Raw genomic sequence first — 144,179 nt, forward strand, 5'->3', positions numbered from 1 at the left:
CTTCTTCCGGATCCCAATCACATTTGGCATGTTATATGATACTTACCATCTAAGTCCCATTTCCTCTTCTCGAGTACAACTTGACCTTTTTTGAGGACAAATACTACCAATTGTTTTTTCTTTATATCTGTCCCAACTGCAGGAATAGTGCTTGTCACATCACAGACATTCAGTAACTATTTCAAGACTGAACGAGTGAAGGCGTTAGTAAGTGGAAGTCAAATAGCATAGCATAACTTAAAGAACACTTTCTAGCTAGTCTAAGAGATATTACAAGGCAGTACGTGATTAATTGCTGAGTGAATCATATACCAGTAATTGCTATAGAAATCAGAGGAGGTGTCTTATACATCTCTGTCTATTCCCCAGAGCACCTCACGTGGTGACTCGCTCACGGTGGAAGTTCAGTAAATGCTCTGTGAATGAATAATCACTGCTTTTGAATCGAGCAATGATGGGCAATTGAAGAACAAGTGTTGTAAGTGCTGAATTAAGATGGATGAATAGTTTCTTGCTTAAACAGCCATCACCAGCCCCACATATTTGAGTCTGTAAGCTTTTGCTGTGTGTGGGGAGCACTGGATTGGTAATTGTTTGGGGATGGGGAGGACACAAGGAAAGGTATATTCATGTGGCGAGTGCTGACTTAAAACCAGGAAACATTACATATACAACAGAGAATGGCATAACAGTGTACAAAAAAAAAAAGAACTACACAAAATGTGACCAACTGTGCACATGTTCCACAGGCAAAGGAGTGATGGGCAAGGAGAGAAGAGGAAACCCTGTTTGAGTGGAGTATTTGGGAAAATATAATGGTGGGAAGAGCATGTAGGGCCATTAATTAAACAACTGTTTATTGAGCATCACTATGTGCCAGAACTTTGGTAGGCACTAGAAAATACATAAATGGCTTTAGGTGATAAAAGTTTGATAGCAGATATGGGGGAAAAGGAATAGATACGTAACTGATTAAAGGGAAAGGAGTGTGGCTTCAAAGATCCTTGGAATCTGATGACCTCAGGCTCAGAAGCAGAACTCGGGGAAAATCATCAGATTCAGGGCTGTACTGTCACACTGGGGAGTGGAAAATATTGACATATCTTATTTTCCCGGTTTCTTCATCTAGATGAATGACCTCATTCCCCTAATACCAATAAGAAGGAAGTGGGGCGGGAAATGCCATTGAATAGAACTCTCCTCCTCCAGCTGTATAGCCTCTCCGTATGGTGGTTCTAATAATATTCAATTGGTTATAGAGTCTATGGCCTGTAAATGATCCAGAAAAACTGCAATTTCAATCTTTTTTTAAAGATTTTTATTGATTTTTACAGAGAGAAGGGAGAGGGGAGGGAAAGAACCATTGATGCAAGAGTGACACATCCATTGGCTGCCTCCCACCAGGAATTGCGCCTACAACCAGGGCATGCTCCCCAACTGACTGGGAATCAAACCAGCAACCCCTGGGTGCCCAGGACAACGCCCAACCAACTGACTGAGCCACACCACCAGTCAGGGTCACAATTTCTATTCTTCATTCTCATTCTTAATAAACGATCACCCAAAATCTCGGTCTACAGATGACTACACGTCCTCTGATTTCCACCCTCAGCTACCTTTTCTTGGAAATTCCATTCCTTCTTTCTACTTTGTTTACCTTTCTAGTTATTCTGGGGTGAGCAGTCCTTCTATTGCTGTTACCACCTTTCACCTCTACCTTTTCTGTTCTAGCTGAAAATGTTCCAGGTACTAAAAAACTTTAACATTGGCCTGATTTCTTTTCTTTAGGGAGAAATCACTTAAAAACATTTGGTTTTTAGATTGAAGAGCAATTATGGCTGTTAATTTCTTTGTTCAGTTTCCATTTCACTGTTTCTCACACATTTAAAAAAAAAAACTGATCTGGTACAACAATGGTAGAGGGCAAGAAACAGCAGCTGCCACCTAATAAGACCCTTTGGCAATTAGGTGGTGACTCCAGTAAGGTGCCACCCTGCTTCTTCAGGATGAGGAATTCCCCCGCTCCTTGCCTTCAACGTGGACTAAGAGAGTTGAAAGGACCTGGAGTTATCACCCAAAACTCTTCATGGAGATGAAGCAGACCAGGGTAGTCAAGTTATGTGACCTCCAGGTTTCCTGACTTCCAAGCCAATGTTCTCTCTCTAGATCACGCTAACTCTACCTGCATGCATAGCTAGCTAACACAGGTATTTCATGGGTTAAATGGGCTTTGGCGGGCTAGCCTGGGAACCTACTGTTTATTACAGTTTCTGTGAGAAAACAAATTCTGAGTTGTGCCTGAGAATTCAGAACATATTTTCAACCTCCCACTCTTCTTTCCACCACCCTGGTGAACACATTAGTAATGTGTTCCTTCCTGGCCATTAGGAATGAAAGAGGAAGGCCATGTTGTCTTCTTAATAACACACTTGGAAATAAACATGACACAATTTATTGATAAAACTGAAGCAAATGTTTATACAGGCAGCTTCCTCAAATCTGAGGATTAATTGTTAGGATGAATCTTTTAGAGTTATCCAAATGAGCCACTTGTCTTTCTTGGAAATAAATCTGTTATTAATGCTTCCTCAGCCAACCAGCTGCAAAACCACACACTATTCTTTGAGAGAGGAGCACAGGAAACCAGCTTGGTTCCTGGGACCTGTGGGAGAGGAATCTGAAAATCCTGGCTATTGGGGTGATACAGGACAGACCAGGCCCTCTCCTTTTTAATAACAAAGCAAAATAAAGGTGTAGAGCGTTTAGATTGACTTGGAAAAATACTCCTTGAGGTCATTTGCATAGTATCACTTTGCCTAATTATGACAAAGCATTGGGGGATTACTCACATCATTAAATATGTCAAGTTAAATTATCTGATTGCAACAACCAACCTTCTGTTCAGAGTTTCTAAGACTTCGTACTTTGTTGCTTATATAGTTGGGTTATGTACTCTCAGGTTTTAATGTAAGATAAAGGAACAGTGCTCGCCTAGAAACTGGAGGACAATGTATCTTGTACAGTTAGAGACAAAGGCAATGGCAATGAATATGACTACTTACTTTACTTCCTATTGCACCAGCTTGTAAAATCTTGGGGAAGGATGGCAAAAGCAGAGCTGTCTTTAAAAGCATCATATAGGAAACTTTTCTAGAGTTTCTTTGGACACCTTGTTACACCCAGTTTGTGATCCTCATCATATTGAAACCCATGGTTTTGTTACATAAAGTATTCCTAAAAATGTGTGCAAAAGTTGGGTAGTGGAAGCTGAATAAATTTATGTTATAATGGGTGGTTCTTTATCTAGAAAAATGACATTTTTTTTTACCTCATTATCAGAGAAGTTTCTTTGATAATACACGTTACCAGTGTTTCATCCATTTTTTTTTTTCATTTTCTTCTTTTACTTTTACATGTGACCAATCACTTTGGATGGTCAATGAACATCTAGTGAGGGTTTAAGACTTGCCATTTTGGACTTGACACTCCTGAAACCCAGGTTTCTCAATAGCACTTTCAATTTTATGTTTTCCACTTATTTTCACATATGCAGTAAGATATTCCAGTATTGCATAAACAATGATGTGCATATAAAGATGCTGACACTATTGACTGGCAATAGGTTTCACCATGTTATTGATCTAAATGCTGAGAATGTGAAAAATATAAATCTGGCATCCAAAACAGGGATTAGAGGTATTGAATATTTTTAAAGCGTTGCTTTTATCAAAATCAAGTGTGACAGATACGGAGACTGTCTATAAATAACAACCATATGGACATGACAATGTCTTGTTCTCCTTTTATCTCACATGACCCTGTTTTTCCCAAACAAATAACAAGGAGAGTAAAGGGGATATTGAGGAGTAGCTACTATGTGCCAGACATAAGGTAGATTATTTGCATAAAAACACTCTCTCTCTTTTTCTTTTATCCTCATCCAAGGATATGGAGAGAGAGAAAGAGAGAGAGAGAGAGAGAGAGAGAGAGAGAGAGAGAGAGAGAGAGAGAGAGAGAGAGGAAAGAAACAGGAAGGAAGGAAGGAAGGAAGGAAGGAAGGAAGGAAGGAAGGAAGGAAGGGAGGGAGGGAGGGAGGGAGGGAGGGAGGGAGGGAGGGAGGGAGGGAGGGAGGAGGAAGAAGGAAGAAAAAAGAAAGAAAAGAAAAGAAAAGAAAAGAAAAGAAAAGAAAGGAAAAGAGAAACATTGATCTGTTGCCTCCCTTACATGCCCCAACCAGGGATCGAACCCACAACCTATGTATGTTCCCTGACCTAGAACTGAACCTTTTGGTATATCGAACAATTTCTCAACCGAGTCATCCAGCCAGGTGCACAAACACTCCCTTGATGGTCATGGCCAATAGTATATTTTATGTCAGAAAAAAAAAACAACAACAACCAAGATCTCAGAAGCTATTAATTTCAATAGTCCTTGTTCGCTGGACTGAGGAATGAGATAGGGAAAGAACCTTTAATTATTAAAAAAAGAACTCAATAAAACTGTACTAAATGATCTTTAATAGTGTGGCTTTTATACACCTGTGTGGGACAGAGAATAATTTCCTGGAAAACCACAAGATTTCTGACATTTTTTAAATAAATAGGCCCAATACTAATTTTATTGTATGTATAAATATCAAATGAAGAACCTGTGTTTTGAAGGGAGATTGATGTGGCAGGAACTAAAAATTAATGGCATACTTTAGGCTCTATATTCTCTGCACAAACAGATTTCCAAAGCCCAGTGGCAATAATAGGTGTATAAGAAAATAACTATTTGTACTTGAGGCTCTTCCTTCCCTTTCTACCCCTTAGCAGAGAACATGCCAAGGACCCTCTTCTCTCTTCATGGCCAGAACTAAGACCTACAAAGACGGCAGAGCAATAAATGGGGTTCCTGGCACCCCAAGCTTCTGGTTCCAACCACTAAGAGATGTTCCTTAGCAGCATCACTCTTTTGAAAGCACACTGAAGTATTAATGCCCACATTTTGGGGGGGAAATACATGCCTGGGAAATCATGGAAGAAACTTCCGGAGGACAAGAGTCAGTCACTGACTGAATGTCTACATCTGAGCACTGCCTGAGGGAGCGGGCTTGGCTATTTGGAGATGGAAAGTGTGGTCACCTGGAATTCGCAGGCCCAGACTCTGAACTGCCTCTTCCTCTAAACACCCGAAGACTCTCAGATCCAGGCATCTGGGGAACCTTGGATTTGACTTCTAGATCAGGAAAGCTGGGACTAATCCCCCTCTAAAGGCCTTTTCAGATTGTTGTCTGTGACCAGCCCTGGCGTTCACACACTCTCCTGCGTTTGACTGCAACACCAGCCTCCTGTTCACTGTTTCTCGGTCTTCATACTTTGTTATTGACATAGTTGGGTGTCTGCTCACAGGTTTTAATACGAGATGAAGGAACAGTGCTGGCCTGTTCAGCAGAAAAGTTGGAGAATTGTTTAAAAATCGGGATACATCTTCTTACTTGACTACTGTAAGTACTAAACCATAACCATGTGTAGAAATTAGTCTGAATTAGCAGGTAAGTAAGGCCTAATATAAATGCATTTCAGTAAAATCACGTGTAATGTACATTCCTAACCAATCTTTCAGGCTTCCAACACGTCAAATTAGAGGTAAGTATCCCAACTAAGTAAGTCTTCATCCTTTTGGCAAAGGAGGATATGGGTCAATATACTTGGCAATGGTGGTGAAAGCCCTCAGTTTTTCCCTCCACCGTGCCTCAATAGTATCTTCTTTAAGGAAAGCCCAAACCAGCAGGGCCGCAACAATATCAGTAATGAGAGCGGGTCTCAAGGTCAGCAGTCACGCCATGAAACGCCACATGAAGACATCATTATCGAAGGCCCGGAGTCGGCAGCTTTCAGGAGGTGGACTCAACGACCTCTGCGTGGAACAGGTGGAGGAGGCGGGAAGATCTCCCTGGCTGGAGGCCTGGAACGAAAGATAAAGCAAAAGCATGACCTTGCAGATCGTGATGTGAACAGGATTTCCTACGCCAAACACTGCAGGTGGGAAAGAATTGGTCTCCCCAGGTTGAAAATGTCCCGGGACTGTTTTAGTGATTGCCAGAGGGGAAGGGGGCTGGGGAGAGGAAGAAAAGGGAAAGAGGGCATAAATGGTGATGAAAGGAGACTTGACCTTGGGTGGTGAACACACTCGATACATTATACAGATGATGTATAATGTGCCCCAGAAACCTGTATAGTTTCATTGACCAGTGTCACCCCAATAAGTTCAATTTAAAGAAAAAAGAAAATGCACCATGATATTTCTTGGAATCAATCTTATAAGGTACTATGCTATGTGTATAATTATAGTAGGTATTTTTTTTTTATTTGAGATGGAAAAGTCTTTAACCTTTGTAATTACTGCATAATATTTTTTTTAAAAGAAAGATAAAGCAACTATTTAAAAATGAATTTGATTAAGTAGTTCTTATGTATCCATGATTTGCTGCAAATCTGGTCTGTTAAACAGAGGACATGTTCCTTAATTAGTGAAACCGGCCACACATAGGGACCTCCGAGTGACATGCATGCTAGCTGTGGCTCACCATCCTCACTGCACATTAGAATCACCAGTCAAGCTTTAAACAATACCAGTCCCCAGGCTCTATCCCAGACCCATACCATCATCATCTCTAGAGGACTGGGCTCAAGCATCAGAACATTTTAATAGTATCTCTACCCAACCAGTGGTATCAACCAAGCTTTTGTTTTCTGATGCTTTAACACCTGGGGCCTTGCTGATCTGGGCCTGAAGAGGCTGCCCCTCGGAGGGTAAACTAATTCCTAGAGATAGCAAACAATGTACCTGGCAGCACACCTTTCATATGCTCCCAGGAAGCACACTCAGAACTGGAGGGGAGACTGTCCACCTGCCCTAACCACCCAGGGCTAGGTGCCTGACACTAGAGGCAGCCCTGTTGCTCCAGGACTGCTGAAATTGCTCAGTCTAGTTCATTCTAAATCTGCTAACCACCTCACTGTTCCTTCCTGTGGAAACCACAGCAAAAGCTCTTCTCACCTCCCATTCTCCTGACTACCGTGTTTCCCCGAAAATAAGACCTATGGTACTTACAGGTTTCCTTCTGAGTAAAATATAAGGCATCCTCTAAAAATAAGGCCCCCCTAGGCTAAACATGAGAGATTTGGTCCACTGATTCTGAAAGAAATGGAGTCACAAGAAATTCACCAGGAAATTTAAGAATTGGATTGTTATGATGATCTTCCAGAAAATAATGACATCATTGTCATTGAATAAATGAGTAAATTCTTGATACTGTAGGATTCACAGTTTGTCTGGTTTGTGTTGACAACTACCATACTACTGTACCATATACAGGTAATAAATTTCCTTTATTTTCATTTAACAATAAATGTGTACTGTATTCTTCTTCATGGAAAAATAAGACACCCCCTGAAAATAAGACCTAGCGCATCTTTGGGAGCAAAAATTAATATAAGACACTGTCTTATTTTTGGGGGAAAAGGGTAAACCCAGTGCCTCCCACCTCCACCCCCTTGGGATCTGTGAGTATAGCAAACTGTCTTTTCAACAGCAGTCATCCCTGATCTGTTGACTTGCCATACCTGAATAATGACAAAACCTTTATTGTAAAACACCAGGAATTCAAATATGCAGCCAGGCAGCAGACACACTATAGCTGGAAGGACCCTTGAGAGAAGAAGTGAGAATTTCCGGTCTGCTTCTCACAACTCCTTCCTCATGGGATCACTAGGTGTGTTATCCAAACGCCACATTTGCTTTCCTAAAGCACCGCCCCCCTCCTCCCTGTTATTCTGGATGCTTTCTGAATAGTCCTAAATGACACTACAGATAGACTTGGGTAGGTCATTTTACAAACAGGGGCAACGATTGCAGGTGGCATTTCCACATGTGTGCTCTAGACCCAATATCAATTCTCTTGGAAGCAAGTCAGTAAGTCAAGAAAGAAAGCTTTGTCAGGCGCTGCTATTGAACTGTGCTACCCTAGAGTTGTGTACTTGAGGATTAAATGAATCAATGAGTAAATATTTACTAAATGTCTTTTGAAGGCACGTTTTGTATAGGTCAAGGAAATGGCAAGAATGGGAAAAGAAAGGCTCTCTCAGGAATGACAGAGAGAGGCAGAAGTAGGAAAAAATAACCACAGATATCCTCAGGAGGTCCCGCTGTGGCCCCTGGGAGTAGCTGGTTTTATATGGTTGTCTCTTTACCCAGAGAAAACAAATGGGCAGATCCCCTTCCATCTCCCCAGGCTACCCTATAAACTGTGGGCTTATAGGAGAAAGCCAGAGGACAGTCAGATGATACCACTTCTTCCTTCTTTCCTTCCTTCCTTCCTTCCTTCCTTCCTTCCTTCCTTCCTTCCTTCCTTCCTTTCTATAATAGATAAATATCTATTATTCATTTACTCTTGGATATGGGATGAAATAACAGCAAGTAAAATGGGCATAGATTCCATTCTCACAGTGCTGAGAATGTCATAGGTGAGAATGACAATAGGAAAGTCAGTATTCTACTGAGTGTGATGACCAGGGAAATCATATAGCAGAGACACTTATGCACATGTCTGAAGGACAAGGTCAAGTTCTCTGAACCTACCAAACACAGGTAATGACACCTCCATTGGAAAATTTTTAAATCAAAAACAGTTTCTATTCTCTCAAGGTTCACCATCGACTTGAGGAGACGGGTATGTAAACATGGGCCACCATGTGGAATGAAGTCTCATAGAGGTGTTTGGGAAATCGCAAGAAAGTTCACCCAAGAGCATCAGGGAAGGCTTCAGAGAGGAAGTACTTGGACTGAATCTTAAAACGTGTGTCAGAATTTTCTAAGCAGGAACTGAAGACAGCATTTCAGGGAAAAGGAGCAGATTGAACAAAGACATGGTACAAACTGGCACAGCTCCCTGGGAATTTTTAAGGGATGGGGCCTTGGTGAATACAGCAGGGAGGGTGGGACTTAAGGCTAGAGAGAGACTGGAGCTTGCTAACAAATACAGAATTAAATGTGAAAGCCTATATGACATCATCAGCTATTTCTGTTCTAGAAAGTGCACTCTGGTTGCAGTGTGGAGGAGGGACCAGCTGGAGGCAGAGGGGGTAACTACGGGCCTCTGTGGATGCACTTAGGTCCTGGCAGACGGAGAGGAGGGGTGCCTCTGAGAGCTGAAAGGGCAGCGGAACAGACAGGGCCTGGAGACACGCTGGATGTGGGAGCTGTGAGGGAGGCAGGAATGGTTAATCTAAGGGGAGGCACATGAATGTTAATTCATTCAGCCAAGTTCTCAAGTGACAGCCAGAGGAGACCTGTCTCCAGGTAGCATGCTACTAGAGCCATGCTCCTCGTCACCATACCATGCTGCCTCTCCTCTTGTCATTCCCGATTCCATCTTGCCTCCTGGTTCCCAAAAGGCACCGTCTCCACAATACGGCCAAGGGAATTAGTTAGTAGGGAGCTAAATGCTAACAAAATAAATACAAGTTAGTAAAAAAGTGGATGTGTGCCAATGTATTTCATTGATGAAATATTTCATTTGCTCTTAAAAGTGTGTGTGTGTCTGAATAAAGCATGGCCTAAATTAATGAAGCGTCCACACGGAAATAGGACAAAAGCAGGCAGTCATTCTTGGGTCATCTTAGATGTCCCAAGCTCCTCCACTCCCCTGGGATTTACCTTCCACCACGAAGAGCATCAGGGTTCCCTCCTGGGCCCTCTTTCTCCGATGCCCTACTCTGCAACCGGGATGGGTCAACAAACAAACCATCTCTAAATTCCATTCTGATGAGCCACTTAAATTAACAACTTAAACAAGATTCAGAAAGTGAGGGGAAAGCTTTCCTATCCGCTTGCATGTTACCTCTGTGAGGCAGCTCGGGGCGGCACCCTGGGGGGCCTGTCCAGGGGCAGGGCGGGTGCTCCGTCCACTTGTAGGGGGCCTGGACTCCGACTTCTGGTCACCTCAGGGACTTCGTTATCCTACAGCAAAAACAAAACAAAACAACAACAACAAAACAGAAGACTGATTGGTGAAAATTACATCATGCAACCAGCATGTGGTAAGTTCCCAGCATATTTTCAAGATCAGGGAAGGCAGACGGACATATACCACTATCCCCAAAGCCCTGATGCCTCCTCAGGCTTGGGCTGACGGTTATTCACAAACGTATCATCAACCCAGCAAAAGCAGGGCAGCTTCCCATTGACTCGTGGAGCCGCTCAGCAGACAATCAGGCCCATATGATCATTAATGGTCCTTGCTATTCCAACCACAGTCTCTGGGCCATCCAGGTCAGCATCACCTGGACGCTTGTGAGAAATGTCAGGATCTAAGGTTGCTCCTCGGACTTGCTCAATCAGAACTTGCATTTTAACTGGATCTTAGGCAACTCTTCTGCATATTAAAGTTTGAGAAGTACTGCTCTATATAAGCAGATAGAGCTGGAGAATTTTTATTTTTAAACAAAAGTCCCTTTGGGGGACAACAGAACCGTCACAGGGTAAAACACATAGCTGTGCACTGAAGGGATGGCCCCACTCCTAGGACCCTTTCTTGAGGAGTCTCCTGGGTGATCCTTTCCCATGTGACCACTACCACTTGTCCCAGCCCCTGGTCCCTGAGTCAGAACCATGAGCTACTCCCTGCTGGGAGGTCTTATGACCTCAAGGGACTATTTGTCACTCTAGCTGTGGAGGCAGAAAAGACCTGGGAGCTTTGAGAAAAGAGAGCAGATATCCACAGAGAAGTAGAGACGATAGAGCTTGTGGCCCTGAGAAATAGACCAGTGACATTGGCTCTAGCATCTCGCCACTTCTGATCTAGGCCCCAAACTGCAATCACTGTGCCTGATCCCTGGGAGACTCATCCAGCTCCTTCTCATAGATGCCCCTTTGGCTTAACCAGCCTGAGTGGATTTCTTCCCTCCCTCCCTCACTCCTTCTCTCCCTTCTTTCCTTTCCACCTTCTTTCCTCTTTTTATTGAGATGAAATTCTAAGCGTAAATGAAGCCATTATAAAGCCAGCAGCTCATAGTGACATTTAGTATATTATATTATTGTGCAACCACTAACTACCTCTATCTAGTCCCAAATCATTTTCATCACCCCTAAAGGAAACACTATGCCCTTTGAGCCAGTTCTGCTCATTTCTCCCTCCCCCCAGCTCCTGGCAACCACCAATTTGCATTCTGTCTCCATGGACCTACCCATTCAAGACAGTTCATAGAAATGGAATCCCACAATATGTGATCTCTGTGTCTGGCTTCTTTCACCTGGATTTCTATTTCTTGCAATGAAATGACCCCTAGGACTAGACAGATGGGGGTCTCGGCTCTCACTCACCTCATTGTCCCCCTCCATCCCGCTGCTCACACTGAGGAGGCTCCGAGTGCTGGATCGGTTACTCATGCTGCCTGAGGGTAAAAACAAAATCAGAAGGACCTTACATTCTCTCAGGCTGAAATACACAACTCTAGCACATATTTATTTTTACCGATAGCAACAATACATAAGCTGCGAATATACGGGTTTTCAAATGTTGCCATCTTAAACCATTTTACTAGAGGTCAGTTTTTCTTTCAGTATAAAACAAAATGGTTCACCTTTTTATTACATATTTTGCTTTACAACTACCATTTACAGAGGGCTTCTCATACATTATCTTACCTACTAATAGACAAACATGTAAATTGACTGTACCTCTGCTACACCACCAGCCAATCAGAAGTGATATACAAATTAACACAACAAAGATGGCAGTTGATTTGCATACACAGCCCCTGAGTGATGGGGGTAGGTGGGGCGTTCTGCTCCACCCCTGGTCTCTCAGGGCCTCTGGGTAACGTGGGAAGGCGGGGTTGGAGCAGAAAGAGGTGGCTCTAGGAGTGAAAAGAGGTGGCTCTGGGGTCTGAACGGAAAGGGGCTGGGCCAGAGTGGAAAGACCATTCTAGCACGAATCTTTGTGCATCGGGCTTCTAGTCCTATATAGTAAAAGGCTAATATGCAGATCAACTGAACTGCAGAACAACCAGTCACTATGATGCACACTGATCACCAGGGGGCAGACCCTCAACGCAGAAGCTGCCCCCTGGTTTTCAGTGCACTCCCACAGGGGGAGCGTCGCTTAGCCAGAAACTGGGCTCATGGCTGACGAGTGCAGGTACAGTGGTGGGAGCCTTTCCCACCTGTGCAGCAGCATTAAGGATGTCAGTTAGACATCCCCCAAAGGCCCCTGCACAGTGAGAGTCTCCCTTCCTCCCCCCAAACCCCCAGGCTGTGGGAACACCCAAGTGCACAAATTTCATGCACTAGGCCTCTAGCGTGCTATAAAAACATTACTTAACTCCTATGAAAATGCTATGTGGTACTAGTGCTCTGATTTGACAGGGAAGCAGAGATGCTCTATTTTTCACTTATTCGGGCTACTTCTGAAAGCTGCAAACAAGTTTTGTTGTTGAAGTTTTCTATTTAGAAATTATGTCAAACATGTGCATGTATCACAATTGTACAATCCAAGGGGAATGTGGGCAAGCAAGTCATCAGCCTGCAGAGGGTGAGGGCTTCAGCCTCCTTCACAAATGAATGTCCGTTACAAGCCCCTGTGTTTGGGGTGGTGTGTTACATAGCAATAGGTGACTGGAACTGTCTAACAGGGACTGGATGCAGTCTATAGCCCAGGGTAGGGTAAAATCCATCAGTGTCACTTACTAACATTTTCTAGCCAGATGAGCTAGCCATCCCTAGGCCATAAACCACTGCACAAGGTAAGAAGCACCGTTTATGTTTTCCATTCTGTTTCTATGAATATGGTAGCAACCATAGTTGGGTAAAAATTGCTGTTTAATATTTTAACCTTGCTGTTTTGGGTTCTGTACTCATTTAAAAATTATTTTGACTTTCTGAACTTATGTATGCTCTCTCAATACTCCATTGATGATGGTTTGAATATCCCATTGATTGTGATCTCACTGGTCACCGAAGCACATTCCTGGGACCCAAGACAGTTCCATTACCCTAAATTGCCTTAGTAGCTACTGACAGTGCATTCCCGTTGACTCAGTGATCCCAGAATCTGGACAGCACAATTATTCTAAATTGTCCAGGTGGTCAGTCCCAGATAATGTGTTTCTGTTGATTCAGTGATTCGTAGATCACTAAGTTGCTCAAATTCTGCTTCTGTAAAAATGCTTTTTCAAGAAACAGGTTCCTCATCCCAGACCCAAAGATGTAATCGATACTTTTGTGATATCCTGCCAATATAAGCCAGAAGTGGCGAGCTGTTCGGGGCTGTGAGATTTGGAGCTTTAGCCCCTTGTATGCCCCCAAACTTTAATAAATGACTCCATAATTCGACTTTTTTTGAGGTGTCTTTTGTAAGATGGGGGTTACACTACAACACCTAACCCCAAACTAACTCAGAGTAAGGCACATGCATAAAGCCTTTAAAATTAATCTGCACCCGAACCGAGGACTTTGCCTTTGTCTTGGTAAATTTCCCCTCCCTCTCCCCTACAATGGACTGCCCTCACCCTGAGAGGGTTTGTACCACTTCTGTCCTCCAGGAAATATCTGAGAGATGGGCCATGTGCCCTTGTTTCCTCCATCACCTGGGATTCCTGAAAAAAAAATCTCTCATTTCTGAACTTGTCAGAATTCTCTAAATTGCCTTAAGGGGATTTTAGATATGCATTATCACCCCCCATAATGTAAGGGGAAGTTCTCTCTGTCCAGTCTAGACTTCCCATGTGGTCATGTGGTCTACTTTGGGTCTGTTTTGACAGGTAATAGTGGCAGGAATGTTAACCTGAGAGGAGCTGGCTTCCACTTCCATTTTGCCACTCACTGGCTGTGTGACCTTGGGCAAAACTCTTTCCTTTTCTGGATCGCAAATACTCTATCTAAAAGTAAGGAGGGAAACTCGTTCAGAGGTTCTTGACCTAAAAGTGAGCAAAAGTGCGTGTCTGTGTGCGCCCTCGAGCGCATATACATTTTTCAGGAAGTGCATTGAGAGCAGGTATCAGATCCACCAAGGCGTTTGTGATGCAGAAAAGATCAAGAACCCTTGGGTTCAATGATCTTCCTGTGCCTGATGAAATAATCGCTGTTGCCATCATTCCCAACAGAAACTAAGGCACGGAGAAGTGAGGCAGCATGCCCCCATCATACCTCTGTTGCTTTACATTCTGTTCCAACATCCAATGCCAATGCCTGACATTTTAGGAGATGGGAGTCCTGAAATTCAGCTTAGCCCTGGCTCTTTCCTGGCATTCCTAGCTGTGCTGATAACACTAAAGGAAACTCCTCTACTCGGGTGGTGAAGTCGGCTAGCACCGCCCTGGATGTGGAAACAAAGTCCCCAGCTCCTGCCTGCACATGTCACCTATTGTCTGCTGCAATCAGGCACCGATTCAAGCCTTCCAGCCAAAAGGAAGACATCTCCTAATTAAATCCTCACCCATTTAGTTGGAATTCTCAAATTTGAGTCCATTGTTTTCTAATGGTTTTGACTTTGTGCCCTTTCCCTCTCCTTAACACGGTTAAGGACACAAAAAGAATAATGGTTAAAGTCTTGGCCCTGGACCAGCTTACCTGAGTTCAAATCCCAGCTCTACCACTTACCAGCTATGTAACGGAGAGCAAGGCAGTCATGATGATAATTAAATGAAAGAAGCTAGTGAAGAGACTTAGCATGTAGTAAATGCTCAACGTTAACTAGTATTATACTAGATTTTTCTATTTATAAAAGGACTAGGGTAGCCATTATCATGCAACCTGGCTCTAGGGAGTATTTGTGTAATGGATCTTTGGTCCCTGAAGAAAAGGTGAAACTCACAGGTTAAATGCCCCCATTTCTTACACCTCCCAAACCCAAAGCAGGCTCCTACTGAGATGTGCGGGGCTCATCACAGAGCTTGTGGCAGAGGCCAAAGGCGCCAGCCAGCTGGAGTCAGCTGTGAAAGCACCTTCTCCCCCTCCCCCTCCCCACCAGGCTCAGCCTGCTCACTCGCTGTGCTGGAGGTGCTATCTGTCTTCCAGTCTCCTCGTCTTAGCTCCGTCCTTGGGGGGAACACGCTTTTCCTGGGGCCACTCTCATAGACTCCAATCTCCACTTTGCCGGGCAGCAGCTGTGAGTGCCTAATTGGGACGGTGATCTCCAAGGCTGGAATGAGAGGAAAACAGGATAAGCTTCAAGCGCTAGACTGTCATTTACCAAACTGCTTGGCTGTTCCCTCTCCATCTGCCTCCCTCACCTGAACCTGGACGGTGTCTGGAGGAGAGCGAGCGGAGAGGAGAGAGAAAAGAGGAGAGGAAGAGGAGGGAGAACGGATGGGCTTCTGCCCAATTCATCACTGAAACTCCAACAGAATCCTGTGTGGCTATTGTTGGGGAGCAAAAGAGAGAGATGAGGGATGTGAGAAAGAGCAGGGAAGTGCTTCCTTCCCGGGTAGTGGAAAGAATATTTGATTAGGGAAAGGTTTGGGGCTCCGGCTATGGAACGGGAGTCATTCAGTTGACCTCTCTGAATTAGTTCCCTTTTTGAAGAGGGGGTGTGCACATCATTGGTTCTAATAATAGGTTATCCTGTGCATTAGGTAGAATTCTTTATCATTATTATTATTATTATTATTATTATTATTACTATTTTAACTTCAAAGAGGGAGAGAGAGGGAGAGAGAGAAACATCAATGATGAGAGAGAATCATTGATTTTCTGCTCCCCTCCTCCCCCCCTCCATTCCCCACACTGGGGATCTAGCCTGCATTCTGGATATGTGCCCCGATTAGGAACCAAACCATGACCTCCTGATTCATAGGTTGATGCCCAACAGCTGAGATGCCGGCCGGTCAATGTTAGGTAGAATTCTAAGAGCAGCCATCTTTTTAGCTCCTTGAAACCTCTCAGCATCATGAAATAAACACTACTGTCACCATTCCCAGCAGAAACTGAAGCACAGGCAAGTGAGGCAGCATGCTCCCAATACACAGCTGGTATTATAAGTGGGACTGCTGACCTGATCTTTTTATTGGCTTCGCCCTGCCTAGTGGTTGATCTTTATTTCTCCCTAGATTTCCACCCCTGGGTATATGCCCAGAAAACAATTCGTGCTGTCTGAGCAGAATAAAACACCTATAGGTGGCACACTAGCTTCCTCCTTAGGGAAGTGTAACCGCCAGGTGAGCTCCGCTAGCTGCATGAGCCAGGACCTCTGGGGAGAGGTGCAAGTTCCGGTGTACGTGGCACCTTATCTTCCAGGTACCACTTCCTCCTCCGCCCCACTCTTCTGTGGGATAGGCATAGCAGGAAGTTCATTCAGGGAGTCCAAGGGTAGAGGTGGCTCTGTTTGCCAAAGCCAGAAGTCTGCCAGTAAGCGCACATGGATAAGCTAGAGCAGCATGAAAGAGCTGGTGTGAAGACAGGATAGACCAAGTGGATGACAAACATTCTGCACCGAGAATATTGAAAAGGTGCATTGTTGGCCCTGGCTGGTAGCTCAGTTGCTTGGAGTGTCTTCCTGTACACCAAAAGGTTGCAGGCTCAGTTCCTGGTCAGGGCATATATCTAAGTTGCAGGTTCGATCCCCAGTGGGAGCAATTGATCAATGTTTCTATCTTTCTTTCTATCATCTATCTATCTATCTATCTATCTATCTATCTATCTATCTATCTCCCTTCCACACTTTCTAAAAATCAATAAAATCATATCCTCAGGTGAGGACTGAAAAAAAAGGTGCATTGTTAGGTTGTGAAGTCACAAGCTCTCCTCATTCTAGAGACTCTAGTTCCATGTGCCATGTCTGGTCTTAATATTAAACCCGCTTTCCAGGTCTCTGTGTAGCACACATCTTTTTCACCTCCTCGGCTCTCTTGGTTACATCTGAATGGTGGAAGCACCCACCCACACTTGGAACCACATGGGCAGAGACTAGCAGGGTGTACCCGCCTATGAGTGTGAGCCTATGGGTTTTTAAAGTCCAAATAACTGTCTCACTTTTTTGCCTCTCTCAGCTTTGACCTAGCATGTTTTGTTGTTATTGTTTATATTATTTTTTTTCTTGATCTCAGAGAAGAAGGGAAAGGGAAAGAATCATTGATCAGCTGCCTCTTGCACTCCCCCTATTGGATGGAGCCGGCAACCCGGGCATGTACCCCGACCAGGAATTGAACTGGACCTCCTGGTTCACAGGTGGACACTCAACCAATGAGCCACACTGGTTGGGCCCTGGCATGGTTTTTTTAAACAACAATCTTTTAAAGAGAGGCTCCTGTTTGCTTCACCCCCTTCAATGAAGCAATATTCCACTCTCAACCAATTCTAGGAGGAAGAAAAGTAGAATAGGTTGGGGGAGGGAGGAAGAAGGGAGCCAAACCTTAAAAAAAATCAAGTAGAGCCAGTCTAAATGTCTACAAAATCCTGACAGTCTTTGAACAAAGGAACAATGCCAGGAATGCTAGTTATCATTGCTAGATTGCCTAGGACTTTCCCCAAAGTGCGTTCACATGTGTTATTAAACCTCCCGTGAACGTCACCACTTCTCCAGTAAGGAAGTCAGTCAGGTGTGACCATGGGTGAGGACACTGAAGCACAAGGGGGGATCAAGGAATTGTCCTGGGTTATAAAATGCTCCAGTGACCACGTGGGGATCAGAACTCAGTCTCCTGGGACCCAGCCTGCGGCTCTTGGTCCTGCCCCGGACCGGCCACAGTCACACCCAGAACACAAATATTGATTGTCTTCTCTGTGGGGCCGGGTGTTCAACAAATCTGGAGCCACGCCAGCCCTCTTCTGCTCTCCTACACCATCAATGTAAGAGCAACATAGCTCCATATGGCTGAAGAAAGGCTGGCAAGTTATTTTGAACAAATTCTTACTTTTTAATTATTCATGCTGTGCCAACCCAAATTAAAGAAAAAGGATCATTGTTTTTATTTTCTAAGGCAAATGAAGTTTCTAAATGAAGAACTCCATTTGTCTTTGGTCTAAAGTGGGCTCCATTTCTGGAAAATGTCCTTTAATCAGAAATGCCGTCCGTCAACCCTCATTTTCCTATAGATCAATGTTATTCTGTGCCAATGGTTTTCAAATGGTTTTTCGGTTTTTGGAAAGCAGAATTCTGTCCTCTAGGGAAAATGGAAGCTCAGTGTAGAAAACACATTTCTTAAAGGAGCGGTGATGGTGGAAGCAGAGTATGTGGCCTCAAACTCTGTCCCAATCCTAATCTCCTCCCCCATCGCCCACTCCACCCCCAACCCCAATCTCCCATCCCCACAAGTGTGCACACAGTGTGAAAATCCCTAGAATAGGCAATTACCAGTTGGTATGTTACTAAATATATATGTAATTGAGTTTTATGGAGATAACTAATAGATCATATTTACTCAACCACAGATAATGCCTTCTCTTTGGCAGGTGCTCTGAAGCCTTTGGGCCACACCATCCAGTGCAGGGTCCGACTCCCACCTGCCAAGGCTTCCTCTGGTAGCCAGATTGCAGGGCCCTCATCCCCACCCCAGCAGGCCTCCACCAAAGACATGGGAGCCGGTGTCTGAATGCCCTGGCTCTCTTGCCCCTCGTGCATCGCCGAATTGCAGCTTTCTCGATGCTGTCTACATTCAAAAGCTTGAATGCTCCATTTAACCAAGGCTTCCATTGTGGAGTTCATGCATTCTAGTTTTAAAAAGGACCTCTGCCCTAGCCGGTTTGGCTCAGTGGATAGAGCGTCAGCCGTCGGACTGCAGGGTCCTGGGTTTGATTCCTGTCAAGGGCACACACCTCAGTTGCAGGCTTCATCCCAACCCTGGTTGGGGCATGTGCAGGAGGCAACCAATGGATTCGTCACATTGATGTTTCTCTCTCTCTCTCTCTCTCTCTCTCTCTCTTCCACTTTCTCTAAAAAAATCAATGGAAAAATAACCTTAGGTGAGGATTACCAAAAAAATAAAAAGAAAAAGCACCTCAGTCCCTTTACTACCCAGAACCCTCTGTCCAATCCAAGGATGACTAGCAGATCTTGAACCAGATTTTCTGCCTTTTCTCCTTTCTCCTTCTCTCACCAGCAGGACAGACACGTGTGGACTTAACTAGTGGCAGCATATTTTTAAAATCATCAGGATGACCTCTCTGACCTTCTACCATGGGTAAAACCTGTTTATACCCTTCTTCTCCCAAATATTAAAAATCATTCATACTCACTAGGCTGCTGATGGCAGCTGGAAAAGATTTATCTCTTTATGTAATGAGGCTCCATTCAAGATCTGGGAGCCCCTGGGAGCCTTTTTTTTTTTTTTTTTTTTTTTTTTTTTTTTTTTTTTTCCAGCTCCTCTTGGTGTAAGGCTGGCTAGAGCAAACCACAGAGAAACCACCTGCCACCGGTTCTCAGGGGGAATATGCAGTGTGAGCAAATGCCCGCTCCTTACAGGGTGTTGGTGCCACATGGAGGACGAGTCAAGGGGAAGGTAGGGGCCTGGTCCTCAGTGTGCACTGGGATTCACGGCCATGACACCCGGCAGGAGCCCTGCTCGGCGTGGGCCCTGGGCTTCTGACGCAGTGTGTGGTGTGGACACCAGTGACACAATTCCCTGCTTGAACTAAAACAGGTACCATGCAAGCGGGATTTTCTCCTTTCTCTGCACAAAACCCGTATCTTCCTGGATGCCCAGGGGAGAGTTGGTGCCTGGGGAGAAACCGCCCTCTTGGAGTGGGAGGGTAGAGGGAGGCAGAGCTCAAGCCATCCATTCATTCACTTGCTGACTGGCATGTCTTATGTCCCAGGTACTAGGCATAGAGAACTAACAAGGCGAAGCCATTGTCCAAAAGACATCACAGTCTGGCGGGGGACCCGGATATGTAAACAGGGTGACGGGTGCTGGGCAAGCAGCAAACTCCCTCACCCCCAGAGCCACATACCTGTCTGCTTTCCTGTTTTTTGCTTCTCTCTCTGTCTTCGGGTGATGCTATCTCTTAGCCGTTTAAGATTTTCCTGGGGAAAAATTAGTTTGTTTTTAAAGTATGCATCAGAGTTATAACCTCCAGGCATTAGAGTTTCTTTCTGACTTTATGCTATTTGTAAGATATATCGCATTGCAATAATATCTCCAACATGCAAATGAGGCTGAGTGCATTTGCAATCTTCCCCTAGAGAATTCTAAGTACACTTAGAAGCTGTTCCTGAAGAGAAGAGAGACACCTTGTCCACCATAAAGTGTCTCCCATCCTCCCCCTTCTCCCTCCCCCCGCCTCCCCGTTTCCCAGCTCCTTCCCAGCCTTATAGCCCACTACCATCTTCCTTGAATACCCCTTAGCCAACCCGATCTTCTACCTGCTCACAAACACTCCACGCACATCACATTCCTGCCTCAGAAATTGTGTTCTGATTCCCCTGACCTTGAAGGACATCGATTGCTTTCCATCATTCTGTTGCAGGCCTGGGTCAAGGCTCCCCTTCTCCCTAAAGCCTTCCTTACTCTGCTCTGGTCCTTTGTGACTGACTGCCCATGCCATCTGGCACTGGGCTATGCTGAGTGTGTGTGTGTGTGTGTGTGTGTGTGTGTGTGTGTGTGTGTGTGTGTGTTTCTTCAGAGACACTGTGAACTCTTAAAGAGTGAGATCAGATCCTGCATCTTTCTGTAATTCTGCAATCAGGTCTATTATAGTCATTCAATAAATGTTGAATGGACATGTGAAGGTGGAAATTTGTTGTTCCTTTAGTCAATAAACAACAGACACTGGAAGTGAAGAGTCTGCACATTCGAGGGAAAATGCCCCCCAGACTAACAACCGGACATGCAGAAGGTTCACATGGGAGAGGCCACACTGCAAGGTGGGTTGGGCTGTGACGGTGGCTGAGAGACTAAGCTTGGACCACAGAGCAGAAGGGAAGCGCTGGAAGTTGTGTGTGTGTGTGTGTGTGTGTGTGTGTGTGTGTGTGTGTTTTAACGTGGGCAGTTTTATATCTATGACTTTTTTATCGTATTTCTTGGGAGCTTTCCAAGTTCTCTTTGAGTTCTAAAGTGTGATAGTTCTGTAAGAGTCTTGCCACTAGAGTAGAAACAGAGACTCTGAAAAGAAAAGGCTGGAAAGCAACAGCAAAAGGCCCCAGGCGGAGGGAAGCCACAGCCGCAGATTTGGGGTTTACAGTTGAGTCTTTGTTCCTGATCTCTAGCCTGGCAACAACCAGAAAAGTCATCCAGCTCTCCGCCAGGGAGCCGTGGTGGTTACAGGTGACAGAGCCACACACGTACTGACTCACAACAACACTCAAACAGCCCCACATCAGGGGCTCAGTGGCAGACGCACAAAAGACAGCTGTGGGCCCAGCCCTCCACTCCTGTCTAGGAGACACAGACACGAAACCAGTTCCTTCCAGAGCCAGCTACCTGCTGGAAGCGAAAGGATTCTGACCGCTTCTTCTGGTTGAGCTGCCACTCTTTGAAGTGGAGCACAGCTTCGTCCACATTGACGATGCCCAGCTTCACCTGCTCCTGGAGGGTGATGAGCTGCCGCTGGCCTGGCGTCTTCATCCCAGCAAAAGGATCATAGATACTGGACGGGGGCCTGTCTCGCCACGGTCTGACGGGAGGAGGAGGCTCTGGAAAGGAAGGCAAAGCTCAGCTTGACAGCTCCCCCGCTGGGGCGTCAGGGATGAGTGGGTTAACAAGGCTGGCCCTGGGCTCAAGAGGACGCTTCTCAAAAGCACAATTGCATGTGAAACCAGGAAGGGGCACAGATGATGTGGAATCGGAGAGAAGGAAGCAGCGAATAACGTCGAAGCTTATCACACGGAAGTAGAAAAGACCACCATGTTTTAGGGAGGTCTGAAATCTGAATGATGAGTAAACGAAACTCCTCAAACCTGAATTACTGAGGGGCCTTTCTCTCAGCCCAGGCACCAGGGACATTCTGGGTGAATTCTTTGTCACTGGGAGATTGCAGGCTTCCCTTTTGTCTGCTGTTACAGACACTTTCTAGAGTGTTGCTATCCCTAGTGTGACAAATTTATACAATATTTGTGGGCACCCCAATCTCTTCTCCCTCTCCTTTCCCATCAGTATAGGATTCTCAGGCAGCTCCACCAGGTATCTCCTGGATCTCCCTATTTATCAACGCCAACTAAGGATTTGCAGTAACACCTGGAAATCACTGAAACATTAACACTTCTCCCCGCTGGAAGTTCAGGTCGGACAAAAGGTTGCTGAGGACAACGGGCTTACCTTTCCTGATGCTCTCTGAGGAAACATAGAAATTCCCAGGCCGCTCTTGACTTTTTTCTGCAAAAACTGTGAGATAAACAGTATTCTAGGTAAAAGCCAAATCCGATTTCTTTCTAAAGGGCTTTAAAATGTCTTATACATTTGCAAAAATTAGCAAGACCTTGTACAAAATTAATAATCATAAGGACCTCACTCCTTGGACCATGTATGGAGTTCTGTAAATCAACACTCTCAGAGGAGCAACTAATGAGCAGAAGTTGCAGGGATTCGGAGCTGAGGACAAACCAAGCAGACAAGGTCTCAAACCCAGAAGGACAAAGCCAGGCCATTACAGAGAAGGGCGATGGAAATGATGTGCACTGGGTCCCTGAATTCCCGAAGCTAGCTGTGGAACACCTTGACGCTTACAAATAAAAGGAAGTGCCACTTAACATGTCAACGAGTGGCATAAGACAGAACGCGGATCGGTGGGACAGAAGCAATGTGCAGAGCTCCAAAGGAATTTAGATGAATCACTCATGAGTGGCAGACCCATAGAGGCTAATAGGGAAAACTAAAGTGACCGATGTCCACAGTGGCCTGTGTGGTGGTTAAGACTCCCTGGGCTCTGCACCTGAATCCCTGGACTCAACTGCTGGCTTGCCCTTATGAGCCACATGATCTTAAGCTCTATCTCTCCTGGCCTCAGTTTTGCTGTCTGTAGAATGAGAATGACAATAGTATCTTCCTTGTTGGGTTGCTGTGGGGATTGCATGAGTTGATACATGGAAAGTACTTAGACAAATGCCTCGCACATGTGAGTTCTCAATTATAGCTTTGATTCTCATTATTCACATCTAAACCTTGAAATTGATGCCAATAGGACAGTAATACCTAGGTATGTTACTTAACAAAACTTACGTCACTATAGCACTTTAGAGTTTATAAAGTAGATTCTTGTCTTGTGGAAGGAAACTTGTGTATCTCTGTCTCCACACTGTGTATAAATGCTTTCAGGGATGCCAGAACTGAATCTGATCATTGCCCCTCGTCTAGTTCTGGAATCTGCCTCACGCTCTGACACTGTCCCTTGGGGCTGGTTGGAGACCCTCAGACCATCGAGTGATACTGATTCAGAAGCTAGAGGATCTAGGACCTTCCTGCTGAGAAGCTCTGCATACCCCCCAGCGCATCACTCCCCGCAACTTGCCTTTAGAAATGTACGGTTCATTGTCGGGCACCTGGTGAGCACCAGAAGCACTGGCCTCTGGCCTGGGCACTGGGACGGGGGGCCTGCTGGCCAGGTCCAGGGCAAAGGCCTCATCGTCTTCCACTGTGTGATAAACATCTTCTGGATCCTGATGGAACTGCTCCTTCTCCAGAGTGGCGATGCTCACATTATTGCCTAGAAACGGAGTTACAGGTGACTGGAAGCAGTGGTGGAGAACCAACTCCATGCAAAGCAACTGAGGAAACACTGATGTCACCTTCCTTGGCCCCCATCAACGCAGCAAAAGGAAGTGAGCTCTAGGCTCTTATCATCTTAATTTTACTGCCAAAACTCAGTTATTCTTCCCATTGGAACTAAGGAAAGGGGAGGATGGCCCTAAAGCCCAAGGACACTGGGAACCAACCCCTGGGTCTGGGCAGCATTGGGAGGGTGGCTCAGAGGCCTCCCCACCACCAGCTCCAGCACCCTCACCTTCAGCATCAAAATGACTGCAGCAAACCCCTCCCAAGGACTTCCTCTGTGCCCAGCACTGCTCCAAGTGTATTGCCCACATTATTTCCTTTGATTGTATTACAATGCTATGGAGGAACTGTAATCATAATTCTCATTTTGCAGATAAAGTACCTGGGGTCTTGGGGATGTAAATAACTTGCTCAGAGTCTCTTAGAGCCACATGGGGGCCCAGAAACACCGGTTCCAGAGCTTGTGCTCCTAACCAGCAAGCTCTACTGCCTCTCTTGCGACCTCTGCCTCCACTCTGCTCCCCAGTGACCAAAAGACTTAGGAACGAAGCTTGCCACCTGCCCTCTGTCCCTCAGATTTTCTCTGCCTCCTTTCTGGTAACAGGCTGAAATGCACTGTGCTCAGACCCAAACACAAGGTCCTCTTGTCCTCGGGAATCTCAGCCGACCCGTGTGCCAGCCACACCTCATACATGAGAGCTGTGTGACCTTGAACATGTTATGGAACATGTTCTCTGAGCCTGATTTCCCTCTGAGACCTACTCAGGGGAATACTGTGAGGACAACATGAGATAATAAAAGGGAAAGCACCCAGCTCAGTGTATACGCATAGTAGGGGCTTTCCTCTCCCTTCCTTATTCTCTTTAGCACCATTCAGCCAACAAATCTGTATTAAATGCCTGATTGAGATACAGGGATGAGTGAAGCTTGGGTCTCCTTCCTATGGAGATTTCTAATTTAGTATTTATTAAGGGTTTTTCATTGCATTTTCTGAGCAGTGGGGAGACTGCTCTTGATTTATCTACTAATACAACTTTTCTTTGCTCTTTACTGTCAAAACTATTTTTTTCCCATCCTATGTTCTTAGCACCCTGCCTTCTACATCTATCAATATTTGATCAATAGGCTCCATTATAAATTATAAATGATTGAACGGAGTTAAGGGATTACTCATATAACTTAACACCCACCTTTGACACCTTCAATAATGATAAGAAAAGAATACCAACAATAATACACCTTTATTACCTGATCTATTTCTGGCCCTGCTCTGAGGCTTAATGTAAAATAACTCATTTAATTCTCACAACATTCATCTGACTTCACGACTGGGGAAACGGAGACACAAAGGAGTTGAGTAACTTGCCCACATTTTCCCTGCAAACCGAGGAGGGATTGAGGCTGTGTTCTTAGCCATTCTGCAATTCAGCCTCCACTTAATAACAGGGTTGCATATTCCCCTATATTCTCCTTCATCAGAGAGGAAATAAGTCAAATCTTATTTTTCTTTGTGTCCCCCAGCCCAACATCCACAATAGTGATTTGCTCCTAGCAAGTTCTCAATCAATTTTGATTAAAGAGAAACATGTGCATTTAAAAAAAGGTCTTGCTGAAGGCAACTTGTGAATCCAGATGAACTGCTGCAGCGGTGGGAACTTCTGGCCTCCATGTGACAGGCTGATGGGAGAGCCAGCGGGGTAGAATGCCTTCAATCACCCATAAGCCATGTACATGGAAACCCATTTCTTGAGTGGAGCAACTTTCAGATGTAACCAGGCAATGTCTTCCATGTGTTTTTCTTTCTCTCTTTTGCTTCCCTGCTCATAGCTACAACTTACCCTCTAAAAACTTGCGGATTATAGAGTCCTTAGTGGCCCGGGAGAAACTTTCTCCAGCGATTGGGCTAGATGTACTGGCCTGAAGCATTTCCACATCTAGAAGGAAAAGGAGATTAAGAGGTAATAAGTTGTTCTTCCACATAAGCAAGGAGGTTTTTCAGATAAATATAGAAATTTTAACAAATCAAGAGATCTTGAACCAAGAGATTCAAGAATTCATTAATCTATTCATCTACTCACCTATCCGTCATACTTATCTATCCTCTAAAGGTCCAGTGCACAAATTCATGCATGGGTGGGATCCCTTGGCCTGGCCAGTGATTGGGACCAATCAGGGCCATCTTGCCCAGTCCCAATGGGGGGAGGAGGGGGAGGGGAACAGCTGACTGGGTAGAGACCACAGAAGGTTGCCGGTCAGGAAAGGACTGGAGGAGGGCTTCAGGGCATGTCCAACCCTCTCACCCAGTCCTGATCAGCCAGACCCCAGCAACAAGCTAACGTACCAGTCTGAGCGTCTGCCCCTGGTGGTCAGTGCACATTATAGCAATTGGTTAAGCAATTGAGTCTACCTATTGGTCAGCACTTAGAATATTACACTTTTATTATATGGGATTCATCCATCCATCCATCCATCCATCCAACTACTCCATAAGAACACAGAGTAAATGTGGAGTATAAAGAAGAGCAACATTCACAATCCTCAGGCCCTTTCTTGGATCACAGGGCTCAAAAGGTATGAATATAGTTTAAAGTTGAAGAGTATACAATCTGGTGAATTTGTATTCTTTGGAAATGTGATATAAGGAATTGCATAGAATTCCTCATACAAATTCACCAGGTTGTCTTTAACTGGTCCCCAAAGATCAAAGTAGTAAGGAAACAGTATATGTGTGTATAATAATGAAATTCAAACCATTTTTTTCTGAAAGTATACTATTCAACTTCAAACCACATATTTTGCTTAAGCAAGTAAGTCCTCAGTCAATGTGTAATATGACACAGTGAGTACAACCTCTTGATAATATCAAAGCTCTACTTTAAACACAGGCTGAACTTTTGCTCCAAAAACACATATTTCAGAGTCATAAAGTACTGTGCTGTTGGTTGCTTGAGTTTAAGTGGATTTACTGTGGTAATTGAATGGTTTTCACATTTTCGTCTCCATGGGTTTATGCTTAATCATTAAAGCCAAAGGTCAATGTGCTTCCTCCTTATAACGACCCAATTACATGAGTAACCTAAAAACCAAGTTCTTGTTTTGTTTTTGAGATGATATTATTATGATTTTGAGATGGTACTGTGCTGATAGAAGTGGCTCTAACACATACATTCTTTCCAATTGTTGCATAATGTTCCATCTATACTAATAAAAACCTTTGTGACAATAGGCCAGCAGGGGAGGGATGTTGGGGGCCATCAGGCTGGCAGGAAAGCAGTTAGGCATCAATCAGGCCAGCAGGGGAGTGGTTAGGGGGCGATCAGGTTTGTAGGCAGAAGTGGCTAGGGGCAATCAGGCAGGCAGGTTAGAAGCCAGCGGTCCCGGATTGTGAGGGGGATGTCCAACTGTCAAGGGGTCTCAGATTGGAAAGGGTGCAGGCCGGGCTGAGGGACATGCCCCCTCCATGCATGAATTTCATGCACCGGACCACTAGTTTTTAAATAAACCACAATTGATCTACGCTTTGTTGTTCACGATTCCATTTCATTTTTGCTGTTAAAAACAATGCCATGGTTACATATTTGAAAGAATATTTTTCAATGCAAAATGCCTTTTGAGTCCTGTGGTTCAGGGCATAAGGGTTGTGAATGAGACATGCTCTTTGGTATCCTGAAGACCTAGGTTCAAGCACTGGTTCTGACACTTGGCTCTGCATCCTTGGGCAAGTTACTTGCTATCGCTGAGCTTCTATGAAGTGAGGGATAAATAACAGTATCTATCTGTAAAATGGGAATAAATAACAGTATCCACCTCATAAGAAGACTGTACATGCCAATTAAGACAATGCTTATAAAATGCTTATCAACAGTGCCAGGCACTAGATATTAGCGGTAATCATTATCATTATATTGAGGCAGCCTAGATAGTGTATTGGTTTCTTGCTGTTGTAACAAACTGCCACAAGCTTAGTGGCGTAAAACAAGAACAAAACGTATTATCGTACAGTCCGGTAGTTCAGAAGTCTGAGATGGCTCTCCCTGGGATAATCTTAAGGTTTTGGCAGGACTACAGCCCTTTCCAGGAGCTGGAGGGGAGCATCTGTCTCCTTGACCTTTCCAGCTCCCAGAGGCTGCCTTCCTTCCTTGGCACCCGGCCCTCCTCCTCCAGCTTCACAGCCAGCAAGGTTGGGCAGAAAGCTCAGCTGAACCAAGTGGTGCCATCTCTGATTTCTTCTTCCGTTTTTAAGGACACGGTGATTACACTGGACCCACCCCGATAATCCAGTATATTCCCTTTATCTTAAGGCCAGCTGATAATTCTACCTGCAATTGTAATTCTTCTTTGCCATGTAACCAAGCATATTCACAGATTCAGGGACATTATTCTGCTTGCCACAGAGGGGACCAAATAATCAGTACCATCAGCCTGGGAGTAGGACACACTCAATTCAATCATGTCCACAGAGGACTCAGCAGTCCTGGCCTGATACAGGCAGGGTCTCTGTAGTGTCTCTGGATGTGCACTGCCTCCAAAGAAGCTACCAGAAATTGATCTTATGGCCATTTATATTTTAAATAAAATTGTTCTTTTTATTCTGAACTGAATATAAATATCTTTGAATTAGACCAGGAACAGCAAATACATATATTGGCCTCCATGTCCCTATCCTATACTTAAGGCAAACATTACCGATCCATCATAGCATTGTTCCTGGCCTCAGAATTCTTCTCAACACAGCTCCCCAGCCACTCAATACCAGCTAACTGACATTGGTACTTGAAATTATTTTTAAGGCACTATTTTCATGCCTATCTCAGGCAGTAAGTTCTAGTAGGAATAGAAACTACCCTTATAACAATAAAGAAAAGGAAAAGCACCTTGCTGAAGGAGTTCATGAGCAATAAGATTCTCTCAACCCAAGTGCACACACAACCCAAGCACGGGGTGAGCAACACGCGAGTGATTGAAACACAGAAAATTCTGGAGGTGCAGGGACACAGGACATTTTGTAAAGCAAAGCAGGACAATAAATCCCTGCATTCCTGGATGCCTGAGGCTTGTACTTCAGATTCCAAGTGCTTAACCTTCATCCCTCGCCAGTTAAAAATAAACCGAAATGTGCCCAAACCTGCTGGTCTAAGGAGAAAGGGTGAAGTTCTTTCATTTCAGCAGAGAGGAAACAAATAAAAACAAGGAGACTCCGGGGCCTCCGTCTCCTCCCGGGAGAGGCGGCTGCGGAGTTAGCCTGCACTTGACTGAGGGAGTCAATCAGAAGGAACCCTTTCCCGCGGAGAAAGAAGCATGAACAGATGAGAGAAAGCCTGGCAGGCACTTGCTTCGGGGACCAGCCCAGAGCAAGAATGCATTTGCAAAGAAGCCCATGTGATACTCCTCGTGGGACATACATCTAGATTACTTAGCTGCAGTAGAAACTCCATTCAGATTACGTGCTGTTCATTTAATAGCAAACCTAATCTGGGTACATAATACAGCGAAATGTCAGGTGCTGTGAGACCATTCTTCTGGAAAGGCTCTCAACCCCTGAAAGCAGGCCAACTGAACGTTTTCCAGTGTTTTTATGGCAGAAAAGGAGCCTCAGAGGCAGAAGCAGCGTGATCGTCCCTTTGGAGATAAGCTGAAGCCTGACTGGTTTCTAGGAGGAATGGATGCTTTGATCGACCACATCAACAAGAAAGTCCAACCTCCCCAGACCCCAATTTAGATGTATTGGGAAGAAGACAGAAGAGAGAGAGAGAGAGAGAGAGAGAGAGAGAGAGAGAGAGAGAGAGAGAGAGAGGGAGAGAGAGAGGAGGGGAGAGAGTTGCAGTAAGAGAAGAACAGAGGTAGAAAGGCAGACAGGTAGACACAAGGGCAGAGAAAGAGAGGAAGGCAGTCTGACATCAGAGCGGCTAAGGAATGGTTGGCCATGAAAAAGAAGGGGCTAAGAATGAAGGGGTTAGGAGAGGCAACCCAGTTAAATTCTGTGGATCCTGATGCAGATAAGGGCTTCCATGCAACACTCTGGCAAGCACAGACTCTGCCGTGCAGGAAGGAGCGCACAGTGGGGTGCAGTGAGCACCCTGACTTGCGAAGTCGCCCCACCATTCACCTTCACAGCTGCCCTCTCGGGGTACCGTATCCTTTTCCTTCGTGGCACTGTCACGGTTTGTAGTTACCTATTTCATGATGTGGTCCTTTCGTATAATGTGCAGCTCTCCTGCTGCCAGGGAAGCTCTGGGAGGCAGCAGCGTGAGGCGTGCGATAAACACAGCTGAATGCGTGGAGGTGTGAATGCACACACACTGACAAGGAGCACACAAATGGATGTGTGGAGGTGCCTGGGCTTTGTGAAGGAATCTGGGCATCTCCCACGCTGAGAAAAGAGAAGGGCAACTCAGGCAGCAGGAACAGCACAAGAGGATGCCCAGAGACATGAAGGACAAGCCCGTCTGGGGCGGCTGAGGAGTTAGCGCCACTCTGAGGTGTCCCACTCGCAGGAAAACCTAGCAGATGTCTCACTACCGCCTCTCAGGAAAGGGGAGTCTCTGCACTGGGATGCCAACAAACAGTTCCACCCCACAAAGTCTAGGACGGTGTCTTGTTTTCTGGTACTCTCCAAGTTACACAGTGGAGCACCTACAGTGTACGGCACCGTGGCTAATGCAGGCCTCCTAGCTGGGGGAGGAGCAGAGAACCAGCGAAGCATGTACAGAAGCACAGCGCACCGCAATCTGCATGCAGTGCCCGAGGATAGCTCGAGGGAGTGAGTTAAAATGATGGTGGTGAGGATATTATTGTAGTAACTTTATTTTTAAAAGAATCTTTTTATTGATTTCAGAGAAGAAGGAAGAGGGAGAGAGATAGAAACATCCATGATGAGAGAGAATCATGGATCGCCTGCCTCCTGCAAGTCCCCCACTGGGGATCAAGCCCTCAACCCGGCCAGGTGTCCTTGACCGGAATCAAACCTGGGACCTTTCAGTCTGCAGGCTGATGCTCTATCCACTGAGCCAAACCGGCTGGGGCTATCATATTAACTTTAAAACATTCAATCCAGTAGCTTTCACTGTGTGCCTCTGTCCCCAACACAATTCTCTGTACATCTGGAGTAGGGGTGTCGAACTCAATCAGAGAAGGGGCCAAAATCTAAAATCCAGCCTAAATCGCGGGCCGAATGGTTTACTGAACAGTCATAAACTGTCATTGTGATGGAAACGCAGCGGAGTGCAGTGATGACAGCGTGGTGCGGGCCACATTGCAAGGCCTGGCGGGACGGATTTGGCCCACGGGCCTTGTGTTTGACACATGTGATCTGGAGGATCAAAAAGCAACAGACATCGGAAGTGCTGAGCCTCCTTTTGCCCTGCTGGGTCAGCTTCAGCCTGGACAGGGCAGGAACAGGATGAGACCCTTGCTGGTAAGACCTCATGCCTTGCCCCCAGCCCCCTGCCCCTAAAGCATTTATTGGCTCCAGCAGCCAGAGTCTTCCCGAGATGGAAGGCAGGAGGATGGCAGAGCCTCCTGAGAGGTGAGACAGGGAAGGCGGCAGGTTCCACATCAATAATAACTATTTTGCTCACAGAGGCGCCTCCTTCAGCTGGGCTCAGACCTGCCCTGGCTGGGCGGCAAGGCCCTTCCCTGTGCCCTCAGCTCAGAGGGGACCTTGCTTGCAGAGCGGGCTGTAATCAGAGAGCTCGGGTAAAGAAAAACTGGAGATGATCGGTTACAAAGACGCCAGTTACCAAGGGGGTTGCTAAGGGCTCCGTCAGCTCTCTGCTGCACACAAACTTGAGCTGCAGAAGAGGGCGGAGGGAGCAGGGGTGCGAGAGAAAGGTTGGAGACAGGAGCCCCGTGAAGCAGAACAGCCTCTGGGATGGATTAGAGTGACTGCTGTGAGTTTAGTTTCTAGGAGGGAGAGGGTACACATTTCCCCTTTTGCCCCTTTCCCCCTTTGAAGAAAGACAAGCCTCTGAAATACTTAAGCAATGCTAAATCCACATGCATATCACCTTGGCAACAGTTGAACAAGGGCCTCCCAGGAATGGTTCCCGAAGCCCAGAGCCTCAGGGAACCTTTCCAAGCAAAGTGTATTACCTAAGCCGGAGGGCCGCCGGGACCACCGTCTCACTCTCTGAGGCAAGGCAAAGGCCAGGAGATAGCCAAAACACCCAAAGGGAGGCGTGTCTTCATTTTTATTTAGTGTTTGCATAAGCCTGACCTTAAAGAAGACATTCATTTCTTACATAGTAAGGCGAGGGTGTTGGTGGTTGAAATCTATGGAATCTTGAACAAAAAATTCTCAAGGGAGTTGGGAGCAAAGCTGAAGGTTTGATAACCTGGAAATGTAATTGCCACCTGGTGGCAGCATATCTAAACTAAAGATCCTGAATGTGAGGGTGTGTGTGTGTGTGTGTGTGTGTACTCAACTACGCAAATTCAGGGAGAAGGAAAGATTGGAGTAGAATAAAAAACAGAGTCAGAGCCCAACCTTGCTCCCCAGACCCCCTCTATTCAACATGGTGGGTTTCCCTGACAACCCTCCTACTCAGTGTGTGTTTTAGACTCCCTTTGGAGAAGAGGGCCTCATTCCTCTCCCTTTCCCAAAACTCAACTCAGAAGAGGCAGTTTTGTCCCAACACAGTTAAGTGACCTCCAAAGCAGAGGTAAGGAGCTGACCTAAAGCCTGCACTCCATGTTGGTCCTGAGAGCGAGTGAATGAATGAATGAATGAATGAACACTATCTTCCTACATATGTTCTTTGCAGTGATCATGCATGGTTTCTGGCTTCCCAAAGGGGCAACACTTGTTCTCCAGATGTTCTTTTGTGAAGGGGTCTCTGTCCCAGACTGGAAAGAGCAGTGTCTTGGTCCCCTTTGTCTTCCCAACACCAGGGGAAGCGAGTAGCTGAAACGCAGTAGATGCTCCAGAATGCTTACGGGCACATGGAGATGTATGGATGTGCGAGGGCAGGGGCACCAGAGGCTGCATGAGCCCATGTCTGAAACAGCAAGCAGGAAGTGAAATAAGCCAGTCAGAGAAGACTAGTATCACATGATCTCACTCACGTATGGAATCTAAGGAACAAAATAGATCCAGAGACATAGATTGTGGAATCTCAGAGGGAAAGTGAAGGGAGGGTGGATAGGGGGGAAGTGATCAACCAAAAACACTGTATGTATATATGCATAACCCATGGATACAGACAATAGTGCTGGTAAAGGCATGGGGCGGGGGACAGGAGGCAGGGATCAATGTGGGGAAAAGGGAGACATATGTAATACTTTCAACAACAAAGATTTTTTTATAAAGAAAAAAAAAAAAAAGGAAGAGCAAGCAGGGCTGCAGCCACTAAATGGTTTTCTAAATAAACCAGGACTAAATGTCATGGTGTTCTATGGAAATTTCTGGTGCAGAATGAAGAATATGGTCCTAGAGACAGCGAGACTTGGGTTCAAATCTGGACTCCAACAATTGTTAGACTTTGGGAAAGTTGTGGAACCTCTCTGTGCACCAGTTTCCTTGTTCATAAAATGCAGGTTAATAAACATATTCTTGTACAGTTGCTTTAAGGATTTGGTGAGATAGAGGATCTGGATGGTGGGGATGACACCCTCTCTCCTCACCTCCCTGCCCGGTCGCCGCTCTTTCAGAAAGAGTGCCCACATTCTTTCCAATCCTCCCAGTTAGGTGCTAAAGGGAGCTTCTACCATTCTTCTCTCCGCCCCCCCCCCCCCACTCCCTCCCAAAGGAGAAACCAATAGCTTTTCTCCTTGTTCTACTAAACTCCAATAGGGTCCCTCCATCGGGGTGACAACCCAAAACACTCTCATCGATTTTCCAAACGCCCTCCAGAGGGCAGTGCCGCTCCCCTTGAGAGCCACTGGTCTAAGTAACGTTGGTTCCAGTGCACACACCTGGGTTGAAGCAGGAGCACCTGCCGCCAGACCTACCTCCTGCAAGCACCTCACCACCACTGGACCACACCTTTCAGGTGCTGGGTTTGCAGGGTCAAGGGTGCTGCTAGTGTCAGGGCCTGCCTCTGGCCCCCTTGCACGCCCACTCCTCCTGTTGCCAGGCTTCCTTGTCTACCCATGGATGGGAAAACCAGGCCCACCTCCCTGGGGGCCAAGGGCCCTGCTGTCTTCTTCTCAGGCTTCAAGTTGGCAATGCTCAGTCTAGCCCATTCCAGAAAACCCTCCACCAATAAAGCTGATACATTGATGGATATTGTGCTTTATCTCTCTTAAATCTATTCTATGGCCAGACGGAAGAAGCGTTAAGTCTTAGGCAGTGTCTTGAGTACTTAGCCTTGGGTAGCAAAAGGTGGGGACATATTAAGAAGGCTCTGAGAGGACTGGCGGCAGGTGCTCCTGCTTCAACCCTGTTGTGTGCGCTGGAACCAACATGACTTAGACCAGTGGCTCTCAAGGGGCGCGGCACTGCCCTCTGGAGGGCGTTTGGAAAATCGATGAGAGTGTTTTGGGTTGTCACCCTGATGGAGGGACACTATTGGAGTTTAGCAGAACCAGGGGGAAAGCTACTGGACACCCATAATGTGTGGGACAGCCCTGCACGGGAAGTGTTTCATGTCCCTAATGGCTTTTAAATATCTCCCCAGACACGCAGATAGGCTAAAAATCTGCCTACAATACATATTTATACATATGCGTGTGTCTGTATATACCTGTGTTTATGTATGTGCGCATATATTTTTATTTAATATTAGAAGGCACAGGAAAAGTATGGACAAATATACCCACCAAACTATTACCAGTGCTATACTAGTTTGGTGGGTAGAGTTATATGGACTTTCAATAAGAACTCAGTTACATATTTCTATTTTGTTTCAAGTTTTTGTAAAGATGTATTACTTTTACAATGAAAAAAAAAAAAGCACCAATTAGTGAAACCAAAAATGGGCAAAATCTGTTAAGCAATTTACACACAAAAAAACATGTTCTGCCGAAACCAGTTTGGCTCAGTGGTAGAGCGTCCATCTGCGGACTGAAAGATCTCAGGTTTGATTCCGGTCAAGGGCATGTACATTGGTTGCGGGCACATCCCTGGTAGGAGGTGTGCAAGAGGCAGCTGGTCGATGTTTCTCTCTCATTGACATTTCTAGCTCTCTATCTCTCTCTCTTCCTCTTTGTAAAAAAAAATCAATAAAATATATATATTTTTAAAAAGCATGTTCTGGAGATATATTTTGAAAATTAAGTTTATTATATATCAATTCAATAAAATCAGGCTACCATGAAAAAAAAAGAAAACACTTATCATTTTCTGAGCCCTAAGAGCAAATTTCTTTGTATATAAATGCAACTTGTATTTTTTTTTTTTTTTGTATGGCTTTAGTATGCACTGAATTTTCACCATTTAGGAAAATTCACGTTCTGATGCCAACACTGTTGGCAGTATCTGAGTCCCCAATACAGTGGGTACATGTCTGTCAGCACATGAGGCCGGACACTGGCAGCGAGTCTGAGCACAGCCATCTGTATCCAACGATCCCATTATGTCCTCCTGTGCAGGCACGCCTGAGAATTTCCTCTCTCTCTTTTTTTTTTTTTTTTTATAGCAGTTCTATTTTATATTTATCATTCTCGTTCATATTTTACTTTGGGTGTATATTTGATTTCCAGGTTACATTATATGAAACTCACATCGGGGCAGTAAAGGGGGCATTGGTGGAAAGTTGTTTACTGTAAATAGGGCCTGCGGGGACTGACAGGGTTGGAAACTGCTAATTTAGCGTCTCGGATCATGAGACAAGGCCTTCCTCAGCTCTGACTGCCAGGACCTTGCTACAGCGTCCAGTCACGCAATGGCCACAGCGGAGGGCGTTTGCAGAAGGGTTCTGCTCGTCTCAACACATGGTGGCAGCTCTAACTTTGCATAAAACAGGATCCTCATCTCTCTGGGGTAAGGCGGCAGTCAGCAGGGACTTCCCCCATCCGCCAGAGTGAAGAAAGCCTTTGGTCAGCGGAAACATGGAAGCAGAACTGGGCGGTGCTACTCACAGAGGTCCTCGGTGGCGTCAGGGACGAGGGCCGCCATGGACTCGTACAGCTCCTCATCGCAGCCTGGGTTGAGGGAGCATTTCATGAGCAGGTCTGTGGACAGGTGGGCCATGGACTCGTACACGTCGTCAGCCTCCTCCCCTTGCATCAGTTCCTCTTTGATGTGACTCTTCAGCATGTCCACCGTTTCCTGAAAGAGAACAGGGGACCCACAGGCACACTGAGGCACCCCAAGAGGGCTTGTGGCTGGCAAAGGGAAGGCTCCCAGGGGCCAGGGCTTTGGCTCCCAGCACTAAGCACAGACTCACACATCCAGAAGATGTGTTCATGTCCAAAGACCGGATGATACAAACGTACAACCTTCTCATGAGCACCTATTATGGGCCAGGTCCGATGCTAGATATTTGACTAGACAATGTCATTCTTTCTACCACAGCCTGAGAGAGATGCAACATTCCTGAGTTCACAGATAAGAAAACTAAAGCTTATGCCTTTCCTTACATAAGTCCTGCAATCCTGGCTGCTGACCTTCCCACTACTCCCTAGTGGTTCTTCAGAAGAGAACAAATAGCCCTTACTGACTAGCCAAATGGAGATGCAACTGGGATAAATGGGCTGCATCTAGGTGTGCTTGCACTTCTGTGTAGCCAGAGTCCCTCAGGAACCTCATTCACTGGTCCCCGCTCCTGCTAGCAGACTGCTCCAGAGCCTTTCTCCAAAGTGCCTCCTCGGCTTTATACCCTGTGCCCAGGAGGAGAGATGGTCGGGCTGGCTGCCCTCTCCCACTTGGTCTCTAGGTGATTGTGAAGCCAGAGAGCTGGCTTCTCTGAAACCTCTGTACAACTTTTCGTGATAAGAAACTTCGGTGTTTCACAATCCTTATTTCAGCATCAACCCACAGAGATGCTCATTTTCATCATCGCTGCCCGAAAGAGCTAATCTGTTATCGACACTCCGTGTTGATTTCCTCATGAGACCCAAGGAGTGGACCAGCTGGCAGCTGAGAGTGTTGATTGGAGATTCAAGGTCTGGCATTTGGTTCCAATTTGATGAAAAGAGGAAATGGGACAGTTCTTAGAGGTCATAAACAACACGTAGGGACAACCTTTTGGTACAATGCTAAAGCTGCATTGGTGGAAGGGAGTCACAGCCAGAGAACAAGGGTGATATGAGAAATGGGAGCCAAACTAACTTCAGTGCAAGCTGGACATGCATCTCCCAACCTCCCTGTGACATACAGTAAGTAGGACAGCAAGCCCCGGCCTTGGCAGAAAACCAGGTTCAAATCCATCTCTACCCTTACTACCAGTATGTGACACAAGGCATAGTTACTCCATCTTTCTAAGCCCTTTTCTTGGTTGTTTGAGGGAGAGGACAATATTGTCAACTTCAAAGGATTGTGGTGAGAATTAAAAGAGATCATGCATTTGCCGATCAAGTAAATTCAATAGGTAGCAGTGATTGCTATGAACACAGTATTGTCCTTACTGAAAACTACTGGCACGGAAATGAAACACTGCATTTTATTCCTTTTTTTTTACTTCAAAGTAAAGCTGAGTAAACACTCCCAGGCTGTGAGCACCGTTAGCCTCATTTATGTCAATGATGCCCCGCACAGGCAATCAGGTTAGTCTATTCACTCCACATACTTAGTCACCCCAGACTTTGGGAAGACCAGCTTGCACTGATGTTAGTCTGGCTCACATTTCTCATATCACCTTTGTTCTCTGGCTGTAATTCCCTTCAACCAACGCATCTTTAGCATTGTACCAAAACGTTGCACATGGCCCCCTCTATGTGCCACAGCAAGTCATTGTCTTGCCGACTCTCAAATACAGAGCAGAGTTCAGTTTCTGGGTGGTGTTGGGCTCACTCCTATCTGGAGCTAGAGAGCAGGACAGAATTGTGTTTATTGTTCCTTTTGAGGCCACAACCCCATTCCAGAGGCCTAGATACTCCTACGTCCTGAAGATGGGGGGAAACAAAAAAAAAAAAAGGATTGAGTCAGGGGGAAGGGCAGCTGCCCATGAGTCAATGGGAGCAAGACTGGGTTATGGAATAAAGTCTGGCCACGGGTGAGATTACCCTAAAAAAGGACCAGAAGTCGTAATGAAGTAGGACCTGAGGGTCCAAAACCAGGTGAGCAGATAACCTGGGCGTATCCACTTTAAGACAGGCAGTCTCAGAAAGAGACGAACTGTCAGCTGAATGTGCGACTTCACGGTGGACTTCTGAAACCGCAGAGTTTTATAGTGTTTTCTGCTAAGAAAGGAACCCATCCTAACCCAGTTCACCTGAGCCTGATGGTGAGTGAGAAAGCTGGGAGCATCCCACCAAGGTGCCTAGAAGTGGGTGGGGAGGTGAATAGGGAAGAGGAACCAGCATCAAACCTTCAGTGGATTCATTCCACAAATGTCTCTTTAAATTCTTTAAAGATAGGCCTCAGTATTTTACCTATCTTGTCTCCTTTTATCCTCAAAATAACATACGGATAAAGCTATGATTATCTTCCTCTGCATACTAGGAGAGAGAAAGAGAGGAGAGAGAGAGAGAGAGAGAGAGAGAGAGAGAGAGAGAGAGAGAGAGAGAACACACACACGATTTTCCCAAATCATGTGGCTGACAAGTGTTAATATGGGAACTTGGACTCAGGTCCATGTGACTCCAGGGCTTTTTTTTTTTTTTTTTTTTTTTTTTTTTTTTTTTTTTTTTTTTAATTCTCATCCAAGGACATATTCATTGATTTATTTTTATTTTTTTTAGAGAACTGAGGAGAGAGTGAGAGAGAAACGTTGATGCAAGAGAGAAATATTGATCAGTTACTTCTGCATATGCCCCCACCGGGCCAGAGGTTGAACCTAAAACCTAGATATGTGCCCCAAGTGGGAATAGAACCCACAACTTCTCAGTTTACGGGATGACACTCCAACCCACCCAGCCACACCTGCCAGGGCTCCAGGGCTCATTTCTTAAGGCCACACATACAGGTGCCGCCAGAAGAGCCACAGGAGGACATGCTAGCGATGAAATATGACCATGTCTCTGCTGAAAAGGCAGCCCTACGACAACACAGTGCATTTCCAATCCTGGAGCCTCTCCCGCCCTGACCTTACCACATATTCATCGATGAACTGCCTCAGGTCCCTGAAGCCATGCTTCTCGGCAATGGTGTTGGGGTAGTGGCCGTGTTTGTTGGCCACACTGTATGCTTGTAGGGCTCCCGGGCATGTGAGCAACAAAGCAGTAAGGTTCTTTAGTCCGTACTTCGCAGCAAAATGCAGCAAGGTGGGCAGCTCTTCATCCCTCTGATCTGAAAAAATGCCAAGAAAACTTAATGGGCAGATAACATTGAAGGCAGAGGGCACCCTTGTTCTGGGATTCGAAGCTGGCATGCCTCAGGTGGCATCTAGCAGGCACTCAGTCGTTACTTCTTGGTTGATTGACTTAACATCTGACAACTTCTCTCAGGGCATCACTGAAGATTATGCCCTCAGGTGGCAGAAGAAATGATACTTTAATTAGCAAATTTAATAATATCCTACCTTCTTTCTCTAAAAGGATCAGAGGATCCTGAGAAATAATACTAATGCAAAAATGTGACTTTCTAAAGGCTTAAATAGCAGCCACAAAGTACAATGGGAACCATGTTTTGACCTCCTCTGCAAATTTCAGAGTACTTTAAAGCAATTGTTTTGTGCTCTTAAAAAGAAGAAGCAGCAGCAGCCTGGCCGGTATGGTTCAGTGGTTGAGTGGTCAACCTATGAACCAGGTGGTTGTGGTTTGATTCCCGGTCAGAGCACATGCCCAAGTTGCAGGCTCAATCCCTAGTAGGAGATGGGCAGGAGGCAGCTGATCAATGATTCTCTCTCATCACTGATGTCTCTGCCTCTCTCTCCCTCTCCTTTCCTCTCTGAACTATATATATTTAAAAGAAGTCCATCTTCATAGCTCTTATTCCCAATTTCATAAAGTATGTCAAGTAATCCTGAGTATGCTGCTTAGTCTTCCCCCTGGGCCTTAGTTTTGAACCAGAAAGTATTTCCAGACAATCTTAAAGGAACTGGAAAGATTAATAGGATACCCAACATGCTAGGAAAGCCCCCAGCATGCAGATGAAACCTACTGAAGGTTCCAGAAGTCTTCCTGGGAAAGCGCAACCTAAGCTGCTACGGGGAGACGAAGAGAATTTAGCCAGGCAAAAGGCAACCAAAAAGAACAGGAAGAACTGTATTCCTGAGTCCAGGTGGCGAGAGTCAGGGCAGCATTTTCATTAGGTGAAAGGAGTCCATGCCTTCTGTAGAGCAGAGCGCAGGAGCCAAGGGAGAGAGTAGAAGAGAGAAATGAGAGCTGAAATGCAGCAGGAGCCCTTGGGAAGAATTCTGCAAGCAAGCTAAGGAGCTTGGACTTGTGAACAAAGGGTAATTTTAGGAAGGGAGTGTGGTATTCAGATGTAGAATGTGGAAGAATCTCTGGCTAGCCAGTGTGGAGTGAATGCTCCTCCAAAGAAGGGCTGTAGAGCAGGAAGCTGTTAGATGTATGGGTGGACTCTGTGCTGACCCAGCAAACTGGAATCACCCCCGGGTGGCTTCTTGAGGTTTGACTGTTGGCTTACTTGTCATCATATCTTCTTCTTCCAGCTGGTTGATTCCAAAGAGGTGCAGTCCACTGGCAGGGATGTTGTTCTTCAGGGACTCCGTAAGCAGCTTATCGAGCGTCTCCGTGTTGTAGGGCACAATTTTGAAGGCCTGCATACAGAAGGGAAGACAGTCAGGTTTTACATCAAGCTATTCCCAACCAGCAGATTCAAGGCTGGTACACTACAAGCTGAAATGATATGTCCAGAAGATCCAGGTTTCCTTTCAGCATCTTTACCTGACACATGAATTCCACAGGATTTGCAGCGTTGGACAATAAATTCCCGATTTCTTCCATGTCAGTGTAATAGCTGATAATGGCTTCGCACACCACCAAGTCCCCGGAATATATCTTCAGAGACACATTCCCAGATGAAAGGGCTGAACAGAAAAAAAAGACGCTATAAAAGTGCCCAGGAAGGACAAGTGTCCAGGGAACAGTGTTTATGGATTCATCTTTTTGTAAAAAATATTTTTATATATATTTTATTAACTTTAAAATATATATATTTTATTGAATTTTTACAGAGAGGAAGAGAGAGGGATAGAGAGTTAGAAACATAGATGAGAGAGAATCATCAATCAGCTACCTCTTGCACACCCCCTACTGGGGATGTGCCCGAAACCAAGGCTCATGCCCTTGACCTGAATCGAACCTGGGACCTTTCACTCTGCAGGCCAACACTCTGTCCACTGAGCCAAACCCATTTCAGCTATGGATTCATCTTAATGGTGAAGAAATTAATTGGAGGCTGGAAGAAAGATCATGGAGGTGAGCTGGGGGTGGGGAAGTGAGGGAAAGGACAGAAGCAGAGTAGCACATGACAGGGCTCAGAGTCAGAGGAATTATTCTCATTGGGTCTGAAATTAAATTTTTGAATGATTTTCATGTTTGTTCAGTACTAGAGGTCCAGGGCTGCAATAAACAGGAAGAAGAGTTGAGTTTAAAGCAATTTGTATGAAGGCCAGTGGTTGCCAGAAGGTGGGAGGGATCCTGGTAGAAACTCCACACTGTGGCCACATCTGGCCAGTAGAACTGATTCACTGTGCTGCTGTCATTACTATGAGCTCTCCCAGCGTGCTCTCGTCTGCACCACAGGAAGGGGTTTTGAGGGGAAAAGAAAAAATTAAAAATACCCCAACCACAAAGATTCAAGTCATAAAAGAGGAAATGCGACAAGAAGAGAACATGGAAAAACATTCAACCTCACTAGTAATCAAAGAAATGCAAATTAAAACAATGGGCTACTTTAAAAAAACATATCAAATTAGCAAAAATATTTAATGAAAATGGTAATGGTATAGCAAAATAAACTTGACAGTAGCAATATTTCAGTAAGCATTATTTTCCAGGATCCTTAAAAATACCCATTATTTCAGAGATTCCATCTGGAGGAAATAATCCTAAATACAAAAGGAAAAAACAAAACAAAACAACAATACATCTGCTAGCTAAGGATGCTCAATATTTATCATAGTTTAAAACAATAAAAATACAACAAGAAATCAGAAATTGCATAAATATGCAACAATGAGGAAATGAAAAAATTAAAAGATAAGACTTATTTTCATCTGAGTATCATGCAGCTTTAAAAATTATGGTTAGCCTGGCTGGCGTGGCTCAGTGGTTGAGCATCAAACTATGAACCTGGAGGTCATGGTTCAATTCCTGGTCAGGGCACAGGCCAGAGTTGCAAGCTTGATCCCCACTGGGTGGCGTTCAGGAGGCAGCTGATCAATGATTCTCTCTTGTCATTGTTGTTTCTATCACTCTCTCCATCTCCCTTACTCTCTGAAATCAATAATAAAAATATATTTTTTAAAAAAAATATATGGTTATAAGATACAAGTCCAACACAAGGAACTGGCTTTATAACTTATGTGCATCTAAACAATGGCTTATCTTGCAACCAGTAAGCATCATATTATAGAAGAATATTTATTAATGTGGATAGTGAAAGTGGACTATGAGACAGTATGAAGCCATGTACATAGATGTGGAAAAATACAGAAACCAGTGATTTCCTTTGGGTGGGCATATGGGTAATTTTCTACATGCTTTCCTTTACGATTAATTTATTCTTCATGTTTTCTGTATTGAACACACATTACTTTTGTGAAGAAAATAAATGCATTATAAAATGGAAAGTTATGCCTTAGCTGGTGTTGTTCAGTGGACAGAGCATGGGCTTGCAGACTGAAGGGTCTCAGGTTTGATTCCAGTCAAGGGCACATGCCTGGTTGCCAGCTTGATTCCCAGTTGGGGGCATGCAGGAGGCAGCAGATCAATAATTCTCTCTCATCATTGATATTTCTAGCTCTCTCTCTCTCTCTCTCCCTCTCCATTCCTCTCTGAATTCAATAAAAATACAAAAAAAAAAGCAAATAAAAATGGAAAGTTACAAAGTCCATGTCATAGCATGGGGGAGGGGAGAGGGATGGAGAGAGAACAAGTATAAGATGACATTTTAAAAAACAAAACAGAATATCAGGTCATAGATACTACTGAAACAACTATGCTTTTAAAAATTGTGAAAAAGGCCGAAAGACTGAATGGTGATCTAATGACATTTTTCTAACTTCCAAAAAATTTAATATGTTAACTTTCTAATGATACAAATTTTAATATAGCCATTGTTCTCCCCATCGCACATAGATGTGTCTGTCCTTCCTTGTCCTTTAAGCAGAACATGACAACCAGATCCAAATCTCGACTGACACTTTGCTCAGCTGCTGAATAGAGACAGACAAGTAAAAAGAAAGCAGGAGGGGGCCTCTTCCCTGACATGCTGCCTACTCTCTGGAGGTACCGGGGGCGACTTACCGGGGGCCTTCACGGACACGGTATACTCATTCTCCAGCTTGCCCTCCACCCGGATGGAGGGAGCATCCTCTGGAGAAAATTCTGCTTCCGTCGTCACTCTCTCGTCCAGCTTACATCTCACAATGACGTAGACAGTGGTTTCTGCCTGAAACAGGACACCAGCCACTCATCAGCCCCTTTCCCTCCCGGGTCCCCTCCTAGGGTGCCCAGCCAGCGGCTCTCCCATGCCCTGAGCCCCAGCCTTCTCTAGAGAGGCTGTTCCAGAACAGGGTGGGTCTGCAGTCCACTGTTTGCTGCAGGTCCCAATGACACAAGTTCCAAAACCAAGAGTGAACATATATAAGCCTTTACAGCAGTTGGATGGAGCAATCCTTTGTAGAGTGAACCTAATAGAAATGATTTAAAAACCCGAGGCTTATATTTTATATGCATTATGATTTCATTTTTATAGTTTTCCTTTTGTATTGTGTTTGATAAAAGCATCGGTCCGTGGCAGAACTGGGAATTTAGAAACAAAATTTCATAAAGTTCTTCGCCACAGACAGCCAGGGAAGCACTGCTCTAGACAAGCCTTGCTACCCAAAGTGAGGTCCAGGGACCACAAGCAGCGGCTTCCCCGGGGAAGCTGGTTAGAAATGCAGATGTTCAGGCCCTCCCTGGACCCTCTGAGCCAGAGTCTGCATCTTACCAAGACCCCGGGGGACGCATGCACCTTACAGTGCGGGAGGCACCTGCCTAGAGAGGCTCTTTTGTTCTGCAACTGAATGCTGTTCATGGAAGGACAGAAATAACTTACTGGGGGGTTAATTTTCCAAAGGCACTGAGTAAATTGAATAGCTATTTTGCTTTGCTTTCAGATCTCTTTGCCAAGCCTGCCAAAGACAATTATCTTGTTTCACTGGGCTGGGGAATGGTCCTCCAAGACACTGAGCTGGTAAGAACAGCCCCTCCCCTCACCCTCACTCCACCCCCAAAAAATAAACGTGCAAAGGAGATATTACTGGCCAAAGCGAATCCCCAAATGTTTATCCTAAGATTCTGCTGTAAAGTCCTCACAGTCCCCTCATGACAAAGGCTGTGATTCCACCACAGATGAGGATGGGGCGTGGTCCTGGCTCCTGGGCACTGCTGAGGCTGAATGTGAATGAGCTGTGGTTAACCTGACTCCTGCTGCAGGCCCAGCCAGCCACTCCTCCCAGGGAGTGTGGGGAGCCAGACAGAATGGGTGTGTCTGTTCTATTGACAGTCAGGACCCAACCCCAGCCCAGCTGCCTCCGGACCCAGAGGTCCAGAGTAGGCAACGAGGAGCACGAATCCTGGGTTAGTGAGAGCCTAAGTTGGACAAGGAACAAATGCCTGGAGAATCGGGGAGGCATGGGAAGGGCATCGCTCTTTAGTTCCAAACCCGGCACTGACTCGCACCCACCAGCCTGGTCTCGGGATGATAGCAAGAAGGAAGGCGGAGAGAGCTGCGAGAAGCATGCTCCATTTCAATGGCTGCTTGGCCCTGCCTGTCATCTCAGGCCTGGTGTCACCAGATTCTGATTCCAAGAAAGCTGGAAACACAGATTTTTCACACCTAACTTTCAAAACACTCAGCAGTCCAAAACAACCATGTCTGGGTTCCATCCAGCCCAAGTAGCAGTTTGCAACCCTCATGTAGAGAAAGTCCTTGCCTTGTGACCTCTGGCAGCACAGAAAAGCACTCCCACGGCCAAAGACACTGGTACTGCCCATTGCCACAGCTGCCTGCCCTCGCCCCAAGGAGCTCTCAGTGGCAAACTCAGCAAAGGGCTTGTATGCACAGGGAAGCATGCTGCTGTTCTGAACTAATATGACACATTGTTCATCATGAGAAACTATCAATACTATAGTAGACTTCAAATAAAGTCACCTGTTGACTTATGCCCCACCACTGAAAATGATACATTAAGTTTGGGCATCAATCTGATCCCTTTAACAAGCAATATTTGCCTGCACATTTAAGCCATCAGGTTCCATGGCACTCACGTGGGCCATGCCAGTGGCCAGGAAGTGAAGAAGGCAGCTCTCAAAATGCCTCTCATTCCTTCCTCCCAGCACTACACTGGTGCGGCAGGAACAGAGCGGGGCCTCTAACTCCGCGGGTAGCACATGTGTCCTGTAATGCTTATGTCTGCTGGTCTCCCACCCGGTCCAAGTTTTGGATCCATGAACTAAAAGTCTTAAATTGATGGCACATACATTCCTGGACTTGTCTCTCTCTCGCTTCAAAGAGTGAGTTGTGCCCAAGGCCCAGGCACTGGGGTTCCCGGGACAGCTACTATACCAGGAACCCCGCAGGAAGGCTGGGATTAGGCTAAGGTGCAACAGGTGAACCCGATTCCCTTTACTCCAAAAAAAAAACCCCGAATCTATTGAAAAGCCTGAAAGCCCATGTTCTGACATCGATCCACCTGCCCCAGAAGCGCCTACCCCACAGCGGATGCGGTCTGGCTGCACCACCATCAGGTTCCCAGGTGACGTGTCCAGCGGCAGGCTCTGCTGCTTCGAGTAGGGCAGGGCCTTCTCGTCCTCCGTTTCGGTGTCGGTGACTGAGTCACAGCCAGAATCTACAGAACAGAGAACAATGCTGAATGGGATAGAAGGAAGGAGAACTGATGGGCATGTTCCACATCATGAAAGCCCCAAACATTACCAAAAGGGAAATGGGTTCTGAATGTTAAACAAATACAAGCTGAAAGGAGTGACTAGAGAAATCAGGAAAGAGAACCTAATTATGAGAAGTCAACCACCATGTAGGCCACAGGGTCGGGTGACAGCGAAGGGCTGAGGTGGAGGGGAAAGTCTGAGGCAGACTGCTGTCTGAGGCCGGCAAGTCCGGTCTTAACCAATAGGCTTCCAGAAGCGTCACCTTGGGACTTACTGCAGGGCTGCCTTTGGTGGTTGTGAGCAAAGGAGGTTCCTTCTTCTCAAGTTGGGTCAAGAATGGACTGTCCATGCTCAGCCAGCATGGCTCAGTGGTTGAGTGTCAACCTATGAACCAGGAGGTCATAATTCGATTCCTCAGGCTCGATCCTCATGACTAGCCAGTGGACCCTCTCCAGAGCCACAGCGAAAAGCAATCATTTTCAAAAATCTTAGATCAATGTAACCACATTTCAGATCAGTACTACAGCTAACACCTCTACTAGAGCATGCACTCATTCAGAGCAGGTGAACAGGGGTGTGCAGATGTGTACCGTGTTTCCCTGAAAATAAGACCTAGCGCATAGAAAGGTAATTCATCCCCTGAAAATAAGACCTAGCGCAACTTTGGGAGAAAAAATTAATATAAGAGACTGTCTTATTTTCAGGGAAACAGGGTAGGTAGGGCACACACAAGATGGTGTTGAGATGGTGTGAATGGAATCTGCCAGAACTCCAAGGCAGGGGCTGTAAGCCAGGGTCCATCCATTGATAGGATACTTGAGTGAAAGGTTTTGTGTGTGCATGTGTGTATGTTTGCCTATACTTTTCTGGAGACAGTTCCCAGATTTAATCAGATCCTCAAAGAGAGACACATGGTAAAGAATGGCTGAGAGGAGAGGGAAGGCTCACCATCCTTTTCTTGGGCTTGCTGTCTGCATTCCAAAACTACTTACAGAGCTAGCCAACTATGTGAGGCACTAAGAGGACATGTGGGTGAACCAGACATCTATCCTGCCTTCCTAGAGTCCACAATCTAAAAGGGTGGCTGGATGACAGGTCAGGGTTAGCTTGGCTAATCCCTACAGGATGGCCTCCCAAGGAAGGAGTCAGCTTCCTGCAGAGCTTGTGGTGATCCGTGCTGGTAGAAAGCAGAGGCGATTGTGGACATGTCCCCTCAGAAAGCTGTAACCACAGGCATGCACGCTAGACCCAATCCATGCCAACAGAGAGCTGTGCTCCCACGATCTTGAAGGCTGAGGTGGACGAGCAGAGCTAGGGATAAGGTCTGAGGCAAGGACCCACAAGACCTGCTCTGCCTGAAGGAGCAACTAGAGCCTGATGTCTGTGTTGACAGATGTCTACTCACTCCCCCAGAGTGTGATGGGCATTGAAACACACAATCCTACTTCTCCTCCCTCTCCATGTTTTCTCCCAAGATGCATTATTTCAGAAGGCCTGGCTGAGTAAGTCCAGATCGCTGATCTTATTTGTGCAACAGAAAACCAGGTAGAATATAGTGCTAAGAGTTGGGCCAAAGGACCCTGGGAGTTCCAAGGAGGATAATATTGCTTTTCACTAGGCATCAGTGCTATCATACTCCTACAACTCTCCTTTCCTTCCCATTCCTACTGACTCCCTTGCTCAGTGCTAATATCCCTCTGCAGTCATCTTCCACCTCCCTGCTCTCTGAGCCAAATGAACTGAAGGCCGCCATTCTCTTTGCTGGATCTGCCCTTTCCCACACCCTTCTCTCCTTATCAGCTGCTTTTAAAACATCTCGGGCCCATCCCCGTGGACAGAGCTGCACACGCCACCCCCGCAACTCCCATCGGCCATGGAGCCTATGAATGAGAGAGTCCAAAAGATCAGGGATAATGAATATTACTCTTCTTAATAATTACATGCTATCAAGCTTCAATTTTTATTATTAGATGACTGAACATCCCAATTTTTCATTTCTGAGGTTCTTCTTGGATGAGAAAATAACCCTACTGACTTAAAACATTCTATCAGTTACTTAAAACTGCAAAACACTGCCCAGAACTATTTATTAGTCCAGAATTGTTTAGATGCTCTCTTGCCAATTACCTGTTCTAATTTACTATACAGGCATAATCTTCTTGGGATAGACCAACTACAATATACCATTGCTTAAAAATACAAAAAACACAAAAACACACAAAACTCTTTATTTCTTCCAAATTGCTAACCCATTTGTCTAGCCAAAGAGTCAAAGTTCTGGTAATTATAGTTAACAAAAGAATAAAGAAAATATAAATAGGCCAAATGAGAAAAAGAAAATAGCAGATATGAAGAATTTTTAGAAACACATTGATGTGATAACTCTATACTAAGAATTTTGAAATTTTCAATAGAAAAATATAAATTGTCTCAAAATACATAGAAAACCTGACTAAATCAATAATTATGGCGGGGAAAAAGTCCTTGATTTTCAAATAAAGCCACACACTGCTTTTTCCATTGTTTTTTAAATTGTTGTTGCAATTATGTTCTCCTTTATAATATTTATTTTCCTGTGTAAGAAAATTATATATTTTTTATTTATTTATTTATTTTTTTTTACTAAAGTTTAAAAAAGCAACCAAGGGTAGTCTTATTATACATTAAAGTCATAAAAATTAAAAGAACTAATTAAATATAATAGTTAGCTCACAAGCCAAGTTTCATTCTCATGAAAACGTAACACATGATAAAGCATTAAAATATCAGTTTAGAATAAAGAAAATAGTTTGGTGAGAAAAATGGCTCAGCAGATGGTGCTAAAGAAATTCAGTTATTTGGGATGGGTGTGGAGGGGCAGAGGACTATTTAGAGTCTTCCTAATTCTCATAACTTCCAAGATTAAATTTAGATGAATTACAGATTGAAATAAAAATCAAATAAAACAAATTTTAAAACTTAAAATGATGAGATTATGTTTGAAAGCTTTATAACTGGTTTGGGGAAAGATCTGTTCATCTTAAACACATTAAGAAATACAATCCAAACAAGCAATAGAGTTGATGACATGAATTTAAAACTTCATTAAACAAAAATGTAAAAACATAAAAACTCAATCACCCTACATAATAAAAGTCTAATATGCAAATCAACTGAACGACAGAATGACTGGTCGCTATGATGCGCACTGACTGCCAGGGGGCAGACACTCAATGTAGGGGCTGCCCCCAGCCAAGGCAGGTGCCAGCAGAGGGAGGGGCATTGCCCCACCAGTTGCCCTGCAGAGGGAGGTGAGCAGAGGCAGCAGTGGGGGTGGAGCCAGCCAGTGAGCAGGTGGGGGGATGCCATCCCTCAATTGCCCAGCTGGTTACCTCCCACAGAGGGAGGTAACCAGTGACAGTGATGGGGGGCAGGGCAGGCCGGTTTAGGCAGGTGCCAGTGGGCCCCCCCAATCACCCTGCCAGTCACCCCACTGATCAACCCTGACTGCTGGCCAGGCTAAGGGAGCCCTACCCATGTTCGAATTTCATGCACCAGGCCTCTAGTAATGTTTATAAAAGCATTAGTCATAATAGCCAAAAGATGGGGAAACCAAGTGTCCATCAACTGATGAATTGTATTATTCAGACATAAAAAGGGATAAAATATCAATGCGTGCTACAATATAGATGAACATTGTAAACACTATGCTGAGTGAAATAAGCCAGCCACACACACAAAAAAAAAACCACACATATCATATGATTCTAATACATGATATGTCTAGAATAGCAAACCTATAGAGACAGAAAGTAGGTTAGTAGCTGCTGAGGACTGAAGAGCTTGGATTGGGTGGGGCGAGATCATGAAATGATAGCTAAAGGATATGGGGTTTCTTTCTGAGGTGATGAAAATATTCTAGAATTAGTTGCGGCAATAGTTGCACAAGCCTGTGACTATACAAAAAAAAAATATATATATATATATATATGTATGTATTGGCGGGAAGACATTAACCAAGAAAATATGCATATATGTATGACCTATGGAACAGAAAATAGTGCAGTGAAGGCCTGGGGGTTGTGGGAGTGAAGTCAATGGGGAAAAAGGGGAAACATCTGTAATATTTTCAGCAATAAATATACATCTTGAAAAATCACTGAATTCTACACTTTAAATGGGTAAGTTGTGTTATGTAAATTATGTCTCAATAGAACTGTTCCCAAAAAATCCCAGGGCAAATCACAAACTGGTTAATCTTTGAAATAATTATGCCAAGGAACTAATCTTCTTTATATATATTGTCATAGAAATCTTTTTTAAAAACACCCAAAGCCCAATAAATAGATAATTCACAAAGAAAGAAATACATCTTACCTCTCTCTCTCTCTCTCTCTCTCTCTCTCTCTCTCTCTCTCTCTCTCTCTCTCTCTCTCCACATGCACACACACACACACACACACACACACACACCCTATTCATTATCACTAATCATCATGGAGTTACAAATAAATAAAAACAACATATTGCTATTTTACCTTTTCAAATAAGGAAATGCCTGAAGATGAGGTAGGACAGATACTCTCATTTGATGATGACAAAAGCATAAACTGCTACGATCTTTCTGGAAAGCCATGTGTCCATATACCGAGAAAAAGAAAGTCTTTTAAATGTTCACACCTTTGGCCACATATTGTAATTCTACTTCTAAAAGTCTCTCTTGTGGAGGAAAATGAGTGTTCAAATGTAGAGAAAGATAAGGAGCCAAGACCTCTGCTAAACCATTCTTTCCATCAGTGAAAATCAGAAAATAACCTACTGATGAAAAGATCTTATTTTCCAAGACTTTTAGGTAAAGGTTTACCACATTACGTGAAGCAGAAAAGGCAGGATATAGAATCATACATCTGAGAGGGTTGGGTATTAATTATAGAAAGAAAATTTCATTTTAAAAGGTCAGAAGAAAATGTGTGGTTGGATTGTGCACGGTCCTTCCCTCCCTTCCTCTTTTCTTCCTTCCTTCCAACCTTCCATGTATTTTCATATTTTCTACGGTGAGAAAGAACCTTGGTAATGGAGCAGGGAAAGAACAGAAAGCATAAGAAGTTGAATATGTTTATACACATTAAATGGCATCATAATAATCTGTAAACAACTCAAGGTTCATAATTCTCCCCCTCCACAAAGGAGTCTATATATTATTTGTATCTAAAAACAACAACAACAGCAACTATGAATTTTAAATAAAATGAGTATATGTATGTACTTGGATTTATGGCCAGCTACATGAAGCAGCATATTATGTAAGAGGACTTGTGACAGACACCCTATTTAACAATAATGATAACAATAAAAGTTACTATTTACTGACTATTGTGATGACTCCTTAGTGGTCTTAATCCTCACAATGACCCTGTGAGGTAGAAACCACTCTCCCATTCCCATTTTATAGACGGGAACACTGTGCCTGAGGATTGAAGTGACCTGACTAAGCCACGCAGCCAACCAGCAAGCGGCAGAGCGGGCAGGTGACTGCACCGCCTCCGTGGTTGATGTGGTCCAGGGCAGGAAGCAGCGTCACTTACTATTCCTGGTCTGGGTTGTGACGGCAGCTCAGGAGACTGGGTGTGGGTTTCCACTCGCCAATGCCCGGTGGGGCCGCCTTAGTGAGGCACACTGTGGCGTGCCCCAAGGGCCAACAGGCACATTTCACCAATGGGGTTTGAGTCAAGAGGCACCAAAAGCCAACTGGCCCAGCTAGAGGCCTGTGTGCCCTAGGGGCCTCTGACCCAAGGCTGCATGCTCTTACTTTCCAATTGACTCTCAGACCACAGTGCCAGCATGCACTGCCTCTGTCCTGCATGCTGTCTGGCACACAGCTGGCACTGTGGTTTTTGGCAGCCTTTGGGAGGATAGCGTAAGGAGAACAAGAGAATGCATGTGCTGATTTTGGAGAAGTGTTTTCAGAGTACACAAGCTAACTTCTCTTCTAAGCTTTGGGAAAAGTATAAAAATTGTTTTTTAAAATGACCACGGTGGCTCTTTGTTGAGCATTTATAATATCCCATACAAAATCCTTAACATATATGATTCTATTTTATCACAACTAAAGAACTGGTCATTCTGCCCATTTTACAGATGAAGAATCTGCGGAACAGAAATTTAAGTCAGTTGTCCAAGTCATCCGGTATATGCTGTATGGAAATTTCACCCCCAAATCCGTGCTCTCACGCACTCTGACAGCATTTCCCACAGGGTGAGCCACACGCACAGCCTGGTGGTGCGGGACAGGATTCTAAAGTGTACAGCAGACATTCAGGGACACTGAGAAGGCAGTGTGAGAAGGTGGTCCCGTCTCACTATTTTAATCCCACTTATAGCAAGAAGAAAGGCTCCGTTGGGCAAGAGGGGCTTTTCATTCCTCTTTAACACGTATACCCTCTTTGCACCACAGACAGAACAGGCCAAAAAATTATCTAGTAGAATTGAATACATTACTTTTCACTGTTTCATTCTTATAGTTACCTTTTTATATCAATAGACTGGTTTTTCATTTATAGTGACAACGTTTCCTTTTAAAATAAACTGAAAAATAAAAAAATGTAAATAGTGCAATGGAAAAGTTCTAGAAATAGTGCTGATGGTTGTACAGCATTGTGAATGTAATTAATGCCACTGAGTTGTAGACTTGAAATTGGTTAAAATGACAAATATGTTATATATATTTTGCCACAATTTTAAAAAATTGATAATGTAATATTAGACCCCCTTCCCCCAAATTCATTTACTACTTTAAATGGGTGTATTGGCCCAGACATTGTGGCTCAGCGTCGATCCAGGAAGCAAGAAGTCACCAGATCAATTCCCTGTCAGGGCATATGCCCAGGTTGTGGGCTCAATCCCCAGTACAGGGCCTGCAGGAGGCAGCTGGGTGATGATGTTTCTCTCACATCAATGCTTCTATCCCTCTCCCTTCCTCTCTAAAAATCAACGAAAACATTTTTTAAAATAAATAAATAAATGGGTGAATTGCATGGCACATAAATATTTCCATAAAGCTGTTACAAATAAACTGAAAGCCATGTTGATGATTCTCAGATGACTGAAGTTTGAGAAAAGCTGAATTATACTATACTGGTCCATTTTGATAAGCAAAGTTTATTGGTGACTTTTAAAATAAGGTAAAGTGAAGGTGGAAAGAGGGGGAAGACAGGCTATAGCATAAACATGTTGATTTATTTTCTCTGAGTTTTGGATGCCAAGGAAAAAGAAAGTGAACAGAAAAGAAAATTAAGCAGATTACATTTCAACTGGGAATTAAGACTTTTTCATTAATCTAGCCAAAAATGGAATAAAACAGAAATGGTCATTGGGGCCAGACAAGGAAATGTGTGTCTCCGGGCTAACATTAAGTAGGAGATCACCAATTTATGTCCAGAATTTCTAGTGTGGCTGGTACAAGAGAAAGTGGAGAAAAATTAAGATTTCTTAGAAGAAGGCAGAAATGAATTGACAAGCAACCTAGGGAGTGGGATCCACAAATGAAAGGGGCCATGTTCCCTCTTCCTTTGCATCCCGGATCAGAGACCCAAATTTAACATTGCACAGACGGGGCAGGAATATAGAGAGCCTGAATTCTGAGAAATCTTTGAAAGCTGTTCCACTCAGAATAAAATTTCTAATCTGTTATAATTCTCATCCATCTAACTAAGCCACAAGGATGAGGTCATCAGACCCCTCTCTCAAAGCCCAACATAAAATGTGCTGAAACCCGAGCTTCCTCATCGCCTCGAGAGTGTCTACTGTACGTATGTGACACAGGCCCCTGGGAGACCCCAGGAGCGTGTTCTCCCTAGCCTGGGCCTCACGGAGCTTACAGCGAACTGGGAAGACGACGCTCCATGTACAGAAACTGAGAACTGTGTGATGCCCTCCCCGCAAGCACTAACCTGTGTGATGAAACCATAAATATCACTATTGATGAAATGAGTTATGTTTCTAAATGTTTAGAAAGCACCGGGATAGGAGTTTTGTGAAATTGAGAAAGACTTCCTGAAGGATAAAGAAGAGAAGTTAAGCTGAAACCCTTTTGGCTCAGTGGATAGAGCATTGGCCTGTAGACTGAAAGGTCCCAGGTTCGATTCCTTGGTTTCAGGCACATCCCCGGTGGGGGGTGTGCAGGAGGCAGCTGATCAATGTTTCTCTCTCATCAATGTTTCTAATTCTCTATCTCTCTTCTTCTCTGAAAATAATCAATGAATTTTTTTTTTTTTTTTTTTTTTTTTTTTTTTTTTAGAGAGAAGTTAACTTACTTCAATTAGGTCAAATAGTTTTTGGGTACTGAGGTTACCTTACTGTGAAAAAAGGTATATTTTCTATTTAAAATAATAAAACAACTCATAATTCACTTCTTTATTCCTTCAAAAAATATGTATTGCCTATCAATGAATAACAAATATTCAAAACCTTGCCCAGGCCTCTCCCCTAAGAAATGTTAGGATAAGAAAATTTCTGTCCTCAGTAATTTTGGGGCACCAAAGAAGAGAGAAATACATTATTCCCCACTTCCAGAAACAAATAAGAACAGGAATAACTTTAAAATAAAACATTATGAGATATAAGCAGGGAATTATAGAACGCAGTTTATGGCCACGAGAAAAAACAAAGAAGGAAGGACATCCCCAAAGAAGTGACAAGTAGAATCTTGAAAGGCACAGAGAATGCTGAAGTGGGGTCGGAAAGACTTTGCTCGCAGCAGTAAAGGTCTGATTAAGGACACAGAAGCATGAGAGCAAACGGTATTCCGGGGCTAAGGGAAGCAAAGCGGGGGCACCTTTTAGGTTGGGGTGAGAGATGAGAAAGGTAGGGGAGCCTCGGTGTCAGACAGGACCCCGAATACCATTCAAGAGTTGGACTGTATGTCAAAGGTCTGTCTGCAAAGAGTATTCATGAGAAATAGAAATTCTATAAAATATAGATCAATCTTGGCTAGATGGCTCAGTTGGTTAGACCACTATCCCATACTCCAAACGATTGCAGTTCAATTATAAGTCAGAGCACATATCTATTGTAGATTGTGGGTTTGGTTCCCGGTCAGGGCATGTATGAGAGGCAACCAATGCATATTTCTGTCTCATATTGATGTTACTCTCTCTCTCCCCCTTTCTTTTCCTCTAAAATCAATAAAAACATATCCTTGGATGAAGATTAAAAATATAGTTTAGCTCTGGCCAGTGTGGCTTAGGTGGTTCAGTGTCAATCAACCTACGCATTGAATGATTGATGGCTCGATCCCAAATCAGGGCACATACCCAGGTTTCAGGTTTGACCCCAGACAGGGGTATATGGGAGGCGACTGCTCAATGTTTCTCTCTCTCATTGATGTTTTTTCTCACTCTCTCCTTCTCCCTTCCTTTTTCTCTAAAATCAATAAAAACATATTTTTTAAAATAGATATAGAAAATGTAGGGTTTTTTTTTTTTTTTAAGAATTTTGAAGAATTTTATTTGCTTGTTTTTGCTATAATTCCACACACACAAACAGGATATATCAGCTCTTTTGTAAATCTGGGTCAGAATTGAGAAGGGGAGTGGCTGACCGTACATCACACTCCGAGCAAGCTGGTGGCTAACAAAGTGTTACCAAGCCAACATCTTGCTCTCTCCGCTTTCAGGAGCAAATAAGATGCTATAATTAACCTGATGTCTGAAAGTGTTCTACAAGCATGGTTCACAAAATGCTTAGAATAATGATTCTTAAGTATATCAAGCATTTCTCCTACTGTGCATCTTGTTTGCACCAGCTAGTAGCTAAGAAAATCAGTACCGTGGCTATTGTGTCCTTAGAAAGCATGAGGGAGACCTCAGCCTTGGCCTTGTCCCCAAATTCCAAATGAAGGAGCCAACTGAAGGAGGTTTTGCTCCACTGTCAAGGCATGTGGGACCGAGGGGGGAGGTGAGAGGCTGGCAATGGTGGGGCTCAGAACTTGAGTTTCAATATCCCCCTTCTCCCCCCAGCTTCCTGGCAAACATCAAAACTGCTTTTTCATTTTCATTTTAGTCATCACCCTGGGTCTTTCCTTGCCCTTGTTTACCCAGCTTGGTTAATGGGTATTGAATTTCCCGTCCAGCTAACCCCTTTCATTCAAAAAGGTTCCAACACAGTGACAAGTATGCCCAACCCACAAGTAACCAGCTTCCCCCAAAGGCACATACAGTTATCAATCAGAATAAAGTTGAAGGTCAGTAGAGTACCAGAGCCCTTCCCTCCACATTCTTACAGGCACCAAGGCCAGGGGACGGAGGTGACGATTATTTAGTGGCATTAGGGTGAGTTCATTAAAGTGACATGAGTAATTGTCCTTGTCACCTTCATCATCATCATCATCACCATCCTTTGCCAAAAAGGTAAGGCAAAGACCTGTAGAAACATATCAAATTCAGGCTTTAGATAATCTGGTGCCACCCTGTCTCCCTGGAAACAAGAAGAGAGGAATAGAAGGGAGAAAGAAGACTGAATCTACTCCTCCCACAAGGCCATGCTGACTTCCTTTCCCAACACAGGCTGGCTCACCTGTTGTATCCAACCTGCTTTGCCATCCAGATGTTCCGTGCCAGCTGCAGATTCCTGAGGTTGCCCAGCTGCACTACACATAGGCGGGTTTGCAGCCCCGGGGAGAGGGTTCTGGATCAGGAATCTTCCCCAGTCTTTTCCAGCTCATGTACACAAGGAGCTATTCTCCTTTTATTCACCAGGTAATCCCCATGATCGTCCCTCAAGACACTTAAAGTTCAGGATAAGGCAGGAAGGAGGAGAGCAGACCTCAGGCTTCTAAGACCTTCATCCAGCCCCCACCTAGTTGCTCTAAATGAACTAGTCAAAGTGTTAGTTTTGTTTTGTTGTAAAGCAAAGGATGACGGTTCTTCCTTCCCCTCCCCAACTCACCCACCCTGCTCTTCAGCTTGAATAAAAATAGCCCCACATTGAGACTGCCATGACAACCAACCTGTGTTGTCCACCAATGACAGAAATCTGTCTGCACACCCCCCAACCTCCCAGAGGGGGCTGGGGCCCTCTATCCCTCTCCCAGCTTCAATCTTCAGGAAATTTCCCTGATAACTAGATCCAATTTACTCCATTCTCATCCAAGAAGCCCAGGGTGACTGGGAGTTCTGGCACCACCCACGGTCTCAGAACTTTTTTTTTTTTTAATATATTTTATTGATTTTTGTACAGAGAGGAAGGGAGAGAGATAGAGAGTTAGAAACATCAATGAGAGAGTCATTGATCAGCTGCCTCTTGCACACCCCCTACTGGGGATATGCCCGCAACCAAGGTACATGCCCTTGACCGGAATCGAACCCGGGGCCCTTCAGTCCCCAAGCCACGCTCTATCCATTGAGCCAAACCGGTCCCGGCTCAGACCTTTTTTTAACTTGTTCTCATTTGCTCCTTTCACGGTCCCCAAGGACACGTGGCAGATGTGACTACCTCCATTTTTTCAGGAAAACTGGAGGGTCAGGATGGAAACTGATGAGTCCCACATTATTAGCTGCTGGTCTAATGATAGAACCACATTTAGAACTCAAGGTTCCTATCTTCTAACCAGTTCCCAGACTGAAGGAAAAGCTGATCTCAGGAAACATGACCCCTGTGGAGAAATAATTCTCCTGGGTGGGCAGCTTCCTCGCCACAGACGGAAGTTCCCGAAACCAATCTCTGGGATAAATCTGGGAGGGATTGCGGAAAACTCTGCTGCCTCGCCATGGGAAATGGGTTCCATGGACACCCGCCTCTTTCCTGGACCCAGCATCTCTGAGACTGCTCTAGCCAAGCACAGCTCCATTGGCTAAGCTGCCAAGGTCCTTAAGAAGCACTGTTCGTACCTGCATTCCGAAGGCCACCTCTGGGGAGGAAGTGCTCCACAAGGACTCCCAGGTCTGGGGGCCTGCAGGCCCCTGTTTCGTCGTTCAGGAAACCCCAGTGTTGCTAATAAAGCTGTAGATACCACAGCCCCGGCGAAGGCTTCCTCTTTCTTCATCTCTTTCCGACACTTATAAATGTGCTTCCTCTCTCTATGTAAATGTTGTTCAGAAGGCCTGGCCCCGGCTTGTGAAGAGGCCATTAATAACTGGTCTTTACACAGCCTCTCTTTGGTTTCCTGGTTCAAGGATCAATTCCAATCTACACAGACACTGACGCCCCGCTTTACTCGTGTCAGGACAGACAAATGGGATTCATTTGTGGAAGGCCACAAAAATGCGGTTCCTCTTCACTCAACCGGGAACTGTGAGGTCAAAGGCAACTCTTGATAATAGATGCGAGCTTAGGAAATGGTGAAGAAAATTCCCTTCCTTTGTCTCGCTACCACTCAAACCTTCAAGCTTCCAGGAAAGGCTGATAGGGTGCTTTCTTGCCCCCACTCTTGCTGACCCTTAGCACTCTAGCCAGTTGAGACGATGACATGGGATTGGTCAGTTTCACTTTCCATTTCCCGGAAGGGTAACTTTCTCTCACTCCTCACCCCAAAAGGAGTACTTGGCTTCACATTATGGTCAAGTTGGGGTGGGGACGTGATCCTTCTGGGTGACTGCTTAAAGAGATAGGAAACAGGAAGATGGTGCTCCAAATTGGACTTAAACAATTATGGGCCAAAAAGAAAACTCTTTAACCCTGGGCTGCTGATTGTCCCCAGGAATTAAAACCAGAGCTACTAAAGACAAGGTTCTAAAGGCTTAGTAGTTCCTAGCAACAGAAATGTAGCTCGTGAGGGGTTCTGGGGCTGCACACAAGTCCCAACTCTACCATTTACAGGACTAAATGGTAGAGCTGGGACTCTCTAAGGGTAATCAGGACTCTCCTAAGCTTCAGTTTTCTCTTCCTTAAAATGAGAATATTTATACCTGTTTGGCCTGCAATAATCTTGTTGGGAGTAAGTGACAAACACACAGAAGCCCTTTGAAAACTGAAAAGTGTTAGATAATGTTAAGAATTTGCTATTTTTGTTATTATTCATTTATCAAATGGAGAGTTCCTACGAAATGATGCTCCATGTAGAAAGGGACATAGTCCAGAGCTAGACAATCAAATGGGCCCAGGAAGTGAGTATCAGGCCGCCTAGGGGTGCTCCAGATAGCCAAAGAGACAGGAGACAGCTGAGATGCAGCTACCTCCACGTAGGAGCAGTGAGTCGTGATTCTCTACAACATAATTGGCATTCTGCCTCCACTGGATAAGCCAGCAAGATTGTTCTCACTGTGGCAGCCAATGAGGATTTTAAAGGGGAACCAAGCTGCTTTGGGCTCAGAGTTATTGCTGTGGTAGAAGCCTGCACTTCCCAGACACGATCACACTCCCTTAGAACAGGCAGCAGGGCAAGGAGCAGCGTGGCACAGCAGTAAGCTCAAGGGCTCTGCCTGTGTTCAGACCCCACACCTACCACTTTCTATCTGCCACCCACCAGTGCCTCAGTTTCTCCAGGTGCCAATGGAGATAATAATACCACCTACTCATACAAGAGTTGTAAGTATAGAATGAGTTGATTGTTATAAGACACTTAAAAGAGCACCAGGCAGAGAAGAAACTCAGAGTCATTAGCAATTACTGTTGTGTATCTGTTGACCAAATTGTTCTTCCACCAGACTGATTCCCCTTAGGGCAGAGCCCCTGACATTCATTTTTGGATCCCCAGAGCCTAAGACACAGTGAGAAGTCAATAAATGCTTCTTGCCTGAATAGATGGATCAATGGATGAGACGTGACCAACCACCTAAGTGACTAACAAGAAAGAAGGTACAACACAGGGAGGACCCCAGCAAGGCCTCACACCTTGTGGCTTTTAGTGTGGAATCTGGAGGGAGCAGGAAAGTAACTTCCCAATTCATGCTGGCAGGCTGAACTCAGCTGCCCTGAAAATTCCCCATGGTGCACTGTGTTAGTCCAGGCTTTCTGAGAAGCAAACAGTAAAATGGGATTAAAATGCAAAGATTTTATTAGGGAAAATGCCTGAGACAGAGAATGGGGTCCTAGACCACTGAGCTGTCTACGGAAAGTTCTGCAAATCTGTCAGGGATCCTCAAGCTGAAGCTGACCACTGGAGACCCGTGTCTTCCAGGAGCCGACCTGCTGTAGTGTCCCTGCTGAGCTCAGTTGTCGGATGGGAGCAGCCTGTGGAAAATGGGACCTTGGTCAAATGCTGTGATGGTTTCACATCACAGCCATGGGGCCCTTGGTCAATTCCAACCCAGCAGCGAGAGGTCTGCCAGGTGTATACAGGGTAGTCCTTCACAGCATGGAATTTGGGCCACAGACAATGTAGACTTGATCTCGGCTCTAACGAGCTGGTTACCTTAGGCAAGTTACTCAACCTCTCAAAGCATCGTTTTCCTTATTTGAGAAATGGAAATTATAATTCCAGCCTCTCAGAATTGTTGTCAAACACTCTAACCTATAGTAAGTGGTCCATAAAAGGCAGTCACCATATCCCTGACCATTATTATTATTATTATTATTATTATTATTATTATTATTATTATTAATGAAGGACTTCTATTAGCAATTAGGACATGAGAGCAGCCCCCACGGTTGCACCCAGGTGTTTTAGTTTTATGTCTACCCAGAGGACATGGAACATAAGCCTTGAACCATGGCTTGGCAGTATCACAATTCAAACAACCAAACCAGTTTGTCTACAAATTAAAGGTCACAGGGGCTTTCCTAGCTGGGCTGTTTCCTGGAGGGAGGGTCAAGGTGGGTTGCATTGTGTCAGAATCCATCTACAGCCACAACCCCCTCTCCTTTCTGCCACGAGCCGCTGTCTATCTGTCTGCAGGGCCCTCCGCTGTCTCACGGCACCTGTCTGCCCTCCAAGTAAAGCAGGGCCAGGCAACCCGCCCCCAAGAAGAGGGCCTTTGCTGGGCTCCTTGCTATGCCGCACACATTCTGAGCATCTGCTTTGGAATTCTGCTTGCTATAGTCTCTGTGACCTTAATATTTTGTAAGCCTTGGCCAACATTCTGGTATTGGCCATTGCCTGGCTACTGCTGGCTTCTGACCAGCATATCTGATTGGAGTCACAGGTAGGTCAGCTTCTTAGCCTGGTTATGACCCGAGGCCATGAAAGCTATCATTACCTCAGGTCAGCTGGCTCAGGCCTCTTCCAGCCTTGCAGTAACAACTAAGAACCTACAAGGAAAGGAAAGGAGCCCCCTGACAAAATGGAAACCATGCTCTTCCTCCATCACCTCAGAGGCCATTTCTTCAATCCCTCTCTTCCTAGAGTTTACACATTGGGATTTCAGCCCCCCGGGTGGGGGAGGAGGGGGGGGGTTGGTTTGGTTTTTATCTTTGAATAAATGACCTTCAGTTTTTCTAATCGAAAAGAGTAAAGTTTGAACTAAAAAGTATTGATCTTGTTTAATAATTAATGGCTTAAGAAAGCTGATCACGCTGTACTTCTAGAATAGTAGACTCCGTTTTAACAGGAACTTCACAGGGGAATTTTAAGTTTCTGTGTTGGCAAAGGAGTCCAACCCTGGAACTGCTTTGTTTTAGCCCGAGGCTGGGAAGCAGAAGGCAGAAAATACGGGAACTAGCTGAACCCTCCCAACAAGGCTGAACTGAGCCTTCCCATCTGAGGGACCAGAAAGTCACTCTCTGAAGTGGAACTGAAGCCACGAAACAGAAACAGGCCGGTCACTTACTCGTCAGCCTCCAACATGAACACTAAGCCTATCTCTGCACATGGCTTTCCCCCAGGGGTCCTCCCAACCAGAGCCAGAGAAGCACGGGGCCACCTGACACCAGGCACGCCCAGTGTCTGGAACAGAGAATTCCCATCACCAGAGACAAACCATGGTTGGGTCACCTTTAGCCCCATTTACACACAAAAGATATGGACAAGTCACCAGCCTCTTGACACCATCTTTGCCTCTTCTTTACATTAATCCCTCTCAGTAATTTTTTAAAAAAATTTTTATTGATTTTAGAGAGGAAGGAAGAAAGAGAGAGAGATTTAAAAACACCTACTTCTCACAATGGTGAGAATCATTGATCAGCTGCCTCTTGCACGCCTCCTACTGGGATCAAGCCCACAACCTGGGAATGTGCCCTTGACTGGAATCAAACCTGGGACTCTTTAGTCTGCAGGCCGAAACTCTATCCACTGAGCCAAACCAGCGAGGGTCCTCTCAGTAATTTTTTAAAAAAATTAATCAGCTCTGGCTGGTTTGGCTCAATGGATAGAGCATCGGCCTGTGCACCGAAGGGTCCCAGGTTTGATTCCCACCAAGGGCACATGCCTGCGTTGCAGACTCGATCCCCAGCAGGGGGTATGTATAATAGGAGGCAGCCAATCGATGATTCTCTCACAGCATCGATGTTTCTATCTCTCCCTCTCCCTTCCTCTCTAAAATCAATGAAATATATTTTAAAAATTAATCAGATGCTGTTTCCTTGCATATCCAAATTCTTAGGAAAATTATACTCTGAGGGAAAAGCTTACTAGGTTCTCATACTCCTTCCTATTTCTCAATGATCCATCAACTACTTAACCCCAGATGAGCCACTTGCCTGTTCTCAGTTGTTTCCTCTGTGTTTACAAATTGGACAATACAATTTGACTTTGGAGGCCATGCCCAGTCCTGCCCCTCTGTGCGTGACACCCCACTAAACACAAAGTGCAGTCCTTCGATCTTCTGCAAACATTTCTCCCCCACAAGCTTGCTTTGGTTAAGTACAGTATGAGACCCCAGCATGAGAGCACACTTTGTGGTTCAGAGTCCAGAGCATGAGCGCAAAATACCGTCTTCACTGTTATTTCATATTAATTACAGGAACCGCTAGAAATCTGATCAACATTGGGATCAGAATCAAGAAAAACCTATTCTAGTAATTCCCATCTTCCCACAGGGGAAGTGGGAATGTTGGTAAATGTCCTGCCAGACTAATGAATTAGAGTGGAGAAATTGTGTAGCTCTTAAATCTTAGTCAATATTCTGACATAACTTTGTATTTAAACCTTTTAAAACTATTGTGTTTATAATATGAGCCATGGAAGGGGACATTTGTCCAAAGGGCGCCTGAGTTCAGGCAGGTTGAAAACTGTTCCCCTGTCATCATCCTTGCAGCCTTTTGTCTATCTGTCTGCCACTCTTCTCAGCACCTGTGCCCCTCCCACTAATACCCACAATCCACAGGGCCCTGTTCACGGGCACTTTTCCTCTCTGGGATTTTGCAGTCTCTTTGTGTGTGGTGTTTTGCAAATCCAGCAGTCACAATATGGCTGATTTCCCCTTTGGTCAAGGTTCAGCAACCTTCCAAAGGTGGGCGTGCCAGACAGCCCCTGCAGGGGGAGAGGAGAGTGGCTCGCTGGTATGAAGTGGGCAGAGAGCACCTGGAAGGCCCTGCTGCACAGAAACCTCCCCCACCTCCACATTTTACTAATAAAAGCTTCAGTGGAGTTACTACGCAGGGGATAATGCAAATGCCCTGGGGAAAGATTCAGCTTCATGGTCACACCGTAGAAGGAATTATTTTTGAACTAGAGGCCTGGTGCTCAGATTTGTGCACCGGTGGGGTCCCTTGGCCTGGCCTTTGGGGATCGGGCTAAAACCAGCTCTTGACATCCCCTTAGGGGTCCCAGATTGTGAGAGAGCACAGGCCAGGCAGCGAGACTCCACCAGTGCACTATCGGCTGAGGAGGGACCTCGGGAGGGCTCCAAGATGTGTCCAGCCCATGTCACCCAGTCCTGATTGGCCGAACCCCAGAACCCCAGCAGCAAGCTAACTTATCCATTGGAGCATCTTTCCCCTGGTGGTCAGTGCCCATCATAGCGACTGTCAAACGGTCGAACACTTAGCATATTAGGCTTTTATTATATAGGGTATTAGATCACCGGGGCTTAAAGGATACTTAAGAATAAGAGCTAAATTCCACTCAATAAAGGATTTTTTTAAAATCATCATCAACTTCTACTTGAACCCTTATTGTAACAAAAGCTCCCTTCTTTAAAGGGTCTACTTCACTGATGGGCATTTGGAATTATCTGTGAAAGCTCATTTTTATGTTTGGCCAACCCTGTAGAATCTGTTAAAATTGTTCTCCTTCAGTAAAGAAAACCCCAACTTAAAATGCCTTCAACAAAAAGCACATTTATCTCTCAGTCCAGAAAGGACAGCAGTTGGGCAGATTTGGGGGTTAGCTAATATAAGGGCTCAATGACATCATCGAGGCCCCAGGTTGTTTCCACTTCTCTATTTACAGAAGTTTTCAACTGGTGTGCTGCAAGAATTTTTAAATATGCAATGTCTGACTATTTAGTCAGGGGCACTGAACTCTTTTCCCTTAAATTAGGGGTGTCGAACTCAATCAGAGAAGGGGCCAAAATCTAAAATCCAGCCTAAATCGCGGGCCGAATGGTTTTCTGAACAGTCATAAACTGTCATTGTGATGGAAACGCAGCGGAGTGCAGTGATGACAGCGCGGTGCGGGCCACATTGCAAGGCCTGGCGGGACGGATTTGGCCCGAGGGCCGTGTGTTTGACACATGTGCCTTAAATTGTCAAATAAAAAAATGACAGTAGCCAACACAACAATAGCTGTCTGGTGTGAATGCCCTGTCTTAAACCATAAATACCTAAGTCATATGTAAAAAGGTAGCAACCAGAATGAAACACCATACATTGTAGAATGCAGCAAAATTACAATATTCCAAGATTGGGGAGCTAAATTTTTATTAATGTAGCTTAATGTAGTCATAATTTTCAGTGGCAACATCATACTGTTGGTTCCTTATCCATCAAGTAGTCATCTATTACCTGCAGTTAATGCCACGGGGGATTTCTGCCATGCTGTGTTAGTTAAACTGCTTTTATGGACCTAGGAGCAGAACTTAGGATCATCCAAATGGAACTAGATCAAGATAATTCTGAATAATTCTTATAATAAGATCATTCTGATAATTCTGAATTCTGCCACTAAGGGTAATAACTACTAGCGACGTACAAATGTTATCCATCTATAAATCTGTATTAGTTTGCAAAGGCTGCCATAACAAAACAATACGGATGCAATGGCTTAAATGTAAGAAACTTATTTCATCATAGTGCCGGAGGCTAGAAGTCCAAGGTTAAGATGTTGGCAGGTTTGGTTTCTTCTGAGACCTCTTTCCTTGGCTTGTATATGGCTGGCTGCCTTCATGCTGTGTCTTCAAATGGTCTTTCCTCTGAGCACACACATCTAGGTCCTAATCTCTTCTTATAAGGGCATCAGTCATATTGAATTGAATTTACCCTAATGAGTTCACATTCGCCTTAGTAACCTCTTAAGAGACCTTACCTCCAAATGCAGTCATATTCTGAAGTACTGATGATTAGGATTTCAACATATGAATTGGGGGTGGGGGTGGAGTGGACATAATTCAGCCCAAACAAATTTGAAATCTGACTTTTGTATTTGCCTCAAAGGCAGAGAAAAACTGGGCAGGGAATCTGAGACCACAGTCTCTGCATTCCACTAGACAATCCTTTAAGGATAATCATTAAGGGATAACCATTAACCCAATTACCTTCTTGTGTTATGCTCAGGTCAGCCTCTCTGGAGAGGGGATTTTGACTAAGTTTGGGAGAGTGTTGAAGAGAAAGATCATTTTGAGACTGGAGTATTTCTAGTTGAGCGAAAAGAGGGCTCTGTCAGGGTGTTTCCACAGGCAGAGTGGGTGACTTTGGACATAAAGACGCTGAATCATGAGGCTGCTGAGCAGTGAATTATAATGGGAAAGGTTGAAGGAAAAAGAGCTAGAAGGTGATCAAATTCAATTACTTCCCAATTTCACTTAGGACATGCATAGGGACAACTGAAACTGAGACACTGATAATTATCCTGAATGCTCATAGCATAGATTGACTAAGCCTGTCTTCATTGCTTTGGTCTGCAATTAGCCAGGTGGGCAGTGATGACTTGGCATTTTGCCTGGACTTGAAGAGCCATGTTTCTACAGACATGATGAATGGAAAGCAGTTGGTATGCTTTCTCAATCTTCTCTTTTAAAAATATACACACACAAATATAAATAATAAATAAATATAGGGGGGTGCTATTAGAGCAACTACACATAAATACTAAAGAATTAAGTGGATGGCACTGAAGAGTAGGATTTACATAAACAAACACCTGTTCTGGTTAGCTCAGTTACTCAATGATCCTTAACTGTTCCTTTTTTAGATTAAATTGCAAAAGCCTGCTCTCCAGGTGCATTTAGAATTCTAATGCCTGAAGCTTAGGGTAACATGATGCTATTAACCCCTCTGCTAGATTTGTTTGTTTGTTTGTTTGTTTGTTTGTTTTTAATACTCACCCAAGGATATTTTCCTGTTGATTTTTAGAGAGAGTGGAAGGGAGGGAGGAGGAGTTGACTCCTACAGGCGCGCTAACCTGAGCCTGGGATCCAGCCTGCAACAGAGGAATGTGCCCTTGACCCGGAAGCAAACCCCTGACCCTTCAGTCTGCAGGCCAGTGCTCTAACTGCTGAGCCAAACAGGCTAGGGCTGTTTGTTTGTTCAGTTTTTCTTCTTGATAACCATTAACCCAATTACCTTCTTGTGTTATGCTCATGTCAGCCTCTCTAGAGAGGGGATTTTGTCTAAATTTGGGAGAGTGTTGAAGAGAAAGATCATTCTGGAACTGGAGTATTTATTGATGGTTTGAGCAAGCACTCAAAAGATGGGAAATCATGGTTGGAGTGTCTGTAACGGTCACTCAGCCCAGTTCCAATAACAGATGCTTGACTCTCCTTTCCCATACCAAATGCCTACTTAAAGCCAATGATCCTGGCACATGGGAGTTCACCTTGGCAAGACCTGCCTCCTCTGGAGGAAGCTCTCTCATCTTCCATTTCCTCAAAGAAAAAAATGTCAAGGGAGAAGAGAAGCATTATTTTTCATTCCCTGCTCTAATTTGTATTGCCTTGGTCACCATTATAAAATTAGTCTGTGATGACATGACACCTGGGGTGGAGAGAGAGCTGTGTCACCCCATCTTTTTTTTTTTTTTTTTTTTTCTCATTAATAGATGCTTTTTAGCCACTTACCAACTGACACCAAGCCTTGCCTCTGGCCTCTAATCAAACCCTTCACAGGGTTTTATATAAACTGAAATTTACATTCAATCATCACTATAGCAACCATCACATAGAATTAGATACTTCTTCCCCTCTGACATAATCTACTTTAAAAAAAAAAAAAAAAAAAAAAAAAGCTGTTTTTCTCTTTAGTTGAAAATCCAAGCTATTCAGAAGATAACCATTAAAATTCTATTTTGAAAAACAGCATTCAAACAGAATGTAAAAATGTTCTAAAAATACACATTTGAAGTGGTTTCCAGACAATACCATATACTTTCTCCCTCCGCTGGGGGCCATACTTTGCTGAAATCTCAAGGATTGGAAATTGTTAAAATAAAGATAAGGCTTCCCTCCTAAGTCCGACAACCATCTCTTGCAAGATGCCCCAAGATAACAACCCCGAGCTAAGGCAGAACATTCTAATTTCAAAAAGGACATTTGTACTTATCTCTCTACTCCTATACAACTCAAGATCTTTACTTCTCTAATTCCTTGGTATATCAAATGTCCTATACCAAAAGGTCAGGAAAATCTTAATGCATTTTCTCTGAATGAACACTCAACGTTGTGTCTATCAATATAGGAAGTGAATGAAGCCCATCTCATTCTCAACACTAGAAACTAGACTGATGGCTAATAGTTTATTTTTATCACTAAGAACTGGTACACCTCACCAGAGGACATTCACTTTGAGATTCCTGGAAGCTGACTTGCTCACTATGCAATTCTGCCACTTAGGACTTACAGCTGAATTTCACCCTAAATGATAAAGAAGACTCCCCCAAATGCTTCTACCTATCAGGAGTTGTGAAAAGCAATGAAAGACAGCTCTTTAAGGATTCCAGTCATTCTTTCCCATCCAAGACCACTGACAGCTACTGGAAAGGAAGGGGCAGGGAGAAGAAGGATGGTTGGTGGACAAAGGGCTATTTCCAAATAGTTGCCAAAATATCTGATATGCCTAGAAGTAAGAAATCTTACATATTAAGTGAAATAACATTTGTGGGGAAAGTGCTAGACCAGACAGGGGATGCTGGTTTTCTCTCAAGTGTCAACATCAGTGGAATGTCAACATGTCAACATCACTAGAATCCCGAGTGAGACCACTGCAGAGGTCAAATCCCCACTCAATGAGAACAGATGCCTTGGTCCATCAACAAAGTCTGACCTGGGAGCAGGCAAGCTGCACTTTGCCATATGTCCCACTATTCTAGACCAGTGGTCGGCAAACGCGGCTTGCGAGCCACATGAGGCTCTTTGGCCCTTGAGTGTGGCTCTTCCACAAAATACCACGGCCTGGGCAAGTCTATATTGGAGAAGAGGCATCAGAAGAAGTTTAAGTTTTAAAAATTTGGCTCTCAAAAGAAATTCCCATCGTTGTAGTGTTGATATTTGGCTCTGTTGACTGAGTTTGCCAACCACTGTTCTATACCATGGAGGGAGAGCCCAGGCAGTGCTGGAGGGGAAATGGGGAAATGCATGCTCTATGTTACTTGGGAGAGTGTGTGGCAATAGTCAAAAAGAAAATCCAATGAATTTAAAACCAGTGAATATGTGTCACCAATCTTAAGAAAAACTTTTGAGGCACAACTGGCAAAAATTAAGGCAGAATAGATAACTTCCAATGACTGAAAAAGATAAGAGCCAACTAAACACAATCCATATTAAGGGGGAAAATGTCCCAAGGAGCATAAAATGTAGAAAACTTAAGTATGATCACAGAAATCATAGACCAGAGCATTTGAGGTGACACCCTCTGACAGTTTATCATGTTGCAAATTAACAAGACAAACTAAGGATGAGATTCGAGTCCTTTATAAGAGATGAAGAATCTCACCAATAAACATAGGCAACCAACGCTGGAGTTCTTGGCTTTTCGTTTGTTTTTGCTTTTTTTAGAGATCAGTAGGAAGATTGCACTCCCCAACACAGCCTCCTGGTAATGATGCAGAAGTGTGGCTTTTGTGGTCAAAGGGAGCAAAGAATGTCATTTTTAGTATCTGAGGGCAGTAGGTTTAACTTCTTTTGAAAAATATAAATAAATATATCCACAAAAGCCACAAAGTTCAGCTTGCAAGTTATTTATGTCGATTTTTTTTTTCTTAGATGGTCAATGTATTGTAGAATCTACAATGCTCCCAGCGTGGTTTTGGGGTAGTCATTCCAGTGGTCATCAAACTCACGATGTACATACCTGTCACTGGTGTGAATTTAATAAGAGAGAGCACTTCCAAGTCTCCCCAATTCTGTTCAGGTCCATGAAGGTTGGAGTAGAGGCAGCCAGACTGTGTAGTTTAGCAAGAAAGGCTGCTGACCATCCTCAACTCCCTCTGGTCCCTGGTGCCACTTCTAAAACTAGATTGACAACCAATGATGGGCCACGTAGCTCCTGCAATGGAAATAACTCATCTCCTCACCATCATGGCAGAGGGAATTGCCATACCTGACCTGCACTCCAGGGATGAAAAGGTTATTGAGTATTTACCATATTCCAGGAAGTGAGCTAGATGCACGGCCGACCCCGCTGAATATATTCTGCTTTGCAGCTTGCTTTCTATTTTAGCTCATGGACAGTTGTCCTCTAACTGGTCTTCTTGCTTCATTTCTCAAGGACCTCACTGTCTTTGGGTCATAGGGTCTAAACATAATAACTCCAGAACAAAGAGAAAGGCTCAACAACAGGAGACTGCTTCATGTGTTCACCATGAAAAAGGACAGAAAAGTGACAACACGAGCTCTCCGAATCTCCATGTCTGAGAGAGGACATCTTAGAATCATTCAGGACATGTCAACAAAAATCTGAAATTCATTTACTTCAGGAAAGAAGATTAACAGAAAACTTCCAATGGCTTTTTTTTTTTTTTTTTTTTTTTTAAGTATTGGGTTGCAGGGCCATAATGAATAAAGGGAATTTGAGAAGGTTTGTTGTGTCAGTCTTTTTGAGGCTAATCCCGAGAAGAACCAACAATGCCCTAAGACAGAAAATGGAACAGGATGGAGAATGGGGCTTTGGATGACAGGAGAGGGTGCCCGAGCCAACTGAGGTCTAGAGGACCACGGGAACCCCAGGAGCTCCATGTTTAATACATTGGGGGTGTACATAGGTTTTGTTCAGAAGACAGAAAGCTTCCGCTGCTAAAGGAAAAAAATAAATCTAAGAAGTACTCCAATAAAATTGCAGATGTCAGCAGGGCCCAGATGGTATAGAGCTTTGAACTACCCTATGGTCATTGGTTCCCCATTTGAATTTTAGAGAACTCATTCTGGTGGAGGAAGGACTGGAGAGGTATGAGATGGAAACAAGAAGCCAATTAGAAGACAGGTGTTGATGAGCTAAGATAAAAAGCAAGCTACATAGTAAGCACGATGATCTACAAAAATTATATAGATGTGGGTGTTATAAATTCATAGAAAAGAATCAGTTCATTGAAAAAAATAAGTTGCAGGTTAATATGTACACAATGACTATTAATAGTGAAAAAATGCCTCTGTGAATATTATATAAATTCATTAAAATGGTCTGGAAAGATGCACACCCAACTGTTTATGGTAGTTAACCTTTATGGGATAGAATGAAGATTTGGGGAAGTAAAATGGATATTTTTACTCTTCCCTCTACAGACTTCTGATGGCTAGAAAAAATTGTATAATAAGAATGTATTAATTTTATAATTTTAAGAGACTTTTAAAGCTTAAAAGATAAAAGATACAGTTTCTGTAACAAAAAATGATCAGGGCTTACAGAGCCACAAGGACAGAGAGGGTAGCCGAAATTGGTTTGGCTCAGTGGATAGAGTGTCAGCCTGTGGACTGAAGGGTCCCAGGTTCAATTCTGATCAAGGGCACGTACCTTGTTTGCGGGCACATACCCAGTAGGGGGTATGCAAGAGGCAGCTGATCAATGATTCTTTCTCACCGATGTTTCTAACTCTCTATCCCTCTCTCTCTTCTTCTCTGTAAAAAAATCAATAAAATATATATATTTTTAAAGTTTTTAAAAATTAAAAAAGCAAAGGAAAAAAAAGAACAGAGAGGGGAGACTAAGCCTTGCAGACAGATGCTGACAAAAGAACAGAGACCAGCCTGGGTGAGGCTGGAGTCAGTTACATTTCCTGATAGTCCCAGGAGGTGGGCATTTTCACTTCGTTTTACAGATGGTGAAATGGAGTCTTGGAGAGCCTTGACCCCAATTCTAGAACTGGTTATCAAAGCCTGACTAGAACCTTGGCCTACCTGACTCCAAATCTTAGACTTTCTGCCTTAGCCAACCAATTTCCTTCATATCCAGGGCCTTTTTAACTTCCTTTTCCTTGCTCAAATGCTGACCTGATGCAGCAGTAGGGATCTAGGGTGCTAGTTCTAACAGCACAGGGAGCACTGGAGAAAATGGTAAGGTTGAAACATGCTCCCATCTTCCCGATGGGCGGTAAGTCCCAGATGCTGAAACCAGCTATTAAGAGACCAGTGCCCACATGCCGGCTTAGCTCATGTGGATTCTTGAGTGGAGGGCCTATGTTTTTCTACAGAATCTGTCATGCCTCTGCAGCACCTAATATAGCACCACGTCCTCACTAAATTCACTGAGTGGGTGTTTAATAACATATATTAATGGGAGGGAAGCAGGCTCACCTGAAGCAAATAGGAAACTGCATTTGATTCTGAAAGCATCCAACCCCCCCTCCCCCCCAACAACAACTCAGGATGTAGGCAGCCAATGCACAATTGTGACAGATAATGGCTGTGATCCTACCGAGAGAGTAATTTTATCACTCTATTTTAAAGCTGCTTCGGTAGGAAAGCAACTATAATATCTGTGCTCCAAGACTTCAATCAAACAGACAAGCAAGCAAAAAAAAAAAAAAAACCTTTACTAAAATCTCTGTGTGCCCACACTGTCCCTAGGCACAGTGGAGAACCCGCTAGAAGGATAAGCCATGGCCTCTTCCTAAGGAATTTACGCTCTGGCTGGGAAACCAACCCGAAATTCAGAAAGTGATCAGACAAAAGCCTGTTTCCTCTGGACATCCAGCAAATAAGTTCCATAGACTCCAGAGAGAGGAGAGACCATGTATACTAGAATCTAAAGAAGAGGGACTTGGGCGGTGGAGTCAAGGCTAGAGACACTAAAGAGACAGGGCTTCTCCCCAGCTTAATAGCATTTCACCATGATGGCCTTTCACAGCATCCAGAAAAGCACCCACAGATTTCTGGCTATTCGCCCCCAGCATGGCATGGCTGCATGGCCAGGACTATTCAATGTCCTGACCACCACTCCGTCCATTTCTGTGCCGTCAGGCTATTGCAGATTTAGGAACAAACAATCCCACACCATATACCCCTTGGGATTTCCACTGTTTATTCAATAGGTAATGCTGGCATCAGTCTTTGTCATTCCAGCCGACCACCATTCCCCACCCACACCACAGATGAGACGAGGCCTGTGCAAAAACACTCTGCCTAAGATCTGTAGGGTGAACAACTACTGATAGTAAAGGGGGACTGTGATAAGAATCAAAGGGCAAGGATATGTCAGAGGAACTAAGCATTTGATGCTATCTTAACAAAATACACTAGCCTATGGAAATTTAGATCAGAAAATGTCTTTTCTCACGTACGCAGGATCTAAATGCATTCAGCTCCAAGTCCAACTGACGTTGGGGAAAAGGTTGCCTCAAAAACTAGGGTCAGCTGTAGCCAGTTTGGCTCAGTGGATAGAGCGTCGGCCTGCAGACTGAGGGTCCCAGATTCGATTCTGGCCAAGGGCACATGCCTGAGTTGCAGGCTCGATCCCCAGTAGGGGGTGTTGCTGATTGATGATCCTCTCTCATCATTGATACTTCTATCTCTCTCTCCCTCTCTCTTCCTCTCTGAAATCAATAAAAATATTTTTAAAAAATCAAAATAAACTAGGGTCAGCCCTGTCACTGGGCTGGAACAGTTTCTCCAAAAGCCATTTTGGTCATATTGTTGCCCCAACCAATAAAAAGCCCTCTGAGATAAGAGAGACAAAGCTCTTTAAAAATTTTTTTTTAGCTGAAACCAGTTTGGCTCAGTGGTAGAGCGTCGGTCTGCGGACTGAAAGGTCCTGGGTTCGATTCCAGTCAAAAGCATGTACGTTGGTTGTGGGCACATCCCCGGTGGGGGGGTGTGCAGGAGGCAGCTGGTCGATGTTTCTCTCTCATCGACGTTTCTGGCTCTCTATCTCTCTCCCTTCCTCTCTGTAAAAAAAAAAAAAAAAAAAAAAAATCAATAAAATATATATATATTTTTTTAAATTTTGATTTTCCAATTATAATTAACATACAATATTACATTCATTTCAGGTGTACAACCTAGTGATTAAGCATTTATGTAACTTACAAAGTGAGCACTCTGCTAAGACTAGTATTCATTGGGGACAAGATCTTTATTCTGCTAAAGGTCCTTATCCCACTGACTCAAGTTGATCTTTATAATCCCTCCTCACTCTCCCTCCCCAACCACTTCTTAGCTCCAATTAAAGTGCATTCTGTGGTTTTTCTACCCTTCTATCTTGCCTAGGGTATTCCCTCATCCTGGGGCATCATTCCCTCCCATTCACACCAATGTCTCAGAAAGCCAACCCTCTACTCCGGTGCCATCTCCTCCATGAAGTTTTCAACTGGCCACCCCATTGGAAGTGCTTTTTTCTCACTTCTATTTGCATGCCAGTCCCATAGGAGGCATCTTCCATTCTTATGGACTGAACTCACCCACTAAGCTGTGTCCTGTTTCTCCACCTCACAATCTAGCACCAAGTCCTGTGGTTCTGCTTGCTTTTTATTTCTGCAAAGTGTCTCTTCCTCTCCGTTCTCACTGCCTCTGTTGAGGTCAGGCCCACATCACCCTGCAAGACACAAATAGCCTTCCGTCCTGCCCACTTAGTCACCAGACTGAACTTACTGTAAAAAAAAAAAAAATCAATTCTGATCATGTTAACCCTGACTTTCAGCCCTTCGATGTCTCCCCATGGCCTTCAGAGCAGTCTAACAGCTTAGATACGTAGGAGGCTTTTTAGTATCTGATCTTCCCTCTAACCTTCCCAATGGGCCAATTCTAAAACTTTAGTGCCCATTAGAATCACCTAGGGTGCCTGTTAAAAAATTCATATGCCCCCTTTCCCCAGCTGCCAGTAAGGTGCTCGCTCTTCCGAAAAAGCTAAGGCCACGTTGGGGTGAGGCCCTCACTTCCTCCGGCGACTAGCACTGCTCCCTCCCGGCAGCACTCGCCCAGCATTCACCCTCACCATGGCCTCCGTCTGGGAGCTCGCCCACATCTACTCGCCACTGTGAAGGGACGGTGACGGAGGATAAGGTCAATGCCCTCGTTAAAGCAGCTGGTGTAAATGGTGAATCTTTCCGGCCAGGCTTGTTTGGAAAGGCCCTGGCCAATGTCAGCATTGGGAGTCTCACCTGCAATGTAGACCTGCAGCTAGTGCTGCGCCGGCAGGAGCCGTGCCCTCTCCACCGCTGCTGCCCCCGCTGAGGAGAAGAAAGTGGAAGCAGAGAAAGAAGAATCGGAGGAGTCTGATGATGACATGGGCTTTGGTCTTCTTGACTAAACTAGCTCTTTGTAACACAGCCAATAAAAGCTGACCTCCATTGAAAGAAAAAAAAAATACATATACCCAATCCGTACCACCAGACAGTCTGGTTCATTAAGTAACTGGGAGAGCCCAGGACATGAATATTGTTGGGGGAGGGGGGGCGGGGTTCAATTATTCATGAGAAACATGAGTATTTACTAAAATATGAGGTTCAAAATATTTGGTTCTTCAACCAAAACAAAAATATATGGTTCTGATGAAGGTTTTGTGAGGATCCCATTTTGAGAACACCTGGTAGAGACTTTGTACAAATGGGACTGGAAACAAATATTTTTTAAGTAGCCACTGAATTCAGTGGTTAAGAGTAGAGGCTTGGGAGCAGACCTGAAATTTCCACAAGCAATTGGGAAAGTAGCTTACTATTTCTGTGCCTCACCTGCAAAATCTATATATATAAAAGGAAGGATAATATGCGAAGTGTCCCCTCGGGAGTTCAACCAGGAAACCAGGAATTCAATCACTTGCTCTGACCACCAGGGAACGGGCAACCAGTGGCTGCGGTGGGGCACTGAGGGAGTGAGGGAAGGAGGAGTCAGGGAGGCGGGGAGGCAGACGACCTAATGAGCCCTAATCACTGGCCAGGCCTAGTGACCCTACATGGGCACCAATTTTGTGCACCCAGCCTCTAGTAGAGATAATAACAGTATTTATCTTGTAGGTTAAGATTAAATGAGATCGTTATTATAAAATGGTTAGCACGGCATTTATCACTGTAAACCAATTCTATAACTGGTGGAAGAAAAACAGTGAAAAGCAACCATGTCCAGGATTTTATTTTTCAAAACTTCTCAGTTGGAAGAGACTTTAGGGATCCCCTCTACAGTATCATTGGCAGATGTTCATCCAACTTTAACCTGAAGGCTTCCAATGACTGGGGCCTCTGGCCACTACCTCCTGAGGCAGCCTTTCCATTGTTACGGCATCACAGAGGTTAACTTCTTCCTTTCTAGTAGAATTCTGCTTGTCAAGTATTACTGTCCATGAATCCTAACCTGCCTTTCAGAGCATCATCAAACAACACCATTCTTATTTCCAAAGGTTTGAAGATAATTATCATGGCTTTCCTTGGTATGTATTTTCTTCTTGATGAAGACAATAAAGTATAGGGATGAAACTCTGAGTTCAGAGTTAGAGGCCTGGCCTTTTGTCATGACCAGCTGGGTGCCTTTGGGCAAATCACTTGATAATGCTGAGCCTCAGTTCCACTCTAGCCCAAAATTATATGTTTCTGCTATTTCTTCTATTATTTATTTCTTTTATCCTCAGGAGCAGTTATTTCTCCCATTCCTCAGACACAGGCATGTTTCCAGACCCCTCATTGTGGCAGTTGCCTTTTGCATTGTTTGACAAAAACAGAATAGCAGTTCTCCCTTTGGGAAAATCGTTGATCTCCCACTCACGCCAAGTGGTTTGAATGGAAGATGCCAAGTTTTTAGACATCTCACACCCCAGGCTATCAACATGGGCCAATCCCCTGGCCACAGTTAACTGGCCTAGAGTTAGGCACCTTACCCAGGTTTAACTAATTAGACCAGAGAGAACAGTTATTTATTCCTCTCTGGAGCTGGAATTGAAACGAGTGAGGTGTCAGCTTGTAAGGCCTGTAATTCTCCTTTTTGGATCTGACTTACCAGAGAATGACACCTACATGCAGAGAGACACAAAAAAGAGGGGTGGTGAGGCAATCTTATGAAGTTCAAGTCCTTGATTCCAGGTTATCTCTGAGGACCAACTGCACTCCTGCCTGCTCCATCGTTTGGTTAATTCCCCTTTTGCCCTAGCGGGGGTTCTCTCGTTAAAAACCAACAAGTCTAGAGTAATACCCTCTCCTTTCTAAGCAGGCCTCAAATGGAGATAGCTCTGGTTTATCTGTCCCCCTTCCCAACCCTTTCAGCTAATCTCCATTCCCCCAATCTTCTGGCAACAGCTATTTCAGATGGGAAACTAGAGTCTGTGTACAATACAAAAAGGGCTGTCACACCCTGGTCATTGTTCTCAATGGTTAGAGCATCAGTTCAAGCAGTGAAGGGTCATGGATTCAAGTCCCAGTCTAGGGCACATACCTGGGTTGCAGGTTCAATCCCCAGCCCCAATGAGGGTGCCTATGGGAGGCAACCCATCCATGAGTCTCACATTGACGCCTCTCTCTCTCTCTATCTATCTATCTATCTATCTATCTATCTATCTATATCTCTATCTCTCTCTCTCTTTCTCCATATCTCCCTCCCTCCCTTCCTTCCTTCCACTCTATCTAAAAGTAATGAAAAGAATATCCTCGAGTGAGGATTAATAAAAACAAAAAAGGGCTGTCGCTTCCTTTAGTCTGGCCCTTGCTCAGAAGGGTATTTCAAGATTCCATCTTAGAGCAGTCATGCTTCCTTGCTGATTCATACTGAGCATGTGGGCCCCTCAAACCCCCAGCTCTTTTTCACATAAACTGTGAGAGCCAGAGCTTCCCCTTTTCTCTTCTACAACTGTGTGGTTGGGTTTGTTTTGTTTTGGGGGGCTGAGGGGTAAAGCTTGGGTTCTAATTGCAAATAAATCCTTAGACTTGTTAAATGTCATATGTTGAATTGGGGTTAGCATTTCAGCCTGCTGAGATTGTTTTGACTAGGATTCCACCATCAGTGACAAAGCTTCCCAACTAGTCTACCAAAAGCATCAGGTTACAGATGTGCCAGGATGTTCCTTCCCTCACTTCTCTGCTTGATGGAATGAAGTCTGGGGCTCTGAACCCACATTAGCAGCTTCCATCTCTGGCAGCCATATTATTTTCTGTATTTCCACCTTGTTGACTAGTGGCTCCAGACTCTGTTTTCCAATCAGGGACTCGAAAGCTGGATAGTTTCCATAGTTCAGGCAAGTTTTAATCACATGTACACCCTGGAAGGCAGGATGTTGAAGGATTTCTATAACCTATGGGACTCTGAGTTCTAAGTGACTACAAAATAAACATTTAGGCCACCAAATTACTGTATGGTTATCTTGGCATTCCATTTTTCCTGAAAAACATAACACAAAAATCCATAATGACAGTCGGAGGCTTTGAGAAATAATACTCAGGAAGTCTTATAAAATGAAAGGGGGACTCTATTTCAGAATGATTAACAGGTTAACTTCATTTGGAATGACAAATGCACATCTTGCCACATAAATGTTTCCTCACATTTCACATGCTCAAAAATAAGTCAGTAAATAAATAAGAACAGTTAATGCTAATATTCTTCTACCTGCAAGCTTTAACTTTAGCCACAGCCTCAAACATTAGCTGTATGTATAAAAGGAAGCTTATATTAGCCCAATTTAAAAGTAGAGCATTTTCATTTCATCATCATCCTCCCCTCTATTTCCTGTGTTATCAGATGTCAGAGAGAGAAAGCCAGCGGTCTGATTGCGAAACTGGCAATTTGGCAGACAAAATATGCACATTCAACCAGTATTCTTTCTAATGAGAACTTAGTATGGATCTAACCTTGTAAGAGTCACAGAGAAGATACACACCAGCAGAAGGCATAAACTCAGGGGGGGGGGGGGGGGGAAGGTACCAACGAATTCCTGAACCAAGAAAGCCAATTGCAGAGGTCTCCTCTAACTCCAGTGATGTCTTCGGTTCAATATTCTCCTTCAGAAAGGACACACTCAGTTTAACCTCTGCTCCTCAATAGACTCCCATAGCCCCATGGAGTTAACGAGTCCAATGGTTAACTAGCTTCTGAAAAGGCATATCTGATTCTTTTGTGGGACAGACTGTCCTATCTGGTATTTTTAAGTATGGAGATAGTGAAAAAGATGCACTCTGGATTAACTTGGAGAGTTTCTGTTTAGTCACATCCTGACTATGTGACCACAAGACACGGAAACTGATGCTCCAAATGGCACTAGCAGTGCAGGCCCCTAAGGAGGATGCTCATGGGGGGAAAATATTTTCCTCCAACTGGGACATTCAAAATGGGCTCGAGTGTAAGGAAGATGGACAGCCACCCATGAATGTACCCACCCATCTAGTCAACCACCCATCCCTAATTTACTAGGTAGTAGAAACCAGCATTGTTTGTTTGATTCTTGTATGTGCCCTGACTGGGAATCGAACCCACAACCTTGGTGTATCGGAGTGATGCTCTAACCAACTGAGCTACCTGTCTAGGGCAAGACCAGCATTTCCTTTAAAAACATAAACACGGTGAAAATGAACTAGTTGCCAAATGTTTTCTTCCACCATAGGAAATATGTTTTCTGTGTCTTGGGAAACCAACTGGCTAGTGTTTATGTGTCATTTTTACCAAACTGGCTAAATTAGGAAGTTTTCTGCTCATCAGGCCATCTGACAAGCCAACAGTGGTTTTAGTGATTTCTCTAACGGGCAGCTAAAAAGTCAGTCACAGCATAAGTCATCCTATTTCCTCGGTCATCTCAGACATACTCTCAGTCATGTGAATGGCACTGGAAACAAACTGAAAGCTGTCAAAACATCTTGTAATCGTAGGGAAATTAACAGACCCACTTTGTCATGCATATTTGCTCCCATTCCCTGCCCCCATTACCTTCCTATGTATGAGCCCACATTCATAAATCTACATGTAGACCACAACAAACGGTATGTGTAAAACATTAAATACATGAATTCTTTCCTTCTCACACAGATAATAAGACTGCACTTGGGCTAAGTCCATAAACAGAAAGTTATGTTTATGTCATTAAAGCTCCTGTTTAAAATGCTGTTGTGAAAGATAACTTGTTAGCTGAAATAATATACTATATATTCATGGGATTTTGAAAACTCTCAGACTGAGACCCAGCAACATAAGTAAGTTATGTAAAAATCACACAGTTAAAATCATGCAACTTCATGGCTGTAAAGGTTTGAGATGTTAACGTGTGCTCTTCTGAGCATTTTTAAAAGGATAAGAACTGATCCAGGGTGGCCAAATGACTTGCCCAAGGTGGCAAACTAGTTAGTGTCAGAGTCCATGAAATATACACCCATATTCTCTTACTATTTGTCATAAAGGGTGTAATAACCTAAGAAGACATCAATTCAAATCTGATTTGACAAGAGTAAACACGTCTCAAAGATATGTAACTGTACTCTCTTTGAATCATTAACCCACACCCAGTCAGTGACAGTACAGATATTAAAGCAATAACACATACCAGCACCACGTCACTTCCCCTCACACAGAAGAGCAGCCTAATGAAGTCAAGAAGACTCAGGAGTTTTCACACGTAACTTAACCTGAAGCTTGACCTACTCAGATTAGTTGGGTAGATTAGTTAGAGGAAGAAGCCCAGCTTCTTCCTCTAGATCCATAAAATCCCCCAGGACACCAACATTTTTTCTCTTTTAAAAGCCCTAACTGAAGGTAAACATGAACACAGTAGAAAAATTAAACCAATGGAGAAATGTCTAAAACAAAAAGTTCAAAATATCCTTCATTCACCCAAAAGCAACCACTACCAACAATGTTTTGTGCATTCTTTCAGGAGAAAAGTTACACATACGCACACACACATGTAACTTTAAAAAGTTGTGTGTGTGTGTGTGTGTGTGTGTGTGTGTGTGTGTGTGTGTTATGAGCACCCTGGTTTGATTCTGTCTTCAAATTGATTGCCAGAAGCTCAATCTCACTAGTTCAGATGATTAACTGGTCACTTCAAGGACAGAAACCCTGTTGTTAATAAAAGTTAAATTGCTCTTAACTGACACTGTATTTCTGGACAAAGGGACAGAGAAAGGGGAAGTACAGGGATGGAAAGTAGCAAAAAGAAAATTAGTGAGAAAAGGAAAGAAAAAGAGAGAGATAAAGAGAAAGAGAAAAAGGAAAAGATACAGACCAGCACCTGGCAGATGCTCATTCAGTACTTTCTGAATGACTGACTGCCAAATAAACGAATGAATGAAGAAACTGGGATAGGCATATTTTTACACATGACATTTAATATATCAAATGACATGGCCCCAATTTTCTAAAAAGTAAGCATTCTTCTTCTTCTTCTTCTTCTTCTTCTTCTTCTTCTTCGTCGTCGTCTTTTTTTTTTTTTTTTTTTAGAGAGAGAGAGAGAGAGAGAGAGAGAGAGAGAGAGAGAGAGAGAGAGAAAGGGAGGGACCCTGGTTATTAACACTAGTAGATTCTGGGAATAATTTCCAAACCAAAGTGAAGAAACACACAGCATCCTTCTTGATCCACACTGTCTAGTATGATAGCCACTGGCCATGCATGACTATTAAATATTTGAAATGTGTTCTTTCAGTTTAACTACACACCAGATTTCAAAGACTTAGTTTTTTTATAGGATGTAAAATATCTCATTAATAATTCTTATATTGATTATATGTTAAAATGAGAATATTTTAAATATATTGGGTTAAGAAACCATGTTTTTAAAGTTAATACACCTGTTTGTTTTTCTTTTTCTTTTTTTTTAGTGCAGCTACTAGAAAACTTTAAATTTCATGTGTGGCTCACATTATACATTTTTTTATAGCCCTGGTCTGGAGTATAGATACTATTACGGCAGTGACTATATCTGTCTTTCTCTGATCTATCCCAGCACCTAGTACAGGGCCCTGAGAATAGTAAATGCTCAACAAACATGTACCATGTGAAAGGGTGTCTGTGGTGTCTAGATAAGGCTATAACTAGGCCTCAGACTGCAAGGCAGGAGGCCCTGGCCCAGATCCTAGCTCTAATGTAAAAGCAGCTCCGTGACCTTGGATAAGTCATTGAACATGGCGAGGCCTTGTTTTCGTCATCTTTAAATTGGGGGTGGTATCTGCCTTTTAGGAAAATTGCATGGACCAAACACAATAATGTCTATAAAGGGCTTTGAAATGGGAAAATAGATCTCCGGTCCCTCCAAAGTTTCAGTATTCTCTTCTAGCAACAGTCCCAGGAGAAGCCAGATGCAGAAAATACTGAGACAACAGGGCATGGAACTAACGGATTAAATTCCTATTGCTTACATTTCGATGCCGGCACATGTTCGAAAACTTGGGTCAGGATAGGTGCAGACTTGAGATTCTCACACGGGTGGAAACTTCGGCATTCATCACCCCTTTCCACTGCATCTCACCGGCAAAGCTGACAAAGGGACCTGAAGACACTGTCCTTGAGGGACCACAGACAGACCAGCAAACCAAGAGGAGAAGGCTCTCTCTGGATGGCTGACCAGGCAGCAGAGCGGCCAATTTCACTATGACGCCTGGGGCTCATGGCCTTGTGGGAAGTTTATAATCCTGGGGGCCTCTCAGGCCTCAAGGGAAAAGTTCCATCGGCACAAAAATCTATCCTGGGCATTCATCCTTGCTGACGGTTTAGGGCACAGCTAGCAGAGGGGAGGTATCTTATTTTACAAGGCGATCAGGGTACCCGGCAAGGGGAGTCCGAAGGACTCTTGGGCACACTGCAGCATTTTCGTGACACCAGGACGGATTGCACCATCTCCGTTGGGCATCTGCTTCCCCAAATCAAAGATCATTTCAAAAGGGAAGATTGCGTGAAGAAAGCACCCTTTAGCAGGGTGGGGGGATGGGGAGTGGGGAGGGATCTTGAGGAGCCCACTGCAGACTAACCCACTGCAGACTAACCCACCACAGAGAAAAAGCAGACCCGACAACCCACAGCTTCGAGGCAGGAGGCCAGCAGAACAAAAATGGTCCATTTCAAGTGGCCCCAGGTCAGAGTCTCCCCTCAGGCTCTGCAAGGCGCCAGCGCAGAAGCCCCAGAAGTCAATGACTTACCATCAGCAGGGCCACCACACCTAGGAGAGCAAGGAGGGCGCAATGACTTCCCCTTTGCTGTGAGGGTCTGGCCCTCTTCCCCTCTTTAAGGGCTGCTGCCTGTGACGTGAAAGGGAGTTGTGCCATGGCCGAGCTCTGAAACCTTGGGACCAGTGCCCCGTGACCTGCATCGCAACAGCCCACAGGGCCTGAGCTGCTGCTGCCTCATCCAACCAGAACACCATGGACGGGACAGCAGGCACAGAGCAGAGCCAAGAGCACGACTACCCAGCAGAACCAACTGTGGAGGCTCTCTGAAGTTCATATTCCTGGGACACCCCCCCCCCCCCCCCAGGATTCTGGTTCAGTGAGTCCGGAGTGGGGCCCAGGCACCTGCATTTTAAAGTGCCGGGCAAGGCCAATGCCCAGCCTGACGTGGGAACCTGGGGTGTAAAGAAACGTGATTTTCCCTCATCCTTTCTCAATCCATGAGGTTTCTTCAACTTTCTTATCTCCATGAGGAAGAGGAGCATGGGGAGAGGAGACAGAGGAAAGCAAGGCCGAGTGGAACCTAGAGTCGGAAGACCTGAGGTTCCGAAGTGAACTGTTCCCAGTCTTTATTCTAGTCATTTAACCTCTCTGAACCTCAGTTTCCTCTTCTGTGGAACGGTGGTCAAGCCATCTACCCACTCAGATGTGGGGGGGATAAATGCATAAGCCGTGTCCATGACTCATAGTGGCCATCAGTCAAGCATTTATCTGATATGAGTCTATCCACAAAGGGAAGGATGGGTGCAGGGCTGTTCTCCACAAGGAGGAACTTTGCGAGAGACACTACAAATTTGAATAATTGACTTAGGCATAAAGGGAATGAAAAGGCGAAATAAACGGCAACAACAAAAAAACTGTCGTAAGGGGAGCCATGGATTCAGGTTAAATGGGGAGGGGAGGTACAGAGCAGGTGGGAAAACCTGTCTCTGGGAGACTACAGAGATATGGTGGGGAGGAAATCAACAAGTTACATGAAGTTTTAATGCAACGTTACTTAAAAGGGAAAATAACCTAAATGTATCTTTTTTTTTTAAACATTATGATGAACATACATCACTTTATTTCAGAAAAAAAAATGTTTTTTTTCAAATGTAGGGAAAGATTTTGGAGCCCATGGATTAGCTGAAAGCATGTTTAAATATCTCAGTGGTTTTTCTTTTAAATTCCAGTTAGAATTTTAGAACATTAATATCAACAAAGGAAGGCCAGATGTGGGGCAAAGTAATCATGATTTGGGGTAATATCAGAACTTCTGACGCACAAAAGGTATGAGAAGGGTGGAGGAGGCAAAGAGAAATGAAATCATATGAAGAAGCAGGTGAGATCTCTGAATCATATTAGGAGAATCCGGTATAGTGCTCCTCTCCCCCTCCACACAGACAAACACACACAATGATGAGAACTTTTGAAATAAAACCCAATATCGCCCACCAAGTCCTTTCCCACACAGGCTCACGAATCTATTTTTGTATTCCAGTGAGATTTGCAGCAAAGAATAGAGTTCCAGTAAAGAGGAAATAATTTCTGTTCTGTAACTGAGTTTTTCTCACTTCCTTCTTTTAAAATAATCACCCAACAAGTCCAAAGTTTCAGAACAACAATACAGTCTTTTAGGCCCTGGATATATATCCCTGCAGACATTTTGGAACTAAACTGCATCCGTGAAAAGTCCTAGGTAAGTTGCTTAGAAAACTTATAATAATATATTCCGGCACTGGGGCTGGAAGCGTCCTTCTAAATCATCTGGTCCAACCCATCATTTCGCAGGTGAAGATCTTAAGAAATAAATTGGCTGCTCCAACACACTGAAGTGTCTAATTAAAACATCTGCTCAATTTTAAGGTAGCTGATACATTTGGAAAAAGATGGGGTGGGAAACAAAACCTCTAAAACATTTTTAGTGAAATAGTAAGTATGAACAACAGGCCTATTAAATGAAGAAGCTGTAAGGACAGTAATGAAAATACACCTCCACTCCAATAGCAGGACTACTTACTTACATCTGGGAAACTAGGAGATGAAAATCTGCCAGAGCTAGCTCATGGACTGTGAGTAGGGGCATAGGAAGAGAATTTAAGAGCTCTCCACTGAAATCTGTTGGCTAAAGCACCAACACTGGCCTACTTTTATTCTGACATTGATGGGCATCCGGGAGTCGCCGTGATGGGATGATGCCTCCATTTCCAGAAAAGTGAGAAAATGGTTCTTGCATAACAGAGGTGCATGACCGCTGACCTGGTCAAGGGAACGTGGCTTAGAACTTTGCTCGATGGGGACCCCTGACCAGCGGCATCAGCATCACCTGGCTGCTTGTCAGAAATGCAGGATCTTGGGCCCCACCCAGACCTACAGAGTCAGAATATGCACAGTTCAAGATCCCAGGAGGGAGAGGTAAGGGCGGGGGGGGGGGGGGGGGGGGGGGTGGCGGGAACCAGGTGGAAGGGAGCTATGGAGGGGAGGAGGCGGAGAAACAATTGTAATAATCTGAGCAATATTTATTAAAAAAAAAAAAATCCCAGGGCCTCCTGAGAAAGATTTATTTACATAACACAGCAGTAAGAAAAAGTATCATTGATGACCTGTAACTGCATTGAACCTAAGTTTCTGGAATAACTATCTCCTTTACCAGCTCTATTACCTAAAGCTTTTTAAAAGGATATTTATTTTTTTATTGATTTCAGAGAGGGAGAGAGAGATAGAAATATCAATGATCAGAGAATTATTGATTGACTGCCTCCTGCATGCCCACACTGGGGATCAAACCATGACCTCATGGTTCATAGGTTGATGCTCAACCACTGAGAAATGCCAGTTGGGCTAACGCTATTGATCTTGAAGCCTTATTTTAAATTTTAAATGGTCTAAAATTTATCCTACATGTTAAATGGTCTCAGTGAATATCTTATTAAGTAGTCATGTTTTTTTCACAAAATATCTCAAAATTAAGAAATAATGTAAATATAGATATTCTGGGAGTTTCACCATCTCCAAAGGCCAACCACTCCATCTCTGCATGCTCAAATTGATACCAAGCTTTCCTGAAATTTGTCTCCCCGTAGCTTTCAATAACCCTACAATCAGTAACCTCATGATTATTGGCCCTCCAGTAGTTTATCCCCATTATCAAGTTTTCATTATATTTCCCACTGGGATTTTTTTTTTAAGTGCACAAAGTCAAAGAAACAAGTTTCAGGTATTTATTTCTCATAGGCCTGGGGCAGCTTATCGTAGTGGGATAGATGAAATTTTTATTTTTTGCTTTTATTTTAGGATATCTTAGGAAAACCTCACGGTACAAGAGGAGTATGAAAATAAACTATCACAATTATAACCAAGGATATAATTGTGCCAGACTTCCAGTGTCTGGGATAATACTATCCTTAATCATTCTTTTAGCCTGAAGCTTTTGGGGAATCAAAGCAGGTGTGAAATAAGGCAAGGTGATGCTTCAAAAATGTTTGAGACTCTCGGGCCTAGGAGAGTTGTAGACTATAAGCCATGGAAAATGTCTTAGGTCAAGTCTAATTCCGTCTCTTACAGAAAAGGAAAGTGAAACCCAAAGCAGCTGAGTGACTTGCCCAGTATTAGCCATCTCGCTAGTAGCAGAGCAAGGCAATGGAGTGCCTCTATCGCAGTTCAAAGGTCTTTTTGCTACACTGCCAGACTCTTAAGTTTGTTAAGAAAGCTTGTCTGGCCCAGCCAGGTGTGGCTCAATGGTTGAGCATTGACCTATGAACCTGGAGGTCACGGTTCGACTCCTGGTCAGGGCACATGCCCAGGTTGCAGGCTCGATCCCCAGTGGGAGGACCTGCAGGAGGCAGCCAATCAATGTTCATTTCTCATCATTGATGTTTCTATCTCTCTCTCTTTCTCTCTGAAATCAATTTTTAAAAAAATTTTTTTTAAAAGAAAGCTTGTCTAGCATAAAAATCAGAGCTATTGTGCATAACTGGGCTGACCCAGGGCAATGGCTATGGAGATCCCAAAAGCAAATCCAAGCCATCCTGTTACCTACAGAGACCTCAAACCCCCAAATTTACAAATCTAATACCAAGTTACACTGGAGCCATGAGACATCCTTCCTCCTCTGTTGCCTAGAATCCCACTTGTTCCGATGTATCCATTGATACTGAGCTGCAGAGATTTTCTGCTAAGCAGCTTATTTTCCTCTCCCATTAAAATCGACTTTCTGATAAAAGTTTCTTTGCTCTCCCGCTGGGAAACACTTCATCCTTTCTGAAACACTTGAAACTAAACACTTAGACTGAGCCAGAGTTGTAAGTAAAAAGTAAAATACAGGCAATCAGTTTATCTGGGCATCTAAACATTGGATGCATCCAAACAATATTTTAGTATATATGCTGCCCAAGTGAGCGATCCAAACAATATTTTATAAATCCAAATTTTTAAAAATAACACCACTGTAAGGATTTTAAAAAAAAGCAGTTAGAACATAGAGCATGAGGTGCCGATATAGTGATATTTCATCCAGAGAGCCCTGATAGACGGGTTGGTGGGTCCCAGTGGCCAACCCATCTAAAGTAAAAATGAACCATTGCAGTGACATAAGCTAATCCTCAGAAATAACCAGTTGTGTCTCACTTCTTTGTAAATTTAGGCAGATCACAACTCTCTCAAATCAATGAAGTGTAACCAAGCAAGAATGAATCGTGTGCTTTCTCTATCAAGGTGTCCTCCTGAAATAAAAATAAGCAAACCCAGGAAAAATTGCTAATCCAGATCCCAAGCATCTCAGGTGAGATCTTTAGGCTAACACTAGTCATTTATGTGACAAAATGAGCTGGGTCCCACTGTGTTCCATGACCTGCTTGTATTTATCGATTTAAAGCAACCTATTCCTGATATAAAAGCATCTAAGGAGTTATACAGTATTAACTTTTTAAAATTTAAATACAAAGAGGGAGGTAGAAGGAGAGAGAGAGAGAGAAAATCAGTGATGAGAGAGAATCATTGATTGACTGCCTCCTGCATCTCCACACTGGGAATCGAGCCTGCAACCTGGGCTTGTGCCCTGACCAGGAATTGAACCATGACCATCTGCTTCATAGATCGACATTCAACCACTGAGCCACCCCAGCCAGGCTACAGTATTAACTTTTTACTGTCAACAAAAATTTGTGAATTCTTAATTTGGTTCACTAAATGAGATAGGGGAGGATGAGTTAAATTAATGCCCAAGTCCCACCCGGGATAACTGAACATAGTTACATCACTCCATAAGTTTCTTGGTTGGCATCAGGTTCACAAGATCTTCTGAGAACAGAAGCCTGAGAACACAGCCTGCTCATAGCCCTCGGTGAGGCAAGAATGGAAAACAAAATGAGGAAGAAAGGCTGTGACATGTATTCATCCAAAAGTGTATCTTCCGTTACCGCTCATCAGAGTGTATGTTACACTTCCTGGGGCCCTCAAGTCAGGGCAGAGAGGATCGGAATTTTCCCATTTTACAAGAAGAAACAGGGCAAAAAAACACAGAAGCTAGGCTGGCGGGAAACGGAGGGTTGTTGCCCTATAAATATGTTATCCAAAAGTGGTACCTTTTCAACAAAAACCCTACAGTCATGTGATGGTAAAACGGAAATGGCTGGCAAGCAGGAAGGTTGGCAGTCTTGTTCCTCACACTCCCACCAAACTAGGTCTCAGCCCCCCACCCCACGGCCCTCTCCTAGGCTGGAACCTGTGTCCTGCATCTTCCAAGGCATAGGACATTCCAACAGGCTTTTGTCCTAGCGCAGAATCCCGGGGAAAGTTGCATCTTCCTCGCCTTCGGTCCAAGTGACCGATCCTATCATTACCCCATCCCAGGGACAGGCTGCTCTACCCCAGTAAGCACAATGGGGGCTCTTAGCAGAGTGAGGCCCAGGGTCACTCTAATATAAACGGCTGTCGATGTGACAGTGTCTCCTCTGAAATGCCTAGGGCCTGCGTTACTGTGTGTTTTATTAAACTCTCACCCTGGGGTATGTTTTATTGATTTTAGAGAGAGGAAAAGATAGAGGGACAGAGGGAGAGAGGGAAAGAGAAAGAGAGAGAGGAAGAAAGAGAGAGAGGGAGGGAGAGAGAGAGAGAGAGAGAGAGAGAGAGAGAGAGAGAGAGAGAGAGAGAGAGAGAGAGAGAAGAAGAAGAGAGCGAGGAAGAGAGAGCAAGGAAGAGAGAGAAGCATGGGTGTGAGGGAGAAACATCAATCACTGTCTCTGTACACACCCCGACCAGGAACTGAACGTGCAATCTTTTTTGTGTACTGGACAATACCCCAACCGACTGAGCGCCCCACCCCATCTGTACTCAGAGGAGAGAGACCCCTACCTTCAGAAATGGCCCTCTTCACAGCTGCCAAATACGTCTCGGGCTCGTCGTCACAGGTGAGCTCCTGCCAGTGTGCCCACTCGGGAAAGAAGTCCAGGAACTCCTTGCAGTTCTGCACGCCGCAGAGCAGCCGGACCATGCGCTGCGGCGGGTGGAAGGCTCTCTGCAGCAGCGGCAGCTGGGCTGGCCGGCCGAAGTGCTGCACCAGCTCGGCCGACAGCAGCACCACGATGCAGCGCGTGCTGAGGAAGAAGGTCAGGTCCTCGGCGGAGAAGAAAGTGTTGGGGCCCAGCCGGTAAGTCAGCGTCTTCTGGCCCCGGATCTGCCGGCTGGACAGGAAGAGGTCCTGGAGGTACTGGCACCATTCCTCGGCATCCGGGCTGTAGACCAGGAGAATGTCACACCTTCCGAACACCCCTGAGCGAGAACAAGGCACTTAGGTTAATACGCCTGCGTCCCAGGACCTGCAAGATACACCATCCAGATGGAGAGCCGAGCACCCAGAGTTTACCCCTGTTTATCGCCAGTGGACCTGTTTGGCTTCTTTTCCTACGTACAGTTGGTGTCACAACTATTCCAGACTCTGTTTTTGCCCAAACATACAATGCCACGCCAGATGCTTGCATTAGCTATTGCTTCTGCTGGCATACCCTCCCCTCATGGCCGGTACAGTACAGGATGGAGTGAAGAAGGGCTTTGGGGGCCCTGGCCAGGGTGGCTCAGTTGGTTGGAGCATCATTTCATGCACCAAAAGGGCACATACCTAGGTTGTGGGTTCAGTCCTCAGTTGGGGCGCATCTGAGAGGCAACCAATTGATGTTTCTCTCATCTCTCTCTCTCTCTCTCTCTCCCTTCCTCACTCTAAAATCAGTAAAAAAAAAAAAAAAAAAAAAAAAAATGTCCCTAGGTAAGGATTTAACTAATGTGGGGGGGGAGGGGGGAGAGTGTTTTGGGGGGATCACTTGGTCCAAATGCCTCTTTCACAGGTAAAACAAACAAACAAACAAATAAACAAACAAAAAACACTTCAGCTGTGAAGATGAAGGGAATTACTTACATTCACACTCAGTAATCAGTCACAGAGCCAAGACTAAATGGGTTAAGAGAATAAGATCTCAGAAAGGCTGTGGTTTCATATATTAGTGATGAAGAAGCCATTGGCAATGTCCCAATGGGGTTGGCAAGTGATGGCAAGGAAGTGAAGAAGAGTAAAGAAGAGATTTCCTAGAGTGTAAGAAGCTCCCTTAAGAAGACAGTGGTGGGCCTAGAGCATCATTTCAATGCGCCGAGGTTGAAGGCTCGGTCCTCCATCAGGCACATACAAGAAGCAACCAATGGAGGCACAAGGAAGTGAAACAACAAATCCATATTTCTCTCTCAATTCCAATTAAAAAAAAAAAAAAAAAAAAAAAAAAAAAAAAAAAAAAGAAGGTAGTATGGCTCCTGGAGCACTAATTGATGAGCAGGAAACCAGTGACTACGGAGCCCTGACCCTGTGGCCCTGAGCCATTCATGCTATTTTTATGAGGAGACAGTGACCCAAATGCAAAACAGCAGGTTTAAGATTGACAAGTTCTAGGCCTCTGAGGAAATAAGTACTCACTTCACCCTGGATCCCGCCTCACCACTCCCTGCCTCTCTGTTAACAGACATCACCAAACCTGTGGTTCATTAAAGACCTCTTGTCATCAAGGAAAGTTTAAATGTTAATAACAGCCAAAACCAGTTTGGCTCAGTGGATAGAGCATCAGCCTGCGCGGACTGAAAGGTCCCAGGTTTGATTCCGGGCAAGGGCATGTACCTTGGTTGCACGCACATCCCCAGTAGGGGGTGTGCAGGAGGCAGCTGATCGATGTTTCTCTCTCATCGGTGTTTCTAACTCTCTATCTCTCTCCATTCATCTCTGTAAAAAATAAATAAAATATATTTTTAAATAAATAAATAAATAAATAAATAAATAAATAAATGTTAATGACAGCAGGAACTGAGTGTGGAGTATCCAGGAACTCTCTACTATCTTCACAGTTTTTCTATAAAATCTAAAACATCTAAACATCTAAAATAAAAATTTAAATATACAGTTGAAATAAAAGACCCTTGTAGGATTAGCCTCTTCTAATGAAACAAGGTTTTTAGTATCTTCACACAAATAGACATATTTAAAATGTCCCATTCCAGGTGGTCTGGTGTTAAATTTGACCCCCTTCCCCTCCTCCTCACACTCCCTCCCCCCTTGAGCAAAAGTGCTTGAGAAGGAAGTGGTCACTGCCTCGGACCAGTTAATATCACAACCTATTTGGTCACCACCAACTTGTAGCGTGACTTCCGACCAACAGACTAAATCTAAGCAAATTTTGCCTCGATGTAAATGAGGACAACGGACTCAATCGCTGTCCTGGATTTTGCTCTGCTGCTGAAATTGAAAGCGGGGAAGGGGGGGGGGGGGGGGTGTGTGTCAAAGTGAAAGTTAAAAGTCCCTCCATAACATGCTGAGCAATGGCCAAGGTCTAAATACCTTGTAAGCAACTCTGTCTCCCATAGGGGGCGCCCCTATCTTCAAGAATAATTCCCTTCCTTTAACCATAAGTCACTTCTTCAAATATGCTACATCAATTCCCTCTCTCTCTCTCTCTCTCTCTCTCTCTCTCTCTCTCTCTCTCTTGTTATTAAAAGAAATACTTGAACCAACAAGGGGTCATAAATGCTAGACTGGAAAAGGTCTCTGTCGAGCTTAAGGAACAGCTTTGGCTATAGAAGGAGCTAGGAAGGCAAGCAGAAGAGCAGGGGCTGGCTGGTGGCAATAGGAAGGAGTGGTGGTAAGAAACACAGTGACTGAGAGGTTCCTTTAAAAGATTCAGAATCCACCTGAGAAGAGAACAAAGAGGAAGTGCTTCTCAAAATACCCAGCCCAGACTATTTCTCTAATCTGTAGGTGACACTGGCACATGATGCATCTGTCCTGGAGCCCCATGTTTGAAGCTGCACTGAAAAGGGAGGTGACAGAGGGAAGATGACCGGGATAGGGAGAGATTGGGACATTGTTCAGGTGAGGAGTTTTCAGACTTTGAAGATTTCAAGTTTAGAAACTTGTTAGGAGTTGGGGACCTCAAGGATCAGATGGAAAAATTAAAGGTTCCTTCAAGCCCTGTTTTCCTATCAGTACAAGGATGGCAGAAGGATCTGGAGAGAAGATAAGCAGGAAGAGATAGGAGAGCTTTCTTCAAAGGTCTGAAGAGGACGCGCGGAGAAAACAATTCTAGTCTTTATCAGCCACACCTGGCCACTAGGGAAAGTTATGTGTGGCTTCCTTCTCCTCTCATGTGCAAATACAAGAGATGCCATCAGATGCCAAGGACCCAGAGCCAAGATCTTCCTTGATTTCAACAAGCAAATATGCCTTTCAAAAACAAAAGACTAATGATTACCCGTAGGTAGAAGGAAATTTAAGGAAACCACATGAGTCAGCCATGAAAAGGAATGTGGTACTGACGATGCCTGTTAAACCTGGATGAACCTAGAAATTATTATGCTACCTGAAAGAAGCCAGTCACCACATTTCATGATCCCGTTTATATGAAAGTCCTGAGTAGGGAATTCTATGGAGACCGAGAGTAGAACCTGGGAATGGGGCGAAAGAGGGAAGCAAGGGGGTGAGTGATAGCTGAAACAGAACACGTTTCATTTTGAGGTGATGAAAATGTTCTGAAATGGACTGTGGTGATATGTTGGGCATATGTGTGAAGATATTAAAAACCACTGAATTATACACATTAAATGCATGGATTGTATTGTATGTGAATTATGTCTCAATTAAGCTGTTTAACGTGAGAAGGAAAAGGAGAAGGAGGGGGAGAAAGAGGAAGAGTAGGAGAAGGGGAGGAAGAAGAGAAGAAGGGGGAGAGGAAGAAGACAACATGGAAGAGTGGCCTGGATGACAGCATCTTGGCAAGAGATACTCTCACCACTGTGAGCTGCCACCATGGGTCACTGTATCTCCAGACTTCAGGGGGCACCAGAGACCCAACTCCCATTTGCAGCACCTCTCCACAGAGGATGCAGTCGCTTCCGACCATCATAGAGATCTACGGAAGCCACTACAGGGCCCGTAAACCCCAGGGTTGGCCACTGGCTTTGAGTTCCCACCAGAATGGGAGCACGCCCTCTTGCCCTCTAGCCCCTTCGCCACACTCACGTGCAGGATGCACACAGGGAGCGCACTAAGGGCGGCTTCTTCAGCCTCCTCTGCCCCTCCCCCATGCCTGCCCTTTGTTTCCTAGGCCCACCAGCCCAGGGCCTGTTCCCAGCCATAGAAGGAGACGGGCACCGCCAGGACCGGTTTGGCTCAGTGGACAGAGCTTCGGCCTGCGAACTGAAAGGTCCCACCCAGGTTCAATTCCGGGCAAGGGCATGTACCTTGGTTGCGGGCACATTCCCGGTGGAAAGTGTGCAGGAGGCAGCTGATCAATGTTTCTCTCTCATTGATGTTTCTAACTCTCTATCCCTCTCCCTTCCTCTCTGTAAAAAATCAATAAAATATATTTGAAGAAGAAGAAGGAGGAGGAGGAGGAGGAGGAGGAGGAGGAGGAGGAGGGCACCTCACTCACCTCATCTCCTGCTTCTCCCCAATCACCCACCTACTCTGGCAAACTGCTCCTTCAATACACCACATACACCCATTTACTGTTCTCTACCTGGAGTACTCTCCCCCCAGTGCCCGCCCCCCACACACACACACACCCCACACTCACACTCCAGGTGTTTGCTCAAATGTTTATGAAGACTAACCTAGCTGCCTCATTTAAAATGATAACCCCACCCCCTCTACTCCTGTCCATTGTTTTCCCATGCACTTCTCCTATCATGTCTTTTCCTTACTAAGTGTCTTGTCTGCCTTTCCCGACTACTCCATAGCTGCATGGGGACATCGCTTCTGTCTGTTTCGCTTACTGAATATATACTTGACAGCTAGAACAGTGCCTAGGAACAGCAGGCAGTAAGTATGTGTTGTATGAACGAATTCCCTCCAGATAACTCTGCTTCAGCTTTCAAACGGAGTGTGTAGTCTATGAACCTTCTGTTAGCAAGGGTTCCTTGTTCGCAATGCAGCTTCTTGACTTTCAGAGCCTGGCTAGGGAGGCAGGAGGCGGTCAGCGACCTTTCCTCCCGCCCTCACGTAGGAAGCCCGTCTTGCCAAAGCCAAGAGAACTGTCACCACTGGCCTTTCCTACCCCGGTTTCGGAAGCGCCCCCGGAAAGCTAGATCTCAGGGCGTCTAGCATCTGCCCATATCCTCCAAGCGCAGCGCCTCCTCCTGGCCAGCCTGATTTTATCTTTCAAGAGGCTTTTACATCCCGTGTTCACCCGTTATCTCTACCAAAACATCATACGATGAGCAAGGAAAACACGAGTAAACACACTCGCAAACACGGTACCTGTCATTCTCTCATCTAGTAATTCTTTGTTTACGCTTTCCTCCACAAGACTATGACCTCAGGAGCAGAGACCGGGCGTGTCCTGGGCCCCATGTGAGAACATAGGTAGGTGCATATTATCCCTCCACGTGCATTGTGAGCGCTCATCAGCGGTCTCTACTCTCATCATGATCACATGTTTCATACTAAACCGCGGTGAGTGCGTGACTGGCCGAGTGTACACACCCCATCAACCCAGAGGACCCCATCACCTTTGGATGGATAGATACCCAGTGGTCCCCTTTCTTCAAACTCCTGCAGAGGACATAGGAAAAGTAAAGCTAAAGGAATGGTGTCTCTAGGTTCCCATCGAAATTCCAGACGAAAAGCAAAGCGAGCTGGTGGCCCCGGCCCGCCCGAGATCTCCGGGTGCGGACCCGGGGCTGCCTGGGCGCCCCCTATCGGCCCGAGGAGCGCTTCGCCGGCGCTGACGAGTCCGCTCTCTGCCTTCTTTCGGCTCCGACTCCGGGTTCGCACGCAGAGTTGGACGAACAGGGGAAACGACCCTCCGAGGGTCCGAGAGCTGGTGCAGAGGGAGCGAAGCAGGCTTAGCCGGTGGGGACAGGACAGTGGAGGGTCCGGCAAGGGCTGCAAAGACTCACGCAACCCGCTGGGAAGGGGGACGGGGGACGGGAGAAGACAGTCGGGGTGGGCGGCTGGCGACAGGGAACAGGGGACAAGAACAGAAAGAACACAGGTCCTGCCCCACAGAGGGCCTCCCCCCCCCCCCCCCCCCCAGTGCTCAGAGGGCTGCGGGGGTCCAGGGAGCGCGAGGAGGAGGAGGAGGAGGAGGAGGAGGAGGAGGAGGAGGAGAGAGGGCACCCCATGCCCAGCCTACGCACCTGAGGCTGCCATGCCGCCGGCGCCGCTCTGAGCCCGGCTGGCCGAGGGCGCGGGGCGGGGGCCGGGCCGGGCCTGGGTCCCTGGACGCGGGCGGGCCGGACGGGGTGCCGGGGGGCCGGGGGGCCGGGGTGCCGGGGTGCCGGCTGCTCTGCACCGGCCGCGGCTCTGCCGCTTCCTCCCTCCGGGCCGGCAGCCCCGGCTCCCCGAGGGCGTGTCCCCAGGGCCCGCCCCGGCGCCTGCGGGCCGGCCGGCACCTGCACCCCCGCGGGCGGTTGCGGAGGGGAAGTGAGAGTCCGGGTCCCGGCCGCCAGCCGGCCCCCCATCACTCGGGGAGGGAAGAGGCCGGGGGCTTTCTACCACGTGCACCCACTCCCCTTGACATCAGCCCGATCTTGTCTCTAAGATCAGCAGCCCTAGATGGAGGGGTGCTGAGGGCGGAGGGGGAGGGCGAGGGGGAACTCCCTGCAGGGCCCCGGTGACCTCTAGCGGGGTGGGGAGCAGGTGGGGGGTGAGGGGCGCAGCTGGCTAAGACAGCTACCTCCCCATCCCCAGGGGCTTGGTCCCCATCCCCAGCCGCTCGCTGCCCCGGCAGGAAAGGGGAGGGGGCAGGAAGGGGAAGAGGCACCTTCCCTGGCACCTGGCCCGGGTGCTTGGCGTTGCCCTTGGTTACCCTCCAGTGACCTTTCTTTCGGTAACTCCTTGGACCTGGTCTCCCGTCTGCGGCACATGAGCATTAATAATCATGTCATGTGAGGCGTGATGATACAATGATCTTATTGTCTTTAATGCACCCATCATTGTCTTCATGGCAGAGCTGAAGGAATCAGCCAAAAACTGCATCTTGCTCAGACTCCGCCAAGGGAGAAAGTGCCCCCGAGTTCCCGGAGGGCCTGAGTCCGGAGGCAGAGCTCTCCCTGAAGCCCTGGTCCTCCTTTCGCCCCTCCCTGTCATCCATCTGCCTCTTGGATCTTCAATGCAGGTGCAGAGGATGGGTCCGGAGGATGGCTCCGGAGGATGGGTCCGGAGATGAGAGAACGATAGGGTTAGGCCACAGGAGAAATAATCGGAATGGATTTCGGAATGGGGATGCCAAGGCTGAGGCTCATCATTTGTTTGCTGCCGCCACCATAACAAATGGCAGCAAACCTCGTGACCTCAGAGATCATACATGTGCTATCACACTGCTCCACAGCGCAGAAGTTCAACAGGAGTGGCACCGGGCTGAAACCCAGGGTGGGCAGGTTGGAGTCCTAGCAGGAGGCTCCGGGGGAGAATCCACTTCCTGGTCTTTTTCAGCTTCTAGAGATGACAGGCACTGGCTCATGGCTGCCTTCGCTTCTTCGAAGCCAGCAACGGAACCCCTCTCTGACTGCTTCCCCGGACATCACATCTCCCTCTGACTCTCTCATCTGCCTCCCTCTGCTGCTGCTGAAGATTCTAATGATTCCATGGATCCTACCCAGAGAGTCCAGGAAAATCTCCCTATTCTAAGGTCAGCTGATTTAGCAACTTTAATAATGTCTATAATCTTAATCCTCTTTTCCTATGTAGTATACCATATCCACAGGGTCTAGGGGGTAGGACATAGACATCTCCGGGGTGGGGGGAGAGCATCACTCTGCCTTCTACAGGCCTGGAATTCCAAAAGATGAGATGAGCTTGCTATCTGCTATACCTTACACCTACTCCTTACATTCAGGACTTCTCTGCCCTCAAGACCAGGTTACACACACACACACACTCACACACACACATACACACACATACACACAATCAGTATCACAGTGCATGTACTGTTCTTTAGTACTGTTCTTTAGTAAAAATTACATAGATATTCTTGTGCAGTTTACTTACTTAAATGTGTGTCTCTTCCATTTAACCCTAAGCCCGTCAGAGGCAGGATCCAAGCCTGCCTTTTTCACTATGGAACTTCCAGCACTTGGAGCCAAACCTGACACAGAGAATATCCTCAGAAAGTATTTGAATGCATGAATGAATATGACCAGGAAATCCTTAAACTTGAGACAGAAGGATAGAATGAACTTTTCAGGCACTGAAAATCTTAAAACCTTAGGCTTGGAGGAGGGGAATATAAAATGTCTAAATAAAAGCCATTAGAGTAAGGAAAATAGAGAGCTAAAGTTTGGAAATGTTGAGTTTGAGGTGCCCATGTGATATCCTGGAGGCTATGTCAGGATCAGAGATCTGAACAGAAAGATCCTTACCTCGGTCCTTAAATTCTCTCCAACCCGACTTTGGGCTTCTGGGCAAGCTGTAAACTGCAAAAACCCTCTGTTTCTTCATGTGTACAAAGGTCATTCCAGTTCAAAAATAACAGGGCCCTGTCTTGTACACTACCCTACTTGGAGAACCTTGCTTCAACACTGTCTTCTAGGTTCTGTCCTCTCCTGTGCCCTCCCTCACTCTCTTCCCAAGCCTGGCTGGTCAATACTCCTTGTCAGAGTCTTTTCTACTGAAGGCATATTCATCTATTTGAGGTCATCTCCTCTGACCACACATACCCTACCCGCCTATCCATATGCATAGTCTTCCTTTCAGCTCCACATGTTAGGGAGGGATTTTTCTGCTACCTAACCAAGAGAATCTTTGGGACAAAAGCGTACTTCCATGTGTTGTGTGCACATACTTGTTACAACTGCTAGAGGGTGTGTGATAGTTGTGGATGAGGTCTTGAGTGCTAAACCACCTGTCCAAACTCTGAACACTCCCACGGCTGCACAGCACTGACCTCTGGAATTCAGCCATGAAAGGGACTCAGAGGCCAACATTTCCTTGGGGAGATGACGTAAGTACTCCCCGACACTGGCAATTCCACCTCGTTTCTTTGTAGAGCAATTGAGGTTCGGTGGGGGGAAGTGGTGTCTGTTTCTGCATCTCCATTTGATGGTTCATGTAGAACACGGAGGGGAGTGAGGCTGCCCCCCGAAGGCCCTGCTCTGCCCCTGTGCGCTGGCTTCTGGGGCAGGCTCTGCACTCGATCCCTTCAGTACCGAGTGGCCCACAGATGGGGTCTAGGCAGTATGGAGAACCTGGACGTGGCCGCTTCCCAACAGTCTTGTTGGCTTGGCAAACACGTAGGGCCAGTGAGATGAGCACCTGTCATCTAAGAAGCATATGGGTGAGGAAGAGGGAAGAAATACCTGCTTCTTATGTCTTCCAAATGCTATAGCATCATCTCTCACGCCTGAGGGCCAGAGCCTTTTGCCTAATTATAGAGACCTCACTTGCACCTGGTTGGCACAAGAGGGCACCATCGCAACTATTGATAATCCCTTACTACGGTGCTGTTCTCAGAAAATCCATAAGAGGGCGCTATAGCAAACTCTCTCTGCAGGGCAAGAGTTGGGGGCAGAATCAGGATTAGAATCCTGATCCTGATTCCTACTCTGGATTCTGTTTGTTTCCTTCTGTTTGCTTGCTTGCTTGTTTGGGGGAATAGAGATACTTTTATCAAACCTTAATCACATTTCGGATACAATTTTAAATTTAATTTTACTTGAATTTCACAAAAGAAAAAGAGAAGTTGATGGAATTGCTGAATCCAAATAAATATTTCCTCTAGACAAGAGATACTTCCCCTAAAATATCACTTCAAGATTAAGAAAAGAAACTGTGAGAACATTAAAGGTTGAAGTCATTATGATTTTTTCCAACGACATAATCTCATTTTTGTTTGTATAGACTGACTTCTTGCTGTGAAAGATGAGTTTGTTGGCCCAGCCACACCGGCATGAACACGCTGTTCTGAAAATATTGAAGTCCTTCTGTACCAGTTAGTAAATACCAGCCACTGGACTCTCCCCAGGGATCTCCCTCTCTCCTGGCTGCCCCATCCCACCGCCAGGACCAACCCCAACCCCAACCCCAACCCCAATCCCCATCTCCCCAAGACCCACAGTTACAGGGGAAAGGGGACTCTAGTCCCAACTCCCAGGCGCCTTCAACAGTGAAGGCACCATTTGAGCCCCAAGCAGCTTAGCCTCCATCTGTTTTACATAATGGCCTCAGGTAAGGCTTTGTTTGCAGAAAGTATTCAGTGTGGAAACTGATGGAACACCCCTGCTCAAGGTCAGCCCTCAGGCCCTGGCAGGTTTGCACGGTCCTGAATTTCCTAGAATGAAGGCCTTTTTCCCCAAAACACTAGCTCCTTATGAAGTCAAGTGCAAGTCTTCATCCTGGTGTGTTTGGATGCAAATGGGCAAAGACTCAGGCTTTTGGGTATTATGAAGCCTGCCTCTGAGCCGGCTCCCCATGGGATGAGGCAGAAGGTGCTGGATGGAGCCCAGGCTCGGGTGGAGGCCGCAGGAAGGGAGTCTTTTCTCTTTGTTCGTGATGAGTGTGACTAACGGTTCATCAACCTTGTTTATCTTTTCAAAGAATCAGCCCTCGGTTTCTTCTCTCTTTTTTTTTTGGATTTCTTTTTAGTCTCTATGCCCTTTATTTCTACTCTAATCTTTATTATTTCCTCCCTTCTGCTTACTCTGGGCTTTTCTTGTCCTCTTGCTATTTCTTTACATCATAGGGATAAGTAGTTTATTGCTGATTTTTCTTGTGTTTTTGAGGTAGGCCTATCGTGCTATGAACTTCCCTCTCAGGACTGCTTTTGTGATGTAACAGAGATTGAGCTGTTGTGTGTTCATTTTCATTTGTTTCCAGGAAGCTTTTATTCCTTTCTTGATCTCATTGGTAACCCATTCATTTTTTAATAACATGCTACTAGCGTCCATGTGTTTGCTTTGTGTGTTTTTTTTTAATCATCACCCAAGAGTATTTTTCCATTGATTTTTAGAGAGAGTGGAAGATAGAGGGAAAGACAGAAATATCTATGTGAGCCAAAACCGGTTTGGCTCAGTGGATAGAGCACCGGCCTGTGGACTGAAAGGTCCCGGGTTCGATTCCAGTCAAGGGCATGTACGTTGGTTGCGGGCACATCCCCCAAGGTTCTCATCCCTTATGAAGTTTCCTCTACTGACGGAAGTTTACATTAAAAGTTATTATTTTTCTTCAAGTTAGATGTATCTTTTTGCCCCTGCAAGCTATGGTACATTTCCTTAAACGTATTTCTTTATGTACTGTTGTTATTCTTTCTGTAGATGGATTACTAAAAGCCATATTGCTAGATTGAAGGATATATGCATTTTTTGATACATAATGTTAGAATATTTTCCAGAGAGGCTGTATAAATTCATATTCCACTCCCATTTTGATAGTCTCACCAGCTTTTGTTATTTTTGGCAATCTAATAGATCAAAATGCTATCTATACTCTTTATTGTTTTAATTTGTATATTCTTGAATACCATTGAGGTTGAGAATCTTTTCGTATTGTTGATGACCTACACTTTTTTTCTGGAAGTGTCTATTGATGTGCTTGGTCAAATTCAAATCGGATTGATTGTCTTTTATAAAATTGGTTTGTAGGAGATATGGTACATTAGCAACGTTTTAAGTAGTTAGTCTATCATTTGTCTTTTGACTTTGCTTATAGCATCTTTGGCTGTGCAAAAATACGTTCATTTTTAAGAGGTGACATATGACTATTATGTTTAGGTGGTGACCATTAGGGTATCTAGATTTAATCTTTTGCTTCAGAAGCTCTTCTTTACTTTACAATTTTATAAAATAGTAGATACACTTGTATCTAATATTTTTGTATCTCGTATTTAGATTTTTTAATCCATGTGGCATTTATTTTTGCATACAATGTGGGATAGAAGTGTAAACATGTTTTCTTCCAGATGGATAGTCAGTTCTGCCAGCATTATATATGAAGTAATTTATCTTTCCCCTCTAAATGAAATGTTATTTTTATTTCTATTAGGTCCGCATTTAAATTTGCTTCTGGACTCTTTATTAAATTCTTCTTATATTACAGTCAGTCATTATTTAACAGCAAGTATACTATGTTCTTAGGTAAGCAATGTTATAGAGTGCACTTACACAGACCGAGATGGTATGGCCCACTACACACCTAGGCTATATGGTACAGCCTATCAGTCCTAGGCTACAAATCTGTACAGCATGTTACTGTACGAAACAACAAGAGGGTAAGGCATAAGAGTAAACAATGCAATCAAGAGATGCGGCGTACTGTTTTATAGAAAACATTTTTCGTCTTCTATAAGTAGAAGAATAACAATAAAAAGTATAGTAAATGCATAAACCAGTAACATAGTAGTGTATTATCATTATCAATATTATGTCAAGGGCACGTACCTCAGTTATAGGATCTATCTCTGGCCAGTCAGGGTGCATGTGGGAGGCATCTGATAGAGGCATCTCTCTCACATTGATGTTGCTCTGTCTCTTCCCCTCCCTTCCACTCTCTCTAAAAGTCAATGTGAGAGAAAAATATCCACCCATATTAACAACAACAAAAAGGTATGAATTTTATCATGAGAGATAACATTATTTAAAAGACAATTCATTCTATCTGCAAATGCAAAAAAAAAAAAAAAGACTTCTTTGTTTAGCTTTAGACCACATAGCCCCAGGGTTCCTCGCAGCCCAGTTTAAGAACCACTGTCCTGTCTTGCATCTCACAAACATGCTCAGCAGCCTTTCACTGGGGCTGCTCTGGTCTTCTCAGGCGTGGCCCCAGCAGTGCTAGGCCTCCAGGGGCTGGCCATCTGTGAGCCACGCTGTTCTCACTAACTGGGTAAGAAATCTGAGCTTCCTCTCCTAGGCAGTCTGCAGACGGTGAAAGGTGGGTGTCCTCTGAGCTATGAAGGGGCTGTTGCCTTGTGGAGCTTTCTCCGGAGGGAGGGGGTTCCTCCTCTGGGACGTTCGCTTCTTCGCCTCCCCCACTGGCAGTTGAATAGGGGCTCCTGAGACTAGCTTGGGGTCATTAGTTTATGGGTACACAATGTGCTCCTCATCTTGTACTCTACCTTTAAATCTCCTTCAAGTCCGCACCACAATTTGCCAACTAAAAGCTTCATTTCTATTTAGATTTTCTGCAAGTCCTTGCCACCCTTCTTCTGTGATGTCTATTGGTATAGCTCACTGTCTTTTCCAAGTCTGGCCAACCTTCTGGCAGAATTCCATCAACAACCAGCCAACCCAATATTATAATCTATACTAATAAAAGGGTAATATGCTAATTAGACTGGACATCTTCTGGACAAAGACTTGGTGGCAGGGGCCAAGGCAGAGGCAGTTAGGGGTTATCAGGCTGGTAGGGGCGAGCAGTTAGAGTGCAATCAGGCCCGCATGGGGGAGCAGTAAGAGGTGACCAGGCCAGCAAGGGGGGCAGTTAGGGGCGATCAGGCCAGCACACAGAGGCAGCGAGGAATAATTAGATTGGGGAAGGGGGGGGGCAGTTAGGGGCAACCAAGCAGGCAGGCAGATGAGTGATTAGGAGTCAGTGGTCCAGGATTGTGAGAGGGATGTCCAACTGCAGTCGAATATCCCCTGAGAGGTCCCAGATTGGAGAGAGTGCAGGCTGGGCTGAGGGGACCCCCCCTCCACCATGCACAAATTTTTGTGCACCAGGCCTCTAGTATTATATAATATAATATATATCTTTTTTAATATGACTAGTTTTTCATTAGAAGAAATTCTCAGCCTCTAGAAAATTACATATACATATGATGAAATTTCTTTCTGTAGCACCCAAGGAGCTGAGCAGAAAAGGGCCCCTGGTTCACTGCCAGTCAGACTCAGCAGGCGCCTGCAGACCTTTTGACATGGACACTTCCCTTTTGGGGCCCTGGAGCCCAGACCTGAACTGCAAAGTCACCCTCAGCAGGCGCGTCTCTCAGCTTCACTTGACCACAGCTTTGCTCAAGGACAGCTCCTTCCTGGCTCTTCTCTGCTTCTCAGCTCTGCTTCTCAGCTTGCTGTCCCTTTCGCCCCTGAGCCCCCTCCCTCTCCCTTCCTCACCAGACAGGCACTCGGGGTCAAGCAAACTCTGCCTTACCTGTTCCTTTCTCTTTTATCCCATTGATGCCATCCACACAGGTGTCCCTCACTTTCCCCTACATGCTCACTATTTTCTTCCAGTTTGTTGTTATTGTTATTGTTGCTTTACTTTTTAACATAAAACTTACACTTATCAGGAAAGAGCAGGTAAGGTAAGCCCTCACTAGATCTCCCTGCATATTGACTGTTGGCTGGAACTGGCTTAAAACAACAAAGTGCCAAAACCGGTTTGGCTCAGTGGATAGAGCCTTGGTCTGCGAACTGAAAGGTCCCAGGTTCGATTCTGATCAAGGGCATGTACATTGGTTGCAGGCACATCCCCGGTGGGGGATGTGCAGGAGGCAGCTGGTCGATGTTTCTCTCTCATCCATGTTTCTAACTTTCTATCCCTCTCCCTTCCTCTCTGTAAAAAGTCAATAAAATATATTATTAAAAAAAAAAAAAAGTAAAGGTTTTAATGGTTCCCATCTCCCCCCGAAAAATATATTTTTTAGGGCAAAAATAAGAAGTGTGACCACGGTAAGAAGACCTGTTTGAAGTCCATGGAGCAATGCAATATTCCCCCTAAATTAAATTTATCCCAAATGGTTAAAATTCAGGAAACCCTAGATACAAAAATTGATGAATACTCATTGCAGAAAATTAAAATATAACCAACTCAAAAGGCAGAAGTAAAGAAGAGCTGCAGGCTCATCGCCTGCACCCACAGAACGCGGCAGCGGTGCGAGGCTCTCGGCTTCCCCCAGGCTTCCCCCGGGCTTTCCCAGGGCCTGTGCGGACTCATCCACAAGTCCACAAAGTGAACGTCCTGGAAGCACAAGGTTGTTGTGTTTTTGCTTTTGCTTTTCTAAATTTGCAGCAAGTGTATTTGGCTGCACAACCTGAGCCAAACCGATAAAGTCTCTGGCCTTGTTTCCCTACATACATTCTAATGGGTTTGATTGTGAATTGCTGCCTCAGACACTAAGGGATTTCCATAATCATACACCTTCGTGAAGTCTGAAAAGTTCTGAATACCAAAGCACATCCGACCTCTAGGGGTCAAAACTGTGGGCCTGAGTACTTAAGAGGAGTGAAGATGATAATGATGATGATGCTGTGTGGCAGCTTCATGCTATAGATATTGCTAAGCACTTCACATATATTAATTAATAATTCCCCTAACACCCCACGAGGTAGGTACTTTTCTCTTCACCTCCATTTTAGACATGAGAAAAGGGATTATATTGTACCTACTGTTTTATCACTTGCTTCTGACCTCCTAATGTGTCTTGAGTATCTTTCAATGAATATTTCAGTGAATGTTAACCTACAGCGGTAGGACCTGCCTTACATCCTGTTATGTGACTGTGCTGTCACTCAGAATGGGCTTCAGGTGTTGGATCTCTGGGTTGTTTTCACACCATCTCCTTTGAAAGCATTTCATTGCTCCATGGTATTCAGTAGAGGTCTGTCAGTTGTCCCTCTCATGCCTTTGACTCTGGGAGGATGGCACAAAACAATATTCTTTGGCTCCTTGAAAGTCAGTCCTTTGGGGAGGAGTATGGGGGGCGGGGGGCTCCTTGAAAGAAAGTCCTTTCCCAGGGTGGGAGGGGGAACACATGGATGGATAGAGTAAAAAATAAGAAAGAAAAAAACTCATGGACACAGACAACAATGTGTGATTGCCAGGGGGAGAGGGAGTAGGAAGATGGGGAGGTGGAAGGTGGAAGACGGTTATAGGGGGCATAAATGGTGAGGAACAAGACTTGACTTGGGGTGGTGAATACACAGTAGAGTGTACAGATTATATGTTGTAAATTGTGCATCAAACCCTGTATACTTCGGTTAACCAGAGTCACCCAGTAAATTCAATTTAAAAAAGGAAGGCCTTTCTACCTCTTGACCATCTCCTTTATACTTTTTATTCTTATTTTGTTGTTACTCTAACAGAAGCATGCTCATCCTCTCTATGTTCCAACTTTCCAGCATTTGAGAAACCCATTTTGCCGTTATTGGTGCAGGATCTGAAATGGCACTTGTCTCTCACTTCATGCACCACATCTTCTTTTGTTTCCTACCCGTAACTCTTATCAGTTCTACTAACCTACTTCCCCTTTCTTTCCTGCAACTTTGTTTCAAAAGGTTAGCACGTCACCTACATGAGATTTGTATTTCTAGCACCTGATGCTAAATATTTTATCAAATGGGTTTTTTTTTTATGTCTATTTATTTTTCATTCTTTTCTCACTGTTGCCACTAAAACTGTTTCATGACACTTGTATTGGTTTCCTGTAGCTGCCGTGACAAATGGTCACAAACGTGGTGGCTTAAAACAACAGGAATTCATTTTTTTTTTCGCAGTTCAGAAGGCCCAGAGAATGCACGCTGAAGCACTGGCGTGACTTGGTCCACAAATGGTAACTATGACAACCATTTATATTGTGATCTGATCTCTCCTTAAAATTGTAGATTGTTCTTAATTACAAAAGAAATAGGAATTCACACTTATGGTAAAGAGTATAAAGTAACACCTCCTGGCTCTCCAGAAGTCCCAGCCCTGGTCCCTGGAGGTAGTGAAGGTTAACAGTAACTTCTGTATGATTCCACAAAATGTCCTATGCATTTGGAAATACATATTCATGCATCCACAAACAGTCTCATATGAGCTCACAGCCTGCTTTTTTCACTAAATCGTTGTCCTATATGTGTCCCCCCCAAAAGCAGGCTCAGAAATGGACTTTCGTATGCAGAATGCTTACTAGCAAGTGCTCTTGGGGGACACTTCTGTGGGATGGAGGGCAGGAGCGCGAGTGGGCAAAGGGAGAAGTCAGGATGCTTGCTTAGCCGCGACCAGCGCCATCAGAACTCCAGTTCCTTGGACCCTCCCAATTGCCCTGCACCGTGTTGGTCCCAAAGGCCTGGACCTTTACACCCTCACTGCTCTAAGTGGCCTGCTGGGGAGGGGCATGCCCCTGGATGAGGAAGCTGTCTGCTGCCGAGGCCATCGTTGAAGGAGCTGACAGCTGAAGACAGTCTGCACTCCCAGACACCACTCCCTGCACCTGAACATGCTGGAGTCCACCTCAATGACATGGGAATGACAGCAAGACAGAGCCTAGAGCTGCCCACAGATACCACATGAGAACTCCGATGAAATAACGGTATCTAGCTGCCGTCGCCTGCTTGTCTAATAGAAGGAAGACCTGAATCCTTTAGCCCGAGTGAGTCTGGCCGTGTGGGACTGTGTTAACTTTAAATTAGTTTCACGTGAATCTTTACTGTCTGGGGACAGTCACCATAACCTTGTCTTCCCCTTTTGACTGCAGAACTTCCCGTTCCTCTTTGGCAGGGCCGCACGGTGAAGGGCGGAGGGAGAGGACACAATAAGCCCCAAAGCACATTTCTCTGACTAATAGTGAAAACAGAAAGTGGCTGAGGATTCCCTTCCTATGAAACAAAAGCACAAAGGTCGTTCACACCGTGGTAATGGGCCCTTTCTATCACTTCCCCTTCCCAGGGTCTGTTAGTCTTTTTCCATGTTCAGCACTTGCTGAAGCAAATCCCAAGGTGAGAATCTGGGAGCATTGCCCGGTAGTCTAAAAAGACAGGTGCCACTGCCTTGTGCAGATGATGTCCCCACAGGGGGCTGCTATGTCACTTGGCATACTCAAGTGGTAGTCTCACATCCTCCTTACCCTCGCTTTCTTCCTTCTCCCTCAAACTTGGGCATCCGCTCATCCAAAGGAAGGCAAGAGGTAGATTGAGAAGAGGTAGGCCAGGCCCCCCCCTGGGGATGGAGAGCTACTTAAAAACAAGAATTGGGCCGAAACCGGTTTGGCTCAGTGGTAGAGCGTCTGTCTGTGGACTGAAGGGTCCCAGGTTCGATTCCGGTCAGGGGCATGTACATTGGTTGCGGGCACATCCCCGGTAGGTCTCTCATCGACGTTTCTAGCTCTCTATATCTCTCCCTTTCTCTCTGTAAAAAATCAATAAAATATATTAAAAAAAAAATATATATATATATATATGTTAAAAACAAGAATTGGGTTTTAATTAATATTATCAGCGGGAATGTACCATTTCAAACCATTTTGAAAAACAGTTTGTCAATCTCCTATAAAGTTAAATAAGTACCATAGGAGCCAGCCATTCCATAACTAGATAAATGAAAACCCATATTCCTGCAATGACTTCTACATGATTGTTCATAGCAGCATATTCATAATAGCAGCTGGAGACAACCCAAATGTTCATCAATTAAAAAGTGTAATATATTCAGAATGAACTATTGATACACATGAAATATGAATCTCAAAAATATGCTGAATGAAAGTACATACTGTCTGATTCCATTTAGAGCTCTAGAAAATTCAATTTAGCCCATAGTGACAGAAAGCAGATCCACAGTTGCCTGGGCTAAAAGATGCCCTGTTTCCCTGAAAATAAGACAGTGTCTTATATTAATTTTTGCTCCCAAAGATGCACTAGGTCTTATTTTCAGGGGATGTCTTATTTTTCCATAAAGAAGAATACGGTACACATTTATTGTTAAATGAAAATAAAGGAAATTTATTACCTGTATACGGTACGGTAGTATGGTAGTTGTCAACATAAACCAGACAAACTGTGAATCCTACAGTATCATTTATTCAATAACAATCATGTCATCATCTTCTGGAACATCATCATAACAATCCAATTCCTGAATTTCCTGGTGAATTACTTGTGACTCCATTTCTTTCAGAATCAGTGGACCAAATCTCTCATGTTTAGCCTAGGGGAAGGCCTTAATTTCAGGGGTGCCTTATATTTCACTCAGAAGGAAACCTGTAAGCAGGTCTTATTTTTGGAGGATGTCTTATTTTTGGGGAAATATGGTAGGAGGGAATTGACTATAAAGGGCATAAGAGGACTGATGGAAATATTATGTGTTTAAATTATGGTGTGATTTCATGGGTATGTAAATTAATCAAAATTCATTGAAATACGTGGATTTCATTATATGCAATATATTTCTCAAAAAAGTTGAATAAAAAATAAAACATGTAGGCAAGAATATTCAAGAAAAATGTGAAAAGGAAGTGAAACCAAAGTTTAAACTTTTCACCTATTTTAACTCATTATAATTTACATTAAAACTATGTGACAGCCCAGCCAGCATAACTCAGTGGTTGAGTGTTGACCTATGAACCAGGAGGTCAGGGTTCAATTCCTGGTCAAGGTACATGCGGGGGTTGCAGACTTGATCTCCAGTAGAGGGAGTGCAGAAGGCAGCTGATCAAGGATTCTCTATCATCATTGATGTTTCCGTCTCTCTGTCCCTCTCTCTTCCTCTCTGAATTCAATAATAAAAATTAAATAAAGAAATAAAGGAGGGAACCAATATGTAATGTGTAATATGTAATATGTAATGGTGAAATAAGTATTTCAATGACAAGTGCCATTGTTCTGGCTGCTCATTCTATAGTCATCACTGGGACTCAACAAAGGAAATACATACATCCAAGAAAATACATATATACATATATTCTAGAAAATGTGCTGGAAGGATATGGGATTTGGTTATCATATTTGGTTATCATAATGATCAGGAGTATAATAATAGCAAACATTGATTAGGGTCCAAAGATACTAGATATTTGCAATCCAAGAGCCCACTTCCCACAAAATTTTCTAATGTCCTACTCTGTTTTATATATAAACACAAAGCATTTTTTTTTCAAAAATGTAATACATGGGGAAAATTTTTCAGAAATTAAATAATGAAATAAATTGAAGGAATATTATATGTACTTGTTTTTTCCCCAAAACTTTACCAGGAGTTGTTGACTACTTAGAAAAATCTTCTTACCTGTAGCAACACTGCAGATACTTGAATAGCCTGTACAACACACGTGTATTAATCTACATTTGTAGTTGTCACATTCCCCGTGATAATGGCTATAGATAGAAGTATCTGACAACTTCATTATGGCTGTTAGTATATTTATGTCCCAAACATTTACATATTGAAATAATATTATCTTATGATAAAACTAGAGGCCCGATGCTTGAAGATTCATGCAAGAAGGGACCTTCCTTCCCCTGGCTGCCGGCGCCGCCTTCACTCAGGCCTGGAGCCACCTTTCCGCCTTCCCATGCTGCCCAGAGGCCCAGAGCTGCTAGGGAGGTGTGGAATGCCCAGGAGGTAACACCCCACCAATGGCCCCTTGAGGCCTGCATATGCAAATTAACCTGGCATTTTTGTTGGGTTAATTTGCATACTCACTCCCAATTGGCTGATGGACGTTGTGAAGTTATGGTTAATTTGCATCTTTCTCTTTTATGAGTGTAGATACTTCTCCTTTGGTTCTTCCTACATTACATTATGGCATCCTACTAATGGTTAGAAATAATGATATTAAGTAGCTTATCTTACCTATGAATTTTATTTCAGATTATTAAAGGTGCTGTTACATAATTTTTGTTATATCGATACTAATAAATCAGATGGAATTGAGAACCATTGCTCTAGTGCAACAAACAAAGTAATTGAAAGAAAATAGAGGAAAGAACCAGTCAAGGGCATGTACCTTGGTTGCGGGCACATCCCCAGTAGGGGGCGTGCAGCAGGCAGCTCATTGATGTTTCTCTCTCATCGATGTTTCTAACTCTCTATCCCTCTCCCTTCCTCTCTGTAAGAAGAAGTAATCAGCCGAAACCGGTTTGGCTCAGTGGTAGAGCGTCGGCCTGCAGACTGAAAGGTCCCGGGTTCAATTCCGGTCAAGGCCATGTACCTGAGTTGCAGGCACATCCCCCATAGGGAGTGTGAAAGAGGCAGCTGGTCCATGTTTCTCTCTCATCGATGTTTCTAGCTCTCTGTCTTTCTCTCTTCTTCTCTGTGAAAAATAAGTAAAATATATTTTTTTAAAAAAAGAAGGAAAAAAAAAGAAAGAAAATAGAGGAAAGAAAAAATAGAAGCTGAGGTATAATTGTTAGAGGTATAATTCTATTTTTAGAACTCAAGAAAGTCAACTAAGCCGAAACTGGTTTGGCTCAGTGGATAGAGTGTCGGTCTGTGGACTGAAAGGTCCCGGGTTCAATTCCAGTCAAGGGCATGTACATTGGTTGCGGGCACATCCCCAGCAGGGGGTGTGCAGGAGGCAGCTGGTCGATGTTTCTCTCTCATTGACGTTTCTAGCTCTCTATCCCTCTTCCTTCCTCTCTGTGGAAAATCAATAAAATACTATTATATATATATATATATATATATATATATATATGTAAAAAAAAAGAAAAGAAAGTCAACTAAAATGTGTTAGAATTGAAAACAGATTACTATGGTAGCATTTATAGGATAACTGTAAAAGGTCTGACTGATGGTTATGAAACATGCAATGGTTTTATTTTTCTTGATAAATATCCACTTTGTTTTGTAAGCCTCACTCCCCAACCTAACCCCATGTCAGGGATGGGATACAGGATGGTGATGAGAGGACTAAGCTTTGCCATGAATGTCTTTTTGGCTATCTGTAACAATTTCACTCCTTGTGGCGGTCATTTCTTACAGAGAGGGGCTGGTGAGTAAAGGAGAACAAGATTTACATTCTCTCTCTTACTCCCTCTCATCTGGTCCTCAGATCAAAGCTCTCAGTAAAGGAGACTAGACCACAATAATGGATCGTTAGCAGGAAGGATTTGCTTTGGGCCATGACTGTTCGGAGATTTCCCCCATTTTGTTGAAGACACAAAGGAAGAAAGAAAAAACAAAACAAAAAAATTAAAGGAAAAGAAAGAATAATAGTAAACAAAGAAGAAAATTACATATTGGCATGCTCAGAAAAAGAAAACAAAAAGGACATGCTACCAAATATTAAGGTACTTAACTCACTTAGGGTGTAGAGAAGGTTGGGGGGCATTATAAGTGACTTTTCCTTTAAAATGATTCTATATTCTAAAAACTTTACCATATGATCCAGCAACTCTACTCTTAGATATGTACCCAGGAGAAATAAAACATATGTCCACACAAAAAATGTACACAAATGTTCATAGCAGCACTATTCATAACAGCCCAAAGGTGGGAATCACCCAAATGTCCATCAACTGATAACTGAATAAATAAAATGTCATATACCCACTTGGTTGATTTTTTTTGGCAATAAAAGGAAATGAGATACTGATGTGTGCTACAACATAGATGATCTTTGAAGATGTTATGCTAAGTGAAAGAAGCCAGTCATATATTATATGATTCCATTTACTGTATATGAAAAATCCAGAAGAGACAAATTTATGACAGGAAGTAGATTAGTGGCTACCCAGAGTTGGGAGAATAAGGCAAGTGAGGGGTGTGAAAGCTAAGAATGCAAGGTTTCCTTTGGAGTAATGAGAACTGATGGTGATAAAGGCCAGTAAAAGCCAGTGAACTGGCCCTGACTGGTTTGGCTCAGTGAATAGAGCCTCGGCCTGTGGACTCAAGGGTCCCAGGACATACACCTTGGTTGCAGGCACATCCCCAGTAGGGGGTGTGCAGGAGGCAGCCGATTGATATTTCTGGCTCTCCTCTCCCTTTCTCTCTGTAAAAAATCAATGAGAAGAAATATTTTTTTTTAAAAGCCAGTAAACTGTATGTTTTAAATGAGTCAACTATGTGAATTATATCTCAATAAATTGTTAATATAAACTTTACAGAGAGCATGTATTAATTTTATGTTAATAAAAGTTAGAGATTTTGTATGTTAGATGTATACATTGCCATGCATATTTATTACATATTAGAGATTTGCCACTGAAATGTCAAAATTATTGTATAATAAGACTTTGCCTTGGGCCCCCTGGATAATTACTATCCATGGGTAGGTGATCTAATAAAAACAGGAAGGAATACAAAAAGAAAAGAAAAAGAAAAGCAGTGTATAGTGAGCAGTGAACAAAATGGAGAATCCAGAAATAGAAGCAGCTAAATATAAACTCATATGATATTGCAAGCTTTTTAAAACTCTGGGGTGAGGACACTTTCTTTGATGAATGGTGTTGGAATAATTAGACAGTAATTTGGGGAGGAAATTAAATCAAATCCATATCTTACAACACATTGCAAAAAGATACTTCAGATTGATTGAAGTGTTCAATATAAAAATCACATTAAATATAATAAAAAGGAAATGAGAATAGAGTATTTATCAGATTTGCAGAAGGCTGGTAACTTTCTCAATTCTAAATACAATAGAAAAGTATCACTAAAACCAGACAGTCAAAAATCTTTTTTTTTTCCCATTTGTACACCTTGACAAGTAAACAAAATTAAAATAAAATGCCATCAGATTAAAATATTTATTTTAAAAAGACAAAGGATTAATAGGAAGATCTCATTTGTTTAATATATTTTTTTAAAAAGAGATGCTCCCATGATATAGGCAAAAATTGTAAAACGTTGCTACAATCTAATGCTGTTGAGTAATGGGCATTCTTGGTCACTCTAGCAAAGTAATAAATTAATAAATTTATTTCATACCTTATTTCTTTTGCTTGATTGACTGTATTTCCAAGCAGATGATATTTTATCACCAGCTGCTGAGGATAACACCTGAACGAGGTGTGAAACAACACAAATCAGAAACTGTAGCATGTGGAGGTCTGCTCATCGTACTGGGTGACAGAAGTGATGTTCTGCCTTCCACTTTCCCAATATTCTGTAATGTGGTTTTCATAATTCTGGGAGGAATATTAGCAGAAAAAGAATTAAAGTTCTATTGTTTCTTAAGCTTACTGCTTGTCTGATGCAGTAACTTACTCTTCCACTAAACGAACTCTTTAACAGAATGAGGCAACTAAGAACAAAATTCTCATTTCCAAACAAAGCTTTTTTGTTTTATTTTCTTCTTTACTTGCAGGTAGAGAAAGAGGAAGTATCAGAAGAAGCTGTAGGAGGGGATTTTGATCCACATAAAGAAACACAATCCAGAAAGGGAACCTCTGGTTCACCTAGTTGCTCTTATTGTTCAGAGGGGGAAACTGTAAGCTAGGAGAGGCAAGATCTCAAGAAGCAGAAAAGATGTAAATGTGTAGCAGTTGCCACTGGCCTTTATTATAAACTAGAGGCCCGGAGCATGAGAGTTGTGCACTCAGGGGAGGGGGATCCCTCAGCCCGGCCTGCGCCCTCTTGCAGTCCAGGAGCTCGTGGGGGATGTCCAACTGACAGCTTAGGCCCATTTCCCACCTAAGTCATCAGCTGGACATCCTTAGTGCTGCTGCAGAGACAGAGGCAGGAGAGGTTCCTGCCATTGCTGCTGCACTTGCCAGCTGTGAGCCATGAGCCATGAGCCTGGCTTCTGGCTGAGCAGCACTCCCCCTGTGGCGGTGCATTGACCACCAGGGGGAAGCTCCTGCATTGAGCATCTGCCCCTGGTGGTCATTGTGCATCATAGCAACTGGTCATTCTGTCCTTCAATCAATTTGCATATTACCCTTTTATTTTATCAAACTAGAGGCCCAGTGCACAAAATCATACACCGGTGGGGTCCGGCTGGCCTGCTCTAATGAGAGCCAATCAGGCCAGGCCAGCAGGAGGGAGGGGATGCAGTAGGTTGGCCATCCCTGCCCCCAATTGGGGTGGGGGGGCCTATTGGGGGTGGGATGGCCTGCGTGAGGGGCTGCGAGAGGTTGGGGGGGATGCCGATAAGGGACCTGATCGGGCTGGTTGGCTGCTGTAGTGCATGTCATAGCAATCGGTAGATCTGGCATTCTGGTCGCTTGGCTTTTATATATATATATATAGATATAGATCAGCAATTTTCAACCAATGTGCCATGGCACACTGGTGTACCTCAAGAATTTTTAAAATAGGCAACACCTGACTATTTAGTCAGGAGCACTGACGTCTTTTCCTTTAGGTTGTCAAATAAAACAAAGACAGCAGTTAATATAGTAGCGCCTGGTGTGAGTGCTCTGTTTTAAATCATATAATAGAGTTGCTTCTTATTGGTCATGTTGCTTAATAAGGTTGTGTCTGGTTGATTAACTCTTGGTACCAGAAATCCTTATATATAAATACAGGCACATGATTTTTTTAAAAAGTCACTTTGGGGCAAAAAAGGGTAATTACTGTTATTTATTGTTATTATTATTTTGTAAACCAATCAAAATTTTACCTATTTTTTTTGTTGTTGTTGTTGAATTGGCAAAAAAACATATTTTTTGGTGTGCTACAGAATTTAATAATTGGTTTATATGTGCCATGAGGTGAAAAGGTTGAAAATCACTGTTATAGATCATTCTGCAAGGGTTTTTATCTATGTGTAGTCCAGACCCCTCTCTGCTGTCACAGGCCTCTCAGAAGGAAGACCTTTCTGATGCAGGCTAACCACTAGGTGGCACTGTGTACTACTGGACTCCTCCTAATGTAATTGCCCAGCTGAAGGGCTTTCGTTTTTATGGACAGATCCTTTTCAGGCCTGCAAAATCATAATTCTCCAAAATCCAGAAACTCAGCCAGTTTTGAGAGCCATCTCGTCTTTATCAAAAAGGAAAGAATTTGGGGTTGTGGATTGGGAGGGTTCTCCACTCTAAATATTTTCTGGAACCAGTCCCTTCCTAATGTATTACTGTAAAGTTTGTCCAGCTTCTCAAGGTGCCCAGTGGCAGGTGAGCTATGAACTATGCAGCTGGGAGACACATGTGTGCAGTGTAGAGTACATGCAGATGCTTCATGTGACCCCAGAGAAAACGAAAACCTCCCAAACACCTCAGCCCTTGCTCATGAGCACCTTTAGCGGCAAAATAAGGAGCTGCACTTGGAAGAAGTAGAATCCAGACATAACCTACCAAAGGCATGTCTTTGAGATGGCAGGAATACAACTATTGAAAAATGAAAATAAGATAAAGAAAGAAGAAAGGGGAAGGGTAGAAATAGAATAAATGCAAACAACAGTCATTTCTATAATTGGATCCCCAAGAAGAAAACAAAGCAATGAAACACAACTAACATTGAAGTGCTTCCTTCGGCAACACATACACTAAAAGTTGAAACAGCATAGAGAAGATTAACATGGCCCCTGCACAAGGATGACACACAAATTCATAAGTCACTCAATGTGTGTGTGTATGTGTATAAATATATATATGTTTATTATATATATACATATACATATACATATATATGTATATATATATATATATATAATAAAAGGCTAATATGCAAATCTATCAAATGGTGGAATGACTTGTCACTATGATGCTCACTGACCATCTGAAGAGCTTTCATTTCTATGGACAGATCCTTTTCAGACCTGCAAAATCATAATTCTCCAAAATAGGGGTCAGATGTTCAATGCAAGAGCTGCCTCCTGGTGGTCAGTGTGCTCCCACAGAGGGAGCACTGCTCAGTCAAACGCTCTGAGCTGAGCTTATTGCTGGCGGGCGTAGCAGCCGAGGTGGGAGCCTCTCCTGCCTCCAAGGCAGTGCTGAGGATGTCCGACTGATGGTTTAGGCCAGAGGTTGGCAAACCCATTAGTCAACAGAGCTGCAAACCGCGGTTTGCTGACCACTGGTTTAGGCCCATGGGGAGCGGGCCTAAGCCATCAGTTGGACATCCTCCAAGAGCTCCTGGACTGCGAGAGGATGCAAGCCAGACTGAGGGACCTGCCGCGCCGCCCCCCCCCCCCCACGTCATCAAATGCATAAATTTCATTCCCTGGGCCTCTAATATAAAAATAAAGCCCTGGCTGGGTAGCTCAATTGGTGAGAGTGTCATCATGATATGTCAAGGTTGCTGGTTTGATCCCTGGTTAGGGCACATACAGGAATCAACTAATGAATGTATAAATAAGTGGAACAACAAATGTTTCTCTCTCTTCTTCTTCTTCTTCTTCTTCTTCTTCTTCTTCTTCTTCTTTTTCTTCTTCTTCATCTCTCTCTCTCTCTCTCCATCATATCAATTTTTTAAAAGGAGTAACTAACATTTAAAACTCTTAATTATTGAACATTTTCAGAAACAACTGAAGACTTGAACCAACATATTGAAAAGGCCTATGAAGTATCTGAAAAAATTAACCAGAAATGATTAAATCTGAGATATATCTGAGCAAAACTATCAGATTTTAAAGTTAAAGAAAAAAAATTCTGAAAGCCTGCAGGCAAAAAATGACTTAATAACTTTCAAGTACAAAGGAATGAGGATAGTATCACACCTCTCAAAAGCAAGGCAAAAAAAGCAAGGCATTTTCTAGAAACTGAATAAATAAAGTGTAATCCAGCGCAGCCTAACTATTATTCAAGTGTCAAAACAAAACAGAAACAAAAACAAACAAAACTCCACACACATTTTCAGCATATGGGAACTAAGGGTTTTTCTTAAAGAATTTCTTAAGAGCTTAAGCTTTATCTAACCAAGAGATGACTTGGAAAATTTTAACAAAAGGACTGATGGTGAGTATTTCAATACAGGTAACTTTAAATCAAAGACTAAAAAAGGTGAGAATGAGGTAGAAGACCAATATACAAATGTAATATATTGTTAATATATTGTGGCAAAGTAGAAATAATGCACCTGAAAAATGGGGGAAGAAACAGGAAAGAGGAAAGTAGAAAAAGCTGATTATTGCATTGGCAACAGGTAGGAGTTAGAGGATGGCATAGAACCTGATGATCTTATGGATGGATATATATATATATATATATATATATATATATACACACACAATATATATATATATATATATATATATATATATATATATATATATATATATATTTCCCACCCTGAACACACCTTCTCGTCTATTAAAAAAAAAAACTTAAAATTTGATCACATAAAAGGGCATAAGAAAAAGTTTAGTAAGTTCTATGAGGTGCACATTTCACAGACAACATTCTCTGGTCACAATGCAATAAAACATAACTATTAATAAAAAATTTTAAAGGATCCTATACCCAGAAATCTTAAAAACTTTATATTAAATAATGTAACAGTTTAAGAGGAGATGCAACAAGAAGAAAACTTTTTGTAACTATGTGTGATAATGGGTGTTAATTGCTTTATATATAGATTGTAGTGGTGTTACACTGATATACACATTTATCAAAACTCATGAAACTGTACACTTAACATAGGTGCATTTCCCCCAGATATATTGAGATATAATTGACAAATAACACAGTGTAAGTTTGAGGTGAACAATGTGATGGATTTGTACACTTATATTGTGTTGTGAAATGATTACCACAACAAAGTTAGTTAACACATCCATAACCTTACATAATCATCTTTTTTTTTTTTTCTGGTGAAAACATTTAAGATTAGTCTCAACAAATTTCAAGTATACAATGCAGTATTGTTTAGGAAAATATTATTTTATTTGGATCATATATCAAAGTTTATTAAAATAAAAAAGACAAAACAAAACAAACACAAAAAACAACAACCCTTTCTCAAATGTCTGAGGGTCTTCACTGCCTGCTCATATCTAAGAAAGGAGCGATAAGAAATTGTAAGTTCTGTGTAAGGAGGGCTTTCCAGCTGGAGGTTTCATTGTAGAGAGATCTGGATGGGCTGTTTTGTGGAAAATTCTTGATATAAGTATCTTTATGTTTTTCCTAACAAGAATACAGTAAGGTGATTATTAAGGGTATAGACTGAGAGTAAAAGAAAAGAAAAAAAGAGAGAGAATAGATGGAGGCCTGATTACTTAGGTTCAAATAAAGGGTCTACCACTTATTTGCTAAATTCCTGATCTTTGGTCTTTGGGCCTTAGTTTGTCCATAAAGTGAGGATGATTATAGTGCTTACTTAATAGAGTTAATGTGATAATTAAATGAATATATATATGACAATATCTACCACTATAGTAAATACTAACTAAACATTAGCTATTGTTGCTGTCCAATTCTGGCTAAAGACACATAAGGGAAAGTCTCCCCAAGAACTTGAGGGAAACTTTTCTTTCCTAATGAAAGATCAAGCACTGTCTTTATGCTTTCTTCCTGCTTTAAGCACAAATGCAATACTTTATGGATGGGACACTTTGGACTGTCTAAACTCTTGCAATTCCTTGGGATTTAAAATATTTTCCCTAAAATGCAAACCTGTAGTCCGTTTAACTGTAAGATCTAGAACTAATTGCTCATTCACACAAATACTGAATTTTTTTTAATATCTAAAATGAAAGTCCTAGTAATACCTATTTCATCATGTCAAGAGCACCAAATGAGAGTCTGCATATGAAAGTCCTTTGTAAACTAATAAAACTACATTAAGGATAGCTGAGTGTTTATTTACATGTGCTTTTGTATACACAATTTTTTTTTTTGTAGAATGAGTAGGAGTTAAATTGGCAAAGAAGAGAATATATGAGTCAGTATGTGGGGAGAAAGGTATGATATGGTAAAGAGCAATTAATCTAAACTAAATACAATTAAAGGAGAAACATGAGGCATTCCTTTCTAAATAATGATGTCACCGTTATGATAATTATCTACTGTTTTGAAAATTCTTCCTAATGCAGTAAGATATGAAATATAAATAAAAGGAATGAACATCAAAAGGAATAAATAGCCAAGACCGGTTTGGCTCAATGGATAGAGCATCAGCCTGCAGACTGAAAGGTCCCAGGTTCAATTATGGTCAGGGGCATGTACCTTGGTTGTGGGCACATCCCCAGTGGGGGATGTGCAGGAGGCAGCTGATCGATAGTTCTCTCTCATCGATGTTTCTAGCTCTCTATCCCTCTCTCTTTCTCTCTGTGGAAAATCAATAAAATATATTTTTTAAAATTTAAAAAAGTAATAAACAAAAATTATTATTTGTAGATGATGTCCTTTTGCACTAGAAAATGGAAAAGAACTAGTCAAAAGTATTGAAATTAGTAAGAAGTGGATTTAGTGGATTTACAGTAGAAACATATTAGCATATAAAGAAGCAATAGTTTTTCTCTACTAGGTAAAGTCTACCTAGTTGAAAAGGAGTGAAATTTTGCCTACGTGTGGTTCTAAATACACATAGCCTTGACCTTCCAGACAAGTTCATTGTCCAAACCAGGTCTCTCCATTGTTCTCCTTCCTTCCCACCACTGGGATATCCCCCTTAACCCACACTGACACTACCCTGAGGATAATCTCATGAATTATATATATTCATGTCAATTAGTACTAATGAGAATAAATTTTATTTTAAAGATTCTGTGTTAACGCTTTGGGTGCACCAGAATTCTGAGAAGTATGTTTATAAAATGGCTCGTTTGGGCGTTTGGCTGCTTTTGTTGATGCTTATCTCCCTTTCAGTTTCTTTTAGGTCTCACTTCTTCCATCCCTCCAATAACTATTTGTTGTGAAATATAATAACTTGTGGACTTTTGTGATAAGCTTGCAATAAATGCCAGTCTGTCTGCACATGGAATTAAGTAATTACTTCTCTCTCTTCTCCACCCATTTATCACCCAGACACAGGCTCTGGGCAGGCACCACATCCTCTCAGCTGAGACATTCCTCTCCCCCAATCTATCTGCCTTGTCCACCAACACCTGCTGAGGATTTTATGGCCATAACCTGGGTTGCCTGCAGCTCTCTGCACTTAGGTGAGCATGCTCAGCTCCTTGGTATAGAAAATTGTGCCCTTGCTGGCCCCAAGGGGACTTTGGCCCTAAATTTAATTTGAAGTCGAGGAATGTTATAGGGGCTAAGCTGTGATTGAGAGATCTGAGTAGCCAGAACAGAATGTGGGAGGTGGGGGGAAAATGTCCCTCCTTTCATTGGGCCAAATTCATACCAACAAAGGTCTGTGGAAGGGCCTAAGCAAGGGTTTGGTGAGGGAATGTGATTCCTCTTTCCCTTGAGTTCAGCTAAGCTTTTGTCCTTTCATGCTGAGCGCAGGCAAAAAAGTGGGTAGGAAATATTATCAGGCTTGGTGGACATGCCCCTGGGCGGCATAGCTCCATGCACTGCCTGCTGACTCTGCTCCTGACCCCTGCACCTACTGTTATTATCTTACCTCATCATGATGCAATGCCAAAACTAAGAAACCCACCTTGGTATATTATTATTATTAACTAAACTCCAGCCTATATGTCATTAGTTTTAATTAGTATTAACTAAACTCCAGATTAGATTTCACTAGTTTTTTCTAACTAATGTCCTTTTTCTATTCCAGGATCCAATCCAGTATACCACATTGCATTTAGGAGCTAATGTGCTTTTTCTCCTCCTCCTCCTCCTCCTCCTCCTCCTCCTCCTCCTCCTCCTCCTCCTCCTCCTCTTCCTCCTCCTTCTTTTACTTCTCACACCTAGTTCTGATGGCTTTCTGCCTTTTTCCACTCCTGGGGGAGAACTTGGATTTGATTCTTTGTCAAACTAAACAGGTACAAGTGTTTTCTGATTCCCAGCTATCATTGCTGCCTACACTCTAACTCATACCCACAAACCAGGTATCTGCACTTTGTACAGTTCTTCCTAAAGTTATGTTATTTTAAAATTTAATTATATTTGAACAAAAGGGTGTGGCAAGTGGGGTGCCTGCTGTTAATAAGTAATAGAGAGCAACAGACAGACAAGGTGCTTCCAGCTGGGCCAGGGACTGTTTGGCTCTCTGTTCTCTCCAACATGGCCTCTGAAATATGAGTTCTTGGTTCAACTTGTGCTCTCGGCAGTCTTCTCATCCCAAAAGGCTACTCCACAGGTACCACTCCTCCATATGGACAGTTGCTTAATGCCTTGAGTGGATTAGACAACATAATGCTTACTAATCCCACCTCAACTGTTTTCTTTTCTTTCTTTTAAAAATATATATTTTTTATTTATTTCAGAAAGGATTGGAGAGGGAGAAGGAGAGATAGAAACATCAATAATGAGAGAGATTCATTGATCGGCTGCCTCCTGCACGCCCCACACTGAAGATCGAGCCCACAACCCAGGCACGTGCCCTGACCAGGAATTGAACTGTGGTCTCCTGCTTCATAGGTTGACGCTCAACCACTGAGCCACACCTGCCAAGTTAGGTTGTAGGTTTGATCCTCAGTCTGGGCACATACAGGAAGCAACCAAAGAATGCATAACAAATAAGTGAACAACAAATTGATGTTTCTTCTCTCTCTCTTCCTTCCTCTCTCTCTAACATAATTTTTTTTTTTTTTTTTAATGTTAAGGCTTGCCAAAATCGGTTTGATTCAGTGGATAGAGTGTTCACCTGCGGACTGAAAGGTCCCAGGTTCAATTCTGGTCAAGGGCATGTACCTTGGTTGCGGGCAAGGGTGTGTGCAAGAGGCAGCTGATCAATGTTTCTCTCTCATCAACGTTTCTAACTCTCTATCCCTGTCTCTTCTTCTCAGTAAAAAAAAAAAAAAATGTATATATATATTAGAAATGTAAAGGCTTACTACGGTATATTCTTTCCCTGAAAATCAGTTAATTTAATTTGGATTCGCCTGATCTTGTCAGAGATAGATTTATTTGTTTGTTTGTTTGTTTATTTATTTATAGTGTGATCTAGGGTTCTTTTATTCAAACTAAAATTGCTCTGTTCCTAAGGCTTGGAGCTTTTGGGATTAAGCCCCAGAGTAAACACCAAGGTCTCTCTACTTTTTCTGCTCAGAACTTTAATGTCTCTCAGTACCCTGTGACTCCAGGGATCTCTGTTCTTACAACAAGTAGCTATTTTCTCCTAGGCCTTGTTGGACTGAATTTTCATTAATGGAATCCCTTTGTATATTTTTGAGCTACTTTTTGTGTGCATATCTCTCTTCTCTTCTATCCTGCCTCACAAATTACAGCCACTACAGTTGTCTGGAACTCTGATCATTGACTCTTCAGCTCAGCAATATCTTCAGCTCTGCTTAGACTCCACCTCCTTTTCTCCCTGTCAGGGGGTAAATGATATCAATATGACTTATAATATCATAAGAGGATGGTAACTTTGATCATTTCATTAGGATGACATCTGCCAAATTTGTTTATTCATGTATCTGCTGATAGACATGTAAGTTATTCCCAGTGTGGGGATTACCAGTATATTCATTTGCTAGGACTGCCATAACAAAATACCACAGACCTAGTGGCTTAAACTACAGAAATTTAATTTCTTCAAGTCCTGGAGGCTTCCCACAAGTTTTGATATGTTGTATTTTTAGCTTGATTAAGTTCAAAGTTTCCTAATTGCCCTTTCAATTTCTTTTTTAACCCATGATTATTTTTAAAAAATATTTCTTTATTGATTTCAGAGAGGAAGAAAGGAGAGAGAGATAGAATCATCAATGATGAAAGTCACTGATCGGCTGCCTCCTGCACACCCCCTACTGGGGATCAAGCCCACAACCCAGGCATGTACCCTTGGCCGGAATCGAACCTGGGACTCTTCAGTCCGAAGGCTGATGCTCTATCCATTGAGCCAAGCCAGCTAGGGCTAACCCATGATTATTTAAAATGAGGGCTAGACCAGCTGGTATGGCTCAGTAGTCGAGCGTAGACTGTGGAAGCCTCTTTCACATCTCTCGTGATGGGTTCTGGTTCAGGGTTTGGGTTCTGGAGAAGGCTGCACACAAATGAAAAGAGACTTTAGAAAAGCATTAATTTGGGAAGTGGGGGCCAGGCGATAGTCCAACTCTAGTGGAGAACTATTACTTGCTCTGGCTTTTCTATCCCTTTTATTAAAATTAAAATTATAGGATACACCCATGTCCCCTACGCAGGAAACTCCAATAAAAGCTAATCAGTGAATTTAGGACCAACAGGTAGGGGCTGCTTCAAGTTCCAATAACTAATTAGCTCTGACCCTGCAGGCGTCTTCAAACTACGGCCCGCAGGCCACATGCGGCCCGCAGAGGAGTCTGATCCGGCCCGCCAGGTTTTTTGGGCAGTGAGCGCAGCCGAGGTGTTACAGTAGGAATTAGTAGTTCATATAGTCTGGCCCTCCAGCTCTCTGAGGGACCGTGATCTGGCCCCCACTTTAAAAAGTTTGAGGACCCCTGCAAAGCAATTAAGGTTGACCAGCCCTCCGAATTCTCTGTCCACAGCTCTCTATTATTAAAATAATGATTGGCTTCTGGCAATAGACCTATCAACCAGGAAGTCATGATTTGATTCCCCTTCTAGGCATATGCCCAGGTTGTGGGCTTGATCCCCAGTGTGGGCATGCAGGAGGCAGCTGATCAATGATTCTCTCTCATCATTGATGTTTCTATCTCTCTCTCTCTCCCTCTCCCTTCTTCTCTGAAATCAATAAAAACATATTTTTAAAAAATAAGTAAAATGAGGGTCAGAGACCCTGGCTGGTGTGGCTTAGTAGTTAAAGTACCAACCTACACACTGAAGGGTCTTGGGTTCCATTCCCAGTCAAGGGCACATACCTCTGTTGCAGGTTCGATCCAGGCCCTGAATGGGGGCATGTGCAGGAGGCAACCAATCAGTCTTTCTCACATGGATGCTTTTTTCTCTCTCCCTTTCTCTTATTCTCTCTCTTCTACTCGCTCTAAAAAACAAAAACAAAAACAAAACAAAACAAAACAAAACAAAACAAAAAAACGAAAGAAAGAAAAAATAATGATGGAAAAGATATCCTTGGCTGAGAATTAATAAAAAAAAAATGAGGGTCAGAGAATTGAGTGATTTGTTGAAGGTCATAAAACAAATTGATTACCAAGAAAGATGAAGAATTGATTTTAAAGGTTTAATGATGACTGGTATTGTCAACTTTCTGAAAGGGTGATAGATCTAAGAACTGACCGATAGACTTTTTCAGAATTAATAGTGTCAGACAGTATGAAAGAGCATTTGCACAGCAACATCATTATCTGTTTGAAACACCTAGAGTTTATTGACATCATTAACACTGCATCTTAGGAGAGTCTGTCAAGAAGAATCTGACTGAGAGAATGAAAGCTTTCAGAGAGATCTGCAGAGTGATTTTCAAGAAAAGTTCTGCAGGGAAATTTTTTTATGCCAAGATGACATCCACGACAAGTAACATGTGAAGATTATGTTTTCTTTTTTTAAGCTGAATGTGAGAAAAAGATTGAGATGTCATTCATCACTGTAGTGTACTTATTTTTCCTCTTCTGAATATGAGATGTCACCCATTCCACGAATAGATGAACTGTTCTTTGTTTCATGTTGTACTGTATCTACAGTATTTCAAGAACTCCATAGAGTATGCCTTGTTATTTATGCATTTTGATTGGTTTGGGAAGAACTGTTATTGGATCAATAAGATAATGCTTGAGAAGAAACTATAGAAATGCGCTACAGGCAAAATAATGAGTCGTAAGTATATGTAATTATACAAGACATTTAGTATAGCACAGTTTTAGTGACAAATAACAGTGCTTAAATGTTTGAAAAGGCATTCACTAGTACCTTGATCTTTGATGCACTACATAAAAAAGAGAAGAACCAAATTATTGGAATCTCTTGAGTGCAAATTCTTCCAACTATCTGTTGTGTGAATTTGAATAAGTTATTTAAATTCTATGTGCTTTCTTTCCCCCATCTCTAAAATGAGATTGAAAACAGTACTGATCTTACAGAATTGTTTTAAGTATTAAATAATACATGAAAGGGTCTGGCTGGTGAGGGTCAGCGGTTGAGCATCAACCTATGAATCAGGGAGTTGAGGTTTCACTCCCAGTCATGGCACCTGCCAGGATTGTGGGCACAATCCACAGTAGGGAGTGTGCAGGAGGTAGCCAATCAATAATTCTCTCTCATTATTGATGTTCCTATCTCTCTCTTCTCTCCCTTCCTCTCTGAAATCAATAAAAATATAAAGTGCTTAGCTCAGGACGTAGCTTGGAGTCCCCACTCAATAAATAGTAACTCTTATCATTATTCCACAAATTCATATGTTACTCTGATCCCCTCTCCCCCAAACTGATAGGTACTTAAGATATCTGTATTACCGTATTTTTCGGACCATAAAACGCACTTTTTTCCCCCCAGAAGTGGGGGGAAAAAGTCCCTGCGTCTTATGGTCCAAATATAGCCTACACATATACTTTTAAAAAAAAGTTTTTTTACTTGTCCGGCTCTGTTTGGTCTCTGTGTGCTTGCCCGGCTCTAAAATGGTTCTAAATGCTGCTGTTTACTTTACAGGGTTGATTACATGTGTTTATGACTGTGATGTTGGGTTTTAATGCACATAAAATATTTTAGGACACTATTTGTTTCAGAATCTTTTTTTCTTCATTTCCCTTCTCTAAAAACTGGTGCGTCTTATGGTCCGGAGTGTCTTATGGTCCGAAAAATACGGTATTTTTTATAGTAATAGTTACTATGTTATCTACAAGGAACATAATTAAGATTCATTCACAATGATGAAACCACTCTTTATGATAACCTAGTATCATATAATATTTAGTACTCCTAAAGGCCAATATTGGAAGACCATTGCATAAAGAATGAGCAGATGTGAATTCTATGCCCTGCTCTATCTGCTCTGCTTCCAACCCGGAAGTTGATCTAAATCTCCAATGACTCTGAACCTCCATCTTCAGACCCTTGAAAATCACTTACTAGTCTTGAAGTCTTAGGTATCACTTCTGCTCACAATTAGTTCATTGACCAGAACCAACCACCCATTTTTTTGTGTAGCTGGCACATAGTAGACTCTGAATAACCAATCTTTTAAAAGATTAAATGAAAACAAGTTTGGGTGGTTGCTCAGTCCGTTTTGTTAGATGGGCAAATCAGATATAAACTTGGCAATGCCCATTTTACCAAACTTTCTTATACTTCTTAAAAATTTTCCTAAGGACTTCCTTTGGTTTTAAACACTTTCATTTTCCCTAACTCAGATGCATTTTATACCTTTTCAGGTTTCAAAATGAAAACACATTTTCCATGGAAACATCCTTTGTTTGTTGCCTACTTATAAATAACTCCTTTCTGGTGATTCTCTACCCCTTCTCCACTCTCCTTATAGTCTCCTAACAAAGATAAAAGTGAACTGCCTGATTGTTTTTTCCTGAAAATCTGATGCCATTTGTTCAGGTAAATATAGATCAGCACAGAATATGGTATCAAGGGCTATGGAAAAAATACTTTTTAAAAATAAAAAATATCCCTACATCCTCTTGAAACTGTTAATATATATTTTAATTTTTTCTAATTAATACATTTCAACTTTAAACTTTCTTTCTTTAAAATTTTATTTTATTGTCTTTTTATTGATTTCAGACAGAGGGAGAGAGATAGAAACATCAGTGATGACAGAGAATCATTGATTGGCTGCCTCCTGCATGCTCCACACTGAGGATTGAGCCTGAAACTATCTTTTGTGTGAATTTGAGTAAGTTATTATGGCACATGCACAGGAATCAAACTGTGAACCTCCTGGTTCATAGGTCCACGCTCATCCAAGGATATTTTCCCATTGATTTTTAGAGAGAGTGGAAGAGAGAGGGAAAGAGAGAGAGAAATATTGATGTGAGAGAAACACAGCCTTTGGTTGCCTCCTGCAGGAGCACCCACCGGGCCCCAGTGGGAGAGGGGCCTGCAACCGAGGTACTCTGGTCCGCAGGCCGTGGCTCTATCTACTGAGCCAAACCGGCTGGGGCACTAAGACTCGCTTAATCTTTGTGAGACTAAGAGATTATGTTGGAAGTATTACCATTGGTTCGATTACTTTTAAACAAAACATATGGGGTCATTGGAAAATACATTCATTATTAATTTATTTGATAGTTACATATTCACATATTTCAAACTTTGAAACATAACTTCCTCTAGAAACCATAGAAACTTGGTGGAAAGCTACAAAAGATGACAATCTACCACCTAGCGATGAAGAAAGGAAGTTTCAGTTTTTTATCTCATATTTGTGCTCTCCCCTCACCACTTAGGACAGTTGTATGTACACAGAAATTCAATACTTCACGACTTAATAATAGCTTGTTCATTTGACCGCACTCTTAAGTCAGTGAAGCATTGTGGAATTCTGAGAACTGGGGAAAAGTCATTGGTTTCTAATATTTGGGGAGCAGAAGGTACTTTTCTATTCATTCATCTCAAACCACTCCAATCCAAGAATTCCACAAGTTCCTGGTCCACAGAACCAAGACCACACTACCCTTGAAGAGACATAAATCAGTACACCAATGGGATCCCTGATGCCAACCACTTATTTTGTTTTACCTACTACAATAATTAAAATTAAGTCTTCGAATTTAAGTTTACATATCTAAAAGCAGGAATGCACCGTCTTTAATCTTAAACCCTAAAACGAAGGGAGAGCCGACATTCCAAGGTCCTGGGCCTATTGTTAAAACGGGATCTATTTTGCGTTGTTTTTCCTCCCTACCCCCCTTTCTGATTTCCCCCTTTCATTCTTCTCTTTTCACTTTCAAGTTAACAGACAAGCAATGAAGGCCAGCCTGGTGTTTGCATGGAATAGCTAGTGCCCCTCCCAGGATTATTTCACTATCCTGGGTTTCCCCACCTGAAAACTCCCTTCGAAAATACTTTTTCCCCAGTCTTTCCTGGAAGACGGAATTGTGTCCCTCCCAGTACTCCGCTTTAATCATTATTAACTAAGCCTTCTTTCCACATGCCATTCCCACTTTTAGCACAATTTTCTTAAATCGCTTTCCACACCACACAGAAGGGGGATTCTTAACCTGTCCACCTGAGAATTTTACCTATGCTCAGTCTTGCTAGTAGAAACCTCTTGTTTTTTTAATTGAAATCAAAAGGCTTGATTTCAAAAAAAAAATTTTTTTTTTTTTACCGGACTTTACGAATGCTGTGTAAGCCTCCCAAAGACTTCATAACACGTATCAAACTTTTATCTTTTAAAACGTTTAGGGCTCAGTGCCTCCACGGGCATCGGGTATTTATTCTGAATTTTGCTTCTTAAACAGAAGGCTCGTGGGAGGAGCCGTTTCGACCGGGAAGTTCAGAGAAGCAGTTCCACGAAATTTGCAACAGTTGGTGCCTGGTCATCGGCGGGCTGGGAGCGACCCACGGGGCCGGCCTGAGACCCTAAAGCCCCGGGGAGGGGAGGAGGGGGCCGCGGAGGACAGAGCGGCGGCGCGGGGGCGCCGGGACTGCGCTCCGGCCGCAGGAAGGCAACGGGCTGGGCTGCCCGAGGCGGCGGCGGCGGCGGCGGCGGCGGCGGCGGCCACGGCCAAGGATCGCGAGCGGGAATCGCAGCCCGGCCGGCCGGCTGCGCGCGCCCGGAGCGGAGCGTGCACTAGGTCGCCTCCCGGGGCCACGCCGGGGCCACGGCGAGGTGAGGCCGGCGCCGCCCCCGCGCCGCCCCCGGCGGGAGGCGCGACGCCCAGGCGGCGGGTGCGTGCGCGGCCCCGGGGCTACGCGGCTGGGCGTGCGCGGGGCCGCGGCGGCGGAGGCTGGGCCGGCCGGGCGGGCGGCAGAAGATGGCGAGGGTGTGTAGGCGGCAGCAATGCTCCGTTGAGAAGCGCGGCTTTCGGCAGGAACTGGACTCCTGGCGCCACAAGCTCCTCCACTGTGTAGGTGAGCTCCTCTTCCCGCCGCCCCCGGGCCCCGGGCCGCCCCGCCGCCGGCCGCCCGGGACGTGGGAGGGAGCCGGGGCAGGCATTGCCTCTCGCTCCGGCCGGCCCGCCCGCCCTCTTTGGCTCGGGCGCCCCCCTCCCCCATCCCCCGGAGCGCGGGCGCGCGACCTCCGGGCGGGCTCCCCGGGCTCCGGCCTGGGCGCGCGCCCTCCGCGGGGCGGGTTCGCGGGCGGCGGGGCTTGCCGTCCTCTCCCCTGCCTCGCGGGTCGGCCCGGCGCCGCCTGCCCCTCATTGTGGATACTCGGCCCCGCGGGGCTGACACTTGACGGGGGTCGCTGCCGCCGCGCGTCCCGCCGAGCCCAGCGCGGGGCTGGACCGGACCGAACCTGGCCGGACCGGGCCTGGGGGCGGGGAGGGGAAGGGGGAGGACATGCTGGGCCCCAGCGCAGCCCCGGCCTCCTCCGCGCTCGGGGGCGCCTTCCCCGTCCCGCGCCGCCCCTCCCCCCCGCGCCCCGGCGGCGCGCGCCCCCGTCCCCACGCGCACGCGCGGCGGGCGGGCTGGCGGGCGCTCGGGCGCGTGCGGGGCGTGAGGCGGCGATGGGGGCGGAGGGAGCCGGAGCTGTCACAGGCCCGGGGTCCGCCTGACCGAAGCCAAGTGGGGTGTCATGGCCGCGGGGGGCAGCGGCGGCGGCGGCGGCGGCCGGGGAGTGAACCCTCGACGCTCGGGTCGGTGTGTGTGTGTATTTGTGTTCGCTGTGGTGTGCACGGCGGGGAGGGTGGAGGGGTAGGACCGGGTCCGACCGAGAAGACTCGTCGCTCTTGTCCCCTCCCGGGCGGGAGGCGGGGGGATTTGCCGGAGCCGCAGCCGCCTCCTCGCCGAGAGCCTCGTCCTCCGCCCCCCGGCCGTCGGGCCGCCCGGGGTGGCCTCCTCCCCGCGGGTCGGAGCGGGTGCGGCCGGGGGGCGCCCGGGGAGGGGCCGCGCGGCCGGGCTGCGCCTCTCTCCTCACACTGTGTGTTGTTTTTTTTTGTCTGTTTTTCTCTCCCAAGGTCCCGTTTCCCTCGGTGCGGCGGCCGGCGGGACCATAAGGGCTTAGCTCATATATTTAACCCCCCTCCGAAAAGTAAGTGGCCCGCGTGGTGTCTCCGCTCCGCCCGCCGCCCCCTCGCCCCGGCCCACCCCCGGGTCGGGCGCTCCCGTCCTCCTTCTCCACCTCCTCCTCCTCCTCCAGCATTGTCGTTTCCCCATCTTGGCTTCGGCGCCGCTGATGTGCGGGGCAAATGCGCTCTGGTCGTCGTCGTCGTCGTCGTCGTCGTCGTCGCTCTCCTCCTCCTCTTCCTCCTCCTCCTCCTCCTCCTCCTCCTCCTCCTCCGCCGTCCCCCACGCCCAGTCCTCGGGGAGGCACGGCATCGCAGCCCCCACCCCGCCCGCCCGCGGGGAGCGCTCTTAGCAGCCGGGTCTTCCCCGGCCGAATTCGGGAGATTATCTCTACCGGTTCGCTCGGGCCCCCTCGTCCCCTCCTTCCCCGACCCGGTGTTGGAGGAATTATGCAAATCCTGCTTTCTGGTGTCCATTCAGCGGCAATTTCATGCGGTGAGAAGTTCTCTTTGTTGTGTGAGGGGGAGAACAGACACCGATTTAATAGACATATCTGCTGGGGGGCGGGGAGGGCGGCGAGGGGGTGCCGGAGAGGCTCAGTTTGGAAGAATTACTGCACTTGGTGCGCTCCGTGTCTTTGTGTTGGAGCTTTCCGGCCTGACAGGAGGAGGGTATGCCCGTTTTTTACCACGTCCCACAAGGGAGGTGTTCTAGGATAGATGATAAAGCAAAACTGAAACTTCAACCAAGTTAAAAAATAAAATAAAATAAAATAAGGTAACCTTTACTTAGAGGATATAAAGCCTTTCCATTTCTGTAGTGTTTCATTAGGAAAACGGACGTGGATTTTGTTAAGAGATTTGGACTGTAGTAACGTGAAACATGATTAATATAAGCAGGGCTGTAAGGTATCTGATACCACTTTGATTGTCCAAAGGTTAAAAGTACATTTTAAAACATATGCTTGTGTCAGTAATAAATGCATGAATCAGGTTTTTTTTTGGTGTAATTTGTCGTATGAATATATTTTGAAATCTCCCTCCTGTCAATCCAAGTCTAGCTCTGCCCTCCAGGAATCAGCCTACGGTTTATCAGTTTTCATTTGCCCTGCTCTGTCTCTGCTTGTTTTGTTCTTTCAAACCTATCTTAACACTGGCTAAAATGTTATGTCTGCTTTAAACACTTTTTGAATTATGTATTTGTTGTAATCATCATATAAGACAGCTTACAAAAGGCATTTAGAAGGTTTTGAGACGCATTGAGTTTTCTGAATTGTGAGTTAATACAAAATCCTGAAATAATTGTGAAATATTTTTAGTTTTTGTATTTGCTTCACTTTTTTAGTGATTTTTTAAAAAGTAGGGGTTTTTGTTTTTAAAAGATTTTGAAACTGATGACTATAATTCTAAGGATTTCTTAAGTTACTTTTAACTTTAGATGGTTTCAGTGTGTTGATTATCTTATTTTAATTGTTTGCTTTGAATCCTAACCTTCTGCCTCAGGCCCTCTAGTGTGATTAGTTACTGCTGCTTTACAAGGCTTTTTAGAAACTTGACTAATAAATCCTGTAAATATCTGAATTGATTATCAAATTTTAGATTCATTTTTTGAAGGAGGATATTAATCTGGTGATCATTTTCCTTAAAACATACTTTTGACTCCCAAATTTCCACTTTCGAGGTAGTAAAGTTCAGGAGATATTTAGAGTCCAGAGTGCAGAGCAGTATTTTAATCTGAACAGTAATATGTAGTTGATAGTATCCCAATTAAAATCATTTGAGCCTCATATTTTCTCTTTTATTATGCAGGGTGTGGCAAAAGTAGGTTTCCAATTGTGAGTATGTAAAATGTAGAGTTTATTCTTGTATGTTTATTAATTATTGTATTGTTTTCCATACGAACATCTGTAAACCTATATATGTGATTTAAGGGGAAAGTTATAAGGAATCAATTATAGTGTTAACTATCTGTATTTAAAAGGGCTCCAATGATCCTTATGTACAGTCCAAAAGGTAATTATGTATGTTGTTTGTCACTAGCAGATGTAATAATTTATCTTTTATTTTGGTGGGCTTGGTTCTGAGCAGTTAGCATTCTATTTGATTCTGTTGACTCACTGATTATCTTAATACTTTGGGGTTATTTGGTTTCTATATTTAAATTATAGCAGTCTTAGGATTAAAAATGAATTCTGTTTCCAAAATCTAATTTTTTGTGGGGGTTGGAGGGAGGTGGGCATGTCTGTTTTGTGGAGGTGGAAGTGTTGGTGTCTCCATTAATTATGAGGTTTTAGTTGAATTGGAGTTAGGAGGTTCATGCAGTGATTATGATCAAGATGATTATTTGGTCACCTGGTGCTTATTGAGGCATCCTTTGGAAAGTCAGTTCAGCTTCCAGGAAAATTGAGGTTCTCTATGCTGCCTGGTGTGATGTGACCTTGACTGCTCCTCATCCTTGCTATATTCTTAAGAAGCTCTTCCCAATATAGGGAAAAGTTGTGATTTCAACTTGGTTCTAGCTTGGCTGAAGGATAGCAAGATAAATCTCTTTGATTGACACAGTTATTATTTCAAATTGGCCTAATTTCCTCAGATATGTTTGTAGCTGGAGCAATTTTAGGCAGCATCTGGATAATACTACTTAAAACAATTTTTTTAAGTCTTATGGTCTACATAATATGACCTGAAATTTTTTTACAGAGTGAGGATTAGGTGTTCAGTGTCTATGGGGACCTGCCATTTCTGAGTACTTGCCTAATCACTTAGATGTTTATTAGTGCTATTTTTAGGAAGGAAAGGCAATTAGGTAAGTACTTCAGTTAAATATTTATTAAGCATCTGCTTTGTACCATGCACTGTGGGCAAGCAAAGATATTGGGGAAGCTGCCCCAACCTTCAAGGACCTTTAGTCCTTAGAGAAAATACAGTGTGTTCAGTTACAGTACAAGGCAAAATGTGCCTTCCCATGGTGCAGGCGAGTGGTTAGGGGTATTTAGAAATGAAAGAAGTCTCTCAAGATGATGAAGGAAGACTTCATGAAGAATGTGGCAGATTCTGGCTTCATTTTGATGAATATGGAAAAGGCGTTCTTGTCATGAAAAGTGAGTTTGGGGCACTCCTGCCCCAGGAGGCAACTGGTGGTGGCAATGGGGGGGAGGGGTGGAAAGGGGGACAGGCTGTGCTGGGGTAGCGCCAAGCCACCAGCCAGGGCGGGTGGGGGGTGGTGGCTGATTGCCCTGCCCAAAGATGGTCCTGATCACTGGCCAGGCCTAGGAACTCTCACCTATATATTGGGAACAGTCTTTTAGATTTAGAAATTAAAACCTACTCTAACAAAAAACAGGATGATACAGCGATATATGCATGGACTCTGGCTTGCACATTTTGTAGTCAGCCTGATTCTGACACTTAAAACTGTGTGACAAAGCCAATTATATAACTTATCTCTGCTTCAATTTTTCCACCCTTAAGATGGGGAAAATGGTACTACTGCCTCAGAAGGATCATGTTATGTACTACTTTTTATAATTGGCAAAAAAAATGTAGTTGCCCATACAACAGCAAGATGCCTTTCATCTGTATGAAAAGTGTGGTCACTGGTGCTCACAGTGTCCCAGATTGCCAAAGGGATGTCCGACTGCCGGTTTAGGCCCAACCCCCCCCAAGCCAGCAGTTGGACATCCTTAGTGCTGCTGCGGAAGCTGGAGAGGCTCTGGACGCCACTACTGCGATGCTTGCCAGTCATGAGCCCAGCTTCTGGTTGAGGAGCGAACTGATTAACCAGGGTGCAGCTCCTGTGTTGAGCATCCGCCCCCTGGTTGTCAGTGTACATCTTAGCAACTGGTCGTTCTGCTGTTTGGTCAATTTGCATATTAGCCTTTCATTATATAGAATTAGTTTCAGGTGGTTAGACAAATCATATTTTACTGACTTATCCTTTCTTCTGTTTCATCTAGTCTGTTGAACCCTTCTCTTATACTTTTCAATGCATTTCTTGCATTTAAATGTGTAATTAAATCTTCATAATAATTGTACTAGGTGGGCATTATTTTATTGTTTTGTTAATCCTCACCTGAGGATATTATTGGGGGTTGGGGGGCATAACATCATTGTAAGAGAGAAACATCAATTGGTTGATTCCCATATGTGCCCAGACTGGGAATCAAACCCACAAATATTTACTGAGCATCTAGGTATGTGCTCTGACTGGGAATCAAACCTGTAATCTTTTTTCATGTACAGAATGACACTCCAACCAACTGAGCCACTCAGCTGGGGTGTAAGTGGGTATTATTTTAATGTATAGATAGAAAAATTACTGTGGATTGATGCTACTATCAATTTATGGTGTTCAGCCTAAACTGGAGTCTCAGCACTGGGAGTTCTTTTGTGTATTCTTGCTCAGTTCCTGCAGTTTATCACAATGGGTCTCTTTTAGCCCCTGTGTGCTCTTACTTCTCTCTCAGCTGATGGTCTTGTCACCTACAGAACAGTGGAAATTGAGGCTTTTGAAAGGAAATACTTTTCTAATATTCTCCTTTTCATCTCTAGGACTACTTGGAAAAGTTGAGTAAAATATTCTCCTCTTCGATTTTTTCAAATATTGACTGGTTGAATAAAACCACTGAGATGTTCGTAAGAATTGAAAATGTAGGTCCTACTCCAGATCTGCTGAATTAGAATCTTCCAAGGTGGGGCATGGGAATCTGTATTTTAAACAGAGATCTCAGGTGATTCTTGTATACACTGAAGTTTGAAAAATACTCGCATGTAGAACAAACTTACTTTAATCAACATGCAAAGCCCTCCAAGATATTTGAGCCCCGTCAACTTCTTCAGTCACAGCTCTCTCTATATCCTACCCAGTTCTCACTTTTTAATCCTTCAAGTCCTCTAACCATAAAATATAGGACACTCTTTTTCTAGTGTGCAAGTATTATTATACTACTTTTTTACCTTCTTCCCTTTGTTTCTCCAGTTCTATCCCGCCTGGTTTGTAAGACATTTGAAGTCAATGCTCATGTCATGTTTTTTTATTTTTAAGTATTTCATGGTGGTTTTGTTTTTGTTTTGTTTTGTTTTTTTTTTTTTTTTTTTTAGTACTGGCAAAGTACTGGCACACAATGGATGCTCAGTATTTGTGGAAAGGTACTTTGAAATATTACAGACTAAACAAGAGACTGAAATTAAGAATAGTTCTATTTATAGTGACTCAAGTTGCTTAAGCAAAATAAAAATAAAATCGAAATAAGTGTAAGAAAGAGGGAATGCAGGCATTTTGGTCACAAACAATCTAAAGCTAGGTTCTGACATGACTGTATTTAGGAGTTTGACTTGTGTCATCAGGAATGTCTTTTTATCTTCACCTTTAACATTCCTTTCATCTTTTGGTTTCCTTCGGCAAATATAATGGTAAAAATGATCAGTGGCAGCTCTAGCTTTATGTGATTCTTAAAATCCACATGTCTCTCTTTCTTGTAGTAGAACCAGCCAAATTGGGTGTATGCAAGGACTCATTGTCAGGCTCAGGTCATGTGACCTATCCCTGAATCAGTTCCGAAGGCCCGTGGAGGGTGATTCTCTGACCCAACTTGGGGGCAGGTACTTGATTTTGGAGAAAGACTTTAAGGAAGGGCAGAGTAATTCTTGAAAATTGGATGCTGTTACCTAAGAAAGGGAGATGGATGCTGGTTTGGCAAAATTTATAAATTCCACATATGAAGAAATTGACTTATTTGGACCAGGTTATGAGTTGTAATATATCCCCTCCAAAAGATATGCTGAAATCCTAACCCCAGGTGTCTGTGGTAGCTTTATTTGGAAATAGGGTCTTTGCAGTTGTAATGAAGTTAAAATGAGCTCCAAAGTAGATATGAGGTCCTAATCGAATAACTGGTGTCCTCATAGGAAGAGAGAAATTTGAATACAGACAGGGAAGACAGCTATGTGAAGACAGAGGCAGAGATTGGAGATACACTGCCACAAGCCAAGGAATGCCAAGAATTGCTTACAATCACCAGAAGATTCAAAGAAGCAAGGAAGGATTCTTCTTTAGAGCCTTTAGAACAGGGGTGGGGAACCTGTTTTCTGCCAAGGGCCTTTTGGATATTTATAACATCATTCAGGAGCCATACAAAATTATCAACTTAAAAATTAACCTGGCTGGGCCAGTGTGGCTCAGTGGTTGAAGTGTTGACCTATGAACCAGGAGGTCAAGGTTTGGATTCCTGGTTAGGACATATTCCCAGGTTGCCAGCTCGATCTCCATTCAGGAAGCAGCCAGTCAATTATTCTTTCTCATCGCTGATGTTTCTATCTCTCCCTTTCCCTTCCTTTCTGAAATAAATAAAAAAATAATTTAAAAAAGTTAGCCGGCTATATTTGGTCAAACATTTAATTTACTCACCCCTAATGCCTTGGCAGGACTGACCAAATGATTTTGCAGGTTTTTTTGTGGTTGTATGTTCCCACCCCTGCTTTAGAGGGAGCATGGCCTTGCCAATGCCTTGATTTCTGCTTTCTAATATCCAGAACTGTGAGCAAATACATTTCTGTTGTTTTAAGCCACTTAGCTAGTGGTAATATGTTTCAACAGTTCTAGGAAACTGCTATAGGCCATAATCAAATCTGAATCTCAAATCAGGAATATATAAAATTTATTTATATATAAAAATATATAAATAATCAGTACATATAAAATTTATTTTTTATCTGTTCATCCTCTTAAAATAAAATCCTGACCATAAACTTTCCCAGTAAATATCTTTTCTATTTTAAATAGATTTTGTAGGGATTTGGGATGACTTTGGAATTTATGGGTTTGGCATTTAAAAATGCAGTATGGGGCAAAACTAGGCTACTAATTGTGACTATGTGAAACACAGTTTACTCTTGTATTATTAGTTATTAATTATTGTGTTATTTTTCACATGAACAACTGTAAATCTACTTTTACTCCAACCTACATATACTATTTGATTAAAATTTTCCCCTTAGCCATAATAATTTGACATGAAATTTTATGATTGACTAGAGGTGCAGTTCACAAAACTCGTGCACAGGGGGTGTGTGTCCCTCAGCCGAGCCTGCACCCTCTCCAGTCTGGGACATCCCTCTCACAGTCAAGGTCTGCTGGCTCCCAACTGTCACCTGCCTGCCTTCCTGATTGCCTCTAACTGCTTTTGCCTGCCAGCCTGATCGCCCCCTAACCACTCCCCTGCCAGCCTGAGTGATTCCTAACTGCTCCCCTGCCAGCCTGTTTGGCCCTAAGTATCCTCTCCTGCAGGCTTGGTCACCCCCAACTGCCCTCCCTTGCAGATCTGGTCCCTCCCAACTGCCTCCCCTGCTGGCCTGATCACCCACTATTGCCCTCCTTGCAGGCCTGGTCCCTCCCAACTGCCTCCCCTGCTGGCCTGATCACCCACTATTGCCCTCGCAGGCCTGATCCCTCCCAACTGCCCTCCCCTGCTGGCCATTTGTGGTGGCCATCTTGGGTCCATGTGGGGGCAGCCATCTTGTGTGTTGGAGTGATGGTCAATTTGTATATTACTCTTTTATTAGATAGGATAGAGGCCTGGTGCACGAGTGGGGGCCAGCTGGTTTGCCCTGAAGGGTGTCCCGGATAAGGGTGGGGGTTCCCTTGGGGCATAGGGCAGCCTGGGTGAGGGGCCAGCCACGCCCCCAGCGACCCAAGCAGAAGCCATAGTATCTGGGATTTATTTATTTTCTATAATTGAAACTTAGTAGCCTTGAGCAGAGCCAAGCCTCCTGCTTGCTCAGTGGCCGCAGCCATTTTTGTTGGGATTTATCTATTTCTATAATTGAAACTTTGTAGCCTTGAGCGGAGGCCAAGTTAGGACAGGGTGTGTGGAAAGCTTGGCTTCCTTCATTGCCAGGGAAACCCAAGCCTCCTGCTTGCTCGATGGCTGCAGCCATCTTGGTTGGGTTAATTTGCACACTTGCTCCTGATTGGCTGGTGGGCATGGCTTGTGGTTGTAGGAGAGTGATGGTTAATTTGCATATTACTCTCTTATTAGATAGGATTCTTTCAGTGTTTCTTTATAAAAATAAAAGCAAATGTTAATATTTTTCTTACTTTTTTCTCCGTTTCATTCATAGAACAATACATAGAAATAACCTTGTTCTTTACTTTGAATTTTTTTCCCCCACTTACTATACCTTAGCTATCTTTCCGTATCAGTATATAGGGCACATTCTCAGTTTTTCATTGCATTCCATTGTGTAGACAGACTATTATATTTAGCTATGTGGTTATTGAATATCTGAGTTGTTTTCACTTTCCACTGTCACTAATTGTATTGCCATGAATAATATTGTACATAAATTATTTTTTAAAAATACGTCTTGATTGATTTTAGAGAGAGAGGGAAAGAGAGAGATGGAAACATTGATTTATCAACATCTCTATTTGTTGCCTCCTGCACACCCCTATTAGGGATTGAGCCCACAACTTGGCCATGTGCCCTGACTAAAAATTGAACCAGTGACCTTTTTATGTATGGGACAACACTCAACCAACTGAGCTGTTATACTAGCTGGGCTCAACTTGGTTTTTACTAGCATTTCCTATGAGTGAGGTTGAGCTTTTTATTTTTAAGGCCATTGCTGTATATGATCTTGAGTTGACTTCCTGCAGTGATGATCATGATACACTAGAGGCCACGTGTACGAAATTCGTGCACTGGTAGGGTCCCTAGGCTTGGCTAGCGATCAGGGCCTATTGGGGCCTTCCAGTTGCTTGCTGGAGCCTTCCTTCCCTGGCTACCGGCTGCGCTGCCCCCTGGTGGTCAGCACACGTCATAGCACACGATCAAACTCCTGGTCTCCCAGTTGAACTCCCAAGGGGGAACATTGTGCATATTAGCACTTTTTATACATACATACATACATACATATATATATATATATATATATATATATATATATATTGTCAGTGGTGAAAATGTGTTGTGTGTGTGTGTGTTTAACATTGATTTTTCACAGAGAGGAAGGGAGAGGGATAGAGTGTTAGAAACATTGGTGAGAGAAATATCGATCAGCTGTCTCCTGCACACCCTACTGGGGATGTGACCGCAACCAAGGTACATGCCCTTGACTGGAATTGAACCTGGGACCCTTGAGTCTGCAGGCCGACACTCTATCTACCGAGCCAAACTGATTAGGGCTGAAAATAACGTTTTAATGGGGGAGGAAAGGCAGAATATGATGGTTATTAGAAAAAAGTACTTCTGGATTCTCCCCTTTCAATTCATGAATTTTCACATATTCAGAATTTATTCTTATAGAATGGATTCTGAAAATTCATTTGTTTTGTTACTGTTTTGGAGGCCTGCAGAGTGTGTGATTGATACAATCCAGGCATCCAGGTTTTTCTACCCTCATGCCTCTTCCACCTTTTTCAAGGAAGCATGGATTGTTATAATTCATTCTCTTTGAAATGCTTCAAAGGATTGTAGAACATTGCTCAAATTTTGCCCAAAGGCATGATCTTATACTTACTAGGCATTTGCTAAAGTAGTCTTTAGTTGGTATAAGTTGATTTCTGTAAATGTTTTTGCTTTTATTTAGCATGTTCTACAAAATGCTAGACCCTTTCATGATGCTGTTTTTTTGTCTCCAACTTACCTGTTGTGTCTGTTCTTTTTGGCACTTCATTCTTTTTGTGTCATAAGCATTCTGTTTACTGAAGGTTGGGAGAACTGTTTTGAGCTTTTTGGTAGTAATGACAGTATGTTTGCATTCTGAACTAAAATGTCTCTCCTTAAGCAGTTATATTTATACAGCTATTAATGCTATTAAGTATTGTGTTGCAATAGTTTGTGAACATTATTTTCTCAAAATCTTTATCTTGGAAACTACAGGAGAAGCATATCCTATATAATAAAAGGCTAATATGCAAATGTCCCCTCCACTGGGAGTTTGACCAGGGGTCAGGGCCAGCCTTCCAACCTCCTATGTCTCCTCCCCCTGGCTGGCCTGGACTGATTGGCTTCAATTAAGGCGGGCCGGCTGAACTCCACCCGTGCACAAATTTGTGCACAGGCCTCTAATAGTAAAATACCAGAGAATAAAGATAAAAGTAAATGTGCCTAGTTAAAAGAACAGGCAGAATGAGAGTAGAAACTAATAACTCAGAGGACAATGCTATATTCTGAAAGCCAAGTTGACAAGGAAATAGATACCCACTGACTCATAAATACAGACCCAAAATGTTGTATCAAATAATGGATTATTCAAACAATAACAACCTCTTTGCTTTCGGGACAATGTGTATTTAGATGGTTTAGCTGACTTGCATTTTAATTTATTAATTGAGCCAAATGTTTGGTTAGTATATAGGCTAGCTACCCAGTACTATGCTATCCTGTTTCCCCGAAAAAAAGACAAGTGTCTTATATTAATTTTTTCTCCCAAAGTTGCGCTAGGTCTTATTTTCATGGGATGTCTTACCTTTCCATGCACTAGGTCTTATTTTTGGAGGATGTCTTATTTTCGGGGAAACACGGTAGATGCAGGGATACAGTGATGTGCATAGCAGACTGTTCCTGCTTGCCTGGCACTTGAGGGACCTATAACTACACAATAAAATAAGAACTCTGAAAGGAGACATTGTTCTCTGTGTATGTATTAGGTCTAGTAATAATTAATGTCGTTTTCTAATATTTTTAAATCGAATTTATTTAAACAATACAACAAAATTTAATCAACAATATAGTTGCCGTTGTTTTCTACTACTTGTGCCCAATGCTCAGGAAGCATTTTAATCCCTCTGTTGTAAAATTCTTGTGATTTTGATGCAAAAAATTCGGTCAATGCATTTTTGAGGCATTCTTCATTATTAAATTTTTTTCCAAGAAGAAAGTTTTGCAAAGAACGAAACAAATGGTAATCGGAAGGGGCAATATCAGGAGAATATGCAGGTTGAGGGAGAACTTCCCATTCCAACTGGCGCAGTTTTTCAGCAGTGATTCTTGCAGTATGCAGTCGTGTGTTATCGTGGTGAAGAATTACAACCTTCCGATTAATCAGCGTGGGTTCTTTTTCTCTTAAAGCTTGGGCTAACCTTTCCAATTGGGCACTATACACTGCACTTGTAATGGTTTGGTTAGATAGTAAAAATTCATAATGAAGAATTCCTTTAAAATTCCACCAAACACACATCACTTTTTTCGCATGCAAGTCAGGTTTTGGCGTGGGCTGCGGAGCCTCATTTTTGTCCAACCATTGAGGCCGCCTTTTCAAATTAACATACAGCACCCATTTTTCATCTCCGGTAACAATTTGCTCTAAAAACGGCAAACGGTTTTGACGAGAGAGGAGCGAACTGCAAATTTGTGACTCTTTGATTACGGTGTTGTCGGTCAACTCATGAGGAACCCATTTTCCAAACTTTTGGACTTTGCCAAGTGCACGCAATTGATTGGAAATTGTTTTTTGTGAACAATTTAAAGTTGTCGCAAGCTCTTGTTGGGTAATTTAAGGATTTTGCACCAAAAAAGCTTGAAGAGCTTCTTGATCAAAATTGGACACATGTCCTCGACCACTCTTGTCATCTAACGAAAAATTTCCCTCGCGAAATTTCTCAAACCAACGCTGGCATTTTCTGGCGCTAACTGCATCTTGACCAAGAGCACTACAGATGTTCTTTGCAGCCTCACTTGCTTTTCTTCCTAATTGGAACTCGTAAAGCATGCAGTGCCGAATATGCTCTTCATCCGCCATCTTCTTAGCCCTAGTTTTGCAACAAAAACCAAACCAAACACAAACTTTTTCAAGCAAAACTTGTTAATTGCACTTCACACGTTCTGTAGATACCACGTGTTTGAAGGTTATGTCAATACAAGTCAACGCCAAGCAAGATTTTAAACGAATGTTTAAAAACGACATTAATTATTACTAGACCCGATAATTATGTTTTTGGTGGGAGCAGATTGTAGTAATAGAAATTTTCATTTGAAAGGTGCAGGATAAATGAGAGTTAACCAAGGGAAGGTTGAGGAGAAGAGTGGTATGTGGAAAGGATTTTTCCAGGCAGGGTATCAGAATATGTTTTCAGAAGACAGAAGAAGAAAAATTAGACTTCAGCTTCCTTTTTAGAACTCTGGTTTATGTAAATATATTTCCTTTTCAATACTTGGTGATTCTTAAACATGCTTAACTAGGCCCAGTTTGAAATATTCTTGCACTTCTTTTAAAATTAGGGAAATTGATATGTGTGAAAATTTGAGGCAACGGGAGCACTGAATGAGTTTATTAAGTTGTTATGGGAAGAAAAGACAGAGTGTACTCAGGCACCAGATATTTCTGTAAATGAACAGCTGTGCAATCACTCCATTGGGGAAGCATGAAGGCATTCTTTGGCAGGCTTGCTTATTTATTTATTTATTTATTTTATATTTTTATTGATTTCAGAGAGGAAGATAGAGGGAGAGAGAAATGGAAACATGAGTAATGAGAGAGAATCACCAATCAGCTGCCTCCTGCAAGCCCCCCCGCAGGGGCTTGAGCCTGCAACTCAGGCATGTGCCCTGATTGGGAATCCAACTGTGACCTCCTGGTTCATAGGTCGGCACTCAACCCTGACCCACACTAGCCAGGCTGACAGGTGCTTTTCGTTTTTACCCTCTTCCTAAATTCAAATAGGAATGTGTTTTTTAACCACCTTTCTTGTTGTGATATAATTAAAGTGTACTGTTCTTAGTTTTGACAACTGTATGCACCCCTGTGACCTCTACCCAAAACAAGATATGGAACATTTACAGACTCCTAGAAAGTTCACTCATTTCCTTTTCTGGCAGTTGCCCGCCACCACAATAACTGATTTTTATCACTATACATTAGTATTGCCTGCATCTGGATTTCATATGAAAGGAGTCATACACTTTGTACTCTTTTGTGTCTGGCTTCTTTTGAGTAAACAGTGTTTATGTGTGCTGTTACATTAATGGTTCATTTCTTTTTTAAGTGGATTTATTGAGATATAATTCATACAGCAAGCAGTTAGCCCAGGTAAAGCAAATGGTTACATAATTTTGACTATATTCAGAGTTATGCCACCATTACCATTCAGATTTTAGAACATTTTTATCACCCCAATAGGTATCATATTCAATTTACAGATGAGAAACCATACCCATTAGCAGCTCTTCCTTTTCTGTTCCCTTCTCTTTCCCCCTCTTCAGCCATAGACAATTACTAACTTAATTTGTCTCTATAGATTTGTCTATTCTGGACATAAGTTTGTTTTGTTTTTCTTTTAAAAGTAATTAAATATTAGAAAAGTCACCATTTTGTACTCACAGTTCTATGGATTATGGACCCAGGCAGATTATTATTGGAGGCTAAAATTACTAGGTGAAAGGTGACAAATGACTTTATCATGGTGGGATTGACTTAAAATCCTGAAGTCACTGATCAATTTTCACATCATTAAAAGTAGACAGCCCTGGCCGGTTTGGCTCAGTGGATTGAGTGTCATCCTGTGGACTCCCAGGTTTGATTCCGATCAAGGGCATATGCCCGGGTTGCAGGCTCGATCCCCCAATAGGGGGTGTGCAGGAGGCAGTGGATCAATGATTCTCATCACTCTCTCCCTCTTCCTTCCTCTCTGAAGTGAATAAAAATATTTTTAAAAAACAACAAAAAGCTACCCTATTTTTCCGAAAATAAGACAATGTCTTATATTATTTTTTTCTCCCAAAGTTGTGCTAGGTCTTATTTTCAGGGGATGTCTTATTTTTCCATGTGCTACGTCTTATTTTCGGAGGATGCCTTATTTTCGGGGAAACACGGTAGGATCAACCCTGTCACTGAGCTGAAAAAGTCTCTCCAAGAGCCATTTTGGTCATATTGTTGCCCCAACCAACGAAAAGGTCAATGCTCAACCACTGAGCCACGCCTGTTGGGCCCAGCTCCACTTTAACAGTTAAACCTTTCTTTTAAAAATTAGACTTTTTTTTGTGTTTTTTTTTTTTCCTTTTAGACATGTTAAGGTTCACTGAAAAGTTGAGGAAAGGTAGGACTTTGACTTTACTGTGAAAAAATCAGGAGCATAATAGGCTTTTGAGCAGGAGAGTGATGTGATAATCTGGCTTAGTTTTAACAAACTGGCTGCTATGTTGAGAATAGGCTGGGAATAAGAGGAGCAGGAGTATTAGCACAAACACCAAGTTGGAAGCTGTTGTATTTGTCCAGGGGAGAGGTGAAGGTTGCTTGAACTGGGTACTAGTAAGTAGAGGAAGGGGAAAATGGTTTGGACTGTGACTGTTTTAGATTGGTAGAAGATTATGTAGGATTGATTGGTAGATCCAACATAATTTCCTGAGGGATTAATGTGGGGAGTTAGAGAAAGGAAATGAAAACTCTAAAGTTTTTAGTTTAAGCAATTCAAAATACAGAGTTAATTACCTTTACCCAAGATGGTAGAGTCTGTGGGAAGAGCTGTTTTGGAGAATATAAAGAATTCAATTTTGATATTTTCCACATAGTAGGTACTCATTGTGAGTATAGTACTGCTGAATGTTAACCAAGGATATGAGACAGCTGCCCTGAGAAGAAGTTTCTTTGTCAAGCTCGCATTGTTTATTGTGTGAGTTCTCACTTCATCAGCTTGATGTTTCTGTGTTGTTGTATGTTTTCTTTTTTCTTTCTTTTTTTAAAAGTATTTTTATTGGTTTCAAAGACGAGAGAAATAGAAACATCAGTGATGAGAATCATTGATTGGCTGCCTCTGCACACTCTCTACTGGGGATGGAGCCCGAAACCTTGTCATGAATTCAACCCGGGACACTT

The 144,179-nt window shown here is 43.8% G+C and overlaps 2 protein-coding genes and 1 non-coding gene across 9 annotated transcripts in view; 2 read left to right on the forward strand and 1 right to left on the reverse strand.

Moving 5' to 3' along the window:
- Nucleotides 1-4,497: 4,497 nt before the first annotated feature.
- PIK3AP1 (phosphoinositide-3-kinase adaptor protein 1) lies at nucleotides 4,498-95,051 on the reverse strand. Its single transcript, XM_036438715.2, has 17 exons — nucleotides 94,921-95,051; nucleotides 88,609-89,025; nucleotides 45,615-45,751; nucleotides 43,161-43,305; nucleotides 40,575-40,717; nucleotides 40,315-40,447; nucleotides 38,816-39,012; nucleotides 35,703-35,892; nucleotides 25,523-25,618; nucleotides 23,422-23,616; nucleotides 22,233-22,298; nucleotides 21,399-21,610; nucleotides 19,930-20,002; nucleotides 15,029-15,184; nucleotides 11,368-11,438; nucleotides 9,887-10,005; nucleotides 4,498-5,949 (listed from the first exon to the last, which is right to left on the reverse strand). Exons 1-17 carry the CDS (start codon nucleotides 94,931-94,933, stop codon nucleotides 5,892-5,894), a joined length of 2,421 nt encoding a protein of 806 aa, XP_036294608.1. The 5' UTR covers nucleotides 94,934-95,051; the 3' UTR covers nucleotides 4,498-5,891.
- A 19,767-nt stretch (nucleotides 95,052-114,818) lies between these two features.
- Nucleotides 114,819-114,926, forward strand: LOC118719648. Its single transcript, XR_004988213.1, has one exon. It is a non-coding gene; the product is annotated as a U6 spliceosomal RNA (small nuclear RNA).
- Nucleotides 114,927-127,942: 13,016 nt separating this feature from the next.
- LCOR (ligand dependent nuclear receptor corepressor) overlaps nucleotides 127,943-144,179 on the forward strand; it is a 96,338-nt gene continuing 80,101 nt past the window's right edge. Inside the window, exons 1-2 of one of the 7 annotated variants that reach the window (XM_045581956.1) lie at nucleotides 127,943-128,274; nucleotides 129,321-129,394. Coding sequence is in view for 2 of the 7 variants with exons in the window: in XM_036438719.2 (XP_036294612.1) it covers nucleotides 128,178-128,274 (97 nt within the window). In the remaining 5 variants the exon portion in view is untranslated. Of the gene's footprint in view, nucleotides 128,275-128,792; nucleotides 129,000-129,320; nucleotides 129,395-129,698; nucleotides 129,865-144,179 lie in introns of those variants that run through there. The other 6 variants (XM_036438724.2, XM_045581954.1, XM_045581955.1 and 3 more) reach the window with 6 other exon arrangements.

Source organism: Pipistrellus kuhlii, unplaced genomic scaffold, assembly GCF_014108245.1.
Source record: "Pipistrellus kuhlii isolate mPipKuh1 unplaced genomic scaffold, mPipKuh1.p scaffold_m20_p_15, whole genome shotgun sequence".
NCBI lineage: Eukaryota > Metazoa > Chordata > Mammalia > Chiroptera > Vespertilionidae > Pipistrellus > Pipistrellus kuhlii.

Coding starts and splice junctions, on each gene's coding strand:
- PIK3AP1 (XM_036438715.2), bottom strand. Junction 40,718..43,160: donor CGTGTCCGTGAAGGCCCCCG/GTAAGTCGCCCC, acceptor TTTTCTGTTCAG/CCCTTTCATCTGGGAATGTG. Junction 21,611..22,232: donor CTCAGAGAGCATCAGGAAAG/GTAAGCCCGTTG, acceptor CTTCCTTTCCAG/AGCCTCCTCCTCCCGTCAGA.